Below are 116343 nucleotides of genomic sequence, written 5' to 3' on the forward strand. Positions count from 1 at the left end.
GATTGTGGCACCGTGGTGCGGTAAAATCGCCGGGGTTTTTTTTCAGAATTCCTCGTAGACTATCAAACGATAACGTGAGGGTTTTTTTTCTACCGTCTTGTGAAAAGCAAATAAAAGCAAATGCGTTTCGAAGCAGGCTCGTTCATTTCAGTCAAGAGATGAATTATGCCTGGTGCATTTTCGCGGCAAAAAAGAGAACCGCACAGTATTTTGCTCCTTAAGTAGATTGAAGTGCCTGTTATTAAGGTAATGGGCGTCTGATTGTACACTCAGCATACGTAGGTTGATGAAAAGAGCAAATTTGACGATGGACCTGTTGATTCTTATTATTTTTAAAGGGCTCGGTCAGATATGGCGTAAAAAGCATCCAATCGGATATTTGCCCTGTCAGAGACTCGGATTTCTCCAAAGGTTGACCATTTCGTTTATCAAGTATCGCTCTTAAAATTCACTGTCACGTTTTGTTGTCCTGTGCCATCAATTTTTCAAGCTGCTATCCCCATCTCAAAGCCCCCGCCTTTGAGTGCCCGTTCCCATGGTAACGGAAATTGGAACACCCAATTTCTTTTCATGCCGATGACGCCAAAAGACAGGCGAATCAACGACGTGTTTAAACCCGATGTATATTCCATTCGCCGTGCTTTCGGGATCGCATCATTTCGTTTGCGCAAGTTCACTGTCATCACTTTCACTTGATTTTAATGTTGCACAGAGCACAAAATGAAACAAATTAGCGCCTTTGCAATACTCACTTTATTCTGCAAAAAAACTTGGCGTGTTGATTATTTTCCTGGGATCCGAGTGTCACAGAAAATCTTGCACTGCCCTCGATTTAAACTGTCACCTGTACACCAAGTTCAAAGGTCACGCCCTCATTACATTTTGTATTAGATTCTATGAAACATGGAAACTGTTGGCTGATGATACAAGACAGAATGGAAAAACTATGAATTTTATTCATGTTTAATATGTATTAGTATCCACCTTTGATATTTCACTTTTAATTCTCACAAAATTTGAATCGCGTCCGCTTGATTTACTGTATGTCTCATATATGCCAAGTTCAAATCATCGTCGACGATAGACTTACAGCAGTTTACGTGTAATGTTGTATGCTCACTTTGATGTCGGTTTCTGTGCATGCATAATTCACAGTTATGTCTGTGGTTGGAAAGTAAACGAACGCGCTTTGGTTTCCACTGCCATAGCCAAGTACGCGTGCTACGTATTCTTCCCGTCTACAATTCTCGGTCTGGGGCGCTGGATTTCCGTTCAACTACGATAGTTCAATATTTTGTTTCTGCTTTCTCCCTATCTTCGTGTTAAAACTAAAAGTGGACAAATTTAACGTAATAACACAAACGTTCAGTTGATATAACATAATAGCTATAACCCCTTTTGCAGGCTGATATTTACTCGATTCGGGTACAATTCCAAGCTCCATATAGTACTTGCCTAACTGTTTTCTCGCATTGTATCCAAATCTCATGTAAACCCGCTTGTGGCCGGGGGGGGGAGGGTTCTTGCTTAATTTTACAACGATCAAATCTTCCATTGTGAGTATGAATGTCGTGCCGGTTTCATGGGATATTTTAAGTTGTCTTCTTAATCAATTTCTTTATGTCGTGCCAATTTCATGGGATATTTTCAAGTTGTCTTCTTAATTAATGTCTTTATGTCGTGCCAATTTAATGGGATATTTCAAAATTGTCTACTTAATTAACGTCTTTATGTCGTGCCGATTCCATGAGACATTTTTGCTGTCGTGACGATTTCATGGGAGAGACAGTTTTGTCTTCACAGTTCCACGGTAAAGAAAGCGTGACTTTAAGTTTTTAACGGTGTAAACGTTTTTTCTAACACCTGAGCCGTTTGCAAGGGTTTTTTTCTCTTCTTCGAGAATATTCTCATGAAGCTACGGAGAATGGAGCGTCCGTGTCTATATCTATGATGTCCCTGGTGCACAGAACAGAATGTCAGAATTTTTCATTGTATTTATTTATTTATTTATTTATTTATTTATTTATTTATTTATTTATTTATTTATTTATTATTTATTTATTTATTTTTTAATTTATTCGTGTCTCACTTTCTTTAACAAACCAAACAAAAAATTATTTGAGAAATCTACAGTCAATCCCATTCGTGTTCACAGTGGACACTGGGGGCGCCCTAATCCATTTGTCATTCGCATCAGAGTAAAATTTGACAATTTGTCTTTTTCAATATCTATTTTACTCTGTATTCCGGCCAGTAGTGGATATTTCCTTTCACGTACACCTTTACTCTCCACATATTGAGGTATTACTTGTCTAGGTGATATCAAATTAAATTTACATCGATCATTAAAACAGATATTTCAATCGAGTCGGTTTCATTTTGCTTCTGTTTGTTTAATTTTATTTCATTTTGTCTCGCAGCATATTCGTGTGTTTTTGCCAAAACCCGACCGTGTATTGACGTCATGTCTCCAACTGCAAACCGAAAAAGGTCGGGCAAAAGCACTTTAATCTGCCCGTAAAAAAACTATGAGCAACGTAAAGCACACAATCTGCCTGGGGGTCTGGTAACAAGTGCGTTTATGGTAACGCCGCTTCTGTTCAAAATTGAGAGGAAATGCGTTAACAACAATACGCTTCGGTGGCAAAATTATCACCTAACAACGGAAGATGAGGTAGGGCCGTGAGGGCTTTTATCAGCTGGTCCTCAAAAGCAAACTTCAAACCAAGCCCTTTAAAATGTGGCTTGCAGCCAACGAGGATAACCTCGTTCAGCTTTGTTCAAATCATTATGAAGTTCGGGTATTTGTATTTCACTAGGTCCAGATTTCTTTGCCATTTTGGCCAGATTACTGCCTCTGAAAGGACTCGTCCTGTTTCTTCGACCGACATCTCCAACGATGTTATCGTTAAAGCTACACAGACACTTTCATTTACGATCGAAAACAAACAATCTAATTCAAATGATTCAGAGAGCTCAGGTCTGCAGATGCCGGGATACCAAGATATACCGATAGACTAGTCACTTTCCCGTAACCCTCTGAACCGTCGGTGACTTCCATGATCAATAAAAAGTGATGCAAAACGTGAAAGCCTGCGAAATGTACACCTTTTTTTCATATTTTCACATTTAGTCAAAATGTACATATTTTGACGCCGAAGAATTCTTTATAGACATGTTAAAACAAGCATCACCCGGCATGCCATGCCTATCTGTGAAAAAATACAATGTCCGTCTATAGATGGCGTACATTCACATTTGAAGCTTCGATGTAGCCGCCACAGAGGGGTTATTCACATACTGCCCACTAGAAATAATAAATGTAAATCGGATAATTAACACAATTTTCCCGATATCACTTTCTGGCCTTGTTCATACAATAATGAACGAGGTCAAATTCAAATTGTGGGTCGGCTATTGCCGTTACATAATGTTATATGAGTATATCAGTACAAAGTGCAACGACCTGCATTTGTCTTCTATACGAAGAATATACAGGGTTGATTAATCTAATCTGTAATAAGCATAATATACTGCACGAACCGTCTTAAAGGAAAGACAGCTATACAACTATTATCATTGTAATAAAATAACCTTTCATCGGGATAAATGGGATAGCAAAGCTGGATATAGTTGTGGAATTATGACAAAATATGGTACATTGAACAGCTGCGGACATCTCTGACAATGAAATGCTTTTTACGATTTTAATTGCAGGTTACAGGGAACGCTTCTTCCTTAATCTGGTATACAGTCGTGACTGTGTTATTAAGGGGTGTACCATTAGCTCTAGAGAGAGGGCGTGGTCACAATTAGGACGCGTAAAATATCGTTTCTAAGATTTGTTATGTTTTCTCGGACTAGATGTAACACGCGTCTGTTTTGCAATAATTCAACCGAATTTGCAATTTTCATTGATTCCAATTGTTCGAAGATTCTAGGAAATAAATTGACAAGCGATGAGATTAGAAAATATTTTTCGTCATATTTCAAATTACCCCTGTTTAGATCTATTGCTCCACCTGTAACATAATGGCACTGTCGCAGCCTCGATGCTTGTGTTCTGTGCACATGTTTTGTATCTCTGAAATTGATATCATCCAGAGCATTGCAACAGTTTTTGAATACTTGACCTTGTGGGGGACAAGGAAGAGTGACGGTGACTGTCAAAACAAATTAGCAACACACTCGAAGGCAAATTCACCTCAAAACAAATCACTATATGTAGGCCTAAGTCATATTATTGAGCTGTACGTAAGCAGCTTTTAGTGCATCCATTCAATTTTCTTTCGTGAAATAATTACTAGTGTATTTGGGGCTATAACTGTCAGTTGCCTAGCTACCCCGATATGCACCTGTACGAGATTGTGTTTTTTTAATACAAGATGTGAATGCACGCTGCTTTTTTCCCCCTTCAATCAAACGCATTTCAATATGTCCACAATCCAATTTTGACACTTTCGTGTTTCAATTAGCGTATTTATTATAGATCCAGGGATCGTCACTGTTGCCGGCGTTGGTGTAGATATGTCATAACAGATCGCATGCTCAGAAAAAAACCATACTGCTTCGATGAGTTTGTGAATATTTTTCCATAACCATTTCAAATATGATAGAGCTGACAATGCTAATATTTAGTCGGTAATTAAACCATCTCCGAACGTCTGGCAGCACTTTTCCATATAATCGTCCTTATATATTTATAACTTAAGAAGGTTGTTTGTACAGCTTGAATTGCTTAGACAATCCTGGAAAATAAAACTGAAACTTTATATCGGTAAACGAACAAATACGTAATGATTTATATTATTTATCTATTTATTTATTTATTTATTTATTTATTTATTTATTTATTTATTTATTTATTTATTTATTTATTTATTTTGTAACAACTCTTCTTATATGTATAAAAATTATTTTCTATTTATTTATGTAACAAGTCATATTATATGTTACAGTATAAAATTAACTCAATAAATAACAACACATGAAAATAAGTATAGAACATACATAATCAATTTAGAAAATGTGGTTACACATAAGTAACTTCGACATAACACACAGTACACAGTGTGTGAACATAACCATATTTTATTTAATTTTTCTACTTAGCATAATGAGTGAAAAATATCAACATTTGGGCGGAAAAGTCACAATTTATCATTAAGTGTATCCATATATTTGTTGATAGGTGAAAAATTTAACAGGTAAACATAGACGTTACTTGGAGTACAGTCTGAAATCGACAATACTATGGTGCGTAGATTTTTTGCCTTGGATATAAAAACTCAGCTGAAATAAATACACCAGGCAAGTAATTAACATCAGTTGTACATTCATAAAGTAACGTTAAGTTGAGATAAAAAAAAACTCCTGTGTTGTAAAGTTGGAAGTTTTTAATGACGGAGACTCTGATCTGGACGGAATAAGGTGCAAGTTTCGAAAAAAAGACACTTTCAATATTTTCTTTTTAATACTTTCTTATATTTATATTATATGTGGGACTTTTGCAAAGGATTCTATACTGTCTACGACAAGGCTATTCACAGTTTACTTCTAACATCGGAACAACGTAAATACAGAGCTCTGAACTTTAGAAACTGCTAAACATTCTTAAAATTGCGGGGTTTTTTGTAAAATACTTACGGAAAGCATCATTTCCGATAAAAGACATGTGACCAGAAATGCGGAGGTTTGAATTTAGATAACTCCTAACTTAAATTTAAACCTGGTTTACTCTGTGAACAGAAAACTTAGCAATACAGTAATCATAGTCAAAAAGCAGATCGCTCAATTGGTGATAAAACTATAATTGTACAACGCTAGCAAGAATGTCGTTTTTCGAATATAATATACTACGGTATTAAAGCTGACTATGTCCGTCAACTCTTTGAAGGTTCAATGTTTTTGACAGGTTCGACTGCGACACATAATATGTCAACTTCCGTGCATGTCGAGAAAAACGGTCGCTTTTAGCTTGAAAGTTCCTTAAGCTTATTACGTTGAACCAACCCTTGTGGTGAGCCTTAAAAAATCATGCCAATACATTTTTCAAAGAATTAACTCGGGCAATATTGACAGGTCGAAGACGAAAAAGTCCTATGAGACCATATATTGGAAAATGAAACGTTGTCTCATTCGGCTAGGGGGCGAATAATTGGGTAACCCCTTTCAGTGAAATGGATAATTTTCAAAAGATCCTATCGGTGGGGACAGTTGAGAGTTTGTGTTGCATGAAAACGATATCTTAAAACAAAAACTAATGTGCATGACAGTGAAACATACATGATGTCGCGGTGATTATATCAACGCAACAAACGAGCATGGTAAAAACGGTACACATACTAGATTCAATCAAGGGACATTTTTCAGTGGTCTTCCTTTTTTTTTGCTTTTAGTTTCTGCAGAACTTAACATTAGTCTTTTTACCTCTTTTTTTTTTGCAATCAGGAATGGATACTATTCGCTCCAGAATGGCACATAAGATATTGAATACTATTATTACTCATATTACCCTTGAGAAATAAATGGCATCATACCATTGCACCATCCTACTCATAACTAATGAAAGTTAATAACGTAAAGAATATGGCTTTTAATGATGGACCAGTCACTCCAACTTGAATATAAAACCAACTTAAACAGCGAGAAATCTTAAGACAAGAAAAATCCATATAATGCGATGTTGCGGTGACTGGATATGTCAAGACAGAAAAGTATACCGTGGAGAATTTTTGTTTGAAATCCTTCCGAATTGAAGTTTCACTTTATCTAAAAGTACATCTTCCCAAATGTGCCGCCATGATCGTCTTCTTTTGGCCAGAGATTATTGACATCTTGTAATTTTACCAATAGAGTTGGTCCAGCGTGTCGGGCGCGCGACTCTCTAGTCTGTACGTGATGTGCGATGCTGTCGATCACCTTGATCTTGTATTGATGAGTTGCCTTGGAAGATCCGGCAACTATTTAGACAATAACTTGGGCGCGTCAATGGTAACAAAGAGATGTGCATGTAAACTTATGGTTGTATCCATTACTGTGTGGCAAATATCCTAGAGAAAAAAAACGAGCAACTGCGATGTTATCGCCCCAAGAGGGCGTAGCATCGCTGGAAGGATGGAGACAAGTTCCTCACTTACAGGATTCTTGTTAAAATATGCGATAACAGAGAGAGAGAAATGATCAGAGATAGTGTAACAGGTTTGTTTCAAGGTGACAATTACCAAAACTGTAAAGAGGCTTGCTATTGAGACGACAATACAACATTCGGCAAGTCTACCTGTCGTGGTATCCAGGGTTTACGAGTCACATACTACCATTTCGCTTAAACATCAAAACTATAACGCCGAGCCAAATGACATGTCGCCATTAGCTGATATAATGGACAGCTTCAACGAGGCCATGTATCGAATTACACCATTTTTCTAATCCGATAAGATAAGACATATTCCAAGGGGAAAACCCTGTTAAATAATTTAGAAAACTACTTTAACCGTAAGGCGAGTCTATAATATTATGAACATTTTTCTCCCTCTTGTCTATAGAACATGTATACATTTCCACATTCATCTTATCATTTTAGTATTCTAGTTATTGCCATTGAATCAAAACAATCAAGAAATATCTCATTAGTTAAGTGAAGGGCCGGATAGTGCAGAGATATGAAATTTCTAGGAGAAAGCATACGTGATCTGATGTTGGCGAATTTGCTCCATTTACCAGCTGGTGAACCCCTTATTATACCAGGGTGGAATTTCAGAACAATTGTTGGTAAGCCAACGTCGATTTTCTCACTGAGTGTCCATCTTTCCTCCGAAGAATTGACTTGAAACTTTCGGATTAGTGCAGAATCACCGTTTTCGTAAATAGCAGACAGACACATGAGCCTTTCGGAAAGCGGTTCATTAATATATAATAGAAAAAAATGTTTTTCTTCATATCTTGGTATCAGAAGCTACTTCGTGAGTCTCATATTTCACATTGCCGTAGATTAATGACGTAAGACTTCCATTTGCCTGTAAACGATATTGTTCGAGAGAGAGAGCGAGAATATTCGTGGACTTCTTTTGCAAAAGAAAAGTTCTGACCAATCTTTGTGTAGGACATTGTCCCGCAACAAAGCGATATGTTAAAAAAGATAACTTGTTGGTGTATAGCATCAAGGGTTGACTAGACGCGTCGAGGCATACTATTGTGTGCTGCACCAGGAATTTTAACCAACACTTCACTCACCACCAGTGCAGTCACGACAACAACAACAAACCTTTCTAGAAGCATATATCTAAATAAGTGACCATGCCTGCCACGACTTTACCCAGCTTCAGGGCAAATTTTAATCATGACTTTATGGATGTTAATTTTAGTCGCCACTCTTCACGTAGGAATGAGGATTGGGAATACCGCAAAGGCACTTACTTTGCAGTAATACAATGTACTTTACACAGAAAAAGGAATTATTCCGAAAATAGACAGTTTATCACTCTATTCCTGGTTGTCGAAGTGTATCAGGGGTAATTATGGGTCACCAGAAAGGGAACGATTAATACAATTGTCGAATTCGGTTCATGCACACAGAGGATAGCGAACTACTTTTTGCAGATTAGAGAACGAGGCGCCATTTTGACTTGACGAAACCAGACATAGAGATGGCGACTTTTCCACCTTTGGCTGTTGTTCGCGGTTCTCGTTCGCTGATAGTCAGCTAATTATAATGTGAAAAGCAAGGAACAGGCAAAGGCGGAACCGTCGCTTTCTCTACATCTGAATTTAATAAGTTTGCATTATGTCCGGGACTAAGCTTATAAGGGACCGTTCAGTTTTTACGGCCTGGTGGGGGGGGGCGGCAAAATCTTGTCGCCGGTGTTCAAAAAAATATAGACCCCCCTGCATTTTTCGTGGAAAAAAGATGACCCCCCTTTGTCAGACGAAAAAAGTTGATGACCCCCCCCCCCCCCGCGCTGAAAAATAACCAAAATCCATATGTCAAATTTACCCGCACGGTTCGGATTTGAACTCCGGTACGCGGCGGACTTTATTCGTGTAGCAGAGATGCTCAGCCACATCCATGCAAACGTCTGTTAATTAGGACGACTGTAAGGCAATTTTTAACTTCATTTCCATAGACAACTTATGTCCATGGACATTGTATAAAGTAAACTTTATTGGAGTGGTTCGCCAAAGGCAGCCCTCCGGTTAAGAGGGTCATGGGCCATAACGTAAAGTCAACTTTATTTAGTGGGCCACCAAAGGTGGCCCACCGGTAAAGAGGGTCGATCATGGCCATTGCATAAAGTAAACTTTACTGAACAGGGCCGCTGAAGGCGTCCGCCCGTTAAGATGGTCAAGGGGTATTACATAAAGTCAATTTATTGTAGTGGGCCGCCGAAGGTGGCCCGCCGGTAAAGAGGGGCGATCATGGCCATGGCATAAAGTGAACTTTATTGTAGGTATTATGTTTTTGAAAATGTGGTGACCCCCCTTTCCTAGCAGTGAAAAGCGATGACCCCCCCCCCTCGCGGATTCCAAAATTACGATGACTCCCCCCCCCCCGATTTTGCCGCCCCCCACCCCCCGGCCGTAAAAATGAACGGTCCCTAAAAAGGAAGTTTCAGACACTAGATGTTTAGGGTCCGAAGAATTGGGAGCTGTACTCCCGAGCATGACGTCTGTGTACTACCGTCCACTTCAACCAACTGCTAGCTATATCGATACATTCCTAGAGAAGCTGAGAGTTGCTGTGCAATCCATATTTGTGTCGGGTTAATTACCATTACACAGATACGCTCTGTGGGCTCTTATGTGTTCCTGAACTTGCCTTATTGCTCACTGTAAGTTCATTGTCAAATTTGTATTGCGTTCCATAGAACCGCTGCTCAGTGCTGATGGGGAAAGTCACTACTAGGTCAATGGAATTTAAAAAAATTCGAGGAGCGAAAATCTCTTCTTGCCAGGTTCATCAGGCACTGTGAGGTCAAGTTTGTAAGGCCAGCCAAGGTTGAAGCACAACATGTCCTATGTGGCGCAATTTCACACAGCTGGCCATATGAAGACCCTAAACGCATGAATAAACATTATTTTACTGACTGGACGTGCTAAGACAAACATCAATGTACTGATTTTACTGACGACCCTACGCTGATCGCTCATCTAACAGGATCTGTGTCACGATGATCTTGTGTGTACTTTGATGTTTATGCCGATTTTTGAATGACTTGACCCAAAAGGGGTTATCTTAGATATTAAATCTTCTTACTCTTCAGAGACTGACTATAAACGGGGTCATAAATTCATCCGATAAGGCATGGAATATTGGATCTTGGGAGGTGAGTGTGGTCTGGATACTGACATGCATATGTGTTTTCGCGTTCAACAATTTGACAAATTATACTTTTCAGATTTTTCGCGGCATGCATGCCATTTTGTCGCAAATTTACACACTATTTTATCGTCTGACCTTCATGTGAACATCTTTCTCCAAAATTCACCAAGGCAGTCAGACAGGTAGCAATTTTCGCTCTGCACATCCCCCGCCCCCTCAATTTTGACTGTCCCTAAGATCCGATGGTTCATCCCTAAGTTTTAACTCGATAAAAGGTGCCGCGTTCTTTTAATTATTTCTAAGGAGCATAATCCTCTAGCCCGGATTTCAAGGTCAAGAGCGGAATGTGGATATTTTGTGTTACTCTAGTGAATGATGCCGTTGGAAAACAAATTTTATCAGTGCCAGGTCCGGCTAAAAGCACGAAATAATCATCAAAAAAGAGATGACGAAATGAAGTCAGGTCAACTTGTCAGATGGCATATAGTGCATTATCGAAGAAAAATGAATATTTCCCTATGATGTCATTATTATCAGATTTGCATAACTAATATCATCAATACTCTTTGCGTACCCATTATCATTGATATACTTTGAATAATTGCATACTCATATGTTGCACTACAAGCGGTAGACGTAAGATGAAACTAAAAGAGGTGAAAGCGAAATATTTCTGTCGCACCGTGTATTGCATTAACCGTCCTCGGTTCAAAACAGAGTCGTGCATTTTACAAACGCAATATTGAGGAGCCCACGCACTGAGTCCTCGGTGCTATCTTCAAGCTGTAGATGTTTGTCTCTGTTTGCTTAGAATGTATATGTCTAGTTTCCTGACATATCTATAATTCTATCAAAAGAGGTCAGTCGATTATTATATAATCTTTGCGCGGATATTGAAGAAATAAAATGTAAATATACATTGGTGGTCTGGAATCACTTGCGCCTACTTATGCAAGACGAGAGAGAAAGAGAGAGAGAGAGAGAGAGAGAGAGAGAGAGAGAGAGAGAGAGAGAGAGAGAGAGAGAGAGAGAGAGAGAGAGGCGGATACCGTTGCTGTGGTAATATGACGTCGCGAACACTCGTCTCACAATCGCGTTTGCGCTATGCCGACCTTCCCGATTCCGATGCTCTGAATCTGGCTAAGTGAATGTCATGAAATGAATTCGTTTCTATTCAGTATAAAGTGACCTCATATCAACGGATTTTATTACCAGGAATGTAGTTGTTATGCGATGTGCACGATAAAAAGTACTCTCGCGAGTAGATTTGCTTACTGTTCAAAGGGTTTGAGGTGAAGATAGAATCAAGAACCTGCGCCTGGTGTGGTAGAATATGCTTTTCTAATAACGTCTGATACCGAGACGAACATAAACTCATCGCGACTCTTGAATAGAGAGAAGAACCTTCCAAAGTATGCATTGACAATGACATTGAAAGAAGCAGAATCTGGTGTCAGTGATGACGTCTTTAACATGAATTGCCCACGTACTCGTATTGAACCATGCGTTTCCAGGCACAGAGATTCTAAATGCACTATGAACTTGTGCTTTTGTGTTTAGTTTTGTTCGCAATGCCATTTTAAGTTCGAAAACTATCGACTCCTAAAGATGCGGCGCTGTTCAGGTAGACAGAGTTCGGCTGCATGTTTATCGCTATGCGAGAACAATGTAATCCCACACCCCAACGGGTTGGGATGGAATGTCTCACACGATTTAGGGAATTCTGTCTCACACGACAGAATTCCCCAACGAGTGTGAGACATTCCATCCCGACCCATTGGGGTATGGGATTATTTTTCTCACGTCCCTCCAATATATTTAGAAAATTGCATTTTATTGTGGTAGGTTTATACTATCAAAAACCAGCACCCGATTGCTCTTGTTTCATTTGTATCATTCCGCACAGAAAAATGAAGTTCCTTTCATTGATGTGCATATCAAACACGTTAACGTGTATATTACCGATATGGCAATTTTGTTTTGTTGGTCCACCACAAAATTCTCCAGGTCATCTGAGGAAAATGTTGCGAAACAGCTCTGGTGGCCATCTGTTGATGACATTGCGTGAACGCTGTCGTCTGCTACAGCCTCGTGTGCGGATGGCTCGCTCATCGAAGTCTTTCGCTAACTGTATCGCTATCAAGTCAGTTCTTCTCCAGAAAATATGTCGACGAGCGTAAGCAGCCGATAGGTTTGTAATGGCCTGAATTCTTCCGTTACAACATAAAAGCGGTCATCCTCCGTGTATTTGTTGCCGACGCTGACCGTACTCAAATTTTAGAACAACCTGTTCACTCTGCGGTCAGTCGTATGTCTGCTATTGTGCCAGTTGTACATTACGCGATGTTCTATTCGTCAAATAATTCGTACAGAGAACTATGCGCTGAGCAGAATTGACCAATCAACATACGTTTCACATACGAGGTGTTTGTTCGCGCAACAATACAGAGTGTGAGAACAAATCTCACACTGGTGTTCTCACACTCCCAGCGCACTGGGGACGTGAGAACAATGTTTTCGTCAAAACGCGAACTGCCGCCCCTGCGCCGAAATGGTGTCGACCGATTGATATTCCTGTGAACTGCAGTCGGTAATATTGCAATTTTGACACCGTCGTTGTCGTCTGCACATATCCGCCGCCAACGTTTGGAGATAACCTTGAGCGGAAAAGTGTCTGATGTAATTAACCTATAGTGATCTGTGTGCGACGTTATTACAAGCCTCCGTCTCGATTTTGGGACCCAACAACTGTGCACTTGACACCGACCGACTTCACTCGTTCAACCAGTCGGCGCTTGATGAGGTGGCGCGAAATTGCATCTCCTTGGACAGTGCTACGATCTGAACATCGATGATAAAGCGCTCTGCTGTTGTCACGCTGACGCGGAACGCTGTTGGTTAGCAACAACAACAAAAATACCCTTGTGTAAAACGGGTGACTACACAATCTGGACCAAGGATAATCAAAAAGAGGCGATAAACGAAAGAGAAGTGGGCCAAATGAGCAGACCCGAATCGCGTCCAAGAAATTCGAGGTGATTAACCTGGCTCCATTCTCCCTCTGGGGTGAGTACTAACATAGACACCTGTTGTTTATCTTATAGTGAACCACACGGAATTGCCATGCCGTCATGTTTTTAGGTGACATTTGACAGGAAATAGTACATTGTTAGGCTTCGAAGTTGTTTATGTATTTGAATCAATTTCGACTGTTATTGCCTTTGATGACAGCCAAATTAGTTCCTGATATCACGTGACGTGCAACAGGGGGAACTAATCCCTTCGGTGCAAATCAGATTTTGTTTTATTATGTCATTGGCAACGAGCTGGGCGGTTTTTGTTATTCATATCTTTGTCGGCATTGCTTTGTTCCTGAGAATCGCTGCATCCGACCGCAACATGTGGAATTTAAGGCGTTACACTTTATTTCTCTGAATTTTACCCAATAATGAAACTTGGCGTTTACTCAATTTATCGAGTTTAATTTTATTCTACAGTTTGTTGTGTATAAATGTCTTTTGTTTTACTTCACAGCGTGTGTTTTTTTATTGCAGTTTTTCGTTTTTACGAATCATGCTCACGTGACTTGCATTTATTTACCCACGCCACATATGAACTCGCGCTTTCGATGAATAGTATCGACAGAAATGTGAGGTCAATAGGCTATGATCGAAACCATCTTTCAACGACAGTGTGTGAAACGAATGTTGCGCTCTTTGCTTTCACACAGTGTTGCTTCCAATAAATCATATCAGTATAATATAGCCCGTACAACTTCCATAGTATTCGGACCATAAATTTTATAGGCGATGATTGTTGTCGTCTCTAGACTAAGCGAAAAGGTATCTTGAGTTGATGATTGTGTCCACTCGTCGTGAGGCGCTTCAAGTAAAATTCCTTGTTTGCCGTCCCCGTGCTGATAGGTTCTCAGAGAAAATTATGAAAACAAGCACAAATTTTAACACTATTACAAATAAAAATATTATATTTCCACCAGAAACCAAATAAAAATTGATCTTATGTAGATATACTTGTGTTTTTTGTCTATGTTTGTTTTTTTTCCGTGGCTGGCTAGTAGGTTTTTCAAAACTCCAAGGACGGCAAACAAAGAATTTTCTTTAAATGGCCTTATGACAGTTTCCTCAAACACTTATACGTATCTATGGTGAAGATATAATAGACAAACATATGGCAGTAAGGTAAATATGAAGCCTGTATAGAAAATTGTCCCAAGATACATTTTATATTTATATTAGGAAGAGAACGTGATACGAGGAATATATTGAAATTGAATGGGGCGTCAGCTCGCAGCTAAAGCGAAGTACAGACAGCAGCTGTTGACCGAGTATAAACTATTAACATCATAAAGGCACTTGTTTCAACTTGCTTAGCTTCTTAGCCCGCGATTAGTGATGCTGCTGCGAAAAAATCTAAAGCATTTTGAGAAATTTTTTGAGCAAAGTATTTTTTAATACAGACGGAAAAATGCGTGGACAGATGGACAGAAAATTCTCAACTTACTCGACTTGCACTTCTTCGGGTAAAACTTGCTATACTTTTATGACGTTAATTCTGCGAGGTACTGCAAAGGGAATGTTTGCTGAAATACTGTTTCGTGTCATCTGGCAAGAAGTCAAAGCTATTTCAAAACTGTCTCTAGTGAAGTTCGTTTGTAAGTAATTGATTGTAGACAGGTGGAACAAATAGACTTGACAGTCTCCCTGGCAAGTTGGGACTGTATTAACGAGCAGCCATCTGCTATCGCATAAATGCCTTTAAAGCTCCAAAGTTCTGAGTAGGCACTTTTAATTGATGCACTTTCATATTTTTTTCCAAGGGTCTCTTTATTGGGGAAAGTACGAATAAAAAAAAATCATCATCTCTATTTTCAAAGATATTCTTGTTCAATTATTTTCTTCACAATTGAATATGACGATAGCTTATCTTTCTAAAGCATTGAATCAGTTTGGAACATATGCAAATTAGTCTTGGAAACTTTTCAATAGTCGACCATTAAACCAGTGCCAACAAAGTTGTGAAAATAAATTTCTTTGGCTTAAAGTACAATGTGCCTCGAGGACAATTAACGTTTGGTCTCCCACTTTGCGGGCTAATTTCGAAGCTAATGGTGTAAATAATAATTTCAAAGGCCTGCTTTTGAAAATCGAAAATTTAATTTCCCCCATGGAGTTAACAAAGTGTTGGCGGCCATTTTGGAATTCAAATATCGGTAAAAATTGGGTAATTCATTTCCCAAGTACTAAATTTTTGCACGACTACTCTTGATTTTGATACTTGATTTCGAAAGAGTGTACTTTAAAGTATCCTTACGGCAAATTTGAGTATAAGTTCAAGTCTGTCAGTGTCAAGGCGCTTACTGCCCTTAATGACAACCATATATCAACATTGCTGTTTTATTATTAAGACGTTTATAGAGGAAGTCCTTCGTTTAAAGACTTGAACGTCTTGTTTCTACTTCTAAAGTAATAAATAACAAGAAAATGAATCCATCATGTCAGAAGAAAAACATACGGCCTGCTATTTTCTCGAGGCAATACTGTGGCTTTTTTGGGAATCAATAAAGTCTTGATTGGTAAATACATAAAATAATGTTCCAAATTACACTCTGAGAAGACGGCTGTAGTTTTATGACCGATCACCTACGTTCTCATCGAATTTCAATATCGCACTTATTGAAGTCGACGACAGTTGATGGCGAAGTAAGTCCAGCGCCAGAGGTGGTGAATCTGTGCCCATTATTTGACAGGAAATCGGCGTGAAAAATCAATCAGGGATTTTGGTTTGAGGCTGCGATGTGCCCGTATTAAAATCAATTCGCAGACAACCAAATTAGGAATAGCTCGAAGGTGGAACTGTCTCGCTGTATCGACGTGTAGTTACCTGTCTATTCAGCACGTGCATTCATATCAAGAATATTAAGAGATTTTCAAAAATTGGAAAGGTTTTAGCCTAAGCCCAGCTTCCAGAAAGACTAAAAAAGAAAATTGAAAGGATATATTCCAATTGTTACGTATAAATACCTGATTTTTTTTAACAGAGCTATGTGGACCAGTAGTGTTTAACAGAATAACATGTGACATTCAATTAAGTTTCATGTCCTTGATTTATCTATGCATAATTTATTTTTAAGATTCATGAATATGAAATGCATTATATTAAGGGCCCGTGACTGTAACAGTTGATGATTTTGCCACTGTTTTTGTTTCGTATGTAAATTGCAAGTTCTTGTCCTGCATCCGGAATATGTTAAAACGCCTGTCAATGCATGTAAACTACAGTGTTGTTGTTTACATTTGAATTCTAGTCCATGCCCGAATTCACTTGTCAACAATAACAATGCAGTTTACACACATACAGGCCGAGTTGACAAGCTGAATACTGTGTATCTCAACATGGTTTATGGAGTAGACTAAGAAACTATAGTTGAAATTAAAACACAAAGAGTGGAAACTAACAATCAGAGCTACTGGCCCGAAAAGATGAACCTTATTTTACTTGTACGATAAATTCCTGTCATGGCAATTAATTTTAGTGGTGTTCTGCATCGAAAGAGAAGGAAAAGTGCAAATGAGGGACAAGCTCTGGAGCAAACAGTATTATCACAAATCAATCTGAAGAAAATATAAATAAGCCCAGTGGGTTTTTTCTGATTGACAGAACTGTAATTTATGGCGATTCTTAGTAACGCCGGTCACACACTCAGTAATCTTCTAGGAAACTGGGCAGGATTTTATAATGATGAATACTAAAGGTTTGGACCCTAATTCACTAGGAATTGACGTATCTTTCAGGCAGCAAGGCGGATGATTAGAATGTACGTTTGGGTCTCGAACTATCATTTATTTAACCTAGTTTTCAGGGAATAGTAGTGCCAATTTCCTTTCAAACTGTTTTCCGTATGCCGCCACTCTAGCCTTGACAGGGCAATTCTGAATATGAAATGATTTTCAGTTCATGAAAAGGCCTTTCATCATTATTTCGTGTTGGTTTTTTTTTGATATATATATTATTTTGCTACATGTTTTATTTTAAATCGACTCTCCTTGAAAGCGTATCGCTACCTGGACGACCTTTGACCCTGTGAAAGGTAATTTGAAAATTAAAGGAGAGCTGGCGGTTGTTCATCATCACCCGCAAATGTCATGTCTTTTCCACACCCCCCCCCTCCGTTTGAGTTGCCATGGTGATGAGATAATACGCCACGCCTTTGCGTACGCCTTTGCGTACGCCTTTGTACCAATAGAGGGTGACAATTGTTCGAAAAGTATTCCAGGCATACGAAATGTCCACAAACTTTAATAAAAAAAGAACACTGACTTGATTATCGATAGACATTTTGCGACAGCGTTCAGAACTTTTTAACATTTGTCGTACATTAACAGCATGTTTTTCGCGGCTCGGGAAATTGCTTAATTATGAAAAAAATGTGTTGCTACATTTGTATGCTTACGTCAACATTAACTTGTTGTTCAATATCATGTCCTGTGACGGCCGACTCGCAGCGATTTCGAAGCTGTTATCCAATTGGTTGGCAGAATCGTACCGTTATAATGAAATAATACAAATAAACTCCCTAAGTTGCTGTGAATAGTGACAATCGACCAATCAGATATAACCTTGCAAACACGCGTGCGAGTCAGCCGCTCCTGTGACCTCCGACCCCTCTTGAATGTAGGATCACATTTTGTCTCTCTTTGAATTTTGCCCTTGCCTCGTTCATTCTGCGTTCAGTCTGCTATTTACTGGACAGTAGCCATCACTCTGTTTTTATGAGTCGATAAAAGTTTGTCTATCGTAAATGAGTGAATATTGAAATGCAAAACATGCAAGTGCGCAATTTCCACTGTCACCATGCGCGCAAAAAATCTTATCTTCCAGGAACCACAGCGTTGTGACTGGCGATGTTCCCTTCCAATCATCGTTCGACACGTCATAACATACAGTCATGACATGAAACCCCTGAAAGTTGATCAAATATCAAATGATTTATCCGTCAACCGTATCTGATATCACAGTTAATTTGAACTTTTTAGCGGAATGACGTCACCGTGGAATGCAACGATAAAAAGAAATTCAAGTTCAAAGCGATGATATCAACACAACAATTTTATCTTGAAAATATTTGAAAAGACCGGTATTCTGATAGTAGATGAAGCCTTCATATTACTTACGGGTATAGCGGAGTTCTCCTCATGCGACAACACGGTATATTGTATGCTTTATATACGGCTAGAGTGCGATTTCCGTCATAAGGGATCGCAGCTTTTCAACTGAACTGTAGAACAGCGATATCGGTAAGCTTTGTGCTGCAAAATGTTTTACAGGACAAAAATAATGCCTGCAGTCCTCATATCAAAGGCAATATGCAAGGGTTCTTCATAGAATATGTAGGCAAAACAAAATTCTGGGGAAAACGCGAGGATTTGAAAAATAAGCGAAATGTTCGACAAAGCAAGGTCGTCAAAATGTTAGGTTTACTACATGAGTGGTTAATGTACATCAGAAATTTGTTTCAAGTCACCGTTCCCGGCCGTCGTTTGAGAAATTACCGCATTGGCAAACTTCCTGCCTGAAGAAATAAATTTTGCCAATCAGTTCTGGATGCGTATCGTTCGAGATCGAGGAGATAAACACTTCATTTCCCGAGGCGAGGAAGTGAAGGTCTCTCTCTCTCTCTCATACACAAAAAGCGAACTGATGGAAAGGGAAAAATCGAGGTAGAGGCTTCGCATTACTCCCGCAGCGAAAACAGACCCCTTGGCTCTGTCCTTCAAATGGTATGTTTCCGTCGTATTTCACTCACGATGAAAAGAGAACCTCTCACTTAGAACGCTCGCTTTCAGAGTTTACGAGAAACACAATTCAGTTTCCTCTTGAATATTGGTCTGTTACCGCTGAGCGACAGAAGAGAAGGTCGTCCACAAAGGAACGACGTGGGAGCTGAAATTCTCCCGATTAGACGAATATGAGAATTATTGTCACTGCTATTGTACCATGCTAAATGAACCGATGGCTCCAGAGTGTGAGTACATTAACGCACTACAAATTATTTAATTTTCTATTCTCTGCTCTGTTTGAGCACACACGCGCAGTTTTGACGGGGCCTGTCAAAATTCTAAAGATGTCAGCTTTATTTCATCAACCATCCAACGACGCAAAAGAGACAAACATTCACGAGAGGCAAATACGAAAGAGTTCACGTTGAGGTCATCATCGCGAAAATGAGACACGGCCAGATTGATTCACATTTGAGTGCAATTCCAAAATTGCCCTCGTTGAGCAATTTGTGAGCTTTTCATTTTCTACCGCGAAAGAAACTCTTGATTAAGATCAGTGTGTTGACGTTCACGTTGAATTCACCCTTAAGTGTACTTTTAGAGTGATATTCTTAATCACGCCAATTCATACCGTTTTACGAACGGATCAAATTTCCCCTCTCCCGGTGCAACACACACACTTCTGTGTATTTCACATTCTTGAAGTTAGACAGGAATTATATTTTTTCGGTCTTCAGATGGTCACACTTGTGCAGTGTTTGGGATCTCACTGCAATATGCCTTTCCGTTCTTTATATTGAATTTTTGTACGTTGAAAAATTGATACGATTCGTGTGATATATATATATATATATATATATATATATATATATATATATATATATATATATATATATATATATATATATATATATATATCCGTAATAGACATGGGAGAAAAGCTACATCGGAATGATTGAAAACAATGGTAAGAATACTACACACTCGCTCTGTTGTTTGTTTTTCGTAAATCTATTCTTTTCTCTTTTTTTCTTTCTGTTGATTTTTTCCCATTTTCATGAAAAGTATATAGGTACCGATTATGATATTTATCTTGAGTCAAGTAATTTGTGATATCTTTCAGTGTATGCTATTGAGGTGATGATAATTTTTACCTTAAAAAACTGATTAATGATACCTTTCGCTGATGCAATTATTCTAAATATTCGACTCGTGATATCTAATGTTTTCAAATTGAAATTGGCGGAATGTCCTTTGCAAGAATATTAATCTCAAAGTTGATATCAGTCTCCATCGTTGATTAGGCTGTCCTTAAACAAGCACAACCGAAACAAAGACTAACACTAAAACTGGATAATGTAAACTTAACGACCAAGAGTATTGACATATAAATGTGCAAATTAAAGTACTTCCACGTTCTTGAAGCAGTATACCCCCTGCCAAAAAATCAAACGATCCAACCCATACCTTATAGGAGATCGTTCGGAACGCCTGTCAGTTTTATGGCCCGCGGATTGACTGAGCGATTGTGTGCCACCAGGTGTGCACCCCGGGCGATAAATCATTGGTGCAATAACGGTTTGGTTTAAATAAGAAAGCTTTATCTTTGCTGTTTTGAAGTTTTTTCTGCATGTGCTATGTCAAGGAAATATATTTGTTCTAACACATGTGGGTAAGCCTTCTCACAAAATAACGCTATACAATTTACAGCCGCTGAAATTCTTCAGTAGTCATCGATTGCCGCTCCGGTGGACGATGTTGGAACTTAATCATCAAATTTCTTCAGTTTGTTGCGATTCGTTGTCCTGGGCAACGTGGTCTAGGTGTAAATAATAAAGTATTACATGTAAGATACAGAAATGTCATTGCACGGAATAATGTACCTAGAGACGATCAGGAAATACACCACCCGCCCTATTTCTTACAGGATACGTTAAATTTGTCCGGAATCGAAATCAGCCAACATATATCCGACTAGGACGTGTTCTTATAAGAAACATTCATGATCTGAATGAAGTCAAGCGTTTCCGTGTTGTTGCGTGAAGGCTGCTGTTTGTGGATTCAAACCGTTTTCGGAAAAAAATTGTCGAGAAAGAGAAAATGAAGGTCCGCGGAGAGAAGTGTTTACTCATGCTCAATAAATGGATGCATCCACTTATGGAGGTAGTAGCAAAAAAAATCAAAATCCACTAGATCGCATGAAAAGTGACACCGCAGCACACCTTAATGAACAACCAACGGAACTAGAATATTCAGACAGGCGTAGTAATTCGAAACGACCGCAAGAGAAGACGCGCAGAACCCTTTGAAATAGTAATACTTGAAAACAAGAAAGCTTCATTTTAAACACTTGTAAAAGTGAATGCGGTCCACTGTGATTGGTCGTCGAGTCACTAAAGCATCCTCCAAGATTTGCCTGAGAATGTATCGTAATTGGAACGACACATCTCGATGATCATATCGTTATTTACCGTAGACACTGTCCATTCATATAGGCAGTACCCCGTATGTCAAAGATAAAGCATGTACTAATAAAATGAATACATTCCCGTTGTATTATTGCATATTTCGGTATCAGAGCTGAAATTGTTTGTGTGTGTATATACATTGTACCATATATACACTGTACATGAATATATATATATATATATATATATATATATATATATATATATATATATATATATATATAAAATGTGTATGTACATGATGTACCCCTTGCAGTATATAATAGATAGATAGATAGATAGATAGATAATAGATAGAGAGAGACAGAGAGATATATATAAAGATAGATAGATAGATAGATAGATAGATAGATAGATAGATAGATAGATAGATAGATAGATAGATAGATAGATAGATAGATAGATAGATAGATAGGTAGGTAGATAGATAGATAGATAGATAGATAGATAGATAGATAGATAGATAGATAGATAGATAGATAGATAGATAGATAGATAGATAGATGGATTATAACAGCTTGTTTACAAAATAATTCATCGTAGGAGCGATACTTTTGGCCTGACCAATTTTGATGCAATTTCCGGAAAGTGCACCTCATTAAACGATATCTCAGCCGTGGCATGTTCGGTAAAATTACATTCATTTGCAGATTCTGATTCTTTTTTAATTCGAGGAACATTTGTAGAATGTCTCCGTATACATGTGAAGTGAATACCGCTGTTATTTAAGAATTTGACAATGCCACAGGGGGGTATTCGTCTTTTTCTGTATGCTGTATAGCACTGCTGCTTCATTGAAGTTTCATTGAGATATTTGGCATCTAATGAGATCCGGCGATATCCCTCCTTCTACAGTTCCAAAGCCGAGACTCGCTTCTCCTTGTGCGTGGAACGATGATATGTGTGAGTGATTGAATTTCTGTGACATTAGTGAATCGTAGAGACTTCTGGAAAACCCCCCGAAGCGACCTATCGTGTTACCTTAGTAATGCTTTACTGGATGTGCGCGTTGAAATCAAGTCGAGAGCGCAATTTTCCACTGGTCAAAAACTGCAAAGTGTAATACATTTGCTAATCCGATTGCAATTTAGTTTCGGTTTCAGTGATTTGTAGCAAAAAGGTGGTCGAACGGAATGCTATCAAAGTGTTTAGCTATTGAGTCCTCGAGATACATTAATATATATCCAAACTTTCAAAAAAAATCAAGGGTAATGATTATGAAAACATGTATTATTCAATTTTGAATTATGCCATGGATTAAATATCAATTTGTATTGGGATACGATCAAATATGGCTGACGAGCGGCCATTTTTGTGACAAAGTTTTTCGTGTCTAGAGCCATATCACAGACATTCCTAAACCGATTATTGTTCATACCCTTTTCATCAAGTAGACCTATCCAATTGATAATAATATTCAAAGAGTCAAAATAAGATTGCAGTATGCAAAAACATTCGAATGTTAAGGTCTTTTTAAGGTTTCAAGGCCGCTGATACACAATGCTTACCCTATTTTAGTATTTATTTGTGTTTGTTTGTTTGTTTGTTTGTTTGTTTGTAGAATTGTTTGTTGTTTGTAGAATTGTTTTGGTTGGTTAGTCGGGAATTTGGTTATTTTTTCAAAGTAGGAACAGATGACATACGAGTCTTATTTTGCCATTCTCCTTTAAGAAATCATTATTTCTCGGTTCGTTGCCTCCGGTTCTAGTTTTTACGATGTAGATGGAAATCAGACACAATTACACAGAATATGTCTCAAGAGAATAAAGAATTATTCTGAGATAAACAATATGTTAACCGTACATAAACCAGAAAGTGTGATTTTGACGACACTGATGTAAGATCTTGGTAAGGGTGTGATGTGACATTTTCTAAACAAATTGCCTGAAACCTTAACAGTTTTTGAGCAATTATCAACAATGCCTTTATCAATCTGATTTTCTGAATATTAAGCGGAAGTTTAAATTGCTCAACGATCGACCTTCGATTGGATGATTGATCACGTTGTCTTCACAATTTTGAAAGAGGCCATTAATTTATATTTTAAAAAAAGCATTAGCGAAAACATTTTGCGCTATTCCGTCTCTTTGATATCAGAAGCTTCATAGCACTACATGAAAATAAACATTTGCTTTCACATTTCGAGGAATAATACTCAAAGTTAGTTATTGATCGGAGGATACGGGAAACTAAGCACTCTTACCGTAAGCTGAAATACACTATAAATACAGTAAACAAGTTTAACGTAGATTAATAAAGTCTTCTCTTTCATATGCATCATTTACATATGCAATAGTGTTTTATTCACTCAATAAATAATTTTTTATTTTCATCAACTTTGAGATCGGCCGTTGGATGCATGAAATACGGTCAAAATTGAAAGACCGTAGAGCAACCATTATAACTACACATGGAAGCTTTGCTTTCTTACTTTCTTTCTTTCTTTTTGTCAATAACGATAATTAAGAGTAGAACTTGAAAAACATTAAACTATGACTTTTTGAGGTAGGATGGCACCTCGGTTATGTCAAATCTTCTGCTATAAAATAGAACTTCTGCTATAAAATAGAACTTCGCATGTCGTTGTCCTGCCCACCAACTTCGAGCGAGATAAATTACGGTACCGTGACAATAGGGGTCTCAGTCTGTGTCTTTCAGGTACAGGCAGATTTTAATAACAATTAGCGTTATCATGGTAGAATCATGCTTACTTTAGTGTTTAAGAAACTACTGATATATATATATATATATATATATATATATATATATATATATATATATATATATATATATATATATTATATATATATATTATATATTATATATATAGTACAAAAATTAACTTAGAATCTGACAGGTAAGATTCGATACTCTCCTAATTGCAGCGATATAAAAGGGGTTATGTTTTGTTATTGATTATTGTAATCGGAGATATCAAACGAATCATAACTGTCTGCACGACTGCTGCAATCGGATATTCCTCCCCTTTCAACGCAGACAGATGGCTTCGATGAAATATCACGTGGCGAACTCTTTCATGTTGCCAATGAAAACGTGAACACGTGGAAGACCTGGGACCCGACGAAAGAACATGTGCAGTGAGTGGAATCCATCAAAAACAATTTTCAAGGCCTTTTGGCCATTATGCAAATCGGATTATTTTGAAATGAGGACAGACCAAACATACGACTGCCTAACGGCGCATTCTATGTTATTCACCGATCCGAGAATCGCGCCGTTGCATTTTCCGAAAAATACATGATGTATCGCCTGCAGGACAGCTCTGTCATACAATATTGTGTTTAAAAGTTTTGCATCTAGCAGTGATACATATAAATATATATATATATATATATATATATATATATATATATAATATATATATATATATATATATATATATATATATATATATATATATATAATATAACATTAATCCTGGCGTCTACTGCTGTGGAGTTTGATGTTCCACAATATTATTTAGGCGGCGACTAAATCTCTTTAGTGTGATCGCTGCTACATTAAAATTAGATGCATTGTTCAAACTCCCCGAGCGTGTGTTTTAATGTCTGGCATATGCCGTCGGTAGGTCGATTCATAAAAGTTACCAGTGCTTAGGCAGATCGGACTTTATGGTGACGTGGATTAAAACAATGTGATTTTGGTTGTTTGCGCGGACACTGAACTGTAACATGTGCATTTTGTAAACGAACCGCCGCGACAGCTTCCATTATTGAGCGCTAAGCGTTCTCGTAAAGGCGAGCAAATATATTCTGATCTGCGCAGCGAAAACAGACTGCCTAAAGTATTACCACCGTATGTTACCATGCCGATTATTCCTCTTGTGATCATTATTGTCTCTCCTGCCATTTTTTCAAAAACAGACCGCATCTATGATTACTTTCACATGCTGTTCTTACAAATGTGCGGTCTCAGTAAAGTAATTTTGCACACTTTCTTTTATTTTTGCCCGGTCACCCGATATCTTCAAAATTTGCAGTTCAATGTAGTGCAACTTGAAAGGAGTGAAAAAGCCGTTACATAAATTATCATCGTCGCATTTTGTCTTAAACGGTCAGGAGTAAAAGCTGGATTGTAGTAAAGTGATTAACGCCGGTAAATATCACCATCGAAGACGGCCGATTGAGATGCACTTTCCCCCGAAAACGAGAAATTGTTGATACAGGCGTAATTCGAGGGACGACATATACTGTACCCTTTATTCCATTATGTTTGTTCTATAGAATAAATATATTTGTAAATAAATGAAATACATAAATGTAAATGAATTTCGCATCTAAGAAAAGACTTCGACAGTATATATATATATATATATATATATATATATATATATATATATATATCGCACAAAGGAATATAAGCTTACAGACAGACAGACAGACAAGGGGGATCCGGAGAGAGAGGGAGAGAGAGAGAGAGAGAGAGAGAGAGAGAGAGAGAGAGACAGAGAGAGAGAGAGAGAGAGACAGACAGACAGACAGACAGACAGACAGACAGACAGACAGACAGACAGACAGACAGAGACAGAAACATAGACAGAGACAGACACAGACACACAGACAGACAGACAGATAGATAGATAAACAATAGACCCCGGAGCGCCCGATAGATAAAATAGCTAGACAGACAGACAGACAGACAGACAGACAGATAGATAAACAAAATACACTGGAACGTCCGAGGGTCTATAAATATACTGGCAAGCAGATTACAATGAATTTGAATTTGTGGTGTCAAATGTTATTGTCTGTGCACGAAATATCATGATATCGAGTGATATCGTAGTATTCTGTCGTGAAAGTTAATGTCCGAGATGTTGCTATGGTAGCAAATGCCTCACAAAAATATCAGTATTACATAATTATGACACTTTTGGCAAGATTTGAATTACAGGAAAGTATAGTTATTAATTACAGTCCAGTCATAGTGCCAATGGTCCCTTTAACTTCTCCAATGATGGTGTACAGATTCGAACTCACTGTCTAAGCTTGAACGAACTACTAAACTGACCAGTTCTATTCGATGGTGATATTGATGAGCATAAGACCTTATGAAAGGTTTTCTCAGAAAAAACGTCTTTAGAACGGAAATTTGGATTCTAAGATGTGACACAATCACGTGACACAATCACATGTCACTGAGTACCCTCTCTCTCTCACTATTCACAACCATCCCAAAATGTTTTTTAACTGATGCGCGGCTTTATGCATTTTTTATGTTCCACACACTGCAAATCATCCAGCGGCGTGTTAAAATGATATATGATGTGAAATTAGAAAGTTCCTCATTTCCGTGCCACCATATTTCAAATTTTGGAGCGCTTTATTACGGATGTCAACTCGAGCTGAGCAAAATATTCTTGTAGTACTACGAACCGTAGTGAATATATCGTATTTATGCTTCTCAACCAATCGGGCTAAGTTAGTCGAGCGTAGGTTAGTTTCGTGTCAAACAGGAGGGTATAAAATATTGCTTTATTGTTATCAACATTTTGAGTCGGTGGAAAACGGAGGCGCGGACACTAGCCCTCCTCCAAGCTGAAGCGCTCTTTTTACTGGCCTGACAGGGAAGCTGCTATTGGAGTTTGCGCATGCGTACAAGGTTCTTCACGTCTAATTGGCGTTCTGTCATGCCAGCAGAGCGAGCACAACTGTCAAACCTCTGTCACTGTGAACCACAATTCAGATGTAGCGACCAAGTAATGTAACAGCCCTCAAAACCTTCGAAGGTCGTTTTATTGCATTAGTGCCCGATGCAATTTGCAGGAAAGTTCGGCAAAATGCATCTAAAGAAGGGTTCTATCGGAGCACCATTCTTCCAAATTCCCAGCATTCATAGCTACTTGTGTGACATAAGCATCTTTCTCGGTATCTTTAATATTCAATCTTAATGTCCACATAGTTGCCTACGTTGTAATCTGTCAGGCTTTCTAATAACCAGCATAGAGTTTAAATGTTATTTTGTGTCCGTTTCACTCTCTCACTCTCTATCTATCCATATATCTAATATTTCCTCCGATCTATCGTCTACCTGTCCGTCCCTCCGTCTGCCTGTATGTCTCTCCGTCCGTCCCTCCGTCTGTATGTCTGTCCGTCCATCCGTCCGTCTGTCCACTTGTCCAGATCTTTTTTTCCTATATCATTCGAGTTCCCCTCCACCAACTCAGCAATCAATGAACACCAAACTACTTAAATAAGTACATATATTTATAAATAAAAGCAACATTAATTATATATGTGCTCAGATAATAAGCGGAGTAAAGTGAGTGGATAATGTCTCGTGAAATGTCTTGAACAGACTGTTCGAGGAAGAGAAGCTAAAAATTATTCTTCCGTTTAGTTAGATGAGGTCATATTTGGAGAGTATACTCGCTTGCTCCGTCTTTCACTGACAGTGTATTTCAGTACCACGGACCACTTCATAGGTTGAGGGCAAAATTCTAGTTTCTTCATTTGCAGTGAACAGACCACAGAACAACTTTAAAGCAGTGCCCTCCACGGTTCGAGAAAGTAAGGCTATTTTCTTCAATCTAACCATTATCAAGGGGAGGCAATCAGTTTCACTTAGGGTATGGAACCGCCAGCAAACAAAAACGAGTAGGGTACACCTGCAAAATACTGGTCCCAGTTCCCTATTAGATCCCCGAGGAAAATGTTAAATAGGTACAAATGCGTCTATGAGTACCATATAAACTAAGTTCACCAGTCGCTTGGCTACGCTTCAAATGCCTATCAACAACTAAATCAGTTGTTTAAACCACACTTTGTCTTAGACACTCTGAGTTTGCATGAACCGTGCTGCTTGTACTTTTCTCGCTGAGGCTTACGTAGTAGTTAGTAGGGTCGGTAATCACCCTGCCAGTGCGCGCCACCGTAGCTCGAGTTTGCCGAAATGTATTTCCTTGCTGTATTCCTCTGAGAGCTCACAGTGCCACAGACTTGCGGCAGGTCTGAGTTAAGTATTCTGTTGTTTTACAAATCCCAACTCATGGACAGCTGTGTAGTGATCTGTGAGTGAAGAAATACCGTTAAAAGTACCCTCGGGACAATTCACCCACCCCCTCCCGCAAAAGTAGTTGAGTCTCGCATGGCCGCAATAAAATGCGTGCTCATAATTCGAAATGTCCACTCGGCAAAAAAAGTATGGCGTTTTATTTCGCAGTTCAAGCAAACGCGTCGCGACGAATTTTATACTTGTCAAAAGACGGAAATTTACACGCGAAATGGATTTTAGACACAGGGGATAAAATTGCGAAATATTAAACGAGATCTACCTTGAATAAAAATTTCCGAACAAAATATATTTTCAAGGTCGGAATAGTACGATTCAGCGTCGCCAATTAAGCGTAACTAATTAGCTTGCAAGACATACTGATTTAATCTTTTGGGGATAAGAGCAGAAGACCATCATACAAACTATGGGACCAGTCGCACTCCACGGGTTCAAACGAGTACAATCCCGCCAATATATCCGAAAATGACGGAATCCCCATTGTCCAATCAGATATCAATATACATTGTGTTCAATCAAATCGAAAGTTGAAGCATTTTTGAGTAAAACTGCGCAAAAGTGTAAATGCAGTTACTGGGGTCTTCATCCTTGTGGAAACCTTCACACCAATGTACCGTACATCCGATATGGCGACTATGTTCATCACTACGTACAATATACATGCCCGACATTTCAGAGGGAGAGCAAGAAAAAAATTATAAAACAACTACGAGCTCTAATCCACGTTCATTCCACGTTAATATATATCTATGTATCTATGTATCTATGTATCTATGTATCAATGTATGTATCTGTATGTATGTTACATATATGTGTTTGTTTGTTTGGTTGGTTGGTTGGTTTTGGTTTTGTTGTTGTTGTTGTTTTTCGCTAGTGATTATTTGCACTCCAAGTTCATATGCCAACAAGGACAGTATGTAGGCTATTCCGTAGAATTGATGTTGGCGTTTTATCAAATGTTTGCATTCCGCATTTATACAAAACAATGATAGCAATTATTTTTTATTAATACACCATTCAGTAGTCAAAACAATGCACAAGTTTTTAGGTCATGATCATCTCTTATTGGTGTTAAAACATCAAAACGTCTTTCGGGGAATTCCCATCACCAAAGACCATATTCTGTCGTACCCTTTATTGGACTTGTCTGATGGAGCGTGCATTATTTTGAACTTATTTCGGTATCTGTTTACCATTGGCCCCTTAAGCTGACAATTTTCAAGGCTGCTTTCCATTCACAGTGTATATCTAGTGTATCATCATTGATATCGAAGGGCGAAGATTGAAAATCGCCCAGGGATGCACTATTTCTCCTTTGGAAAGAGCGCGCTATCCATTTAAACCTGCAGGCAGGAAATCAAGTCCTTGTACTCTAGAAGCGACGCAGTAATCAGCCTTTGCTTCATCACGTGTTCAGAAAACGTCGCCCCGTGGGACAGTTTGTGGTTGAATTGTTGATTGTGGACAAGACGTTACCTTCGAAATACGACAATCTTGAAATTAATATTTCAAACAGCCACGCTTCCGATATATCCTCTTGTCCGATGCGTGAAAAATTGCCCCCCAGTGCATGAAATCTTTATGATGCGGCATATTGTGACAACGTATTCCCACTTTTCCTTCTGTCTAATAACCAGGATGTCTTTGCTTAAAGTGATACAGTCTATTTAAAAGGATACAAAAGAAATGACAAGGTGTGGCGGTTTGGAAGTGTTGCAACTTGTAATAGAGTCCCAGGGCCTTTGAATTGTTTGTATATGTGTGTGTGTGTGTGTGTGTGTGTGTGTGTGTGCGCGCGTGTGTAGAGATATCTGTTCTAATGATTGCGTCCAACACGGTAGCCGTAATATCCCGTTCCGTTGTCAACAGTTCATTTCAAACGGACTATTGCGTTCATTTATAAGTTAACAGAATATAGTACAATTTAAAGACATGAAATATTGATCACACCATAGAAATCTCCCTCGTCAGTCTTACCTTAAAAAGTAGTTATTCGAAGTTGTAAATTAACTCTTTTTCATTAAATTCATCTTTTCTGAATTTACTATCTGGCCCATGTCTGCATAGACGTTGTTCCCATGAGGTTTGCGCGGGAATTAAATCACATTTTTAGACAATAATGTGGTCTCTTTCCACACTTTCAACTATACTTATTACTCTTTTAAAAATTACTAGATGGATTTAGTCGTATCGCTGACAACACACTTCGATACAATTAAACCAATGCCCCTCGGGGTTTGTCGACGTGATCGCGAGGCTCTGCAGCGTTGACTGAACATTAATTGAGCCATGAGACTCAAATTACATAATCCTGCCTTGGTCGGGAAAATCTGTCTGTCTTCTCGTTTCCGTCAGCTGTGATCTACTGGCCATACTGTACCTCTGTTCCGCAATTTTGAAGAATTCACCGACGAACGTTCGCTGAAGCATTTCAAAATCGCGGTAAAACCGTTACAGACACCAATTACGTCTCAGCGTGCAGTTACTGTAATGTTAATAAATATCCTTCACATCTTCGATTTCCCCCTAGCTTTCCTTCAGAAAGCTTGATAACTTTTCATTGGACCCACAATGGGTTCTGTATTCTCCGAAGAATTTTTTCCAACACCCAAGACCATATTGAATTCTCGGCAACCAACTTACACGACTTGCATCATGATCGCGCGTGATGAGATCGTCTATTTACGTAATTGTCCAGGCACAACTGGATAACGAACTGATGATAAAAATAGTTTGCTTATTAAAGCGTGCAGTGAATCCAGAGTAAATGTTAAGCATAGTGAAATTTGTTCGGTTGTCGTGAGCCCCCTATTTGTTAAAAATTGCTGCGAGCTCTTCTGAGTAGCGATTTGAACTACACAGTGCAGTACAAAAAGCGTAGCACGCCGTGCGGGTGTAGTAATTTACGCAAACTTGAAGCAAGCTATTTCAGCGAGGCATGTATCCTATGAAAAAAATGTCTTCCTAACGCTGTCTGCAATAATAACGGTAATTGAAAGATTCACTTACTTCAATATGTTGACAGGACAAAACTCGAGGTTTGTGTCACTTTAAGATAGAATGTGCTTCGGCACAAATATTCAGACTCAATATTTTTCTGGTCAACGACTTGTCGGGGCTCATTTTAAAGCCCTTGGAGTAAGAAAAATATATATTTATCGTCTTGGTTTTTTTGAAAATCGAAAACTTTTAGTGCTTCCCACAGAGTTAACAGAGGTATGATGGCCATTTTGAATTTAAAATATCGGTAAATGTTAAGTAATTTGTTTCTCCATTACCAAATTTTGAGCGGTGACACCTGATTTTTATTCTTGATTTAGTGGGAGCATGGATGAACGTTTCATTCAGGAAAGTTTGAACAAAGGTTTAAATCTTTCCAAACAATCAAGGGACGGAGTCTGTCCCCGTTCAGTACATTTGTAAAAGGTGAGCATGACATGCAGTGTGCAGGGTCAAACACATACTATTTGATCGTTGCATGTCAAGCAAAAGTATGTCGTTTCATCAGCATTCAACCACAGACAAATATAGACAGACTTGTAACGGGTATTGTTCAAGGCGTGAAGCGGTTACGTAACCCATCCATGTTCGCCTCGCCTCAGGTTGCTCTCGCCTCTCTTTTTACGAAGAGTGCCGACCATGCATCCTTCGGTAATTTTCGGATTTTCGCCAATTGTTAAGCGAAAGAATGTTCGGCAAAGTTTGTGCTGTCGTTGTCGTGTGGTGCTTAGCGGAATTGGCGTGCTGACGAAAACGGGAGTGTTTTGAGCTTCAGAATAGTGAGTTTTACCGTTTTAAACATTCCTCTCATATTTTTATGAATATATAATGACTGTTTGAACCAAACTTGAAAGTCTTTTATCGATACTGTCTGGTTTTACTCAATGGTTTACGGTCAGTCATACCGTCTTTTACACGTTCGTCAAGGAAGGACATGTTTATGAAACTGCTGGCGTGCTATGTTTTGATTGGCGTGAAGCAGTGTTTCTGCCCTGAGAGCTCACAAAGTAACTATGGTTGCTACGCGACTGGCAGCACGATGCCATCTCGTCGTATTTTTCGCATAATCTCGTGCAATTATCAACCACAAACAAAGTATCCAAAAAGTTTAACACCTTTGAAGCTCATTTTAATATGAAAAGGCAATAGTCTACCGAGACCCGGCTGACTCGCAGCGTGTTTGCAAGGTTATATCTGATTGGTCGATTGTCACTATTCACAGCAACTTAGGGAGTTTACTTGTATTATTACATTATAACGGTACGATTCTGCCAACCAATTGGATAACAGCTTCGAAATCGCTGCGAGTCGGCCCCCGAGACGACCATGGAACAAAAGGCATGCCGCGTTACCAGTCAGTCTATATTTGTCTGTGATTCAACACACCTTCATTGACTGTACACACTCAAATGCAAGCAAGTTTTCTGAATCTTTTGACATCTTTGCCAAGTAACGCCAGCACGAGAATATCGTTTCCTAATCATATTCAAAGCTGAGAACGTCTGTTCGGTTTCACATCTGTGTTTTTTGGCGCGCTTCGAAGTAGAGTATGCTTTGACTCGCGAACCAACCGCTTGCAGACGAGAAAATATGGCGCGTTAAATTTGTGCTCGAAAGACACAAAGCTTTAAGCTCTAGCGCCTGTGACCTATGAATGACGTGTTGCAAAAGTGTCAGGGACAAACAAAATAAGACAGAACAGTGAAACCAATTAGTGGGGGTCTGTCTCATGCTTTCTCGAAAAGGACGATGAGATTGTTCAGTCAGTACGGTGATGCATGAGCGCCTTTATGCAGTCTGGACACGTCTGCTTTGCGTGTGTGCTACCGTCTTGCTCCAGGCGGTGATGCATCAAGCATCCATCCCACTCCTTCTCACCGCATCCTTGAAGCTATAGGGCAAGTAGACAAGTTGCATGCAAGCAGTACGAGAGCGCCACTGCGCCAATTACGCGCAGGCAATTGTCTTGTACAGTAGAGATTTCCGATCGTATTTGACAGAGAGGGAGACAAATTGACTTCTCTAAAACCACACCATAGTATATTAGATGTAAGAACAAAGTTTTCCTCAATTTCATTCAACGACCGTACTCCCTTGCTCCTACATTCTACTAAAACATCTTTCTTTTCCCGCATGAATTTTTTGTGGTAGGGACAGACCACCATTGAATACTTTACCATGAAGGGATTTAGTCTGTTTGCGTGAGTAGTCCATCCACGCAGAAGGGGCGTGCCTTACCTCCCGGAGTTGTGGTCAAAAACAGACATTTATTTTGAGCAGAAAGTAGTCATCGGTTTAGATGCTCAGGGGAACGCTGTTGTTTGTCGTCAGCAACCTTAAGGCAGAGATCTTTCAATAATAAGCTGTCCGCCCTCTATTCCATCTGTCAAACTGTCATATGGAACACGTGGACCTCGACATAAAACGGTGCTGTTGATAGGACTACAGACATCTGTTGGGTATGGACATCTGGTAGTCGATTTTGCGAAGAAAGCGTTTGATTACTGTGTTTATATGTTTGTTTCCGCTTATTGCCAAAAAAAATATAAACAAACTGATTTGATTTTCAAGTTTCCATAATGCCCATCAATAAAACTCGGCAACAAATGTATACCCCTTTTTTACAATATTTTCATCAAAAATTTACAAACAAGTGCATACTTTTCAATAATCCTCTTCTCGAGAATGGAGAAATACCCAGTATTGCTCAGTAGAACACGCCTCGGTGATACAAATCCAGACTCTCAAACTTTCATAATTCTTTTCTGATAGACCACTTGTGGGGGTTCATTTTAAAACGCTTGGTGTAAGGAAACTTTTCACCGGATTAGTTTTTCGAAATTCGAAAATTTTATTTTTCTCCATAGAGTTGACACAGGGATGGCGGCCATTTTGAATTTCAAATATCGGTAAATTTTGGGTTATTTGTTTCTCTAGTTATTTGCCCGGTGATCCCCGATTTTTATTCTCGATTTTGAAAGTGAATGGTTGAAAGATTCCTTAAGGAAAGTCTGAGCAAAAGTTTAAGTCTTTCACTTTCGAGGCGCATACTACCTTTAACAACGCATCGTATACCGCATGCAGTGTTAACCGCCATTCACTTGTCAACTATAGCACTGTAGGTTGTGTCGTCAATCTGACATGAACTGCGCAGTAGTGCAAGAAAGTTTTACAAACCAGTCCCTCAATCATGGAGGGACTGTGTACAAACAGAAAAAAGCTCAATAATACATCTGAGGTCGCCGCTAATGTTGGTTTGATTCTTGCAACACAAGCCCGCAACGACAACACAGCAGACAATAAAATAAACAACATAAGAAGCGAGTTAAAATGGGTCAGATCCTCTGAATTACGATAAGAGTGAACACATATTTGATCCAGTGTTGGCTGAGGAAGCAGGCCTCGGCATACTTTCCGAAACAGCGAGGAGCATACATGTGGAGTCAACGAGGAAACCAGGTGTTTCTACAATGGCTAAGTCCGGTCTCTGTATGGGGAAACCAGGGGAAATGGGCAAGTGTGGATGTATTCATCTCACTTACAAAAGTACCACGCAATAATATGTTAGGGATATCATCTCTAAACAGACTGAAAAGGTGTCATCAGGGTATTATAGCGATATGTAAATACCATAGGAACGCGAATGACCTTCGGTTATAACACAAAATAGAAAATCTTCTTATATTCAAAGAGATAATGTTTCCTCGCTTCCGCTACTTGAAACTCGAAACAGTCAAAAGCTTATGAACACTTCGTTCGACGTCTGTGATTGGTTAATGTTTAACGACACACTCTCTTTTTAAACAGTGTTGTTTTAGCAAACTAATATACATTTATTATGAGATATCTTCAGTCAATATTGATCATGAAAGGCGTACATTACAAGATTAAATTCGCTGGCATGACAACAATATTTTACAACTAGTCATCAATGAGCAACGCGTCCAACCATGCCGACAAACCGTACGTTAATCGATGGGTGTAAGCATTATAACCGTTTATACTTGCAAATTATCTCTTTTTAAATATTTGTGTAGATCATTAGTGCACAGAAAAGACGAAATCCTATATTAAATTCAGTCGTAAAATAAACCATAAAACCGACGCCTAAGACGATGACTGCCTACTTTTATGGTCAGACAATAGTTAGCTCTCTCTCTCTCTCTCTCTCTCTCTCTCTCTCTCTCTCTCTCTCTCTCTCTCTCTCTCTCTCTCTCTCTCTCTCTCTCTCTCTCTCACCCAGGACTCAGTACGTGGGTTCCTCAATATTGCGTTTGTAAAATGCACGACTCTGTTTTTAACTGAGGACGGTTAATGCAATACACGGTGCGACAGAAATACTTCGGTTAAATCTCTTTTAGTTTCATCTTACGTCTACCGCTTGAACTGCAACACATCAATGATGATGATAATGGCTGAAGACGCGTGGTGTTTGTTTTTTATCATGGGAGATGCTTTTCAAGATTAAATGAAAACAATTAAGTCCATAAATTCTCACTTTAAATTGCAGTTGCAACAGGCACTTGATTACTTGTTCTCAAATTATTTAAAATTAATGAAGACTCGTCATAAATCCCAAATTAAAACATGGGCAGGACGTTTAAACTGTTGTCACGTCCATACAACGTGGTCATTTATGGACGCCGGGTGTTGGCTTCGAACAAACGAGATTAAAAGAACCCCTGGTAAGCTGTTTGGTTGGTTCCAGTGCATTTCGAAGACTTCAGTCGTTTTACTTGGAGCAGTATAACCTCAGGCTGTGGTTTCAAGGGTTAGTTCAGTGTACCCAACGCATGCGCTTGTTCGGCGTGCACAATACCAACACTACAGCACGTTTCGGATTATACCATGAAATACACATTAAATCCATACATTGTTGGCACTTTTCAGTACATACACTTCTCTTCAAAAACACTCGTATGTTGATAATCCTTTAAAAGAAACATACACACAGCGCACTTCGACACACGTGTCAAAATTGCTTCAGTCACGTGGTTAGTACAATAAAAACTAAGCACTTTCATTTGGTGATGCTGAGTCGATTAAAGTCAAAATGCTTGTTTAAGTATGACGTTCAGCATGCCGGTCGGTAGTAGCAAATTAACCGTAGATGGTACCGACATTAATTGTACTGCAGAATTCCATTACTAATGGATGTTGTTGTGCGTGGGACGTTGATTAACTTATAAACGTTAAGCAGATACACATAAGATTGATTACCATTGACGTCACCTTCTTCCGTTTCCTTTCAAAAAAAAAGATATTTCTTCGAATTTTGACAATACTTCAGCAACAGAGGAAGAGATATTCATGGAAATAGTACTTTATGGCTACCAATGTTTTGATGGTAAACGAGTCAATAAGAGCTACAACAAACAACAGACAAAAAATAGATTTCTGCAAAATTGCGGGCACATTTTCCCGCCATGTTATGTTTAGGCGCAATAGTTCAACATTCACTCTAGACTTTCCGTTCACAAGTAACCGGGCCAAGTACGCAACGATGGTATTTCAATTAATTTTGTAACCTAATATTTCTGCAAATTTATAAAATAAATCGCAAAATCGAGAATATTTTTATAAATATCTGAAACAACTACCCTCAACTTGAAATAAATTATATGTCGTGTTTTATTCTTTTGGGCGCGGCAGGTACAGCAAAATCATGAATAACATTTTATAGTTACTAGAGAACATTTATGTTCATCGATATTCTACTTACTGTCTGTTCGTCGCTTCTTGTCAATTACTGGGATTTTTATGATGTAATCAAACTTTAGGTCATACTTAGAAGTCAAATGCCCTTAGGTCGTGGGTGTGAGTGAGTCCCCGTGACAGCCTCAATTTGAGTTAAATGACAATATAGCATCATCTCAGGAAATATTGCTGACCGTAACATCACTTCAGAATTATCAACAAGCTGTGCGGCCCTTGTCGACTCGATGTATTCAAGGGAAAATTGGATACGCATGATGGTATGTCAAGATGTGAAAACTCTTTTGGCAAAAGACTGATTACATAGAAATGCTACCAAAACATGTTCGGGTAATATGTTATTCGGTGTGAAAGCTTACTATTGTTGGTCAAGTACATGGGATTGGAAAATATAGTAAACTAGAACAACTCGCCATTACTAGTGCTGGACGAAAAAATACACGTGATTGACTGTTATACATTAAGATGATTTGAAAAATGCAGTACAACGCATACATATAAAGCAGTATTTAACTATAGTTACTTTAGAGCGGAAGATTATTCTCAATACCGCATAACGAAACTAGTTTACTATTTTTAAAAATTTATTTCATTATTTTTATCTATTCGCGTCAGGCTCTGGGCGGTAAAACATTGAATTACCAATAATTTATGATCACAAAAAATAAGAAAAACAAAACAAACAAAACAAAACAGAAGCTTGTTAGTATAAAATGTAAGCGTATACGTGCTCTTAATACACGCTCTTAATATGAAAAAAATTAGATGTCTTAATTCTATTTGTAAAATTTAAGGTGCATTAATGCAATAACTCAGCAAAAGATTTTTATCCTTGCTTTGTGAAAATAACCGAGTGTAGCAAAAACAACAAAATTTGTTACAATAATGTTAGCAAACAACAAGTACTCTACAAATCCCCATAGCAACCACAAACAGATTAATGTTTATAATCGACGTGGCCTTGCCACACGGAAAATTGAGAACATAAACGGAACTGATTAATTGTTGCTCTAATTGGACGCCCTAAATTAAAACGATTCGCCGAATTGAGCCGTCGTGTTTAATAAACGAGCACACTTCCAGGTAACACTGAAAACGTGCAATCAGGATAAGAGAGTTCTATCCGGGAGAAAGGACTTTCACGGAATTGGGGAATAAGTAGTCTGAATTGCTCAATACTGTAGAGTAGACAGTTACATTGTTGGGAATATTCGGTTAGAATTATGGAGGTCAAAGTGCAAACGTTCAATGATCTGAATATTACATTGCAAGAAATGTTCCAAAATTTTAAATGTTCAGCAAGGTTTTGTTTGCTTTTTCAAAAAGAAGTTTGTCACCGACAAATGGACCATCTCTACAAAGCATTTTTTTTCTCAGAGTTCTAAAGTAAAGCCAATTGAAGTAAATGTCAAGTATAGTGCAATTTCTAGGTTTTTATAAGCCATTATTTTTGAAAGTTTATCCCCAATAGCTTTCCTTCGAATATACACTACAGTTTCTCTAAGTGTTTTGAAAGTGATTCATAAGTGAATACGAAAGACGGTGAAATTTGAAGGTCTTCATAAGCCCTGATATTTGAAACCGCATCCAAAGTGCTTGTCTTCATAGACAAGCAATTAAATCCTTGAAAGATTTTTATCCTTGCCATTGATTTAGTTCACAATAATACCGCACCATGCGGAATTCAGAAATTTTACAACCAAGCCTTCCCCACGCTGTCTGTAGTTATTACACCAAGATGAAGAAGAGGCGCACTTATGGAGAAATGCCGGGTTTAGCATCACTCCGACAACTATATAGGAACGATGTCCTCCTCTCCTGAATTTCTTGAAGGTGTAGCGCCTAGGTCGATGTAATATCATCGTCTTTGACGGGACACTTTATAAGGCAGTTCATCCGGGGTCAAAGCGGGTGGATTTGAATACCACTGGCAATATAATTCCGCATAAGTTGTTGCATAAGTTGTTGCAACGCGATACTGGTACATGTACGTCTGTTCGACGTATAAATGAAATAGAATTAATTTGAATACAGTGACGCGCTTGCATAAAATAAACGTGCTAATTTGTTAGTAATAGGGCTGGTATCTTAATTACCCGTTGCTTTGTTCGTCAAATTATTCATACGTACTGTTTCCATGGCAACTGCAACGCCTTTGGTTAACATGCGCAGTGGGTTGGGAGCTGTTGAATGTATGACTCACGAGTATGTGTTCTGTGTTGCAATAACGCGCTTCGTCTTCGGTGGGATTTACACACTGTGCACTTTCATCGCAATCTTACGAGGATCATTTCGGTCAAGGGATTCAAAATGCTAAACGACTCTCAGACAGCCAAGGGAAATGGCGGCGCTTTTGTTTGAAGGACCAGCTTTCGATCAATCGCAGTGAAAAAGTGAAGTCCCGTGGCAGGTAAGGCGTCACGCTTGTCTGGCGATAGGCATCCAAGACTTGGATCGCAATGGGGTTGTTGACAGGATAGCGAGACATGACTTCTTCATTGTCGATGCTCAAACACTGCTGTCTCGGGCCTAAACTCTTTTTTTTCACAGAAAGATGTTGTTATCAGGTGTAAAACTGTCCATCATCACTCGCTACAATCAGGAGTCCCCTGAATATTGAACGATAGGCGTAGTTTCCGTGTTTACGCTCAGCGGGGCGGTCTTGCAGGGGGCGTGTTCCTGCGAGAGCACAGCCCTCGGCCTTGCTTGAGATCATCAAACTGTTAGTTAAATCATGATAGCTCTTCTACTATAGTTAAATTGAACGTTACATGGATTTCAAAAGTTTCTCGATTTCAAGAAATGCTAGAATCAAGGTCCTCGTTATCATTATTGCATTCGCAAAAAAAAAGGCGCCGAAAGTGTATGTCCACCGAAGGGCGACGTCGTGACGTCCGGTCGGTCCCTGAAAAATCCACCATGTGCAAAAGATGACTACAGTCTTCTGAGCTTATTACATAGGGTAGACATGTCCGGTGTGGAGCAAACAGCATATGAGATGGTTATATCAGGACTTTTGCGTTGCTGGTTGTTACACGGTCCCTCGACCGTGGTTGCTAGAAGGTTAACGCGTCCCTTCTAACAGAACGCTACATGCACTATTCGGCGCACGGTATTCAAAGTGGGAAGCAAATATGCGGGCATAATGAATGGTTACTGGAAACGTGTTAACGAAGTCAAGATTAATGATACGCTGTGAATTTCGCTAGATATGACCTCTATTGAAGCTCATGTATTCACCGAAGATCATAACATGTAGAGAATTGGATCTGCGTTTCAGATGTCCTCGACCTGGGACACAAAGCCCCGTCAATTCTGACATTTGAGGTCAAAAATGATTTTCACAACAAAAGAGGCTTTATCATTGACAGCCTTGAACTTGACATGATGGGATGAACGTTGAATTTGCATACTACCCAACTATGTAAAACGTAGCACACGAATCAACAACGTTTTATCTAGTTTAATCATGCTTGTTCTTTTGGTCAGTTAAAATACCAACTTGAAGGGCTTCTTTAGATTGTTCTGCAGCGGCGGAGCGAAATGTCCCTGGCTTGAGTAAGCTTGAATCAGCGACAAAGTGATTGTCAGATATTCATTTTTATGATTTACAGTGACGGTCGGATCCCAAGGGCGAAAGGGCTTATCAAAAATTAATGGAAGGCGGGGCAGTGTACGTTTACTTTTCATTTTTAAAGTGCGGGTTAAAATGCCTTGCCCTAAAACATACGGCAACGGTTTTGATGATTTCGAAAAAGGAGGTCAAACGTATTTCGAAAACGAACACACGTATCAAATCAACAATCGCACTAATTGAACAGCTGATTATGACAGTCAGTAAATTCACCTGCCTTTCTCATTGGCTGCTTTCGCGGAAATAACACAACACAGCTCTTGTAGAGCATACCTCCCTGGCAAATAAGTGGTTCCGTTTGCGATATGATTATCACTGAGGAATAGCATGCATCCTGTAAAATCCATGAAAGTCACGGACCACTAAATAGGTAAACCCGCCATCTTGAATTAGCAACTGAAACAAACATACCAATTTCAGTGGATAGGTATAAACCCATCATGTTTAATTAGCCACTGAAACAGCAAATTTCTGTGGCTTGGTAAACCCGCCATCTTGGATTCGCCACTGAAATAAACATACAAATTTCAGTGGCTAGGTAATCCCGCCATCTTGAATTAACCACTAAAACAAACTTACAAATTTCAGTGGTGGAGTGGCCATGGCCAGACAAATTTAGTTCTTAGTTTACCGCGAGGCAGACTTTTTCGGTCAGTGTTGACAGAGTCAACACATAACATATTATGCCGTGGCATTCGTGTCCTATGTCCACGTTAATCAAATATACACAAATATTAACAAAGTGTCTGGCAGGCAACTAGCGACGGCCGTGTATCATTGATTTCCCATACATAGTTAATGTCTCAAAACTAATTGTTTACGAATAACTATTTTCTGGGGCGTAAGCCCCACTAGCTGTAACTCTTGAAATTTGTTGACCTCAAAATATCTTCCTATTCTCTCCTAGTTTCCTCTCAATTCTACCTTCTGAAGGGATGTGGGCTTTTACTGCATTAGGAAACCATTCCTTTGTGAAACACTTGACAACTAAATTCAAATTTTAACGGTCATTGTGATTTCCTGCCATTTTCAAAAATTTGTAATATTACAAAGGAAACTGAACAACACGATTGGAACTAATTTGGGATAATTGGATCCGATCATATTTTTTCAAATTTCTCAAAAGCGTTAGCTGCCCTATAGCAGAATGTTGCGATAACACAAATTACTCATAAAAACAAGTGTATAACTTAAAAAGAAAAGCATATGAGTTTACATTTGCAGATGAAACCGATATTACTTCACCATCCAATTGTCCAAAGATGGTTCCAATCGAACATACAATGTCACAGTCGAAAACAATCACCCTACGCATTACATTTGATTACTTTGTGCAGTTTATGTGAATATTTTAATGCAGATATGCACAGTATCCACTGTTTATTCCATGGGACTGCGATTTAATGAGTGGGCACACATTTCATCGCAGTGTAACCTTTATTCTAAATTGCCCATACAGTCCCAGCGGGTAGTCGTGTATACACACACCTAAATTAGTACATTCTAACAAACTGATTTTCGTTTGAAAGTAAAATCACAAAAAATAATGCTAAAAGATACAGCTAATGGGGCTTTAAGGTAGATACATAGATACATGGATAGATACATGGATAGATACATACATAGATACATAGATACATAGATACATACATAGATACATACATACATACATACATACATACATACATACATATACATACATACATACATACATACATACATACATACATACATACATACATACATACATACATACATACATACATACATACATACATACAATACTTATGATCAGTTGATACAGGTGCAGTCGGCAAGCATTAGTTATTAAGGCAACACAAAAGTACCCCGAGGGAGTTGTACAGCGTGTATTTATCAAGGATCCTTTATGGCCTGGGTGAAACCGCCTGGGATGCAATAACGTGTCTACATGAAATATTAGCAGGAGCAGCAACAAAGCATGGCTACTTCTGATTCGTACACGCCATTAACATGTCCCCTATGAGCGATATTTAAACAGCATGGCGTCAATTGCTCCTGTTCTCGAGGCTGAGTTACACTTATTACATCGCCATGTATCATGCAGACTTTTAGAAAGTATGTCGGTACAAGTTTTGGTCAATATTGAAGGATGAACAGGGCGTCAGCGAGGACGCTCATTAAAAGTGAGCATTGAAAATCGAAACCCTAACAAGACTACCATCGTGGATATCTCTTTTTCAGTTCCATGTTGTCGTGTGTGTGTGTGTGTGTATAAAATATTTAAAATGTGTGTCCTGTTCAAAACAAAGTTCCGCAAAATAGTACTGTTGTAAGCGATGCTCTCGGTGTTGCTTGTTACCGACTTAGTTCAAGAAAACCATCTACCACATCATCCTAACAAGGGGTATCTTTAAAGTACCCCTTTACATGTACTTACACTTACAGGAATTGTTGACCACTTGGCAGGAGACCGAGTTCCCTGCAATTTAATGTAAGTCGGGGTTAAAATCCATCTTCAAAGGTTATGATGTTTGAAATATGCTTACTCCCTCTCTCTTTCGTTACTTGCATGGATTAAATGACTGGCACGCGGTTAAAATTTTCTGCACCAAAAAACGATGAACGCCGCATGCGCAAATCACAATTCAACCAGAGTTCCATTTCGTGTGACTGGCATTATCAGTCTGATCGTGTCAGCCGCATGCATGATTTCGAATGATTGACGATAAAGTGGCGATCACTTGAAATCTCGCTCATCTCAATCTCAGCATGTCCTAGTACCTCCAACAGCTTATCCGTATTATTATTTTTTCTCAAATTTACGCAGTCAATTTATGAACTCTGCGTCCCGCTTTATATAATCTGTATTAAGAGCACTCGAAACTGCATATCCTTTAAAGAGACAAAGTTGCGCTGTGTGCTGTGTATTATTAATAGCGGTCGGTTTATATTGCTCAGCATAATAAAACATGCTATGAGAGTAGTCTGCCAAAGGGTAGACGATAAAGCAGTCGCTCAATTTCTTGTATTTACCAAAACTCTATGCTAATGATCTGGCGGTTGCTCGAGCAAACCGCTTCCTTTAAGTACACAGTGCCGAGAGTTATATTTAGGCTAGAATTCGCCCCAGGGACAGATATTCGGACTCTCACATTCTTACAATACATGCCTTGACTACCGTTTATGTCGACAAATTTTGAAGATTGTAGAAAAATTAAGTATTCAAATCGAAAACATTATTTTTCTCCATAGAGTTAAGGTAGGAATGGTGGACGTGACTTTGAATTTCAAGTGTTGGCAAATGCCAGTTAGTTTTTTCTTTAACCAAAATTTGCACGGAGAATGGTGTAAAGTTTCGTTGCGGAAAAGTTGAGCAAAAATGTAAAGTTTGAGTTTCGAGGCGCGTATAGGTAGTTCTACCTACAAGCATACCACAGTACACTAATGAGATAGTTGCTATTTGACGATATGCAGCATGTAGAGGCATACAGCGCTGTCATTTATATTTAACAGGCATATACTGTTATGTTAGAAACTGTTTTGAGTTCATGGCTGTCCGTTGATTTTTAGAAGCCTGATCATTATCCCCGAACATGAAAAATACTGTCAAAAAGAGCCACCACTTCCCTCTTAACCTTTCTGCCCTATTCTGCATTTCGCATCCGCACAAACCAGTGACAAGATAATTTTCTTGTTAGACTTTCAACGCCATCAGTCACGGGGGAAATCCAGTGGAATTTCTGTCAAAAATTGCAGTCGAGATGATTACGTGATTCGAATATCTAAAGAGAGTGTTGCTGCGTTAGCGGCTGGTCGTCATTCGGCCTTTGCCAGTGGAGATGTTAAACCTGAGCAATTATGCAAGAACGATACACTAGCTTTACTCAAGTCAAGCGATGTAGAATTACAGACTTATCTGGCGTCGAAGAAAGTGTATGTCCCGACCCTTTATTCTGAGATTATCCTCTTTACGAGGAAAATATCAAGAATTTTAATTAAATGTTTCTAAAAGGTAACGGGAAAAACTCTTGTAAAATTTCAAGCAATAGGAAGCATTTCCCGCGTATTGATGAAATCAAAAATGGCGGCGATGAGCAAATCTCTAGTGCAGACGACACATGAAAGGGTGTTTGATCAGTAATGTGACTCGCACACAAGAAACTTAAGAACACACACTGATATTTGTTTCGCGTCAAATTCCTGTGCGGATTGATATTTTCGCGATACAAATTTTAAATTGTTCGGGTTTGGCTATTCGAATGTGCATACACAATCTTTATTTGTTCTTAATATTCGTTTGTTAGTCAATTGGTGTGGTTTATATGGTGCAATTTAAGTTTGCACCTGTTTATGTCAAGAACGATTTATCCAGGCTGTGTTCAATTCATTTTTTAAGAAATGCCATGTACGTTGGAAAACTAAGACATACACGACGGCGATTAGGCATTTTAGATCCCTTCGGCAAAGGAGTTGAACAGCATAGTAGGTAACAATGATCTGATATTTACCTTTTCTAATGGAATTTCCACGACAATTGAAACAGCAATGAGTCTCAAACGGGTAAACTTTGAGCTACTATATATTAAGTGTTGTGTTTCGAAATTGGTACCCCTTCAATGGCTATGGAAACGCTTCGCCCTGAAATTTCGCTTGACACGTGATGTGCGTTTATGACCAAACAGGATTGTTGATGCCGTGACTGATATCAACAAGTGTAGTGCTTAAAATATTAATAGGTGTTTTGCCGTCGTAATGCTTCAATATTGTGAAATGCGAAGTAAAGTGTCCGAGTCGGCGGGATGCTTTGATCAGACGTTCGTTAGTGATTTCACATTTAAGAGCAAATTTCCCGCGAGAGAAGACACTTTGATCACAAGTTACCATATGAATACAAAATGCAAAACGCTATCGCCATCGAGTCTTAGAGCGATTTGAATCCACGCGTCATGGAGGATATTGCAAGTAATTACGTCTGTATAAAGGACAAATTCAGCGCGCGTCTTGGAACTAACGAGAAAGCGAAACCCGTATAAAACGTCGACTAACTCTCCCGATGAACACTAAACTGGGACATTAACAGCGGGTTGACAGGTGGTCAGTGAACCGCCACTATTATCGAGTTAGCGCCGCGGTCTTAACAGTATTCTTATCCCGAGGGACTTGAAGAGTAACTGTTTATGCCCCTTTAACGCATGCCCATAACAATGCCCCTGGCTTCGATGAACTGCTTATTCACAATAAAATTGTAACGTGAAGTAGTTTTATGTATGTGCCCGCATAATATTATACGTGGAGTATCTCGCTTCTCGGTAACTCAGTTTATTGCAAATTTTAAATTATTCAAGATTTGATGAGAAATGTGTCGCGTGTTTTTGGTTGTGCCTACAGTGTGTCTGAAGGTTTTATATACCGACAAGCACAAAAACGTGCTAGTTCGACTGTTTATTGCCAACCATCATGTTCGATATTCACTGAATGATTTCAAATTTTCTCCCTTATCGCTGCATTTAGCTTTGTAAATAAAAAATGAACCTGGGAAATGTATAGCCTAGCTATTTAAAAGGCTAAAATGCAATCCACTGACACCGAAAGTCAAAAACAAAACCTCCCCTAAAGAAAGTCCCACGAATACTTCGTTTGTCAACTTCTCTATTAAATGTCATTGGCTTTTCATGTGCAAATTTTGGTATTTGAGTGATAGTCAATCGTTTACAACGGTGAGAAAAAACGAACCGAAGCAATTTTTACTGTACAAGTAGAAGGGTTTGAATGCACATTCTCAGAGATATTTTGTCCGAAAGAAAACGTAAAATCAATACTGAAAAGTGACATTTTTGTTGAAGAAACTCAAATAAAATCAATGTATATTTAATTGTAACGAGCGCAATATATATTAATCAGAGAACAGGCTTTCTTACTGTTGAACAACAGTGACTGTCCAAGATGGTTAGTGGTTGAGGAAGACATTTGCGTCGATTCAATTCATACTTGCCAATTTAATTTTTGAGCCGACGCTGTCTGTTCATTCTGATGGCACGCAATTTACAGAATTGGAGAAAACAATCCTTACGACACATTAAACTAGCAAATTCACTTTTACAGTACACTTCATTGCAGAGGTACCAGAATAAAATTTACCGGAGATGAAGCAAAATTTTGCAGTGACTGTTCACATTCACTTACTAAAGCTCCTGGCGCCAAAATTACAAGCAGACGTATTTTTGCGGGGCATGCGCAGTTTTGGCGATATCCAATGCACAGAACAAAAACGTCCAATTCACATGCATATAGGCTTGATAAAAGAAGACTGATTTTGCAATATTGTGTTTCTGAGCTAAATGATTTTCCCGCCATCCTCTGGCCAGCCTGTAATCAATCGCCCCATTAATTTGCAATTACCGGAAGTTATGTGTGGAAATCGAAATGGCTTTTTCTTTCTTACGGTTGAAAAGGTACGTCTGAGAATTGGGAAATTCTTTCCCCAGCTCCCCCGGGAGGGACAACATCGAGTCGTTAATACTTTATGCGACATCGTCTGATGAAGCATTGCAGATGTGTATTCGATAATGCGTGTAGTTTCGAGGCGATGCACGGAGTAGAGTTCCCACAGAGGTGCCGACGACAAACACGCGGTTTTACCTCGAGTATCGGAGAAACAATGTTTTCGTTTTAAGAGAGAGGATAGAGGGTAGTTGATAACTAAGCAAGCATAACAACGCATCGATTTTAGTGATATGGCGTTTTAAGTGGGTGCAGGTCGCTGTTTGATCAGAATGCTTGCTTAAAATCTCGTGTTTACCCAGGACATTGTGGTCGCCAATGTTTGTGTACATAAAAGTCTGAGAATACTAATATATATGCTGTGAAGAACGAAAAACGTGATGACTTGTATAACCTTGATGTATGTATGTCTGTATGTCTGTATATATGTATGTATGCATGCATGCATGCATGTACGGCTTATAAGCTTACGCAATACGTAATGTTATATGCATGTTTTTCTTGTGTATATTTTAATGTTTCTATGTATGGTTCCCGCATCTATGGTGCGTCCTTTTTGGAATTCATTCATCAACATTTAAAGCATAGTTGATCCGTCATCACGGTTGGAATAATATAGCAAATTCCTCCCGACTGCATTGACTTCCAAGATATACAAGAGTATTGGAGATGATACGAGTGTCACGAACGCCCATTGTCTGACAGAACACTTATACGGTGATGTCGCGAGGACGTAAGATATCGATAAATATATATATATACATACATACAGATATATATATATATATATATATATATATATATATATATATATATGTATGTTATAAATATAAATATATATAGAGAGAGAGAGAGACAGAGAGAGAGAGACAGAGAGAGAGAGACAGAGAGAGAGAAAGAGATGTAAATCAATACATTGATATAAAAATCAACTTCAAAGTGTAATATTATGAGAGTCAAACCCTTCTGCGGGTTAGAAACTGGATTGATGTAGCGGTTCATCGATCACTGTCTTCCGATGATTGCAGATTAGATGCAGATTGTAAATTTCTAATCCATCCTGACTAGTAACATAAATCAAACTGCCACAGGGTAACTTCTTGAACCTTCGCATATAAATTGTGACGTTTTCGAACAACACCGATTCATCTTCATTTGACGCACCATCGCTCCGTATCTTTGCGCATTCTCTTACTCAGCTAGTCGGATACACCGTTGCCTTATTTTACTCCGAATTGAATTTATTGTCAAATAGAGGATTTATCAATTATGACTACCACGAATCGTTTTCAGTCGGTTGTGTGTGTGGGGTGTCACAAAATGTGTGATATACAATTAGGTAATTATCTCTAACCTCACATCAGTTTTGGTAGGCCTATAGTTCTCAAAAACCTATGTCTAGCGTCGTTCTTTATTTTCTGTCATCGCTATAAGACTGCTCATTTAAGTGTGAAATGACTCCGGCCAAGGAAAAGTATGTCATTCGCGTCCACTTGAAGTCTGCCGCCCAATTTGTCCCTCCAGTAATTGGCTATGCCACCGATGTTAGTTCATCCTTATATACTATGCCTAATTACGGCATACAGCCCCGTCTCCTGGATACTAGTCGAAAGTACACAGTGTAGCTCAGCGTGGATGAGTCACGTGGGGACGCGAGTGACGTAATTTTTCTATAAGCTGGAGTTCTGTCACAGTCAAATGAGCAGTTTGATGGCCTTGTAGCAAACCAGAGCACGACCTTGGACGAAAGTTTCCGTGTACGGCACTAAACTACGGAGGGTTCCAGGCAGCTCGGGAGACTTGTAAAGCAAACGTGGAAAGGTTTAGCACCAACATGTAATTTATCAGCGGTAAGATTGCAAGGATAAAATCATGTGCCTTTATTTCAGTTGTATCTGCAGTTGAAAGAGAAAATAACTTCAACTTATGAAAACATTTTCATTATTTTTGTTTTGGAAAAACAACTATGTTTCTACTTTCTTCTCCTGAAATGTTGAAATAGAAACTATTAGCTTTGCAAGGACAACACGTTCTTGTCAACATGCAATGTTATTGTTGACAAATGACTTCTAGACTAGAATGCATTTGCAAACAATCATGATAGTGGATATTATACACGTAAAGACATTATACACACAAGACATTTTCTATGTTATTTCGGGGGGTGGAAGGGGAGAACAGTAAGCTGTTTAGAGACACAACAAAGACAATGGAAATATATCGTAAGTTACAGCTATGATTTGCTCTATATCAGGGATCGTGATGCAATGATCGCCTGAGGAGAGTCCCAGGGACATGGAATTGAAATTTTAAAAGCCCAAACTCTCGTATGCATAGCAGATGGAATCCCTCGATGTTAATTTGAGGGCTGCTGTGAAAACTTAGAATAAGCACAGGAAGCAAAGTAAGGGCTTTGCGCAATTTAACACATGTACACGCGAATATCGCTGTAAATAATGAAGTGAAATGAAGGGCAGCAAAATAATTAATTATAAACAAGCAGACGGTCGGTGCTCAGTAGATTGCCAGAAAGAAGTGGAAAGAGGTGTTTGTGATATCTGTCACCAATTCGATGCGGATAATATATCAAGAATATTTTAGAAGCGATTAATGTCCTTTTTGTGTATGGAATGTAATCACATACTATTCGTAGACATAGATTGATATCTGACAGGTGCTTTACGTCATACGGGATGTGCTCACTCTTTTCGAAACACTTGGCATCACTGCTGAGTTTTATGATCAGGAGTACAAATATCATTCCTTTGTTTTGACTCTGATATATTGTATTTTGTACCTATCCTTAAATTATTTGTGTTTTCGTTCGTGTTTATGAATGTTTGAATATATATAATTGAATATATAAGTTAACAACTGTTACTGAAGTTTTTCGGACTTTACATCGATATGTCTCAGCTTCTTTTTCATTATGTTGCTGTCAACAGACGTAATTCTTTAAAGCACATAACGAATTCCGAATTCGTGAATATCGAATCAGCCTAACCGTTCCAATAAAATCTGCAGTGCAAGATTCAAAAATACATGTACAAAGGTATAGCTGTAACGAGGCCGGCTTAAGGGTAGTATTGTCGATCACTTGGTAGCGTGTTGAGGCAATCAAGTATCGTATTTCGATGTTGAAGGGGTGTAAGTAAGACGGACGCAGCGTGTACTATCTCAAGCTAAGCGATAAGCTTAAATGAATAGACATATGAAGACTGGCCCGTACATATGGTTTATACAGAATGATGCTGACATTGACTGCCTCACAGTTGCATTTTCGCCATATTGTATGCCACCTCTATGAGGAAAGATTTGAATGTTTAGGGACAAAGAAACGGTTAGATGAAGACTAACACTGGATTTTTCCATGCGTTTTCAAAATAAACAAAAATAAACCATTATTATGAAAAAATACCAAGAATCTGTCCCTCAAACCAATTCAGTTACTTATATGCCAAGTACCCAATTGTAATTCTGACGTGACAGCCATATAAAAAGCGCGCCTTTAAAACTTGTAAAGTGACACTGAGGTTAATGAAGTGAACATGGCTTACACGCTTACTTTGGCATACAGTACATAGATACATTTCAATGCGCGCTGACTACGGCATAAACACAATGAAGTTAATTCTCTTCTATTTATACGGTTGCATCGCATAATACTGCCGCGCTTTTAGTAATTCGAAAGCATATCCCAGTAATGAAACCTGTAATAGCATGATTACGTGTAGACTTCATAATAGCTAGTCATTACCTTTCGGGATTTTTTACAGCGAGGCTTTGAATTAAATAAAGAGCTTTAAGACCAGCATTTAAGTGTCAATTTCGGGTTATTAACCGATCCGCTAAGATAACAGTTTAACGGTCTCCGCATATTCCAGCATTTATTAGGGTTGCTATGGTAACTTCGACAACTTAACTGTAGATTTAATTAATCACCGCCCCTCACCTTGGCAACGAAACCAACAAGCAGAAAATTACCCAGTTCAGAGCTACTTGCAACGTAAGAGGGCTCTCATTGTTAAAAATTGCAGGTCCGGAAGAACCCCTTGTTACTATGGTGACCTTCCCGTATCTATGCAATTTGTTCCAATCAGACATTAACTCCATGGAATGCCTTCAGCAAAGTATGCGTTTATGAATTCGATAATTGAAAAAACATTTCGCCTACGGTATGCAGTATTCAATTTTTTAAAAAATGACCAAAGAAGAAGTGATAAAGAACAATGCGATTTGGTAACGCCATAATAGAGAATTTCGACATGCGGGGTTTACGGATATAAAAACGATCACAAGTTGTATAGTAAAATGCGCGCGAATGGCTCAAACGATGAACCCTGGGAACTAATGAAATTAGACGAGATAATTCCAAAATGCGCAATTTCATTGCTTTGGAGCTGAATCTAGGAATTAGGGTTAATTCAATTGATGTCAATATCAAAATTGCGTCCCTTTTAGGAATCAAGTAATATCATGTCCGTCGTTTTCATTGGAGAACAGAGGGAGAACATAAACAACATGTGCAACATTTCATGTGTGTGTTCGTTTGTTACATCATTTGTTGTCTTTTTCTGTAAAATTAAAAAACCTATGCCGCCGCTAACCTAAAGCACAATTCAACATTATCCTAAGGGGTGTTTGAATGTACTTATATCAAAAGGTACCCTTAGATAAGGACTGATTTAAGCCATTAGAAGAATATGGTCCGGTGTTCGTAAGGATTGCCTGTTTCAAAGTAATACACTTTATGACTCTTATAACTTATGCAAGAGGCTAATCCCCTTGAGCGTGAAATGTCAGGCGTGCACTTTTGATGGTCACGAAAGATTTGGATGCTTGCTTTGCTCTAAGAACGCGCATTTTATTTGGTGTTCTGTCAAGGTTAAATCGTCCACGGCGTTTCTTTGATTAATTGGCGGAGAAAGCGTCTGTGTTCTGTGATCTTACAATCGAATAATCCATGCGCGGTCAAAACCTTAGAGTTCTCCTACAGCAAGAGACACGACTGTTTTCTGTGATCCTACAACTAAAATAACTAATGCACAGTCATACCTTATAATTATCCCAGGGCAAAGAACGCCAGGGGAGGCATTGGTGCGTCTCGTTTGAAGTTGCCGAAACACGAGATCAAAGCTCTTCAAGTCAAGAGACGATCACTATTTCCGCTTAAAAGACCAACTTATTGAATGCTCTAATTAAGGACAATGGCGGCTAATTTCTACATGAAATTTTAGGCTTGCCATTATTAGTATGTTTCCATTCTAGAAAATATCTATTAATTGAATCACTAATCTCCCATTTCTAGGGAAACAAAACGACTTTTTTTATTTTTTTTATAAACGACGCCACCATACCCTTTTTCAAACATATTCTGCTGAAAACCTTTATATATATATATATATATATATATATATATATATATATATATATATATATATATATATATATATATATATATATATATATATATATATTGTGAATCGTATTGAGCACTGTTTTACACCGTGAAGATGTCCGAACTTTATAGGATATATATATATATATATATATATATATATATATATATATATATATATATATATATATATAATCTTTAGTTTCCGTCCAATATTCTCCTCACTCTATCTGTATTCATCATATAAAATGATTTTCTGTGTCCTGTTTAAGTTGGTCGGCTCTAACAGTACGTAAAAATCAGGGACAGTTTTGGAGACTCCGTTTGCAATCAAAGTACCATTTTGTCGAGACGGCACTTCAATACTTTTGAGCCTCTAGGCCTCTTATACTTCCGTTGTCATTAATCCGAGTTATGATCAGAGTCAACCACGTTATCTTGGGTAGAGGGTCGAGAAAAGTTAAAAACTGTCAAGTGGCAATAAAGAACCAGAGAACTGACGTAGAAAGAGGCACATGTAGACTTATATATGCAAACCAGATCCATCATGATGTTTGCATTACGTGTATTTTGTTCGTCGTATTTCGAGTTCATTGAATTCAAGAAGGATTTCTCTTCTTGAAGTCATAAATATGGTGCTATATCAATATTTAATGTCGCGTGTAATCCGATTTTCACTGAACCGTAATTTAATCCCGTTAGTTGGTGCTACAGTGCGCTGCTACAGCGAATAATGTCACAAGCCCAGCCCTTAAGCAGAAAATATAGCCATAGACATTTTCTTTCAAATGCACCACACTTTGTAACATAGGACATAATTTTAATGAGAAACTTAAACCCTCTATTCAAATAGAATAGGAAAAAAATACCTTTTTTCATCCACCTGGCGCTGTTGTCGTCAGCGATATGTAAATTACACAACCCTGGGACTACGTTTACGGTCGTATTGCAGGTGTGCTCTTCCAGCTATTCAAATGTACCGATTGTCCCACTAGTAAAGTAAAAACAGCCATTATTTTCGCCCTTAGGGTAATCGTTGATGTTTACAAATATCTGAATCAGTGATTCCAATCTGCAAGAGACATGAGCTGAAGTTTGCTGGTACCCTTCAATATTTACAAAAAATGATATATATATATATATATATATATATATATATATATATATATATATATATATATATATATATATATATATATATATATATATATATATATATGAAATCAATCGGAGATATATTGATCTATGCCGATAATTTAAAGATAATATCTCATTGTTAGACTCATGTTACACCGACACTAGCGAATTATATCGCCGAGTGCATCAGCCTTAAAGATCGTTAAACGGAATATGCACGTAATTGTCAAAGTAAAACTAGGGGCCTACATGTTCATGGATACAAAATGATAACTGACATCATCGATCAAGTGCCGCTGATGTGCGGTACCTTGAAGATCATATCTGATTGGTGGATTTTAATTATTTACAGCAACATAAGGAGTCTGAAACCAAGACTTTTGTGTAGGTTATTGGCTGTTGACAAATGATTTAAGCAAACCAATATGCTACAATTTTCCGAGACATAACACCATGCCCTATGAATTCTGTTATGAGAATGTTGCCACTTCCAACTGGCGAAGCAGAATGCCTCACTCCTTTCAAAATACCTGACATCACTTCTCTCTACTTCTTTTATCAAGAACAATCGAGGTTCTCACATTTTTCTTTCCAGGATATATACGCTTTACTTTTAAATGATCTATTATGAGTATCAATTTTCAAATGTGACAATGATTTAAGGGTTTTTCTTTTGCTCTTATGTATGAACACCCGTGTATATGATATGGAAATGCATTTATTGTAGCACCGAGTATTTCTTCTTCCTATCTACCCAATATAAACATATTGCATTCTTAGTTTCACTTCACCATACGTGTTTGCTATGCATAGCTGTTTCCTAACAGTCCATCAAATTATGCATATATTTCAAATATTTGAATGACAAACCTCTCTTATACCTCTGGGTAAAAGGGTACATTTGCATTTTATGAATTAGGTATTCTTGAATTAAAAAAGAGGCTATCCTTGACGACGCCAAATAAATTTACGGATATTGTAATTTTATACTTTGTTTGAGAGGGACCTGAAGTCCACTATAGAACCGGAATCAAAGATCCAATAGTCAATAAGATTTTTATTTTAATCCCAGGGTGAACTCGTATCACGAATTACTGAAGGAATATTAATGTTCAAATTATGATGTATGTGCCATGCGTCTTCCTATTAAAGAAACAAGGTCGACTGTTCCGGTTCTTTCTCTGGCACAAGAAGTACTTTTAAGCGTTTGTCTCCGCTTAAGATGGAACATCATTTATTTAAAACCCGCCAAAGAACCGCCAAGAGACTAGATGCACACAATCTTCTTATGCTGTCAGTTTCTCGCAAATAGCGAACAGATGAATTATTTTAGTCTTATCTAGTCTGTGATGGAACAAGTCTAGATAAGGGCATCTTCTGTAGTCGGGTCGCTTTGACTTCCTGCCCAGACTCCACGATTCGATACTCTGACATTTCGTGCCGAGTTAAGATCCGTTCGTGGCGTAATTGGGACCCACCTTTGTCTTAAGGATACAGTACACATTTCTGTAGCGTACCAAATACATGTATAAAATCCTTGGCCGAAGGAAACCAACCTGTTTTCTCATTGGGAAATATGATTTAAATCAGGTTTCCACTATTTATATTAATATCCAGCTAAAGCTAGTTTCGCTCGAGAGGCAAATCAGAATTTATGGTAGACGTATGGCTTTCAAAATATATTAATCTACAGGTCCGCAATCCATCATATACGCTGCTGTTAACGCGTACATCCACACGTGTTTATTGACCACACTAAGTAAAATCGATTAGGAAAGCATATAGACAGATTGCACACCTTATACCGTGTACACTATAACATCTGAACATAGTAATCATATCATTGTTTGCTGTGCTTATCTGCATGTTATATGACTATTTTCATTCTGAATAAATTGAAGATGCCATATTTTGATACTGACTGTCGTGGCCCGCTGTTCTTCATTCTTGCCGAAAGACAACGTGAAATATCGATAAACAGGCATAAAAGCCGACAATATAGTACCGATAAATGATGTTGGTTGTTTTGATGAGAGTGAGCCCACATCATCCTCAGCAAAATCTTGGCTACAACTGTTCACGATACGGAGAAAACTGACACCTAAGCTAAGTTAGATCACTTGCCTCGGAGCAAACAGGATATCCGAAAAGAAGGCAAATAACTAGGCTTTAACATGCAGCGGGGAATTATTGATTATGTGCCCCTATCAAGAACTAATCAGATAAGTATGACTGAATAATATCGGAGGAAGTAACAAGTCCCGGCCCTGTAAAAAAGTAATTGTGAGTTTAATACCCCTGTTCCGTGAAGGCTATATGCACATGTACCATTATTGTGAAGAAAATTAATCTACCTTGCACTGAATTATTTATTTTTCTGTTTCTGACTTCAGAGAAAAGTGCAGAGAACGCTACGCTCTCATCGTGTTTGATAACGCTCAGAAGTTTCGCATTTATAGCGGTTTATGCAGGTACTGTCTGAAATAACATGCCGGCTAGAAAGACAGTCCCGCACATATCAATTAAGTTAAGTAGAGAGCAGATGTCCGTTGTGCTCTGCAATCAAGTAAATACGAGCTGAGTCCACTGGAAATCTCTTGGATTGTTTGATTTCTGTACTAGCACACAGCTATGATTAAAATGGTCACCGCTGACTTAATCAACTTTGACTTCACAACATGTAACATCAAAAGGGAGGAAGTCAGCCGCTGACATGCAAATTCCCGTCAGATTCTTCGAATGATAAAGGCTGTATCTAGTACGTTCACCGTAAAACGACTGTCGATGTCGTCAATCAAAGAGGTTTCCCGCCAAAACGCGAAACACAATTCTCTAGTTTTAACAGTTATGTGTGCGTTCTTCACAACGTAGCGTAAACTTTATTTGGTCACTTGTTTCAAGGTCTGGAGTGAAAATTTAATAATACCCCCCAAAAATGATTGCCTGTCAGTATAACAGCAAATGAGCAGACGATAAAGATCATGATCGTGAGCGCGCGCTGTGACTTGATCATAAATTATGTTGCCAATTTTAATTGGACTGTTCGCTTCACCATCGTATTTTCGACACAGTAACTTTTACGATATCGGGATATTTCGATACGAACAATCATTTTATCCTCGTTGACCAATAATTTATCGTTTGCATGAAAAATATCCAATCCGGCAGCATTACTTGATCTAACCGTTTCCACTTCGTCCACGACATTGGTCTTTAGGTCTGGCTTTTGTGAGATTTTCAGCGAACATTGCTATCCTCGACCTATAATTTAGGTTCGGCATCAGTTTCTATTACTGAACAGTAAATTTCTGCACTACAAAGGAATGAAAATGCCAGTAATTTGAACAGCCATACCATTTTGTCCCGTATAAGCCAAACGCGGGAAGTGTGAATAAGAAAACCAGAATCATTTTGAGGAGCCATGGAAGCGCCCTAAATTGAACATGTAGAGGTTAGGCCAGCAGCGTTTGCACATTTTATACGACATTTTACAAATCTGTAAAACTCCACAAGTTCATAAGAATTTAAGATTGTGCAAGAAAGGTCACCCAGGGCGTTTATTTTTCTTTTTCTTCAACCGCCTTAAATATCCAGGCCCCTGAATAACAGATTACACAGAAGTGAACATCAGATGTCTCGTCCTCTCGTCCCATTGTCATTCACCGCTAAAATTGTCCAATTTAAAGTTAATATCTGCTCAGGGAAATCGTCACTCGTTCTTTTGTCAGTACGATTTTATCAGTCTTTGTTTTAGATTTCTATATTAGGAATAATAATTATCGCTAAAGACCAATAATAATGTCCCTGCACAGTACATCTTGCAGCAGAACAAAGGAATTAAAACGTAGGCAGTTTAAAAATAGTCGTATCATGGCATGCGATTCATACGTGAGTGATGATCAGTCTGTGGAACCAGAGAGCCTTGTCAAACAGCTACACTGGTGTCGGAAACCATCCGATTCATTACAAATCCATCATATAATCACACGAATTGAAACCGAATATGAGGCCAAACAAGCGTCAGCGCCGTCCTCTCGTTTCGCATAGCTACCTCAAAATTTCAGGCCTGTTAAAATAGACTGGGCTTCCTTCTTGCGTCTTCGTCTAAAATTAGGTCGCGACGTCCCGTCGGAAATTGTCTCTGCTTTCTGATATTTCGTATTTTTTTATGTTAAGAAATTAAATTAGATACCTCTGAAAATAAATCATGAACGTACGACTACAACATCGCTGTACTGTACATCGGAGTTAAACTTGTATTTTGGTGGAAAAGTCGGTTTATTCACATGTACTGGCGCGTATCAGAAATAATGCAATACTTTTCTTCAATTCGTTGTTTTATGTACGCAGGGTATAAGACCTCCCTCTCAGGAAATTTTAAGATGCTGAACTGTGTAACTAATATTTGCTGATAACAAAATTCACATTCGCCGAAGACTTGGTCCCATTACGTGAATCTAGAGACGTTCGGTGATAACTCACGTCGCCGTGTGCGAAGGCATGTTTTGCGACGTGTTGACGCCGCCACCCTGATGCCAATCTGCGGTGCACCTAGCCTTCGCCTCTCATGAGTCCAGATTCCGCACTCAACAATGCCACACTGAGTGGTCATGGTGATGCATCGCACGCTGTTCATAAGATCAAGAAGGCGGGCAAATCCAACTAACTCGTCAGTTGTCGTCAGCTCCCGTGGTCGCTTAAACGTTCAGTTTTCTGAGTGACGTAATACCTCGCCGGGCGCCTGACCTCTCCTTCGTGTCCTAAAAATCTCGCTGCTGAAGCAATTGGCGGCGAGATGTTGAAGCCCGTTTAAAATTCTGACGGAGCCGACGTCGAGACTTGAGAAATAGGAATATTGCTGGTTGTGTTGTACGCAGTCATGTTCAGAACAGGTGACGAGCATGCTCGAGTAGCCCTTATGGGAAAATTGGCATTCAACCCTGTGGGAAAGTAGAAAAAACGATGAAAGTCACGCTGAAGTAGAGGTTAGATATTTTTCCTTTTACATGTGACTATCCACACCTTTGAAGACAGAGTAGAGACTGGTGACTGGTATGACGTCAACAGACAATCATAGTGTTTCGATTGAAAACGATGCCAGGAACAAGGTTATCTGGAACAGCCGAGAAGTGTAGAAATAAATGCCTTCACTGTTCATTATCTTCAATATCAGCCGTTCCAAAGAGGACGAAAAGCACCGTCACGTACAAGCACTTGACCGCAAACAGTCTATTTAGATTCAGACAAGTGCTCTCTTTTCATGAGCTTAATGCCTATCAAGGGACAAAGGGATCACTCCTGTAGACTTGGAGACGACGCCGGATCTGCAAAGGTGGAGCAAAATGAATTTCAAATGGTGTGATGACTGCAAAGGGCCATGCACATGTAACGTTGCTAATATTAATTTCAGGTCCGGACATCTTAATTTTGTCCTCGGTGATGATTTCAATCACATTCAGGACAACCTCGGCGGAGCAACTAGGCTCTATCTGACTCCTCAACAAGAGAAAGTGCATCAGAATTCATTGTTGATATAGGTATACGGTGATGCGCGCATCGGAAATTCAAGTTTGAAGCTTTTCTGACACTTTTGCCAGAATCAATTTCCGAACCACTTCCCGTGATATTATGTCACTTCGCCTTGCATGCAAGCATTCTGCGTACCGTAAACTGCATAACCAATGGTTTGTCATTGGAAATCTGTAATTGACCACAATCTTCTCGTTTGCCAATTGACAGACTGTTCTTAATATTTGCCAACATACATTTTGATTGAGCAAAATCATCAAAGTACCTATTAGATTTACAATTTTCAGGTTCGCTAAGTGGTTGTCAAACATTCCTAGACTCTTCCACTGTAAAATCTCGCTGATGTTCTCACACGTCAAAAACTATCCATTTTCCCCCCAGTCTTTCGCCATCTGTAAGTCTCTAATTGAAGGAACTGAAGACATCAATTTCAGCAGAACCTGTCAAGTACATGGAGTGAATACACTTTGACATTGGCTGATACAATCGCATCGACAGTTGCTAATTGGTAATCATGGTAGGATCGGACGAGTTAAAAAACGACTCAATTTTTTCAGATCTTTGATTTGCCTTCAGAAAATTTAATTTCATCAATTAATGTCATGACGATCAGACCACGTTTTTTTCAAATTCATGGTAATTACGACTTAAAATGTGTAAATTGGCCCTGCCAATATTCATCCATTTTTCTACCCTTCCGTGTAATATTTACAAGATCATTCATTATTCACGGTCTGCTTATCGCCGTGCAAGATTGCGATGTACTTTGATGTGTTTAAAAAGCTGCCAAGTGTAGTTTTCAGTCTCGAGCCACCTAGCGCGGAAAGTGTCTATGAAACAGAAATCGCGTGTTCGAGCAGTCTGTGTACCTTCATATGTGTCTCCAAAGTATATTATCAAATGGAATGTTCGCCTACAGTTTCACAGTTTCTCATATACCGGATTTTTAGTAATTGGTCATTTTTCACACATTTTCCTTCGTTACATAAAAAATTACCGGAAACGTAACTTTGGTCACTCAATGAAAGTGTAAATTTATTAAATAAATTGATAAATTAATTAATCAGTTAATTAATTTATTCATTTATTTATTTATTTTAATAACGTATACTCCCTTGCCATACAAAATCAAAATGAGTGCTTACAAATAGGGACAAGAACCTCTAATTCAGTTTTGTGATTTTTCTTTTCATATCAAGTGTACAACGACTTATAAATCAACCGATAAATCCCTTTTACAGTGTAAAAAAGCGACCATATTCGTAGATTGACCGGCCGTCATCACCTCGAAGCCGGGGGTTTCTAGCTCGGAGAATGGAAACTACACGCACAGAGAATCGTAAAAAAAATCGCGCCATGCACAAATGCTGACGAGGAAGCTGTAATTCGGCATAGCAGCTTGAATTATTTCATTTAGACTTCTTTTATTTAATCTTCACTTACAAAATATGAAGACGGTGCGAGCTTGAAATAGTAGGCCATAAGCGACTTCCAGAAAGTGCCTTGACAGCCCAACCATGTCAATCACAAACGTACCTCTTATCACACTGGTGACAGGTATGGAAATTCCATAGATGAACTTCTGAACTCTCGTCGCTACACACGATGACTTTCAACCTCGCAATACGCGTTTCCATGTCCTCGAGATACATCAGCGAGAAAAGCTGAACTTAAAATAGTCCGAGGGCAGACAAAGTCACTTCACTTTTAAGAACAGAGGTGTTCATTTGACGATCGCAGATGACAGATGTAAGGCCTCCGGTATGTAAAGTACATGTACACAATTCCGCACTGTCAATCGCTGAGTCTTATAGACTGTTTTGAAAAAAATAGGATCGACCTCCTTTGAGCGGGGTTATTCTGTACACGCAAACGTACACGCAACATTTGCTTTTCTCTGAGACTAACCTCTGTCTCAAGTGACAGAAATTTTGACACCAGGTCATTATATTACGATATCGTTGAAAGATGTGCGCAATGGCGCCATAACGCACGGCGAGGCCTCTGCAATGATTGCAGATTTCACGGACCTTGAATGTTATTTGCATCATTAGAATAAATTTTTGCCATTTTTCTATTTAATAATAACATGCAATGGACACGGTTTATGGGAAGTTTTTTTCTCTTAAGGAAGAACGGCGACTTTAAAGGTGACGTTGACAAAGAGAGTTGACGATTTTTCTCTGTATTTTCATCTTTTCGGTTACCAGAGGGTATTGCGCTAACCAGTCACGTAGGAAAACCAATAATTGCGCAAGAAATATAGTCGTGGCATATTTGTGTTCGGTTTTGGTTCAGAAAAGCCTGCTTTAACGACCTGGTTTCCTCGACACTGTGTTCATCAACTGCAAAACCAAATTTCAACCCCCCCCCAAAAAAAAAATCATTTACAATATCTCGCCCGTTGCGAGATTATGAATGCAAATTGGCAAATATCGCGAGACTTTTACTCACTACCGAGTCTCTTGCATAGTCGCAGCACAAAATAATCTTTCAGTGAATATTTTCTCTTGTCCCATTTCATTTTCTGCTCACAGCCGCGTGTTGCAATTAAGTCGTACAACGGTACATTTGAATATCTCGGCAAAGAGGGTTCATTCAACTTCCTTTTTGTTATCAATCTTGCCTACTTTAAGTTCCATTAGTAAATGAACTATTTCTTTTTTAAAACAGTTTACCTTGAACATGTAATACTGTCTTTAATCTCATAATGTAGCCGTATGCATTTTCCTCTGTTCCCTGTAGTAATATATTCATTGTTATTTATTTACTTTGTCGTTACACGCGCAAAATGTTGTTCTGATATCGATATAGTTTTAATTATCTTGAAACTGTCTTTCCCCTATGGGAGTGTAACGAATGAATAATATGCGCCCTGTTTCTTTTTTATCCAAAATCTCGTTATTCTTGAATATTTCTTTTTTTATTAAAGTACCCAATAGGGAATTATTTGAATATGCATCTCATCCAGGGACACTTATCTAAGAAGTATAATTTATCGTCTGAAGGCCGAGAGCAATATTACAGGACACCGATGAGTTTCACTGTTTTGCATAGGCTGTAATTATCCTCAGTACTGTATTCATATTCGTTTTATAAACATACTGGGAGGTCTGTTATCCTACAAATGCTATGGGGCCCACTCTTCTGAAAGAGTACTTAATTAAGGTCGAATACGCCCCGGGGACAGATATTCAGACTCTCAAACTTTGTCAATACGTTTTTGGTCCACCACTTGTGGAGGCTGATTTTGAAGTTCATGGAATGAATAAAATATTCACCGGCTTAGCTTATTTTTGTGAAAATTGAAAATTTTGAGTTTCACGGTAGAGTTAACACAGAAGTGGCGGCCATTTTGAATTTTAAATGTCGGTAAGAGGTCAATTGTTTCTACTACGGTACAGAAATTTGCACGTTGACCACTGACTTTTATTCTTGATTTTAAAAAAAGTTTGGTTGAAATTTTCCTTGAAGTTGAAGTCTTTCAGTTACGCAGCATGTACTATCTGCGTGACAAGTCTTTCAGTTTTGAGTGGCGAACTACCTTTAAGTGAAGGCAAGCGAGTCGCATAATGACTTGTGAAGGCGAAAAAGTTTATATCCAGAAAGCCATGTTAGTGCATTCATATGAAGTTGACGCGCTGTCGTTGTGCGCATGCTTAAAAGGTTAGGTGTAAGAAGTCAGTTGTACCATAGACAGTAGTCTTCCCCCTCTACTCTCTATGGTTGTACGAATTCCAGGAAACGTCGCCATGATCAAGTCCTGACCTCTCACCGACGCAAGACATACATTTCTCAATAACACGCGCCGTTCTGACTGCATTTGTTTATTATTCATGAAGTAAATACGATTATGTGCAACATATGCTGTCAATGTTCCCGAAAAGAATAATAGTAATTAGATGAACACGATTGGAACTAATTTGGGATAATTGGATCTCAATATTTTTTAAATTCTCAAAAGTGTTAGGTGCTGTATAGCTGAATGTTGCAATATTACAAATTACTTATAAAAACAAGTGTGTTACTTAAAAACAAAAGTAGATGAGCTTACGTTTGCATGTTAAAACGACCTTACTGCACAATCCAATTACCCCAAATTAGTTCCAATCATGTTGATGATACCTCCCACAGCGCATGACCGAACAAAGCACATTGCATACCTGCATGACAACAGAGCGCCGGTGTGAATGGATACATTTCAAATTTGCATATTGGTGTGCATTAACGTACAATGGGACAGATATTGGAACTCTCAAACTTTTAAATCACATTTTTGGTCTGCAACTTGTGGGGGCTCATTTTGAAGCTCATGGAGTTAATAAAGGTTTCGCAGTCTTTCAGTGAAATTCGAAAATTTAGTTCCACCCATAGTACCCAAATTTGCACGGCGACCCTGGATATTGGCATATTTAAGTAATTTCATTTCTTTCGCGCCAAAATTTGGTCGGTGACCCTTAATTTGGTAAGAGAATGGTTGAAAGTTACATTAAGTATTTCAATTTTAAGCATGCTTTATTCTTTGTGTATCAACTACTGATTCTGTGTCTACTTCCTACACTATGGTGAAAAAGCCCAGTAAGCTTATTTTTATGATCAATGCAGCGTGTATGTATGTAGTGTGCATTGAATTCGGGTCCGGACCTGAATTAGATTATCATCATTAAAATGCATGACATACATTATACGGTTTATGTCGATGAGCAAAATACTTGGTATTTCGCCATGCTGTAGGATATAGACCAAGAAGCTATATTGTATATATAGAACAAGACTATTGAAAAAATTGTCAAAAATTACAGTTACTGGGCTTTTGAATATATGACGAAAACGTTCCAACATCGTTCAGTGTTTGGTATCAGCCAAAGTCTTAAAAACAAAGTGGTTCAGTAGAAAATATCACAATTTTTCGAAACTGAAGAAAAAAACCCAAGAGAAGATCCAGAAGTTATTAATCTACAGTGTGCGCTGGAGTCAAATTACTTCGCGAAAACCGTGAGAGGCGGTGGAGACGGGGCCGTCACATGGTACGCGCGTGCTTGCAGTCGCTCTGAGCGCAAACCAACGGAAATTGAATCTTGATATGGCAGCAAATATTACAGCAAGCGGACACACGCCCTCAGGGCAGATCAAACAATATTACAAATGAAGCAAAACCCTATAAGTTCGAAATACAATCGTAACAAATTTCGCGGCTTGCCTGAGTTACAATTTTACACACATTGCCATGGCAACGAATTCAATCCTCCATGGTTCGCCGTGACATGATGAAAATGCTGTAAGACAAGGCCGGTGACGTTTTATGGCAAAGTAAGACACCTTGCGGGAACTTCCTCTTTGGTTGCACTTATTTTTTTCTCGATTGTAGAGTCTACGGAGACATGTGAAGCTGTGTCCTTTGAAATACTGTTTCCAGACGCAACTTCATATTGCGTTCTACGCTGCGCTGTACTGCCTACAGAAATTCTGATCTCACTTTTCGGTTTATAACTACGCATGCGTAAAAAACTATGTGCAAGGATTAGGCCTACAGTCATACGTGTTAACCAACTTCAACTTTTCAAAGTAGTACCCGGCAGCTAAAAAACAACAACACTATCAGGTGATCTGACTTGTACCAAAATTGATTATTATAAGGGCAAAACTAGTCTAGTCCCTCACCGGAGTATTTGTGCCTTTGGAGATTATTGACCTTCGCCAAGAATATGGGAGTATGGGCGAAGGCCAAACATCACCGAAGGCAAAAATACCCCGGCGAGGGACTAGACTAGGGCAAAACCGCTCAATTGGAAATCACGACTCACCCGATACTTCATACTCATACAGCTGCTGCACAAGATGTACGCAGGCAACCTTTCATGGTCACGGCTGATTGAAAGTGAACGAACAATATACTTTATTAGTTGACTCGAAAATAAGTTTTGATTTACATGCCTATAAGCTTAAAGGGACAAAGTCGGCCATTTTTCATGAATTTTGTTTGATACAAGATACTACTTATATTGTTTGACATGTTGAAAGGTACTGAATGAATGGGCGACCATGCTTATATTCGTCCCGATTTTAGATAAATTAAATGTAACCAGTGTGAAAATGAATTAATCGTCGTGACCATTAATTCATTTTAGCGATGGTTTCATGTATCGTGTCTAAACCGGGGTCGAATAAATGCACGGTCACCCATTCATTCAGAATCTTTCAACATGTCAAACAATATAAGTAGTATCTTGTATCAAACAAAATTCATGAAAAAATGGCCGACTTTGTTCCTTTTAAGTAGCAAAGCGCCCCTCCGCCGGCCACGGTACCCCCACCATGCACCACCTGAGTGCCGACTGAGACTGCCAAGCGACGCGTGAGACAGTGACTTCATACAGAAATGTTTACAAATCGCCAAAAGGTTAAAGATCAGACGTGATCTAGCAAAAGAAAATTGTCAAAACAGAGAATCACGATAGCAAATAACTGTTTGAGTTGAGGAATACTATCGTATCATTGGAGAGAAGTTGGAACTGACGACAAGTGATGATGTAAAACTTGAACTTGCTTATTGAATACGGCACCATGGCCTCACGTCCCAGCCACAGGTACATTAGTCTGTGAGTCTGCCTTTGAGTGTGGCTGCCTGAGTAGGTCTCAACATGGAGGTACCAGTACCTCCATGGTATCACTGCCTGAGTTAATCCTGTCTCTCGCTCTGCCTTTTCAGAATGTCCATTTATTAAGTATCATGGCTGTCGGGTACCGATGCCATAAAGAACAATAAGATGATATATAATACTTTGACTTCTATCGATATTAGAAAAGATACAAAAGTACAAATTATCACCTGCCAGTGCGTGGCATGCTACAATTCTTTTGTTTCAAACCCACCCCATGAATAAATTAAAATGATAACAACAGCTCAATGTTACAAGTGGTTGAAATACTGTAGAACATGAGGGTAGTACGCAGAATACCTCCATGAGGGTGAAATTACTGGGTGAATTTTGAAATATGTAAACGAGTTAGACCATGTTGTCGATACCGTGCTGGTATTTCGTGGCGCCAGTATTGTAAGAGTCCAAATCGAGAGGAATTGCAGCTTGATTTATCGCGTCCAAGGACGCTAATGTATCGTGCGTGAGCGTGATATATTAATTTCTTTGCGCAAATTTGGAAGATTATGATAATGCAGTCAGAAATGGCATATTTTTGAACATCAGTTTTCAAAGATCGATTGTGGTTGATTTGTTTGTTTGTTTGTTTCTTGTACGTTTGTATGTTTGTTTGTTCTTTTCGCGTGTGTTTGTGTGTTCTTTCTTTTCTTCCTTTCAAATGCTAGAAACGTAAAGTCAGCTTTCAGACACATCTTTCAAGTCAAGGAAATCAATAAATCAAATTTTTAAAATCTATCTGCAGTGTTGACTGCTTCTAGTGGAAGCAAATCTCGGAATAGAGAAACTAGCCTCACACCAAAATATCTCTAAAGATAGTACACGTCATCAAAACTTTCCCAAACCTTTCAGAGAGTAATCGCTTGCTTCCGGTGACGCAAGAGTCAATCCCGTGTGGTTTGATACGGAGGAACCGTTCTGTTCCAAACGACTGCTCTTTAATAGTCTACCCCATCGTGATCGAACAGGATATACTGTAGCATAGTCATCTTTCAGATTATTTCTGTAATTCATGTACCCTCAAATAAAATATAAAAAAAATATGACGCCGAAAGAAACACAAAAGCAGTGTCGGAAAACCCCCTGCCGTACTACAATGGTCGGACCATGTTATTGACGGCAGAGGAATGAACTAAGTTCAAGAGGGGCTGATAAGGTTTATTAAATAGAAGATAAGAACAACTTTTTCTCCCTCATCAATTCATATACCTTCTTTCTGATGAACAAGGGGTAAAACTTTCTAATCAAGCCATAAAAGCCAGACGCTTGACCCGCTTGTAGTTGCGCTGTTGTATTATTCTGGAAGCACATTATGCAAGGGCTGCACTTTGACATTATATTCAAAGTGACTCAACTAAACGTCTTTGTACAGAAATTGTATTTGCTTCGTGACTCGAAGTAGGTTGGCAAAACATTTGAAAATTGGACTTTTTCTTCTGATATCACGAACCTGTAATGCAATCTTTCAATCGGTCGGTCTGGGGTATTTTCAAAACAGCACGAAGAGGACGTGCGTCTAAAGATAAACCTTCTGACGGAGTATGGCTGCATATTATCACAGCATTTGAAGACAGGGAATCGGGTACGATGCTGTTGTATTTACCGCCTGTTTATTTCTACTCGCAGGTTATCTGATGGTGCAACAATGAACGGTAGTAATGGCACCGACGGGAGCGAACCATCCGTTCCGGGAGCTCGGGCGTCGGCTCCCGTCGAAATCACACTGATGCTGGCCATAATGGTTGTGACCATTATCGGCAACGCCTGCGTGTGCTGGATTATCTTCACCAACCCCAAGCTGCACACGGTGCCGAACAAACTGGTGCTCAACCTCGCCTGGTGTGATCTCCTCACCGCCCTGGTTAACGGCCCGGTCACCGTGGTCGTCCTGTTCAACGGCACCTGGATCATGGGTGACCCGATGTGTCAAATAAACGGTTTCACGACCACCGTCTTCGGTATCGCCTCCGTGATAACCCTGGCTGTGATATCGTTAAATCGGTGTTGTATGATCGTCTACTCCACCAAGTACAGTTTCTGGTTTTCGCACGCCAAAACAAATATCATGATAACAGGTAGGTTACTATAGTAATGAAGATTTATTCAGTCATTTCTTTAGAAATGCGCCATTATCCATTATCAAGCTGTAACTTTTAATATTTTTTTCAGACTGACTGTCAATTTCCTATGAAATTCATATATGCTTTGCTCTATTACTATTGCCTTAACATATGGGTTTATGTGCCCGAGAACAGGTGACAATTTACCCGACGCCAGGAGAGCTAATTGTCTCCTGCTGCGAGGGCACATACACCCATGTATTCAGGCAATAATATTTTTATTACCTGCCTCTTGACAGTTAACACTATATGACATTCAGCTACGTGCAGGGCGTTCTCAAACACTTTTACCATTAACAGATTTTAACGAATGTCAAAATAGCAGTGCGCGCATGGATATTTTACATCTAGCGTTAAGCGTCTGCCTTGACGTTGAAAACGTCGAGGGGCTTCACCGGACCAGGTAACTATGGAAACCGGTCCGTACATCGTTCACATGGCCCGTTAGCTCCCCGGATGTACCTATTCAAATCAATGCACTGATTTGCACTCCAATCGAGGCATGTAATAAAGAAGCATAGAGAGACGCCCATAGTTAGTGTTTTAAAAAAAGGCAAAATCGTATGCAGACATCCATTTATAGTGTATTTTTAAAAACTGTATAGTGGGAACGTTTACTGTCGATAAAATCGATTTCTGTCCGTACTTAATCAATTCTAACAAAAATTGTAATACAGGGGAGATCACCCAAGCTGGACGGTTGCCTGTATGTTACGTTTACGTTACTTTTTTGTGCATCAAACACGTTGTGTAGGTAACATAGTGGATACAAAGAAGAAAGTATTTTCAGTGTTCGTATTGATTAATCGAGTTGATGAGATCTAAACAGAGACTGAAGTTAGTTCCGTCTGTCACAAACGTCTGGAGTGACTGCATCCGTTCATTCCACTCACTGTTTATATGTGCGTCTCATACAAAACTGATTGGCATCTGCCTGCATACATTATTACATTTAATTTTGTCTACCCTGAGTTTTATCCTAATTAACTGAAGTCTCTGTTTAGATCTCATCAACTCGAAAATAATTTGACACCAGTATCCAAACGCTCAAAAGACTTGGTTCTTTTACCTACTATGTCTTATCTACATAACCTGTGTGTGCTGCGCAAAAAAGTAAACTTGACACAGAGGCAACTGTACGAAGGCCGAGTACGATGGCCGAGAGAGTTCTTTAAAATGCAAAAAGCAAAATTTTGCATTTTGCATTTTGAATTTTGCATTTATTATTTTGCATTTTGAAGAACTCTCTCGGCCATCGTACAACTGCGCAGCTTAGATGATCTTCCCGGTGATGTATGTCAGGACACAAATACTCGTTGAAGAGGGACAGTATCTATTATTGACGATACGAAAAGTTCACGGTTTCATTTCGCCCTGAGTTTAGCTGGGCTTTCTCGCAGCGGTCGTTACAGCTATTGACATCACATTCAATATTTATAGATCTAATGATATTGAATTGGTTGCTTCCGTTGCTGACTGGGACATATCCGTCCCTTGGAGCAAGGCATGTTTGCCGCTTAAATCTTAAAGAAAAAAATTACTTAATGAAATAATGAGAAAATCCTGGACTCTTATTTCATAAAATAATATACGGATATAAGTTATTAATTCTTGCTATATCTCTTTCTGGAAAAGGATAGACTTAACGATTGAAAAACCCTGTAGCTATTGGTGCTCGTACCAAACCCCAGTTTGTGATACATTCATGAGTACGTTCGCTGACTTTAATGACATTGCAAAATCTTGGGCACTAGAATAAGGCTTAACATCCTAATATTTGCGTCGGCAGGTACTTTGAACACTGAGGGGGCAAAGTTATATCGTTGTTGCACCTGCAGGACTTCTCATTAAAATCGCGTTTCCGTAAGATACTACGTGATCGCTAATCACGTTCTCTGCAAAGACTGCTCAGAGTTTGAGTCGAATCCAAATTGCAGGACAAACTTTAGGAAGGTTTCAATCAAGCGCAATTTTGACCATCGAGATGATCAAGCTCACCAGTTCAGCGTCTTCCTCCCTCCCCCTCCCCTCCCCTCCCTTCCGCTTCCCTCTCCTTCCCTTCCCTCCCCTCCCCTCCCTATAAAACGTATTATCCTTGTTAATTTTACATTATCTCATCGCCCTTTACCTAGCAGGTTACATTCGACTTGAGAAATCGGTATACGGTACACTTTGTAATTGACATCACCAATGATTATGCGCCTGTGGACAAAAAGACATAATTTAGATAAAATTGGACCAACCGAATGTACTGCGCAGAAAGTTCTACGAATCCGCTACTTAGATGACCATCTTATCAAATGTCTCAAAGGAAACATAAATGTTATTGATTCCTCCTGGCCAAGGATATAATGTGTTATACGGCGATTTCAATTTTTTATGAAACACATTCGAATAATGTGTTTTTTGGACTTCCCCCCGAGCTATTGTGTTCTATAATGTGGATAGATACGGAGTACGTTGCTAGGAAGATACAGTGTAATGTTTTATCGTGTGATGAAACATGATGAACGGACAAGGCCTGTATTACTGTAGGGACAAAACTTTTCCATACAGTTTTTAATCTATTTCATGATATATAATTAAGTTATGGGTTTCGGCGTGTTTAACAGGCGAAACGATGGACAATACAAGCTAGCGTTTTTGTCTCTCAGTACGCATGCGTTCGAATTCTAGTCGCCATGATAGGTGGCCAAATCAAATATCTTTTACTAAAGTTACATGACGCAGAGTCTGAAGGGACCCTGTGCTTGACGCTCTGCAAGGTGTCCAGGGAATATCACTTAAAGGTATACTGTCACCTGTTCCAATTTTGCCACAGTTACCATGGAAGGAGAAAATCGAACCAATCACAGATTTTAAGCGGGTGGCCGCTTTTAAAAAACAGTGCCCCCACATGGTCATTTTGATTACCAAGGAACGCCCCTTTGACCATATATTGGCATATTTAGATTACAGGTGACTGTATACCTTTAAGGTGGAACGCGCCCCATGGAAACAAATATTGACTCTCAAACTTTTACAATTTTTTTATGATATACCACTTGTGGGGGTTCAGTTTAACGCTCTTGGCGTGAAAAACCTTGTCATTGGCTTAGTTTTTCGAAATTCGAAAATTTTATTTCTCTTCATAGAATTAACACAGGGATGGCGGCCATTTTACTGTTGTGTGAAGATAAGAATGGACAGTGAAATTGATCTAAATGTTATCACACTTGTGTAATTGGTTTGTAAAGCTGTTTCAAAACTTGCCTTAGAAGTTGCACTGACTTGTTATAATTGCGGTGAAAATCAGAGAGCTTTTATGGACCCCTAATAAACACACACCATGGGAGTACACTTTGCGGTGCACTTCACATACGCAGGATCATATTACATTCCTTACCGCCGCCCTGAGTGTCACAGTCAAGTCAGTGTCTAGTCATCATGAGACTCTTGTTGTCTTCGCACTGTACGAAGTTCTTTGTGCAAAAAAAATCATGATCCGCGGAAAAGAGGTGTACATACGCCAGAAGCAGTACGTGAGAAAGTTCTCGAAATGTACGTGGATGGAAAGTCATTTCGACAGATATCAGCGTAAGACATGCTGTGAAAGTCATCCTCAGAAATGAAGACGGGCACTATCCGTGTTTGGGAATAGTACGAGAACTCGACTTTGAACATATACTCGGCCATGGCCACTACTGAAATACAAGTGTGTGTACACTTGTAGGAAACATTTATCCCACACATAGACACTAATCAGTTCCTACACCAGCCGAGAGGTTTTATTGCTTTACTTCAGCAATTACAGCTGAAGCCTGCTGTGAAACAACACTATCATCCGTCCGTTCTTTGCCGCAAGTTAATTACAAGTACTGATACTGCAGCAAGTTTTGGAACAACTTTACAAACCAATTACACAAGTGTGATAACATTTGGATCAATTTCACTGTCCATTCTTATCTTCACACGACCATAAATATCTGTAAATCTTGAGTTATTTGTTTCCTATTACCAAAATTTGAATGGTGACAACCAATTTTTATTCTTGATCTTGAAAGAGAATGGTTGAAAAATTCCTCAAGGAAAGTTTGATCATAAGTTTAACTCTTTCACTTGGAGGCACAAACTACCTTAATTTCCATCTTCTACAGATTTTGATTGATTACGACTGTTCGAGGGTAGCAAAGTTTCGAAACTTACAACTTCCGTTCCTCACCGTCATGAAAAAAACTGACTATGAATGAATTATTTATTACCAGAAAAGTTACATACAATATGAAAGACAGCAACAAGTTTGAATAAGTCAAAAAATGATCTGGGCAAAGGGGAAACAGGATATAGCTGGTAGCTAGTCGAGCCTGAACCCCGACATGTGAAAATTGAGGTGTAAAAAATACTTATAACGAGGGCTCACAGAGTGAATACATTTAAGAAATAAAAAATAATTTACAAACAACAAACCAAAACAAAAACTTATGGAAAAAATGTAAGGTGCCTATCAAACAAAAGCTACAAAGCTGTCACAGAACCAATCAAAGTCCATACAAAAGATGGCGTTTGAAATATTGCCTAAATTTGTACAGTGAGACAATTGTCTAATATGAACTGGAATATTATTCCATACATTTGCACCTGAAAAAGAAATGGCAAAGTGACCTGAATTTGACTTAGCATGATATGGTCGAAGGTGCGTCTGAAGGCTCATTCTAGTATTATGTTCATGCTTATAATCACTGAAATAGTCTGCTATAGTATGTGGTGAGTTTTGATGAATAAGACTATGAATAAAGTGCCAAGGGACAATTTGTGAAGCTTGAAAATGTCTAGGATGTTGATCTGGATAAATAATGGTGCTGAGTGGTCCGTCTGTTTTTTAAAAGTATTGTTCAAACAATCATCTTCTGAGCTGTTAAAATACAGTGCAAGTGCGTTGGGTAGGTATTACCCCAAATCTCGATACCATAACTTATGTGAGGAAGTATAAAAGCATTATAAAATAACAACCGAATGTGTAGTGGTAGGATGTGTCTCAGCCTAAACAAAATACCACATTTCTTCCTAATGATCTTATTTACTTTATCAATATGGTCAGACCAAGAAAGATGTTTATTTATCAAAATACCAACAAATGAAACTACGTCAGCCTCCACAATGTGCTCACCACTGATTGAGACAGAGCCACACACATTTAATTTCGTCTGACGTCCTCTAAATACACTAAAATTGGTCTTTCCCCTATTTATAGTTAATTTGTTTGCGTGACACCATAACTGAACATCGTCTAAATGATGTGAAACATTTGTGAGGTCTATGCATTCAGCAGCTGAATAAGTGTGAAACAGGTTTGAGTCATCTGCAAACAAACGAAAATCAAAAACGTGGATGAATTTGGAAGATAATTTATGTATATTAAGAAAAGAGTGGGTCCTAAAACCGACCCTGAGGGACACCATGACGGATAGGGGACCTTTCCGATGACTGGCCATTTGAATAAACAAATTGGGAACGGTCCATAAGGTAGCTTTTTATCCACTGCTGGCAGAGACCCCTAAAACCATAATGTTCAAGTTTCGACAACAAAATAGAATGATTTATGGTATCAAATGCTTTGCTAAAGTCAATAAACACCCCTAAAGTCGAATTTCCTTTATCAATTTCTTGCAAAAGATAATTAACTAAATTTATCATTGTAAGCTTAGTACTGTGTTTCTTTCTGAACCCATATTGATGATTGTACAAAATATTAAATTTATCAAGATACGATATAATTTGCCCATTGATAATCTTTTCAATTACTTTGCTAAAAATGGGCAAGATTGATACAGGTCTATAATTCCAACAAAATCGCCATCTCCTTTCTTAAAAATGGGTGTAACTTTTGCAATCTTTAAATGACTGGGAATACACCAGTTGAAAAAGAAACGTTGACAATATGGGCCAAAGGTTGACAAATAATACTGGCTGCGTCAATAAGCAGCCGCGGAGGTAAATTATCCCACCCACAAGCTTTCTTACTGTCCAGTGTAGCTAAAATCTTATAAATATCAGCAGCTATGACGGGTTTAAGAAAGAAAGAATGCTTGAGGGGTTTGCCAAGATAATCATGAAAATTTTTTGAGGTTTGTGGAATATTGCGCGCTAAATCTTCACCAATGCTAACGAAAAAATCATTAAAATTCTGAACCACATCAGCTGGGTCTGTTACGTGTTTTACATTACCATTAGCAAATACCTTCAAGTCATCTGGCAGTTTATCAGGACTACGTTTCTTACCCAGCAGATCATTCACAACATTCCACATTTTGTTGCCCTGATTTACAGTGAATAAATTTGCATAATAATTCTGCTTTGCTTTTCTTAGAACACTGGTGAGGATATTTCTGTAAGCATTGTAATGTGAAACTGTGCATGGTTTGTGCTGACTAAGAATAACTTTCTTGTACAGTTTGTGCTTAGTGTGAATGGACTTCTTTATAGACCTTGTGATCCAAGGTTTCTTATTACTCATAGACTTCACCAATTGTTCTTCAAAGGGGCATGACGATCACAAACATGAGTAAATAAATCATTAAAATACCAAATGCAGTTTCAACATCACTATTGTTATTCAAAATATCATCCCAGTTTACATTTGTAAGTCAGACACAAAGCTGTCCTTGTTATAACATCTAAAATCTCGTACACGTACAGATCTTACCACAGGGGTATTAATATTAAAATCTTCGAAAATAGAAAACACCGGAAAATGATCAGAGATATCTGAAATGATAGTGCCAGCAAAGATTCGACAAGAATTATGTTAGTATAAATGTGATCGATTATTGAGCTCGATATACTTGTCACCCGAGTTGGAGTTGAAATTAACTGTTCGAGATGAAAGCACTGTAATTTAGAAACAAAATTTTTGGCACTTTTATCTAACTTGGCAACATCAATGTTAAAATCCCCCATAAGTATACAATGATTCTTATCAAGTTTCAGTTTATGCAAAACATTAACTAGACTATTTCAAACTCTGCTATATCAGTACCTGGCTTACGGTACAAAACACCAACAATAATTGAATTTTTAGCAGTACAAATTTCCAACCACAATGACTCTGAATGTACGACACTGAAATCTAACAATTTGTATTTCACCGTAGAATGAATATAAGCACCTACACCACCACCTCGACCATTTGTTCTACAGTTAATTCAAAAGAATAATTAGGCATATCAAGAAGGGATGGATTGTCAATCCTCCATGTTTCTGAGACACCTATAATCTGAAAATTACCGGTAATGCACTGATTGTACAAAAGACGGGCATCATCTATACTTTTACAGAGAGAACGGGCATTGAAATGGGAAATAGAAAAACAATGTTCGTTTAATACAGAACTAAACTTTTGGTTGAAAAGGACGGCTCCAACTCATAATTTACAACAGTAAACAAGTCATCAAAAGAATTGGGATCAACCTGCATCGCAAGTGTAAAAAAATTGGTTCAATTTCATTTTGCAAAGTATTTAGCAATGTCATCTTCTCTTGTGATCGCGATAGATGACGCTTGCTGGTCTTTCTTAATATATATTTTACCGTTGTGTGTCCATAGACTTCTTTCTTGATATGTTGACTTTACCAAGTAGCTGACGAGTAGCAGGGCATAAGTTCTCATTGACGAAGATACCGTTCGCGGTAGAATAACCAAGATTTTTCGTTGAAAACCCCTTCAGTTTGCGGCGTTGGTCGTAGATGGAATTCCGAATTCTACGGTTGGTGAAAGCCACGATTATCGGCCTATGTTGATTGCTTCTGCTTGGATCGCGATCATTGTCGGGAACTCTGCCGATGCGGTGCGTGATATCGATATCCGTAATCTCGACACTAGGGTGAATTTTTTGTAGAACTGAAAGTACTATGTCATCAGTGTTTTCATCAGCACGTTCGGGTATTCCGCTGATTTCTAAATTGCTGCGACGCGAGTATTGATTTTGTTGACTCACGTCAGATTCCAGAATGTCAATCCGATTACGTAACTCTGAGTTCGCTTGCTTCAGCTCTTTGTTCGCTTTTTCCAGTTCAGATGTGCGGGAAAGTAGATTTTCAAATTTATCGCTCATAAAATCAAGGGATGTCGAGAAACTGTTTTGATTTTGCTTCAAGGTGGAAATATCGTGACTGATATCTTCCAATTTGGACATCACTGTTATTAGTGTAATATCACATTTGTTACCTTTGGTCGTGTCAGTCTGTGGCGCCATGTTTGAAGCATTGTCCTCCGGTGCTGGTTGCGTACTTGCAGTTCTGTTCAAGTTACAGGTACGGCACAGCCGAATATCGCCATAAAGTGAGACATGTCTCTTGCTGCTACACTCAGAACAAACTGAAGGCATGTTAGCAAGTCTTAAATTTGACAAATACGGAAAAATTTACGAAAATTGTCGGAGAGCCACTCGTTACGTTGTTTACACCTGGACATGGGCAGATAATCACTAGGTGAAATTACCATAAAGGTACAAAACACGGATGAAAAATTAATCAATCCTCGTGTCTCGAGTGATGCAAACGTCTTTCTTTCAACACTGCAGGTAAAAACACGAGCATCCACAAGGGTAGCATGTGTGCGTTTTCCCCTACAACTGTTCAACCATATCTCGCTTCCGTAAATTCAGTGTGCACCTTTATTTCACCTTTTTATCTTTACTCCGCCTTTCTGTCAAACTGAGAGACTTAAAGGGCGTCTATGTGACGTTCCATTCGGGTTATCATTTCGAGGGACAGTGGCTGTTACTCTCGATGATTATCTGTTTTCAAGGTCAACTTCATTTCCTTGTCCTACAACCCAAAGAATGCTGAGATACACGGTATTCAGCTTTTAAACGCAGACTATACTTGCGTAGAATGCATTGCGATCGTTGACAAGTGAATTCTGGTCAGGACTAGAATTCAAATGTAGACAATAACTGCATTTTACACGAATGGACGCTGCTTTTCACGCTACTGTAGTAAGTGTTTCAACATGATTTTGAGAGTAGAACAAGAACGTGTATTTGACATTTTAAACAAAAGTGAAAACAATTGCAACTTCTATAACTACTTTCAATGGGCAGTGCGGCAAACAAGCATTGCAGAAGTGACGTACTTTTCCGGTGATACATCACGACAACTTCACGCATCGGTGAAATTAAACCTACATATTTCAGTACACAGACATCGATCATTTATTGAGTGCAGCATTTTCCTGAATGTTGATTCACTCTTAGGAAACATCTCTTGAAAAATTAATGCCCACACGACTGTCAATATGTGAGAGGAAATCGTCAAAATGGCTCAAAATCTCATTCGCATAAAAAAGATGTTTTAATATTCCCTTCATCGCGTATGAATTACAGCACATGCAGGTATTCTGAATTCTTCTCGGAAAAAGCTCCAAACATTATTTGTTTCCCTTTTGATGCCAGTGACTCTGCAAATCCGAAAGTCATCATTTTCGCGGTCGACCTCCAGGATTTTGCTTTCTAAAAGGAAAAACAATTTCAGCTTGATAACACTCATATTCAGATGTTTGTTAACTTGACTGTCTTGTGTACTTAGCCTCCTACAAGCTTATTTGACTCGGCCTCGTTCTAGCTCGATGCCCATGAGTTCTCCGCGGACGCGTAGAGGCCGAGCGTGACATGCCCTGAGCGATCCAGGTCCATATCAAATCAGCTGGTGGCTTCAATACACTTTGAAGACGTGCCTTGATGTACAAAAACTAGCTCACCTGACTGAGAAAAACATGACGAACTTTCCGCTTTAAGCAGAACAGGGGTTCAAACAACAGAAAATATTACAGCTTCACTTTTTATTTAGATAAAAAAAATGTTGCTGAAATGCCTGGTGCATGTATACGCTTGTCAGCAAAGCCTGAACACATGTACATGCGCAGTTTAATTTTGTTGTTGACAACCGACTGTAGGTCCGGACCTGAATTCGTTTGTCAACAATCGCATCGTGGTGTGCACGATGCGTTGCATTAGCAAGGCGAATATTTTGCATTTCGACTTAATTGAAGAAGAAGAAATTTACTTGTTTTCTAGGTTAAAATGATGAAAATAGTCAAAGCAGTTAAATCTAGTGTCCCTTTGAATCTGACAAATCCTTTCCCCTATCTAAGCATCGGCGCAGGTTTTCCGATAATCTTCTCTAAATCATGTTGATGTGGGTGAGCACATATAACGAGACTGCACCGAAAGACGGAAAAAGTCGACAAAATATCAGACATAAAGATCAAGGGGAAGGGTCCGGGCGTCGGATAATCCCACAACCGTGATGTATTTGAAAATAAACCCGACTGTAATTTGGCTGGGAATCGTAAACGAAAGTTTACGGTAGACGGATATTGTCAGTCTCCACGATTGATGTTCTTCAAAAGCTGCGTATAGTAACGTGTTATTCGATTTACGGGCGTCTGTTCCGTTGTCGGTGGCGACAGAAATGACGCGATCCACCATGATAATCAAATGAATACATATTGAAGTCTCATTTCTCGCTTTTATTTAACCGCGAACTATTGCCGAGTAATCCTATATGTCGGTTAATCCTTGAATCAATTTTATTCGCCGCGGTAAATAAAAGTATTCTGTGATGCACTATAAGTTAGTATTAGAATGCACGAGTTCCCGTCACATCGCATAGATGTTGCGGAAGCTACCTCGCGGTGAAAATGAGGCAATACGTATCCCGGGCCCCAGGGGCTCCTAAACATCCATTCATTAATAGCAATAAGAGCTGAAGTACCCCCTATCGTCACCATGCCAACGTGTCGATGACGATGAAAACAGGCAGGGTTGTTGTCTTGATTAACGGCAACCTAACGACCGGATCACTACATTGGCAACCTGGCGATCGTCCAGGTTTTCTAGGTCACCTGTAATTGAATCAGCGATACACTGTGAGAGACAGATTACAATTATTACTCGAGATTAGCGGAATGACCTTGAACTCATTTCAGTCGACCTATATACGAAACCGTAGTTTTTATTCCCGACACTTGAATTAACCTGTACCAAGTTGACACTTTGTTGAGGTAGCAGAAACAGCTGACGTTTACAGCATGCAATATCTTATTGGTGGGCTTGTTAACGTTGCTTTGTAAAGAATAGCAAAACTTAAGATGTGTTCGCCCCTCTTTTAAACACACTTACCCAAGACACATGCACGCATACAGCGTGTGTATGCCTGCTGACATACATACATACATACATACATACATACATACATACATACATACATACATACATACATACATACATATTAAACTGTCTTACTTATACTTACAGTGTAGAGTATGTTCTGACTCATTAAAAACTTCGTGAACAACATTTGATCAATTGAGAAAGTACATGTATGGATTTATTCTACCTTGTTTCAGTTTCCAATTAACTGCCGAGTCGATTACATTTGTGTTCAATTCACCAATCTGACATATAACGTTATCAGTGCAGCAGTGAGCATGTAATAGTCGATATCGCTATGTGTGCCAAGCGATGGCGGGCTGTCAATGTTGATTAGGTCTATACGCCTATAATCTCAAGTTACGGTTTCTGTCAACGTTGAATGAATGGATCCGTTTTCTCTGAATTACTAAAATTTCCCCCAATACTGATCGTTGTCAAGAAGGTCTTGCTGTCGAATAAACCATCACGAATTATTAATTCTGGGATTTCACCGCCAGCACGGATATTTACCATTCTGCGCATGTCTGACACCCTACTCGTGAACAAATAGCCTTGACCTCAATTTGTGATGTTTCGGGGCAGTTAATATTACACCGAATCAAAACAAAGAGCGATGATTGGACGTTTATTTTAAGAATTAATTAAGATAGGACGCACCTTCATCGACTCAATTCTAATGCCTTCGTGTCAATTACAACGCAAGCCGACCCCGCGATGTATCTGACTTCAGATTTCGTCATCTCTCATAGGGAAACTTGTTTCGCGATGGCCTTTCAACAAATCTTGCCGCAAATGAAAAATTTGGTCGAAGCTCAAGGTAAATGAGTGATCGTCGTACAGAACTTGAAAACGAGTGTACAAAAGAACATCAGCTTTCATGTCAATCTTGTCCCATACGGCTGGACGGTTCAGCTTTCACGCGACAGTTGTCGTTTTAATGTTAAAGGAAGGGGGTCGTCGGAACTCTGCTCACAGGTTGCCAGGGACCACTACGACCGATGTAAACACTGTACCTAGGGTACGTTGGCGATTGATGAACTTTAAAACATGTTTGTTAACAATGAATATCTTAAAATTTATATGTTGCAGCTATGTTGACATGATGCATCTAGATATAATGCATGAAATACATTGTTTGTAAACAAGAAAGTCGCACACGCGCAGTTCCGACGACCCCCTCCCTTTAATGGTTTTCCTGATTATTGTTAAAAGGATAATGGTCGTAACTTTCAATGACACTTTCACTATTTTTGTCCTCGAAAACGGGTGCGTTTTCGTCTTCCCTTTGTCAGTGAAAATTTTGGACACGGCTCAGGTGCAGAAAGACACTTCACTCACAGTTCCTCTAGTGGAGAGACTGTGCTTCACTCAAATATCGCTCAGCGCTCTGTGATTGTGTATCCGGCTCTGTAAGCTGAAGCCGTTCAGGAATCTTCTCTTGTTCCAAGATTCGACGGTTTCCTGTGATTTTGATAACCGACATGGCTTCCCCCAAAGCTTGCAAAACATGCCCCGTGAAATAATCACGATCACCGGTTTGGGGCATTGCGGAACTTTTGAGCGTCAAAGCAAACTTCCTAAATTACCTGAAAGGTGTTGCAGATTCGTACCTTCGTCTTGATAAGCTTAAAGCTTTCAAAACCCACGACAAGCTGCTGGTCAACACGGAAAGTGGCGACTTTCCCATCATTCTAACTCGGGGGAAAAAATGTGCTTCTTCTTCTCGCAAAGGTATGTTGAAATACTGAGTATTAGTCTTACCAACACAGCATCGTTTAGTATATGCAGTGTTATCGTCGACAAATGAATTCTAGTCCGGACCAGCGTTGATTTGTCAATAACATGTATACATTACACGGATATTTCGACATGTTTCTTTTGAGAGCGGGAAACTTAATTTTATTTAATAAGGGATGGAAGATACATCAAAGTGCAGCTAGTGGAGTTCACAATGGACTTGTCGTTGCCTCCCCACCCCGAAGATACCAACTCAATATTATACGGTTTGTCGCAGGAGTTTAAATCGGTGACGATTTCGCGGGATTCGAAGAAGATAAAACGATAGATGAGATACTTCAACGGGCCAAGTCGGAGACGTAGCTTTATCCTATCGTCGTTGTAAACAGTGCCGTCAAGAGTAAACCTCAATCCAGCAGGCGCAAGAAATTTCTACCCCCATGCGCGAAACGTTCATTAAACATACGCTTGTAGCAGACTTCTCAAAGTCTCGTACAACAGGTAACCTATGGGGTTGAATGATAAACAGTTATCAATCGAAAAACATGTTCATGCTTATCCGAGATGTACAAAATTCAGGAAGAATGACCTGAATGTGAACTTGCTAAGTTTAAGATAACGAAAACGAGAAAATATTAGTTCATTTGTATACACTTTTATTTAGTGAAAACGCCGGTCCTCAATCCCCGGTAATTTGTATTACATGTAGAACTTATTCATATTGACTGTTTCATGTTTTGTGTTCTCCCTTGAACGTTGTGCACAGTCAATTTATGAGAGAAGACTGGCAAAGCACAGCCCCTTCTTTAAGTATTTTACCAAATTATGGAAGTAAACCTTGAGTAAATCGGATGGGCTCGATGGTAAAATGCATACTATAAATTTTGAACGAATTGCTCAATTTTGCGGTTAGGCCTATGGTTAGCTGACAGGTGCATGACTTAGTTCAAAATCTGGTAAATATGGGCAAGATTATTATAGAACATTGCGTATGTGACATGTATTTAATACATCCACTGAAGGTTTGTACGAAAGTATGAGCATGCATTTGTCGAACACTGTTCGGCCTCGAATGGCAACCATGACGTGAGTGTTAGAACGATCCGACTATCTGCTAATGTGTGGTAAAACCTAATTCATCGTCTGCTCGACAAAAGTTTTAATGTTCTAGAATAATGTCATAATGCCTCAGCGGTGTACGCAAATCTGGAGGCTGCGTCTGGTTAAAATAGGAAATACATGATTTTCAATCTATGAAAATATATCAACTATTCTACCAGGAAAGCCGAATATTTTTTGCCTCACCTCCCATTCTATGCAGACTGTCAATTTAACATATTCTCTTTCAAATCTCTCTACAGGGCTATGGCTCTTTTCTGTCGTCTGCGCGTTCCCGCCAATGGTAGGATGGTCACATTACATATTCATTCCCGGCAAAGCTATCTGTACGTTGATCTGGTCCACAGATATCAGTTACACTCTTTTCGTTCTCACCCTCGGGATTATTTTACCGTTTTCTGTCATGATTGTGTCTTACTACAAAATATTCAAAGTTGTGAAGAGGAACTCTAGACGAATCAAATCGCACTTCGACCGTCCGAGCGCGCCGATGTCGCCTTGTCACGACAATGAACCGCGGCCGAGGTCGAAATCGGTTACCGGGGATGGAACAACCGCTACCAGAGGCAACGAGTACAAGGTCGCTCACGGTCAAGCTGTTAGACTAAACAGTTTGTTCCGAACTCCTTTAGACGGGGAAGACGTGGCAGGAAATCGTAGGGCATCGACCGTGAGTACGGCTTCAAGAGCGCCGAGTCTCCTGGATCAGGTATACTGCGAAGCCGGACGGAGACCGTCTGCGTATTCGATGGATGCGTCGGGGACAGACGACCGGCCGGCGACGGCTATCAGTGGTCGTATGGCCCCTGGCCGATCTTCTCGGCAGCACAACAGACAAGGCCCTAGAGTCGAAGATGTGAAAATAACAAAAACTGTTCTGATTGTTCTCCTGGCGTTCGTCATTTGCTGGGCACCGATCAGTATTGTAAACTTTCTGGAAACATTCTTTAACTACGACATTCCTTTGGCGCTGGACCTCTTCACCGTGTACATGGTTTTCCTCAACTGCGCCCTCAACCCGATCATCTACGGAATGATGAACAGGAATTTCCGCAAAGGCTTTCGGGATATATTCTGCTTCTGCAAAGACATGAAATTTCGTCGTCAGCGCTCTGTTGGAGCAGTGATCGCGATTCACTCGGTCGCTGACGAAAACCAAGCCCAACCAGGACAACCGAATCTCAATGCTACATCATGATAGCGAAAAACGAGCGAGTGTTTGGGCTTTGTAGACTAGTATTTTAACTTGACGTATTTATGATATTTTAAATTATATCGACTTCTCAAGGAATCCGAGCTACTACATTTTCCATACGAATAGCTTCTTTTTCACGGTATTTTGAACAAAAATCATGCAATAATAAATTGAAAAATATCGATAAATGTTTATCTGCCTTTAATTTTGGTTGCGAATCGTCCACTATTACATGTGTGAACCCAGAATATTTCAGTTCTGTAGCGAAAACCAGTGTGCTGACGTTTCTGTTGTTATTGTTGTTGTTGTTGACAATGGAGATGATGATGATGATGACGATGGTGAAGATGATGATGATGATGATGATGATGATGATGATGATGATGATGATGATGATGATGATGATGATGATAAAGATGATGATGGTGGTGGTGATGATGGTGATGATGATGATGATGATGATGATGATGATGATGATGATGATGATGATGGTGGTGGTGGTGGTGTTGGTGATGGTGGTGATGATGATGGTTGTGATGATGATGATGATGATGATGATGATGATGATGATGTCGATGATGTTAACGACGATGAAGATGATGATATCATTCCCAGTTCGAGGTGAATTGCCCTCAGTGAACTTAGAGTTCTACTCAGTGTTTGATTTGTAAAATCGTCAACAATGTAGGGTGACCAAACTAATTGCAAGCTGAAGTAGCTTCAAGCCGTACACCTCCGTCCCGATAATTTGGTTTCATTTTGTTCAAAAAACACCAAGCTATAAAATGCAAATTACCGAAGAAAGAAAAGAACACAGCCTCGATTCCGTCTGTCTGTACTATGACACAATAACCACCTCATCACAAGTGACCATAAATCTATTGTACTTCAGAAACGAACAAATTACACAATACGTTGGCCAATTTTCACTACTGTACCTAGATTACTCAAAAAAAACTCCCTAGGAAGTTAAAACTTTTCGCAGTTTCTCAATATTGTTAAGTTTTGTCAGAACAAGTTCCCTGTCTTTAGTTGAGAGAAGATTCGATGTATACTTGCTGGGCAACAGTCTCCAAGTAAACGGCAATCGTCTTAAAGAAGACTGTTTCGGTTACAAGTACTCTCTGTTCTTTAGAAGAGAGAGACAGAGACAGAGACAGACAGAGACAGAGAGAGATGAAAATAATAATCCAGGGCCTTCGGAAATTAATGTTAAAAAAATTTAAAATCTTATACATCTTTCAAAGTTTAATTAGATGTACTATCATGTTACCACAGCAAGTCGGTGGAATCAACGGACTCATGAACCTATATTGATTTTCGTTCCACTTTGTAAATCCGTCACTTTTGTGAAAGTCGGAAACCTATTCATCTGCTCTAAAACTGTTGCAGCAAAGTTCTCTTCGATTTTTGTTTTTGGTGCAGGTTACACCCCCCCCCCCCCCCGCGCAGGACAACCAAGCCTGTCTGACCAAAGAGAGTAGCCCTAACAGAAGAAAATGGAATTTTCAAGTACCGAAAATATCAATATTTTATTGTAATCATTATCAGCTATACATAGCTCCATGTACAAAATTATAGACAAAAATAATCCCTAAATTATTAGCTGAATTTTTGGTATTTTTTGAGAGATTCACATCTGCCTGCCTGTAAAAAGACGCTAACACAAAGATGAATTTTCTTCTCAGGCGCTGAGTCATGCCAATGCCTTTACCTATCGTTGTGAGAGACCTTCTTTCAATGAAGTCTTTGCAAACGAATGCACAACTACGTCATTAGTGCACGAGGACGAATGACGTCATCATGCATCGGGTATTCTTGGAACGGTGAAAATAAGTAGTGCCCCGTAGGAACCGATATTTCGTGGACAGGCCACGATTAAACTTTTTTTATAGGAGCTTTGAAAGAGATTTGAGACTTTTTACAAGGGACAGTGAAATTATCTGCCAAGCATGACCTGGTTTAGGGGCATCTTGTACGCAGGAATGGCAAATATGAAAACACTCTACAGTTTAATAATTACCTGATAAAATTTACATAATTTTGTACAAGTTTATATGTTTGTGTGAGTGTCTGCATTGTTATGCCTGTCTGTCTATCTATCTGTCGGTCTGTCTGTCCATCTGTCTGACTATTGTGTTTATTTAAAAAAAGTCATGTAAAACATTAAGTATAATAAATTGGTTAGGGCAAGTTGGATCTGTAAAAAACACAACATTCTCGAGAATCTGAAATCACTAAGCCCGGGGAGTCTGGTAAGTTGTATTTTTTACAATTTGAATGAGAAACTGAACTAACACTCGCTTAAATTTTGTTTTCGACCCAAATGTACCAAATTGGTGGCATATTCAAACATGTAAATTTAAACAGAAATATCTTTCTTTAAATCGAGATTACTAAAATGACCATCATCCGTGTATTAACATGAACATTTTTATCTCATGGAGATTATTTTATCCAAGACAAAAATACTTCCCTCAAACTTATAAAAAAATCCTCCGATAGATATTTTTAATTATTCAATTTTTTTCGCACTAAAACGCGACAACTAACTCTGAACCTTCCGAAAAGTAAACATTGTTTCTGATTTCCATGTATTGAAAAAGGCGGGAAAATAATATATTGAAGAAAGCAGTACAACTTGACTGTGGGTAAACCCGTAAGTTTTTGAAAGTATACGACAAGAAAACGTCAAAACGTCTGGAAGGGAGATTCGTTACCATCAAATCAGGTTCGATATTCTACAGAAAAATTGGAATGATACAAATGGCACACAGAGAGCTGATACGTGAAGCCCTTCAGTATTTCTGCTTCTGTCGAATCGAAATTGCCTTCAGCAATAAGTGCCCTTCAAAAGTGGTTCGCTTAGTTTGTAAATATGTTGAAGTCTAAAAGTTGCTGGTTTCGTCAAAGTTGACCACGCTTTAATACCCGCGTCACGCTCTCTGTGTTCATTTTATATCACCCTTACAGAGGTCATTAAAGGGAAAACGTCGTCGGAACTGCGCCTGTGCGAGTTTCTTGTTCACAAACAATTATTTCGTACACGATATCCAGATGTACCTCATCATTATAGCTGCAACATTAAATTAAACGATGTGGATTGTGGCAGACATGTTTTAACTTTCATCAATCACCATCGTACCTTAGATACAGTGTTTACATTGGTCGTATGGGTCCCATACGACCTTTGAGCGCAGTCCCGACGACTGTATCCCTTTAACCTTCTATGGTTGCATTGCAAAAACAAAGTGCATACGGCGACACCCTCTTTCCTGAAGTTTCTGTTGACTCCAAAGCGGTCATTGAATTCCCTAAAAACCTACACTTTATCCAAATGCTGATATGACCGGTTCGATTTCCTAGATAATTACATTCTGTAAGAAATTGCGATGAAAACCCTTTATCGTGTAGGGATTTGATTATCAAATTGTGAAAACATCAAATTATACAAATTAATATGCAGAACACGATAAAGGAAATCTTTCCTTCAGAAGTGACGAAAGCAGAACGAAAATACAATAATTAAATATTAGTACTTTTGAGATTTTAACCGTACACGGTTTTTAAAATGTCGCAAATGCTAAAACCTTTTCTCAACAAAAACGATCGAAGATATTAACAGCTTCCCTCTACAGTGGTTGACAAATATGGCCGCCTTCAGCTTCTTATTGTCAAGATGATGTTTTTGAAAGTCTGTTCCTCAAGGTGTTGCAGAAGCCGGTGAAATTGATGGACTCTGTGTTGGTGCTGCTGTCGTCGCTGTTTCATCATCCCCTGCGAAAGAGAGAAAGAAAAACACAAATTATCACCTATGTCGGCATGAGCTATGGAACACCAGCGGGCGCTGTGATGAGCACGCCGAAATGCGCTCGGGGTCACTTCACAGGTAGTCCTTTTGCTACCGTCTACGGTGGAAAATATCATCGCGACATAACCCAAACTCCCAACGTCTGTGCCTGGCCCAACGTGTCAGTGCTCTTGGGCTTAGAACTTTCTGCAAATGAGAAAATCCAGATCATATCACCGATAATCGATATCGGACAGACGGAAGATGATAAACAAAACGAAGCCATTCGGGCTTCCCGATGTGTTTATATTAACGGGGATAATCACAAACTTAAACTTTTTTCCCGAGTGCGGCAAGCGACTGGCAGAATTTCAGTCCACTGTTCAGTGTGCCTGATGTCATTCATAGCCACACACAGAATCAAAGTGTGGTTTTGACAGAGACAATGCCCGCCCCCGGTACCGTAAAGTGTCAGGGTATTATACATCAACAAATAGAAGAGAACTATTGTCCACTCCCTGTCCGAACTTCGTGTTCGCCGATAGGTCTTATTACCCGTTCTATGTTACTAGTAATCAACGTAACTTTTATTATTGACACCGTTAACTTTTTATCGAGTCGTTAGCCAACAAGTATAAAGCGCGCCGTTTACACATCGCGCTCTCACGAATTATTTACGAATAAGGTAGGTTACAAGTTTACGATGTCGCGGCCTGGAACATGGTTTCGTAATGGACACGCAGATAAACCGTGCAAATACGAATAGGAGCATTATGCAAACGTTATCTATTTTATGGTGAAATTTGATTTTCATGCTTGTCAAACATAGTTACATGTGACCTGCGTTCTACCTTTCTTTGATTTAAGGACCCTAAACCGGGACTTTAAAACGATCGTACTGAACGCCGACACCATAAAAACTGCATTATGCTTGTTAGGCACAATCAAAGCAATCATTTTATTCGATGAAACCATTCAGATAGCAGAGCAATATGTCTGTCATAGGTCACCTCTCTCTCTCTCTCTCTCTCTCTCTCTCTCTCTCTCTCTCTCTCTCACTCTCTCTCACACACACACACACACACACCACACACACACACACACACGTATTGTAGCACCATGGTTATTTAATGATAAATTCTCTCTCTTTACACGAATACCATTTTCGCAGGCCAGAGCAATAATTTCCGCTCCGCTGACCTACGCAAAATCAAGTCGCCTTTTCGGCGTTGGGTGATAAGACTCGCCGAAGAGGGCGTGGTGTACGACGATGACGAATACAAGATGTCATCATTTTCAGTTCTGCCCTTTCTACCGATATGTAGTTGTCATTTATCAGACAAATTTCTCGCAAGAAGATGAAAATAAAGGTCAAGGTTCAAACTATTGGAATCTTTCGCGAGATCTCGTGGCCATGGGAACTGCGTTTTCTTCACGCCGGGAAAAGCGTATTCCCATGGGGATAGTCGCGTTGGACTGAACACTAAGAAGAACAACAATTTTCAAATGACAGCACGGTGACAGAACAATCAACAGGGACAAACAAAACACACACGGAACAGATGAGGTCACGTGGCTGTCACGTGGCGTCAAAGTTCTTAACCTTGTGAGACATTCATAGGGGTCGTCTCCATCATAGGGGTCGTCTCCATCACGTCAGCGGCCGTCGAAGGAGCTGTTTCGTCATCCCCTGAAATGAAAGGTCGGAACAGAAACAGAGTCGAGGTCAAAAGGTCTTGCTGTGATCCTTGCTGGTTACAACGTATTACGATTTCAAGTTGCAACTGCAAATGGGAGCCATTTTGCACAATTAATAGGTTAATGGACAGTTGTCGTGAAGTCACGACGAGAGTATGAGTGAGAGTTTGCTGTCACGCTGACTCTGTTTTCGCCATGACAAAGCTGGCTATATGGGGAAATGACATACGTGTCAAGTAGTTTTCACTGTTCAGATTCCCCGAAACAAAAAAAAAATCAAATCACGATCTGCATTTTGATGATGTCATCGGCGGTACACTTATCTCTGTTCAAGTTCCCCGTGGTTGGTTCTAGGTGTTCACGTGATTAATTTCAATTTCTCAGAATGGGGAAAGACGATCTCGCTCAAACCTACACCTCTAAGTATATTTATTGATTTGTTCAACGTTTTACATTTTTTAGGATGCTAGTTAAGCGTCGATATGTTTTAAAACTATCACCAATTTGATACTAATTGGATCGTTGCTAGCAAGGGCGTTTTAGTCCGTGCGCGTGCCATCATCAGGTAGCTTCGATCAAGCTTTTTTGTACCATATTTATTCATTTTACATATCTGTTAATTTGCAGCTTCGCCTGTGAGTTCAATCACCTTTCTGGTCAGAAGAAATGTGGGCGGTAATTTTCACAGCAAGTATTTTCATGGACGGGAGTCGAAAACTATTCAGTGACAATGTCTATGCGGACTTCTTACGAACTACGTGCGCAGATCTATGACCGCGTCACGTCGGAAAGCGTGCTTAGCCCTAGGATGATCGTGGTTATTGATAAAATCACGGTGAATCTATCCCACCGTGATGAAATGTAAGCTGGTGCAGCGTGACTTAACTGCCAAGAAGCAAAATGCTAAAAGTAAAGTGGATTTTCTGGTCGCTTTTCTGGCACGTTGATTAAAGAGGTGACTGACTCCTGAGCTCTAATGCACAAGATGGTTGCGTGTGTATGAGATTGTTTCCATATTCAAGGCACAATGACGTGAAGCAAGAAATTTGGACGGGAAAAAAGACTAGGGCCCAGTTTCTCGTACATATTGATTTTGTGACGTAACTTTGTTAATATTAAAAGGCATTTAAATCAACTAGGCTGTGCGCTGAACGCGATACGCTCAGAGTCGAGCAATTTGCCTAGTTTACTAACCAATAAGCTTAGTTGTTATTTCAAAAAATATCTTAACGACGCGATAAAAATACACCTCCTACATTAAAAAGCTCATATTAGTTAACGTTTTTTATCAGTAAATCGGTGTCAACTGGTGTAGTTCAATGTTTGACTTCGTAGCGTCAAGTTCACAGAGATCGAGCCATGAAATAACGTCAATTTTCTCTAAACTCTGCCACAGACACTGTGATGACCTAATGCTGAAATAGTTACGTCATTGCGCATACCTAGAAGACAGTATGACATGTTTATTCTGCGACAAACTCACCAGTTGACAAGCGAAATATGTCATATGAAAAACGAGTAAAACGTCCACTGACATGAAATCATAATTTTGAAAATCTCTAAAAACGTGCATACACAAAGATTCTGTAAGCGTGCATCAAGAAGGCAGAATGCGCCCTCAGGGACAGATACTCGGACTCTCAAACATACAATACATTTTGATCTACCACTTGTGGAGGCTAATTTGGAAGCTCATTGAGTAAATAAAGTTTTCGCCAGTTCATTTTTATGAAAATCGAAAATGTTGTTTTTTCCTCATAGAGTTAATACAGAGTTGGCGGCCATTTTGAATTTCAAGCGTGGGTAAATATTGCGTTACATGTATTTGTTTTTCTGGTACCAAAGTTTGCAAGATGTTACCCTAGGCCCGATTTTTATTCCTGATTTCGGAAGGATATAGTTTAAAGTTTAATTAAGGAAAGTTTTGCGAGAGTATGTCTTTCCATTTCGAGGCGCAAACTCCATTAAAAAGGCTTCGATCTCAAAATAATTTAGCCAAGGATCACACAGTGAAAATAAATGAAAAACAAGTGCAGTGATTTTTGAAAATGTCAACACACTGAAACTGAGGAATTAACACGCATGCAAAGTTTCGGTAAGTTCAAACACAAATTTGACACAACGTGCAGTTTTGTTTAACCTGTGGAATTCGTCACGGTTCCTGTTAACTCATATTCTGCACCAGTGGAAGTCATTGCCGTTGTTGTCATGTTTTCTCCTGGAACCTCTGAAAAAGAGGCGTTAACTAAGATTTAGCTTGTTCGTTTGATTTTTGTGTTTGTTGTTGTTGTTTTGGCTGGGGTGTTTGGTATGCTTTTGTTTTTGTTTTGTTTTGTTTCTTTTGGGGGAGGGGTTTTGGTTTGTTTTTTGAGGGGGTTGGGTTTTTTCTTAGCATTCAGTAAATCATAGCCTTCGGACTCGCAGGGTCTATGTGCACACTGAGCGAATCCGTATGTCAGAAGCATCCCTCCCAAGTATGCATGTTACATGCATTGACGTTAGAGGGCGTCACTGGAAGACAACTCCGAAATCAAATGTTTTAAAACGAGAACACTGCGGGCAAAAACGTCTTCCATCTGTTTGTAAGTCTCATCAAATACACGATTCGGTGAAAATGAAGTATCTACACCACCATTTGTACGGATTCCGTGGTATTTGCAATGTAACACAAATCAATCCGCCTACGCGTCTGCTGCAGTTTCGCCCACTTTTATCACTTGTTTGTGCAATTCTTGAAAAAAATACTGGATGAAACTGCTGTACGCAATGGGACTGATGCTGTTCGATTCCGGTTTGAAAATATTCCCTTGTCAAATAAAAGTCAGCCATTGTCTTATAAAAATAAAGTCTGTTTCATAGCATCTTTATAATCAACTTCACTCTTTGCGGCATCATCTTGAGGCGTTACCGTAAGAGTTATAAAGCACCGCGGAGCGGGAAGAAAGCTCGAAAATGGTTTCACAGCAACATTGGAAATCTGGCCGTACATTTTAAAACTTAGTTTTTACACACTATACTGTGGCTTTCACTTCAAGCTTAAGGGGTTCTTGTCATCAAACCAACTCTCATTAGACGGCATGCAAATATCAACAGATGGTTAAAAACCTTCGGTAACGTCAGCCGTTGGCGTCGTCAGGTCCATTGGCGGACTTGTATCTGTCATTTGCGTCGTCCAGTTCATCGATACAGAAGTGAAGTTGAACATCGTCGTTTCGTTCATTGGTTCTGACGTGCTGTCCATCGCCGTTATATTCATGGAGCCGACCGTAGTGGCGCCCTCTTCAGTGGTAACGTCATCCTCTGGAGAAAGAACAACCTCGACTATTTCCGTCATCACTCTCCAAAGAGGATAACCACCCAGCAGGTTTCCATCAAAAGCCACATGCAGTGTTAGCGTAATTATTATTCAACGAAAACCAGAAAACACTGAACACATCAGGCAGACAGTGCAGTTCACAACACGATCGACATTTGGCGAAGCTCTGTGTTAGTTTCTGTGTAAAATCTCCTCCATATTAATGGTCAGTCGCCGATTCGACGGCTGCATAGTGCAACATGCAGACATTTCGTAAAATGTGGCGTTTTACAACACTCACTGGACTTGTTCTGTAATCTCCTACCATTGGTATTGAGGTTAGATGTTAAAGCTTTACGTCACAAAAAGCGCTTTGCGTCATGGGTATAGGTTTGTTATTTTGTCATTTGAGGGGTTTAATTTGTTTTTGTTTGTTTATTTGTTCGTTTGTTTGTTTGTTTGTTTTTTCCATAGTTATTAGGTGACTGCACTTTGTCTAACCACTGTATTTTGTTCGGCCGCTACTGTGCATGCCACCAGAGCCGATCGTTCGCCAACGACAGACGAAAAGCAAAGCAACAAACAACGAGTACAAAATAACACAACACCAAAAACACAAACCGCAGCTGCAAGAAAGAGGTTAATTGGATGTATGTGTGTGTCAGACACTCTCAGTTTATCTGTTCTCTCTTAAATATGCAAGACGACACAACTGTGCAAACTTGAATGTACACATACATACATACATACATACATACATACATACATACATACATACATACATACATACATACATACATACATACATACATACATACATACTTACATACACATACACACATACACACATCATACATGCATACATACATACATACATACATACATACATACATACATACAGACAGACAGACAGACAGACAGACAGACAGACAGACAGACAGACAGACAGACATACATACATACATACATACATACATACATACATACATACATACATACATACATACATACATACATACATACATACATACATACATACATACATACATACATACATACATACATACATACATACATACATACATACATACATACATACATACATACATACATACATACATACACTCACCTGTGAAATAGAGTATAGTGAACAACATAACAGAGGCAACGACGACGAATAATATAGAAAGAAGGATCCATTTTCGGATTTTCCTATTCCTGAATGTTTTCTGAACGTCTCCAGGGGTCTGGAACTCGACATTCTTGTCAGTATATGGGTTCTCTATCGAATACGCACTTCCCGAAATCGCTGGAATACGCTGGAAACGAATATGAAAGGGTAAAAGTGTTAATATATACTTAATTTTTTATTTATTTATTTATTTATTTACTCATCCAACAGGCGAACCCAATTACAGGATGAGGTACCCATAACCCACTACCCCAATGGAGCACTGAGGAGTAAAGTGCCTTGCTCAGGGGCACAACATCGTGCTTGACTCTTGAGAACTCACCATCCATTGACAGTGAGTTCGTTACTCTGGAGTTACCGGGTCTTGAACTCACCGTCCTCCACTTTTCATACTTCTGCTTGGACAACATGGTGTGCACATAGTTTATTATATTCATTGTGACATAGCTTAAAATACTCATTTTACACTTGAACTCGTGTGTTTTTAGCCGATGATTATCAATAACATTTCTCTTGAATTTGTAACCATTTTACTGGACCTTCCGAAAGTCAATTTGCTTTTTATATATTGGGTGACAGTGTCTGTATCCATGAGTTTGACAGTGCAAACAATATCGAACGCGCACGGTAAAATACCGGCTGGTAGTGTATACAACTTCAACGAGTGAGTAGTTCAAAATTAGTATAAATGGGTTGAGCACTCCTGTATTTAGAACATTGCCAACTTCAATCTAATTTAGCAAACAGTCCTCAGTGTAACACATTATCTTGTATTGGGTGGAACGTTAGGGGTCTGAAATATAAATGGAATGATAGCGACTTTGTTTCATTTATTCGTAATTATGACATCATAGGCTTTGTCAAAACATGGGCAACTGAAATAGGTTCTTTTGCTCTCGATGGCTACGTTTGTTTCGAATCAGTTCGTCCACAATTATCCTCTAGAGGAGGCGTCGTCTGTTTTGTTAAATGTGATCTGAGTAATTGTGTGAAACAACTCAAATGTGATCTGAATGATATTGTATGGCTCAAATTAGAAGAATTAAACAAGTCAACTGTACTTGGTATAGTCTATATAACTCCAGAGGGATCATCCAACTATCGAATGATGATATTTTCACTCATATTGAAACTGACATGATTTATTTTCGTAGTCAGTACAGAGATTGTCAATTTATGCTACTGGAGCTTTCAATGCAAGAACAGGTGGTTTGGATGACAGAATCACACTAGATGGTATTGATTATCTACCTATAGATCCAAATACCTATGTAAATGATAACATCGAGACAAACCGTATTAATTGCGACACAGATTGTAATGTTTACGGCAAGCATCTGGTCGATTTATGTAAATCATCGTCGTTATGCATTGTCAATGGAAGAATTCCTGGAGATCAAACAGGTGAATTTACTTATATTGCAGAAACAGGTCAAAGTGTTGTTGACTATGTAATTGTTTCTATTTCAATTTTTAATAAGATTGTGCGTTTAGAAATTGGTAACCGGTTGGACTCTGACCACTTTCCTTTGTCAGTTATAATCAATGTCAATTTTAACGATAATAATGAATGTACTTTATGCAACAATGTAAGAGCTATAGCTACTCTAGATAAGAAATTTATGAAGTATAGCTTTGATGCTGAAACGTTTGTAAATCAATTTACTCAACCAGAAATGGAATCCCTTGTAGCAGCATTCTATGATTCTGTCAACTCAGATGACGATGTCAATAGTTCTGTTTGTAAATTTATTGATTTATTTTATGCTGTTTCAAAACCATTATACCACCGTAGAAAAGTTTCCTCAACAGAAAGAGGTTGGTTTGACGAGGAATGCCGTCGCACCAGGAGTAAAGTCTACGCCAAATTGAATGTCTACAGAACTACGAAGAACTGTCAGGACCTTCAAACGTACAAGAATCTGAAAGCGGAGTATAAAAGGTTGATTAAAGAGAAAAGACAAAGACTGAACTCAAAGAGAATTGCCGAAATGAAATCGCTGCTTGAGGCAAACGATTCGTCTAAGTTTTGGTCTTTCTTTAAAAATTTTCGTAGTACTCCACCCAAATCAATCTCTAGTAGCGACTGGTTTGGATATTTCTATTCGCTTTTTAACCCCGAATATAGTATCAATAGTGAGCCCTTTAGTGGTTTGTGGGAGGAAATGGAAAAAGAAGTGAGCAAGATTATGAACGACGAGACGGCAACTTGTCCAATTAACGATCCTGATGATATAACTAGTGATATAATTGATCAGCCCATAACTGAAGCCGAAATCGTCCAGAGTATTAAGTTCTTGAAGAATAACAAATCCCCTGGTATTGATGGCATCCCCGCAGAATTTTTTAAGCAGTGTTGTCACTTAATCACGCCTCTATTGTGTAAGCTATTTAATAAGATTTTCAGTAATGGTACTTTTCCCGAATCATGGTGTGAAGGCATAATTTTTCCAATTTTCAAAAAAGGGGACAAAGGCCAGGCAAAAAACTATAGAGGTATCACGTTACTTCCAATAATTAGTAAAATATATACAAGAGTTCTTTATAATAGATTACAATTCTGGGAAGAAACTGCTGCCCCTCTCCGAGAGGAGCAAGCCGGGTTTCGAAAAGGCTATAGCACAGTGGACAATATTTTTATTTTACACACGCTTATACAAAAATATATTGGTCAAAAAGGGGGGAGATTTTACTGCGCATTTATAGACTTTGAAAAGGCCTTCGACAGAGTGTATAGAACTGCCATGTTCTACAAATTGGGTAAAGCAGGCCTTAAAGGTAAAATGTTTAGAGCTCTGATGGCAATTTATGCTCAAGTAAAATCTTGTGTACTTGTTAGTGACAATTTGACTGATTTTTTCAATTGTCCATATGGCGTTAGACAGGGATGTATATTGTCACCTTTTTTGTTTTCCTTTTACATTGATGACTTGTATGAAGAGTTTAAGAAAGATGCATGGATAGGCGGGTGTTCGTTGGGTTTAATTGAAATTTTCTATATCCTTTTTGCTGATGATTTGGTTTTACTAGCAGAAAGTGCTATCAAACTGCAGAGACTTTTAAACCAACTTGAGTTGTATTGTAGAAAATATAAAACAAAAGTCAATTTGGACAAAACTAGTATAGTGGTCTTCAGAAATGGTGGACCACTACGTAATTACGAAAAGTGGTTCTATAGGGGAGAACGGGTGTCAGTCGTGTCATATTTTAAGTATCTAGGCGTTGTGTTTTCTTGCAGTGGCTTATGGAGTAAAGCACAAGAGGTCTTGGCAGACCAAGCCTCGAAAGCTCTTTTTTTGCTCTGTACTAAGATTAATTACTTTAGAGATGAAGCTATTGACATATGTTTTAAACTTTTTGACACAAAGATTCTCCCTATTTTGAGTTATGGTTGTGAAATTTGGGGACACATTGAAGGCCGAAATATCGAAACTGTCCATGTAAAATTTTGTAAGAGATTAATAAGACAAAGAAGACATGTCATAGATGCAGCTGCCAGAGGAGAACTTGGGAGATCAACACTCAGATCCATAAGACTGCCCAGAATGGTCAAATATTGGCTGAGGCTTTTAAAAGCGAACTCTGATAGGTACATTTACCATGCATATAATGTACAATACGCAATGGCAGAACATGGTAAAAACTGCTGGGCAACAAGTCTTAAAAATATTCTTTTCTCGTATGGTTTTGCAGAATGTTGGTTCAACCAGGGAGTAGGGAAGGAAGACATGTTTTATTCCCAATTCAAACAGCGTTGTAGAGACATTGACATACAGAATTGGCATGATCTCATAAGTAATTATAGTAGGCTCTCAACATACTCTTTATTTAAAACTTCACTATGTATTGAAAGCTATTTTCACATCCCAATGAAACCTATTTTCAAAACTGTACTTACCTCATTTCGCATCTCATCTCATACACTGAATATCGAAAAGGGGAGACATACTGGTTGTGCAAGAGAACGAAGGGTGTGTCCATGTGACAATGCAACAATTGAGGATGAATTTCACTTTCTGTTGGTATGTACTTTTTACAACGACCTTAGAAAAAAGTATATTCCCCAATTCTACCATTCCCACCCAAATATGGAGAAATTTGTACAATTATTGAACACAAATAAGACAGAAATTACCCGGAATGTCTGTAAATTTCTATTTTATGCTTTTAAATCACGCAATGATGCTCACTCTGTAACATAATACACCTTTGACTGTAAATGTATTTTTGTTCTGACTTAAGGCACGTAGGGCCGGTGGCCTATAGTGCAAAATAAAGATTATTATTATTATTATTATAAAAGACAGTCGAAAGTGAAAACACAATCGTGCCGCTATGATATGTTATGAAAGAAAATGTTCGCATGAAGGTCACACGGCATAGTTGCCTGCGAAGTGAAGTCTCACTTATTTAACAAAAAAATTCTACGTTATAATGTCAATTTTCTGACTAACTGGCGCTGAGTGCTTATATACATGAATCATGGACCGCCCTGTGAAGTAATTGTTGTCATAGAAAGCATAGGTCACTCTTTCCAACAAAGGCGAAAGAGTTTCATTTGTTTGACCGACGTGGTCATCACGTTAGTTCGTGACGTCACGTCACTGCGTGACCCAAAATGACTTGTCTACCTATTAAAATGTCACTGGTGGTCGTGTCAAAGAATGCGCAAGATTGGAAGCTAAAGTACGTATGGTTCGGCTTTCAATGCCAGGGAAAGTTTCTAGATTGCAGTATTTCTGACGTCGAACAGTTAATCACGTGTTTGATAGGTTAATGGCTCTTATAATCCGCTGTAAAGGAAAGAAATTGGTGGTTCTCCACTAGTAGGCTGCTTGACGGAAGCCGCCATTTAAAACTTGGTGTACCTTGTTCGAAATGCTCCATTTATAAATAAGAAAGTGTAAATTCCTGCACGTCCTGGTTGATCCCAGTACAAGTATCAGGTACCACAAACGAGTTTATGAGTACCCACGCATTTTTTTCAATCAAAATCGACATGTATGCCGTTCTTTTCAACTTTTCCCTTAAGTACGTGCCGTCACTCATAACAGGCCCTGTGCATACAAATCTACAAGAATTTTCAACTGTTCGTACAAGAATTCGTATCGGAAGAATTCTAAAATCAAATAGTACATTCATTCAACACCGTTTTGGGCCAAAAATGAAATTCTTTATAATTATAATTCCTTCTATTACAATGTCGCCACACTGTTTTGATTAAATTTCCCTGCGATTGATCACAAATTATGGCAGCAGAACCACTCAAATCGAAAAATCGGTTACCCTGAAGTTTTTTGTTATTGTATGTTAATAGCTATTACTCAGAACGGTGTACTAGATTTCACCAATGAATACACGTGACGTTACATAATTTGAGAGCGCTCTCCCTATTCTAATACATATATTGCATGCTTAGTCTCTGCATCACAGAGTCAGGCAGAAAAAGACATTTGGATACAGGGTGTGGAGAAGTTCTTTCCACGTTTCTTGCTTAGTTTGAATAACGGGGTGAGCTCACCTGCTTCTGCTATTTGAAGTCAAACACTGCAACACCGGCAGACATATTATGCAAATATTATTTGTATGCCATAGTCAAGTACATGCACTTCAGACTTGAGTGAACAGATACATGCCTTGCAGACAGGCGCACGTGATTACAAACTTTGATGTTGGTGCTTTTCAATTTGTTTTTAACAGTAACACCAAAAGAACCATTCTATTGTTTTCGATGCATGCTCTCAACCGCGATGGTATAGATTTCAAGGTCAAAGAGCCGCCATGCTGGAATATTTCGTAAGTTTTGTGACAATCTGGTACTGCAACCTGGTATCGGGCAATGTTTTCCGCTTGGCGGGGCGTGGGGAATTTACCTTTGGTTGCGGACAGTAAACAGCCGACCTATTACGCATACAGCTTGGTGTGCAGTGATTTAAATTTTTAGAGGTCTTTTTTCCGGCCCGAGGGATGGCGATGATTTTTAGGTGATTAGGAGATTACAGACTTGCCGCAGGGTTCGTTGTCCATCGGAGCTGAGGTTTAATGAATCAAAGTGGCGACAGACCCACACACTCGTAAAAACCACACGCCTTTTGATAGTTTGAAGTACGCGCCTCAAAAGTGAAAGACTCAAACTTTTGCTCAAGCTTTCCCCAATAAAAAATTAAAAAGTTTTCTTACCAAATCAAAAATAAAAATCAGGGATGACCGTACAAAGTTTGGTACCAGAGAAATACATCACCTTACATTTACCGGTTGTTTTTCTTGAAATTCAAAAAACGGCCGCCATCCGTGTCTTAAGGGACTGGACACAAATTACAGGGGGGGGTGGGCCGGTGTTTTTTGGGGGTGGGTCGCCATTTTTCGCGCAAGCATTTTTGAAGGGTCATAAAATTTTGTGCAAGCCTATGGGGGAGGGTCACCTTTTTTCATGCATCAAAGCTGAAATTGCATGTGCACGTTATGGAATACTGAAAAAAGAAAAAATACCTCCTGGCACTTTCATTTTCTGCCATTACAATTTTCGGCGCGCCCTTCGGGCGCAAATTTCAGGTATAATAAACAATGTGTTGATGATCCAAGCAGCCACATTGATTTAAGTTGTCATGATTTCTACTTATTCAACACTATTGTGCATAACTGTCCCTATAATGACTCTTTCAATAACAATTTGGGAGATTACTTATTTGACATCATTCTCCCATTGACAATACATTGGGTATAGGTCGGTGTCAAATGTTCATGTCGGTGTATGTACATTTTTTAATTTTTTGAGGACATTGACAGAATACAAACTGTTCAGAATAGTGCATAGTGTCATCAATAACAACTGGAAGCTTCAGGTCGAACAACTTTTGAATAACAATTTAGGATCAGATAACCTATGAGTATTTGTAGTTTCCTCATAGCCTACAATGTATAGTGAATCAACATTTTGGTGAAATTCCAAAATCAAATTTCTTGCACAACCATTGACTTGAAACCACTCTAGTCTAATCATGAATATTAATACTAATGATTAGGTGTACATAAATGCACAGGTTTACCAAGTTTTGTATTGGAAAAAAATTATTCATAGTTTCCTCATAGACTGCCATGTATAGTGAATGGACATTTCAGTGAAATTCCAAAATCAAATTTCTTGCACACCCATTGACTTGAAACTACTCTAGTCTAATCATGAACATTAATACCAATAATCAAGTGTACATAAATGCACAGATTTTCCTATTTTTGTATTGGAAAAAGATTATTCATAGTTTCATCATAGACTGCCATGTATAGTGAATCGACATTTAAGTGATATGCCAAAATCAAATTTCTTGCACAACCATTGACTTGAAACCACTCTAGTCTAATCATAAACATTAGTACCAATAATTGAGTGTACATAAATGCACAGATTTACCTATTTTTGTATTGGAAAACAATTATTCATAGGGTTTCACCATAGACTGCCATGTATAGTGAATCAACATTTCGGTGAAATTCCAAAATCAAATTTCTTGCACACACATGGACTTGTAACCACTCTAGTCTAATCAAGAACATAAATATCAATAATCAAGCATACATAAATACACAGATTTGCCAAGTTTTGTATTTAAAAAAATTATTCATAGTTTCTTCATAGACTACAATGTATAATGGATCCACATTTCATGCGAAATTCCAAAAACAAAGTTATTGTACACAGATGCACATTTTACCACCCTCTTCTAATCAAGCACAATTATGTCAATTATTCACGGTCCATATATGCACAAATAGTGCAAATTTTTAATTCTGAAAATTTTTTGACAGTTTTGTCATAGACTCCCATGTATAGTTTTGTCATAGACTCCCATGTATAGTGGATCAACATTTTGAGAGAAATTCCAAAATCAAATATCTTGTTCACATGTGCACTTGTAAACAACCCATGCTAATCAAGTATATCTATATCCGTTATTAAACATCTGTATATGAACAGATATAGCTAGTTTTATACTGGAAAATACACGTTCGTAGTTTTCTTATAGTCGACTACATGTATAGTGAATCAACATTATCGATAAAATCTAAAAATTACATTTTTTGTACAGGCATGCACTTTTTACCTGCCACTTCAAGCAAAGTACATTTACATGAATTATCACACACATATGATTTGATATTTTTGGACAACGCGTTATATCGGCCACATTTTGCCTTCCTTTCGGGAGGGCGACTTAAAAAGTATAGCAAGTCAGAAGGGGGTCTTTAACTCATTGCGGGTTTTTTTGGGGGTATTGAGTAACAGGGGAGGGTCACTTATTTTCATGCACGGATAAGGGGGAGGGTCACTAATTTTTGTGCATGAACTTTTGAAGGGTCACTATTTTTTACGCAGCGGTTTTTCGAAAAACACCGGCCCACCCCCCCCCCCCTGTAATTTATGTCCAGTCCCTAACTAAGACGTTTCGATTTGCGGTAAACTACGAAGGTGAAATTACCTTACTCAGGCTGCTTGAGCTTTAAAATGAGCTCTCACAAGCGGTAGATCAGAAAGTTATAGGAAAATATCATGAAGGGTGCGAATATCTGTCCTCGATACGCATTCTACCTGAAATTCTGTCTTCTTATTTCCCTGTCCTTGATTACCAACATTACAATGTAAGCTTACACAATGCAGGGTTTGATGAAAGAAACAAGTCGTGACCTCATATAATATATGTTGGCATGTACGGGCTGTTTCTTCTGTCGGTCTCTCAGCAGCCTCGGGGAGTACAACAAGACACCGTTGTTGTCACAAATTATGAATGCTCACACGCCATGACTGTCCGGGAAATTTCTTGCTCTAAGCAGCCTCGGGGAGTACAACAAGACACCGTTGTTGTCACAAATTATGAATGCTCACACGCCATGACTGTCCGGGAAATTTCTTGCGTCACAGTCAAAGAACAGCTGTTTCTCCAGAGAAAAACACATTCGATACGAGCGCCCTCGGCTCTGGCAACTTGATGGCAGACAGTAGGGACCCACAACACTGTCTGATGACACCAGGGGGGGCCTTTCCATCTACCCGGTGAATGTTGAGATTTATTGTAAACTTTTTTCGTTATGTAATATTTGGCTATGTGCTGACTGAAGTGAAAAGAATGATGGTTGGGTTTCGACACGCTCCCTTTGTGGAGGGACTGTGGTTTCGAGGACGTTCGTTCTGTTGCTTTAACTTTGTCTGAGATCTTCCGGGTGGAATTTCTAATGAACTACTTTTTTAAAACCCTGAAGGGGAGCTGTCTTTACTGGCTAATTTTGAGAAAGCGCACACGTTGGTGTTTTCACGTGTACTTATGCTACTCTATCGAATTTTGAACGATTAGACTTTGGATGGCAACACACTACGATTTGAAACTTTTCCGTCCCAACGATAAGTTCCCCCCTCCTCATTCTCTGCCAGAGTACTCTCCGCTTCCCCTTTCACCACTGCTCTTTACCTATAGTCTTCGTAACAGGGTTTCCCCGCCTATCGGAAAACTTTGGAGAACGACCGAATCTTACTCCGCGTCATCGCGTCAGTCCGTAGGGTGATTTTCAAGATATTCGCAGTGGAGAGAAATTTCCTCGTCTTCTATTAAGGAAAGTCTGCCCGCACGCCCGTTACCCGGTCGCTGTAACTGAGAAGATTTGCCCGCTCGCAGGCTGATACGTGAAATTGCTCTCTTCTCTGCACCCTCTCGCCAAGACTCGCGTACGAACGCCTTTTTGCACTGACAGGTTTTCGGCTGCCCCATCGAGAACAACATGCGCTCACCTGTTATGAGCCGGTGCAGTAGTTAAACGTTATTTTAATGACAAACTCATATTCATCTTACTGCATAAATGTTCACAGCACTGTGTCCGGATCGTGCTATAGAGAAAGTCTGTCGGTCAATGATGCAGTGTCTACATACTTTCAAAGTATGCTAAGAAATGTGGTCAAAATATGGATCCAAGATGAAGAAATTATTCAATTAACTGAATTAATTAAATTAAACGAGCCCCCGACCTAACGTCAAAATCTAAATTGTAAACATTCGTTCTTGTCCACTAAACCCGGAACCACTGGACAATGTCCTGTCGAGTCGGCGCAGGATGGTGCCTGGCGCAGACAGTCGGTTGTATAATACGAAATTTGCATGTGATTTGGTTGCATAAATTACAAACAGTTCAGATTATACACATTTGTGTTAACTCCATGATGAGATGTTGACACGGCAATAAGGCCGCGTTCAAAAAAGTGGTGAGGGGGGGGCTGGAGGAATTCAGGGGGGGATTCGAAAATTTTTGGGGTAGTCGAGGGGGGACTTGAAAGTTTTGCTCTGCCTATAGGGAGGGGACCTGAAAATATTTGACTCCCAACATTTTGATGTTGTCCAATGGTTCTAATGTTAGTAATAATTAAACAAAATCTAGAACCGTTTTGTCATATTTTATGTCTTTAATCTCGAAAAAGTCTAAAATATATGAATACCATTAAATTTTCGTAGAACAAGTTGGCCTTGTAATAGGGCAGGAGCCACAACTGTTGATAATTTTTAATATTAAACAATGCAATGTATCAAACACAGTTTCTTGGTGTCTCTCTATAGCATGCTGAAAAAAAAATATTCAGTTTGTCAACAAAGCCCGTTTGTCTAAATATTGGTGATAATTGAATGATGCAAATGCACGGTACACGTAGGCTGTGTTGGCAAGCTGAATATTGGATAGCTCAACATTCTGTAGGGAATAGAACAAGAGCACAATTGTATAAACTGAACAAAAATATTGTCAAAATAAAAGTTAATACAACTACTGCCCTGCTACTACACACTGGCAGTGACAGTGATACATGTAGCTCTGACTCTGATGTAGTTTAAGAAGAGTTTCGGTCATTGGACACTCAATTGACAGTGAAAGCTACATGTACACAAGATCCGCCCAGAGAGTAACACTTAGAAGACTAGGGGACTAACAGTTACCATTGATTTGTGAATTCTGGCATATGAGAACAATCAAATATTAGAGAAAAAAGATGGGGTCACCATAATTGATCTTATACAAATGTACGATGAAAAGTCAGTTTTTCTAAAATCACTTAAAATCAATATATAAAACCATTCATTTCAAGTTCATGCAGTGAATGAAATTTCCACATCTCATTGTACCAATAACAAAAAAGTAAAATTTATGGAAAAATGTGTGACTAAATGGAATCTTTTATTTCTTATCAAATTTGCCATTATTACACCAAAAATTTCTGAGACTAAAACATTAATTTCATGGAATATTTTAACCTTCCAGTATTGTCAATTTTGTAGAACATTTTATAAGTGGCATCTAAGTTGTATATGTCTTGTACTTTTGAAAAAAAAATTTGGTAGGTCACTGTGCTCATTTTTTCACAATTTGGTTAAACGTAGCTAGGAATACACAATTTTCATACTCTCTCATGATTGTCATTTTGTGTACTTTTCAACTGGTGCCATTGAACTGGCCAGAGTTGGATAATCTCAAGTCGGCTTAGACTGAGAAATCAAAAAGTTCACTGATGCTTTTAATAATTAATCAATTTAAGAACTTGCCCTAGGTATATGGCTCTACAACCTGCTGATTAGAGATAGTGTTGAACATCTGCGTGCAGAACGACACGTTACATGTTTTTTTTTACTCTGCGTGCATTCCTAATAAATATGCCGCTATATGGTAATTGGGGGGGGACTGGAAATTTTTGGAGGTATTGAGGGGGGACTTGAAAATTTTGAGGGTATTGAGGGGGGATCTGAAAAAAAATAAGATTTCAATCGCGATTCCTCCAGCCCCCCCCACCCCCCCACCCCCCTCACCATTTTTTTTGAACGCGGCCTAAAGCAAAATGACAGTCATGCTCTCAATTGAAGTATGATTGAGGTAAGGCGGATCATGGAGTCTATAGTAAGTACCTCCATTGGTGGATCGACGGTCCGTACAGAAGAAATCGCAAAGAATGACAATTCACTTTAGAATCACTCTCTTCATTTCAAATTGATAAAATGATGACCTGTGACTGCAAAAATTAAAGGATTTGACAATTTGTAAGCATGATGTCGGATTTAATGCTGTTGACATTGAGATCGACAGGGCAAAACCATCGCATGACGATGGAATGACACCGTTCTCGGGAATGAGATGAATTCACTGTCTATTGACAGGAGGCCGGGCTCCGAGCACACACCGAAATACACTATGGGTGGCGTAAAGTCATTGTACTGTCCAATGATTGGATATTGATGAGACACAGATAGGACAAAGAGGAGAGCTGCAACTGTGCCGCAATCATTATTCAGTGGGGTAGTATTTGAAAACCGGGAGTCATATGGTACTGCTAGGGCTGAATTTCAGGGAACCGCAATGCCAACGTCATCGTTATTAACTGTTTTCTTAGGCGACTTATCTGACGACCAAGAACTCTGATGTGATGATAAAACGACAATTTCTAGCACCGAACCGAACCTGACCGAACACTCAATCCACTGTTGATACCTTGTCTACCCGGAAAGACTTGTTAGTTTGCTGTAATTTGAATGCCAGAGCAAATATTTAAATGAAAAATATTGAAGAATGACCAGGTAGAGAGAAAACAACATTGTACTGTTATTTTCTCCTCTTCTTTCAGATTTTCCTTTGTTTCGTTTTCCGTGCAAGCATCATAGTTTGCAATTACTTTTTCTTAGACTCCAGTTTTTAATTAGTTGTAGCCTAATTTCAGAAACTTTGTGTAACCCAGGTGTAACGGAATGTCATTTCTTCTGTAAGAAGCATGGCGAACCGCTATAAGTAGCACACACAGATGGGTAAAGGTTAATGTGTTTTGTATTATGAATATCGCCGACACCTGTATCTGGGTGCCAACCCCCGGTGCCGACTTGACCTTTTTGGAAATGGCCACCATATCATATACCGTGCACACACCTTTATTCTAGGCGAGGCCTTATAAGGGGGCATATTGCAGACACAATTTGACCTATACCATGCGATTTAGGTTTCAATATCAACTTTTAATACTAATATGGCTCTACGAAAATATCCTTTCTGGCGGGGGGGTGTCTAAGTGGGCATTAAAAGACTTTTTCTGGACAACGGGGATTGTGACGAAATCAGGTTAACTTCTTTGATCAGCTCAGAGGTTGTTAAACGACCTACTGCTACAACAAAGACTGGGGTTTATTTCGGTCGCTCAAATTTAGGGCGACAACCTGAACAAATCTTCACCGAGTGAATGACAATAACTGAATGAATGTCCACAGGTCATACAATCTGCGAGCGAAAGCAAAGAGTTCGTCTCGGTCGAAGAAATCTAGGGCGTGAGCACCGACGGACAAATTTTCTTTGCGAACCAAAGACGGTGACTCAATAACACTGAGTCAGAAAAATCTAGGACCCAGCCCTATCGATTTTCATAAAGGCATGTCGCGCGACCTGTTTATGGCATTGTCATATCTGAGAAAGGACCGGGGCTGAGGACACTCTTCTTGCGATTGGTGAAAGCCCCACAATTGTTGGAAAGAAAACATGGCGGACTCCGTTCGCTACAAGTAACCCTGTTTTGTCGTTTATATGAGCTATCACTTGTCAGTGGCCCCCTTTCAAGTATGACGTGACCCCAGGAACAAAACCGGTTGACCCCGCTTCAGTTCCCGATACCTCTTTGATAATGAGGTTGTTTTCTGCGGCCGAGCCCAGCCCCTCTCATATAATTGACGAAGCCTCGTTCCATAAGTAACCCTGAACAATCGTCCAAGGCCGTTCTCGCAAGTATTCGCCATGGTTGAAGGTCAAAGTTTAAGGAACAATTTTCAACAGAGTTACCTGAATAAGTCAATTTGAAGCGAGTAGCTAATGATAGCCAGACAGTTAAATCCTAATTTCCCTTGGCGCGTACACCTGCGTGATTGTTTGCGAAAAACAAATGACATATTGATAATTTATGAAACCCTGTGTATTTAAATTGACAAATAGCTGTATCAGACTATTTACAACCTAAACGGACATTTAGGTGGCTTTTGAAACAAAATTCTGGATCGGGCCAAGTAATCGCCAGGGGCTATGTTCAGACTTTCGAGAAATATATGAAAATTGAATTTCCGAAAATAATGGTTGACGTGACGTCACGAGTATTTCATCGGCAAATCAATTTCTTGGTACATGTCGATTTCTAATCAATGAGATTCAAATATTTCTGTTTGATACTTGTTTGTTTTAATTTGACTGATTTTTAATTTATTTATTTATATATGTATTTATTATTCACTTGAACTCCCGCTTTAGGATAGCAACTGACCAATGAAGAATGTAGAAGCAAAATTTAGTCACCCATCAAAACTTGAAACTTAGGACAACTCATGGATTAATTGAAAGTGACCGTGACCGCTTATCAGTAAAAATGCGCAAAAACTTCGCTTCAATGTGGTCGGTGCAGTTCCGAAACGAGCGACCTCAACTACGATAGTCGGAATCGGATTACACGTTTACACTGGCGACGTATGTTAACCTTTTTTTCTACCTAAGTTTTCTTGACGCGACTCGCCTTCAAGGCAACAAACATTCACTGGCTTAGTCATTTTGGAAACTTTCAATAGAACGTGGGTTTGGTTAGAGAGCACACTCCCTCCAGTCACGGAGTGGACTGTGGTTAAAGCTGACCTACCACCTCCCCCCCCCCCCCCCCAAATCTGACATCACTGACCCGAAGCGATCTATTTACGACTGTGGGTATTAAGGGTAATTTACAATTTTCAAAAGTTTAATAGGGTCATTTTGTAGACCTTGTCGTATAGCCTTTGAAACTTAGTGCACTTTTGTGCACACATACTTGATCAACCCATACGAATACAGTGTCATATAACCAGGCCGCAAAGTCACACAGCTACCCCTGGGCCAACAACGCTCAATACAGTTGAACTTACCTGTCCCGGTTTCTTTGGGTTGGCCATTTTGTTCCTTTTAGATTGTCCTATCAGTGTCCCGTGTGTCCTCCACTTTTGTTACTGCCCCGACTACTTTTTTTTTTGTGCCAGCCGTGCGTCCCTATGGTATTCAAAGGAGAGTTTGGTTGTATTATTGTTCAGTGTATAGGTGCGCACTTTCTTAAATTCCGCCGGCGAATTCTTAGTTGTACCTGTTGACCTTCGCCGTCTCTGTCGTAAAACTCCTTCGAATGTGGTCAAAATGGCGCTCGATGGTTGCCCGAAACGACTGTTTACATTATCTTTCCCATGTGAAGCATCCGAAATAGGCAATAAACCAACGGTTAACACGGAAAATGCGCTCTTGTGTACTTTTGACACCGTGAAATCGATCATTTCACGACGCGGCCATAAAAAGAGGGTTAGGGTTAAAGTGCGATTGAAACTCGTAGACGAGGGATTTACTGTGTGTTTTGCATAGCTCAATATTGATGCAAGGAAAGTCGGTCCACTCATGAAGTTGTATTGTTTCATACCGAGCGGATTCAACTGTCCGTCCCGTTCAGTATCGATGCCCAGGCGGCTGCAGGTGGTTCAAGGTGAGCCGACAAGTATTTCTTAGGCGTTGGCTTTGCGTTGACAGTGAGCAGCATAAGTAAAACACGTATTTTTTTAACACTGACATCAAAGCTAAGCAGCGAAGATCGTCGAGAGAGAACGTTTCTTCTGAAAATATTGTACAGGTTAATCACTTTAATTGTCTTGGCTTACCTGTCAGTGATTTTCGTAGTACGATCTTGAGAATTGTCTTGTGAGGTGCAGACGGATCAACGCCCAGTGTGTATGTAAATCTTCTCACCTGACCTCTGCCCTTCGGTGTAGTTGTCGTATGTGGAGCACTTTTCCCCAAAGATCTCATCAATCTAGTTGTGGTGTGTTTACTCATGAAATCTTTTACGTTATAACTGCACACGCAGCATACGTCAGTCGTACACACGAGTCACGTAATGCGTACCTGTGAACGTCCGGTACGCAATGTAATAATGATGTTTTACAATATTGATTTTGCGATTAAGTTGATAATCTGCGCGACAAGTCCCAAGCTACTGGAGTAAGGTATACCCTCTACTTCACTTGTGTGTATTTATGACGGTGAGTTCATAGCAGCCTGCAGGTTTTCTCTACGCATTCCTTCTTTGCAAAATTGCCCGGGCTAGGATGACAGCATGCACGACATAGTAAAGCTACAGTACGCTGTCTATGGACGGTGTTTTGGAGTGACCGTGAACGAACATGGCGATAGCCTACAGAAAGTCACATAGGTCGAACGTTCACATTCCTTCGAGAAATTTGACAAGTCAGATATCATTTTAAAAAAGATCGGTCTTGGAAAATAGAACAAACAACGACAAAAAACAAACAAAACGCACAATGTATAAACTTGTCCTTTTTGTGAGTTTCACTGTATCGAGGGCTTAGACTGGAAGAGCCGTCGCTCGAGGGCGCTCTCTACGCTTCCCCTTTTACGGGTAAGAGGAGGGGAGCGTAGGGAACGTCCTAGAGCGACAGATCTTTCAGTCTATCGCAGTGACCTTTGTCGGCTATATTTTTCCCGTCAAAGCTTACCCTGCATGCAAAGCGCATGGGAAGAACACCACTACAGACTCGCTGGTCAGCTTCTCAAGCATGTCCGGATATGCCCACTTCAAACTGAGTGTGTAGAACTGATGTATTGCATACAAGTCGATAGTTATGTATACATGTTAATCATGCGAGGTCAACATCTGACGTGGAGGGCATCGATTCTCGTTCTTTCTTGAGCGATATCCCAAAGAGAAGGCTTTCAATGTAAATTATAAACCTCGTTTACATGTCATACCACGGTCTGACAGATTTAGGCGACGAGTATGTCACTATCGTAGTGAAGAAACTTTATTGATTTTTTAAAAATTGCACAGGTACGTTAATACACAGGCATTGTCATTCTGGGGAAATCAGACTATCAGTTGTAATGTCTATGAGACCAAAACAATAATAACGGTGGTTCAGATTGGTGGCCACTGAATGCCGGCCTCCAAGCATCCTAAACGTAGTCAATCAAGAAATGCAAATTTCTGCGATGGTGCATTTTTAACAAGGTGTTCACTGCTGTTCATGATTGGTCATGTAAATCTAAAAAATCATTTTTTTTCCATTAAGGGAGTTTATTCATAGGAACAACACTATCCAGCATGGTTGTTTGCAGACGTCTCGCACGAAATTTGCATTGTCTTAGGAACGACGGAAAGTCCTGGAAGAGAGACTTTTTAAAATTCCGGTAGCTTTAAAATTTCGATGAATGTTCCGTTTGTTCATTTTGTAAAACAATAGTTATCATTTTAACAACGACAAAAATTATGTCGAAATGGATGGTACGCCACTCATCAACACAGCGTGTATGTTTGTATTGACCGATAACATTTGGCATGACACATGCACGCTGGACAAGACTTCGGGTTTTCATAAATGTAGTCTAGTCCAGAGTAGAATTCGTTTGCCAACCATACGATTGCTCTTTGAGGCTAACATTGTATATTTAATTTAAACACATGCTCTAGCGAGAGAAGAGTAAGGAAATACCAAATATACCTGTTTTCAACGACAAAAATAATGAAAATGTTATCAAGAAAAGAAAGAAAACGATGTTATATATGTGTCATTTCTCTCCTCCAGAACTTGAGAGGGCGCTAAGCTGGCGTCACTGAACAGCATCGGTATTTGTCAGTGTGAGTTAGCCCATTCGTTTTATCTTCCTCGATTTAGTCTGAACTTATAACACCCCCTCCCCTCGCCCAAGGTGAAAATCATGGAGTAAATGATAATTTCACTGCGGCATTTTATTTTTTTTATTTATTTTTTTTGAAAAGCGAAATGTATTATCTCCCATGCTGTTAACACAGGAATTGCGGCCATCTTAGGGACGATTCAGAATTTACTTCCAGGGGGAGGGTGGAGGATTTTCTATTTTCTGGGTGATTTTTTTCCACGGCCCCCCCCCTAGTAAATTATAGAAAAAATCTATGCCCCCCCCTCATCTTTCCTGGGTTTTTTTCCATGCCCCCCCCCCCAATATATACATGTATGCTTATACATTATAGACATATCCAGTCTAACAAGTTGCAGGAATTGTAGTGGACATTTAATCGATGATATAACAAATCATTTCAGGGTTATGTGACTATAAAAGAATGATTTGCAGGGACGCAAGTGCCACACTTTTGGAAAGGGTAGCAATAACATATCTGGTTGTAAATTTCTGAAGAAAAGTTAATTACTAAATATGAATACTTTTTTCGTTATGTCTCACTGATACATATGATGCACACAAAGACAAGCAAAGATGTCAGTTAGAAATGGTGAACAGAAAATCAGAGGAGCAGATAATTGGCAAAGTGATATATATCTTGAAGTTTAATGGTACCGTGATCATTTGCAGATATCCAGATATTTCTGGAAAGTGAGATGTACATGTACATGCACAAGTTCAGCATACATTTTCATTTAATGATACTGAATATTTGCAGACTCACGGTGAAAGTTTTAAACATTAGCAATTAAAATTGGTGAAAGCCAACTTGTTTTTAATTTTGTCTTTTTTTCTAATTTGGTTGTCCTAAAACCAAGTAGCTGCCACTGAAAGCAACAATGCTGAGGAATATTTTAGAACATTTCTTGAACAAAACACCTTATCCAAAACATTGAATTCACATGTTATTCTGCTCATTCCATTCACAATCCAATGTTCATATTAAAATGCAGATAACCCTGTGTAAAGTCCAAGTTCACATTTTGTCAGCAGTATTTTTCAAAATTGACAGAGCATTCCTATTTCAATTTTTTTTAACAAAATTTAATTTTAAAATAGTCATGATGCGCATGTTTTCAGATGACACGAAACAATGCGTATTAATTTGGTTTTTTACCGTTTTCTGCAAGCCGCCACTGAGAAATATTTGATTATACATATCAGAATGAATGGAACACAAAAGTATTAGCATCAATACACAATGTGTAAGCCTATCCACATTTCTCCTAGCCTCATACACACTGAGATCACTTCTTGGACTACAGCAAATTTCCTGTGCACACAATATTTCAACAATCCGACACCATAGCATTGATGCAGTGCCACATGATCTTTTGGATGCACATACAGGATTATTGGAAAATCAACCCTTTTGTAATTTTTTCACCATATATTTTTGACAGTAATACATATTATTTTTATTTTCAACATTAAAAAACTATTCGCTGAAAAGTAAGTTGAAGATTAGACGGCCATAAATTTATTTTCAAAAAAGTTTATAGTAGATGTAAGCACTGTAACAAGTTATGTAGAACATTTAAAACATTTAGAATGGGTAAAATTGATGGGAATGAAACATAGAAAAAAGGAGCAGAAAAGAAGAGAGGATAAAAAATACGAGGACTATGACTGGTAAAAGTTGCTCTTGAGTGGGAACCTTCAAAATTTAAACGTAAAAGAATAAGATAAATACCTTGATAAACAGAAATTACCAAAACAAAAAAAATTGAAAGCTGAAAAAGTTCAAATTATAACCGCACATATACATGCACAACCTTCATTCAATTTAAGAAAACTGTCAGGGAAAGATATTGTAACAACTTATGTCACAGATGAGTCAGAGTCAGATAGCAGTGACTCTGAATTGGAAACCTCTGTCAATGGAGTCATTGAGAGTGATGATGATGGTGTTGGTTTTGAATATGATAGTGACACAGACACTGACACTGACAAAATCCCAGAGAACCAACGTGACCATGTTACTTTAAGAAGTGGCAGAGTAGCAAGTCGTTTTGTTTAGAATTAAGGTGGAGCTGCATGTTGCCAACACAGTTTTTTTCAAAGCAATATTTCTCATCAAAGATGACAAGGAAACCCCCTCATACCATATATTTTCAAAAAGCAGAGACTCTAAAGTTTGGTATGGTAGCAGTAGTTTACTCAAAGAATGAAGTGGGTGTATATTTGGGGTAAAAACCTCAATTTTGGTATTAATGATAAAAATCAATTTAAGTCAAAAACTAGACTATTTTCTGAAATGTAATATTTCACTTGAAAGGAGAGTATATGTAGAAAAAAACAACTATTTTATTTGGCATTATCCATCCTCATTTTAAAATTGTAGGGGTTTAAAGACTGACACTCTAATAATTGATTAAAATCATGATCAGCAAAATTAAAATGCCTCTTATTCAAAATGCCTCTTATTAAAAATGTAAGAGCTTTATTGCCAAACAAAACCAATTGATAGTCGTTTTGTTATATAGCATTTAAAAAACATAATGTGAAATTTCAGAAAATTTGACCCAGCCGGAGTGGAGTTAAATTCTTGGAAATTTTGAAATTGGGAGGCAAAAGAAGCCAAGAAATTGGGTGATTTGCATACATTTGCATAAATTAACACTCCTTTATCATGCAACTTTCAACTGCATTACAAGCTACAAGGTAAATCCAACCTTAAAAAGACATTTTCTGTAATTTTTAGCATTTGTTCAATGTTCATCTCTGTGTATCAGCATTTGTTTGTTATTCTATCACTACATAGAACACCCAATGCTGTATTTAGCAACATACCAGTGTGAACATAAATGACCATTGTTATTGTTGATAAATGAATTCTAGTCTGGACTTGATCCGAGATCTCTTTTCAACAAAAACAACCCTGACTGTTCACTGTATGGTTTGTGTTGACATGCTAAATACTGGATATTTCATGACGCTTTTCAGGGAGGAGAACAAGATACTGCGTAGATGCATAAAACAAACCACTGTGAATATTACCGAATTTGGCAGCTAAAGGAGTTTAACTAAACATGTTGAGTTTATCTGTCACCCAGGTAGCGTCTATGGTTCTCTTTTGTAGAGATCAGAAATTCTGGGCAAATATTGAATTGATGTTTTTTTTTCCTTGCCCCCCCTAAAAGATTGTGGTATTTTTGTCTGCCCCCTCCCCCTAAATTTTCTTGGGAAAAATGGGTGGCCCCCCTGAAAATCCTCCAACCCTCCCCCCGGAAGTAAATTCTGAACCGTCCCTTATGTTTCAAATATCTCTGGTTTTTAGGGAGCCGTCATTATTTACGACCGGGGGTTGGGGAATTGAGAGGGGGTCACTCAAAAAATTGAAAACTTCAAGGGGGTTGCTCAAAATGTGCAGAGGAAGAAGGGGGTTACTCAATTTTTGGTGCGAAATAAATTGAAACACCTCTCAGATTGAACCATTGCGCACATCAATTTCTCAACATTTTCGATGCGCTCGGGGTGATTTTACAGTTTTGTTAGTAAAACACAATATGGAAAACACCTCCTAGGTTGCACCAGACACACATCAAATTCTCAAATTTTCACCTTGACAGAATTTAGCACAAACTGAACTGTTGTGAATTAATCCTTTATTATCACAGAAACATACATTTTAACTGACTTTATCTTGACCGTATTCAGGCTTTTCATTAGGAACTGGCAGCCGGAGAAATGACACAAGAAGGTCACAGATTTTCCATTCCTGCATATTTTTTGGTCTTCAATCTCTGGCAAACTGAGAACTGTTTTTTCAAAATGTATTGTCATTGTTTGGCTGTTGAGTATTGTGACTCAAACACTGATCATGCAAAAAAATGTAATAAAAACATCAGTGTTCAATGTAATTTTCAAACAATGTTACCGAGTGCAAAAAAATTGAAATACCTCTCAGATTGCACCATTACAGACATCAATTTCTCAAAATTTTCGATGAGAGAGGGGGACCCACTTCTCACTTTGTAGTGTTGGTTTTACCTTTCTCAACCGTCAAAAGATAACCAATTATAATCTAGCAGGGTAAATCAGGATTTGAAAGGTCTTTACTATTGCTTTATTTTTTGAAAATTTTACAAATACATGTCTTGGTATTTAACTTTTCTAAGTTGGGGGATCAGTCAAAATTTCTGAGTTAGAGAGGGGCGTTACTCAAATTCATCGTGGTTGGTTAGGGATTACTCGAATTTCGGAGTTTCCAACAAAATTCCTCCGACCCCCCCCCCCGGCCGTTTATAATGATGGCTCCCTTATTCATTATTTCGAAGGGAATGGTTCAAAGTTGAATCGGGGACAGTCCACAGGCGTACGGAATGTTTCCTAGATCGTCGTCGGATGGGAAGTGACGGACACTGCATGCACCGTGAGGCCGAAGGCCGAACCTCGGTACTGTATAGTGTATAACATTACAAGGTATGACGCGGAAAACTCGACCGGTGGCCCGAAACAAACGAAATAAAGCATCTACCTCAAAAAAATTACATCGACCGGTCGGAAATACCTTCAAACTTTCAAATCTTTACTCTGGTTACAGCATTTCTTTCAAATCTGCCAGTTATGGGCGATAATTAACTGTCCGGCGAGTACTCGCACTTGCATTGCCACTTCGCCATTTTGAATAGCTTTTTTACTCCCGTAAGCCTTTGCGAGTGGAAGAGTGACCCCGTGACCCCATACCCGCTAAATTCAACCGTTAACCGTTAGGTAAATTTTATACTGTCAGTGAATACAACTTCAGCTATCTGGCAACAAGGCAATCAACGTAAACGATGGGAAAGTTTATGCTTGTGAATCCCGCCATCTGACATTTGTAACAACTCTTCACAGGGTCACTCGTCCACTTGCAAAGGCTTTCGGGAGTAAAAAGCTATTCAAAATGGCGAAGTGGCAATGCAAGTGCGAGTACTCGCCGGACAGTTAATTATCGCCCATAACTGGCAGATTTGAAAGAAATGCTGTAACCAGAGTAAAGATTTGAAGTTTGAAGGTATTTCCGACCGGTCGATGTAATTTTTTTGAGGTAGATGCTTTATTTCGTTTGTTTCGGGCCACCG

At 39.0% G+C, this 116343-nt stretch overlaps 2 protein-coding genes across 4 annotated transcripts; one reads left to right on the top strand and one right to left on the bottom strand.

Moving 5' to 3' along the window:
* Positions 1-12910: 12910 nt before the first annotated feature.
* Positions 12911-83733, top strand: LOC139116946 (alpha-2Db adrenergic receptor-like). 2 transcript variants are annotated; one of them, XM_070679687.1, is made up of 3 exons: positions 12911-13384; positions 67795-68243; positions 82578-83733. In XM_070679687.1, exons 2-3 carry the CDS (start codon positions 67814-67816, stop codon positions 83531-83533), a joined length of 1386 nt encoding a protein of 461 aa, XP_070535788.1. In that variant the 5' UTR covers positions 12911-13384; positions 67795-67813; the 3' UTR covers positions 83534-83733. The 2 variants fall into 2 exon arrangements, with proteins under 2 accessions (XP_070535788.1, XP_070535787.1); XM_070679686.1 differs by lacking the exon at positions 12911-13384 and adding an exon at positions 39500-39741.
* Positions 83734-85043: 1310 nt separating this feature from the next.
* Positions 85044-109451, bottom strand: LOC139116948 (uncharacterized). Of its 2 annotated transcripts, XM_070679688.1 has the most exons (7): positions 109204-109451; positions 108433-108553; positions 93443-93632; positions 92124-92318; positions 91159-91245; positions 88924-89010; positions 85044-87307 (listed from the first exon to the last, which is right to left on the bottom strand). In XM_070679688.1, exons 2-7 carry the CDS (start codon positions 108457-108459, stop codon positions 87234-87236), a joined length of 660 nt encoding a protein of 219 aa, XP_070535789.1. In that variant the 5' UTR covers positions 108460-108553; positions 109204-109451; the 3' UTR covers positions 85044-87233. The 2 variants fall into 2 exon arrangements, with proteins under 2 accessions (XP_070535789.1, XP_070535790.1); XM_070679689.1 differs by lacking the exon at positions 91159-91245.
* Positions 109452-116343: the final 6892 nt, after the last annotated feature.

The sequence above is a fragment of the Ptychodera flava genome, chromosome 18, assembly GCF_041260155.1.
Source record: "Ptychodera flava strain L36383 chromosome 18, AS_Pfla_20210202, whole genome shotgun sequence".
Lineage (NCBI taxonomy): Eukaryota > Metazoa > Hemichordata > Enteropneusta > Ptychoderidae > Ptychodera > Ptychodera flava.

Excerpts from the sequence above, each read along its gene's own strand:
- LOC139116946 (XM_070679687.1), top strand. The coding sequence starts at position 67,814 with ATGAACGGTAGTAATGGCACCGACGGGAGCGAACCATCCGTTCCGGGA. Across the intron at positions 68,244-82,577 it reads AACAAATATCATGATAACAG|GGCTATGGCTCTTTTCTGTC; the intron begins GTAGGTTACTAT and ends ATCTCTCTACAG.
- LOC139116948 (XM_070679688.1), bottom strand. The coding sequence starts at position 108,459 with ATGGCCAACCCAAAGAAACCGGGACAG. Across the intron at positions 93,633-108,432 it reads ACCCAAAGAAACCGGGACAG|CGTATTCCAGCGATTTCGGG; the intron begins GTAAGTTCAACT and ends ATTCGTTTCCAG. Across the intron at positions 89,011-91,158 it reads AACCGTGACGAATTCCACAG|GGGATGACGAAACAGCTCCT; the intron begins GTTAAACAAAAC and ends CTTTCATTTCAG.